The following is a 125010-nucleotide window of genomic DNA, read 5'->3' on the forward strand; positions in this document are numbered from 1 at the left end:
TTTTCCTAAATAATTTTGTTATCCAAATTTTTCTGTTGAAATATTATTCTGATGACTTCTTTGTTTCTTTCTTTGTGTATGTCCACCTCTCCCCCCCTCTCTGTGTGTGTGTGTGTATGTGTGTGTGTGTGTGTGAGAGAGAGAGAGACAGAGACAGAGACAGAGAGGGCTTTCTCTTCTTGTATTAGGGATTGAATCTAGATCATCTCACTTGGTAGGCAAGTGCTCTATTATTGAGTCATGTCCCCAGCCCTCTATCTTTTATTTTGTGACAAGGTCTCATTAAGTTGCCTAGGGTGGCTTTGAACTGGCTTTATAGTTCATTCAAGCCCTGAACTGGTGGTTCTCCTACTTCAGTTTCCTGAACAGCTGAGGTTATTTCCTGAATGTTAACTGGGTTTGATTTTCTGTCTCAGAGCTCTCTCTATCATTGTCTTACTTAACATAAGCCCATGCATCTGTAACATGATTCAGAATGCTGGAACTCTTCACAGAGTTCTGATGAGAAGTGCTAACCCCTGACCTTTCAAACTTTTCTCCCTACCCCATTCCCACCAAGGTCCCTTAGTAACCAGTCTCAAAGACCCTGGTTTATACTGCTGGTGTTTAATTTTGTACAGATAAACAGAGAGATACCTCCCTTTTTATTTCCCTCTCAAGGACAAAAGATGCAAAAGTTCACATCCTAGAGACTTTTCTTCACACTACCAAATAACATTTTAAAGTCCACTTATGTTTTGGGCTCTCTTCCCCCTTCCCTCCCATTTTCCATACCTCCATGGTCTCCTGGGAAGCAGAGAGCTCTCAAAATCCTGAATTCACAGAGGTGAAACTGAATAAAAAAGTGTGGCAGCTGTTGACTTTAAAAAGAGGCCTTTGTCCCCTGTCAGGGCAGGCATTCTGCACTGAGAGTCCCAGGAGCAGCTCAAGGCCAGCCCAGATGGCAACTCCCTCCCCCAAGTCCAGGTTGTGGTTTAAGGAAATTAGCCTCAAATGGGGGTCCTTTTCTGTTGACGGGGCTGGGCACCCAGAGACCAAACAGCTGGGGCCCAACCAGCCAATACCTTGGGTTCCCCTTCCCCCAGGTTTTCAGCTTTAACTCAAGCCAAACAGACAGTTCCCCCGGGAGAAGGGAGCCCTTCTTGTTTCCTGGCAGGTAACAGGATGCACCTGCATAGAGCTCCAGGCTGCAGCTACACAGCACAGCTGTTTCATCTTGGCTTGAATGAGCTGGATTCATGCAGCAGGAAGGGTGGGGGAGAGTGGAAAGCGACGGTCCCACACCTGTCTGCATGGGTTGGGAAAGACCTGAATAGAATGTATTTCAGTTCCCTTAGGATTGAGCAGGTGGCTCCTTGGTTCTGGCATAGACAAACCTTTTTTCAGCTAAGAGGGACAAAAGAGGCAATTCACACAGGCCATGGCTTTCTCTTATCCTTCCATCCGGGCCATTGTCTAGACTCAGAAGACCTGGCTAGTAGTTTTGGCAAACTATGTTTGATTTATCTGTGCAAGCTCAGATTCCATTAAGAATTATCTTCCCAGAGGCCTGGCTGTTGACAGAGAGCTATAAGGAATCTGTTATTGTGGTGTGTGTGTGTGTGTGTGTGTGTGTGTGTGTGTGTGTGTGTGTGTGTGTGTACTCATACATGCAAGTTATTAAGGACTGAGTCTAGGGGCTCATGTGTGTGTGACTTTAAAAAATGACCCCTTACCACTGAGTTATAGCTCCATCCTTCTTTTTATTTTTCACTTTGAGACAGGGTCTCACTAGGGTCTAGCCTAGCCTTAAATGGACTCTGTAGCCCAGGCATGTCAAGAGTTTATGATCCTCCTGCCTCCACCTCTGAATATCTTATTGCTGTGTACAGGCTTGTACCCTAAGGCCTCGATGTTCTGACCATCTTAAATGAGCAGAGTCTTGGGAATAAGGACCACTTTGCATGCCTGCCGCTCTGTAGTACTCTGCGTTGAGTCATTAGGCAGGACAGAGAGCTTCTCACTGTGATGTCCAGGTCCACTGGGAAAAGCAGTCATTAGAGGATGCCATCAGGAACTGTGACTCTGCTAGGAATCCCAGGGACTTTCTTCAGCCCCACCATGAGTCAGAACTCTACCCCAAGTAAGAGAATGGTCTCCGGGAGCTTCAGACTGGCCACAGCAGTGAAGTCTATGTCCTGTGTCCACAATGATAGTGAGAGAAGCCTTCACCTTGTTTGGCTGTGGGATATGGCACAGAGGACATGGAATTCAGTCAGAGACATGGCAGCAAATCTGGCCTCTGGCTTGCTCCCAGTTTCTCTCTTGGACTTACAGGATCATCTGTGTCCAAGATCCTAGCATGCTCTGAGAAGAATGATTGATTATTGAATATTATAGGAACTCCAGACTACACTTAGAAACACTCCCTGTCCCCACCATTCACACGGGAAATGGGGAGACATGGACCATACCCCACCTTGTACTATAGCTCTACCTCCGGGATTCATCATCACTTACTTTGTATCTAGCTAAAAAAACAAGCAGGACTTGGTTACTGCCCATAAGAATTCCCTGATAGTTAGAAAGACAGAATGCAACACACAGGGAAAGCAAGGTCAGGGTAGCCTGGAGACTGGCAGGAAGATCATTATGGAGAATTTTACATGAAAACAACCTTGAAGGGAAACTGAGACCTGGTGAAGCTGAGAGAGAAGGGCATCGATGTCACAGGTGTTTGCTCTCATCTTTCAGGTGAATTTTGGGTAAAATCATTTTGCATTTCAGTGTTAGTCAGTTCTCAGAGTCAGCCTTAGATTCCCCAGCAGGCTGTTGTTTGAAGGTGCACAAGGTGGTGGGAGAGACCGGAGGGGCCGCCCTCTACCCTGCCCTGAGTTAACCTGGATCTGGGCACAGGATCTGTGGTCAAGACAGTCCACTGACTCTACAGCTCTCTCTTGAACCACTGGGAAATATCTGTCCTAGAGGTTAGAGAAAAGACTGAGTGAGCTTGGGAGGGATTTGTGGTTAACCAGGACTGCTCCCGGCTTTTTTTTTTTTTTTTTTTTAAATGGTGCCTTGTGACACTGAGGTGATTCCTGACCTGTGGTTGATGAAGAAGGTGCAGGATTCGACAGTCTGTATCACAGCAGCAGGGTTTGAGCACTTTGGCTATGAATAAAGACTCCCCAAGGGATAACCGCACCTCCTAGGGATCTGACTGGGGGGTGTGTATCCCACAGACGTATCCATGGAAGCCATTCTGAAGCTCTTTGGCGAATACTTCTTCAAGTTCTGTAAGATGTCTGGCTACGACAGGATGCTGCGGACCCTGGGAGGGAGTCTCACGGAGTTTATTGAAAACCTAGATGCCCTCCACAGTTACCTGGCACTGTCCTACCAGGTAAGTCCGTCTGGGCTTTGTCTTGGTGGTCCTGAGGGGAGCTGTACAATCCATGGCCTCTGGCATCAGTGGGCCCAGGAGCTCTCTTAGAGGAAAAAAGGAGGGTAAATACCCACTGGCTTCCTTTATAAATGGTTGACAAAAGTCAGAGTTCTAGCCTTGTGGTGGTTCGGGGCGGGGGGGGGGGGGGGGGGGGGGGGGCGCGGGTGTGTACTTCTGGAGGTTGAATGCAGACTCAGAATGAATCTGAGATGGGAACAAGGGCTGAAAAACAGGTTGGGGTGGATTTTCAAATACCTCTTCAGGTCTCTTGGCCGGGGTTGAGCTGATAATAGCATATGCAACCAGATTAGGCAAAGCTTGGCAGGGCCAAGAGCCAGAACTGGGAGCCATCCAACACTGATTAACCCATTGGGGTGTTAGGAAACTTCAATTCCCAACTGGGATATGTCTTTCTGGAGTTCATGCCTTGCTGGTGTTCTTGTTAGAGCTGATTGAAAATTCAAATGCCTAGATTTTCTTTTTAAACATCAAAATATGTAGCAGGAATCTTAAAAGTTCTTATTAATAAAATCAAACCCAAGGCCAGTTATTGGGGTCAATGCTGGTAGATCAGAGAGACAGAATAAGTCACAGCTGTCTCACCTTGCCAATTCCTCAGTTGGTCTTGTTTCTTGAGACTGGAGGCCTCTGAATCGTCATCTAGAATGGGTCTCAGCTGAACTGCTGCTCCAAAGCCTGAAAGCTTAACTAGCCTAATGCTTAACCAGCCACATGCTTAACCAGCCAAATGCTTAACCAGCCAAATGCTTCTAGTTTCTGGTCCTCACGCCTTATATATCTTTCTGCTTTCTACCACCACTCCCTGGGATTAAAGGCTGACTTTCTGGGATTAAAGGCATGTGTCACCATGCTTGGCTTTTTCCAATGTGGCCTTGAACTCACAGAGATCCAGAGGGATTTCTATCTCTGGAATGCTAGGATTAAAGGTGTGTGCTATCACTGCCTAACTAGTGACTTTTCTGTTCTCTGACCCCAGATAAGTTTATTAAGGTACACAATATTTTGGGGAACACAATATCACCACAAAAATGCTTTATTGTAAAGGTGTGGTATTCATCCATAGCATAAATAATAGCTTATTAACTCACATAAAGCAGTTTATTTTTATTTTATTTGTTTATTCTTCTCTCATACATTACATCCTGACCACAGTTTCCCCTCCCTCCACTCCTCCCAGTTCTCCCCCTCATCCCCCCCCTCACCCAGATTCATTCCTCCTCCATTTCCCCTCAAAAAAGAGGAGGCCTCCCAATGACATCCACTGAACATGGCATAACAAGTTACAATGAGGCTGGGCACAAATCCCCATATCAAGGCTCAACCAGGCAACCCAGTAGGAGGAAGAGGGTCCCAGGAGCAGGCAAAAGAGTGTGAGACAGCCCCTGCTCCCACTCTTAGGAGTCCCACAAGAACATCGAACTATACAACCATAACGTATTTGCAGAGGACTTAGCTCAGACCCATATAGGGTCTGTGATATTCACTTCAGTCTCTGTGAGGCCCTACAAGCCCTGCTTAGTTGATTCAAACAGTTTATTTTTATGTCCCTTTATGTATGTATGTGACCAAGAACTTTCTTCATTATTTATATGTCTTGTGTTCATAAGCACTTCAGGAGGGTGGTCATGAAGATAAGATGGGACTGTGCTGCTAAAGTGCCCCTTAACTAGTATGGCAAAGGGAACATGCTTTTTCCATCTTCCAGATCAAGACAATATGAAAGCATTGTGTGTGGGGGGTAAGTGTATGTGTGTTTGTATGTGTCAGATGTGTATGTGTTTGTGTGGTTTGTATATGGTGTGTGTATGTGTGTTTGTGTGGTTTGTATGTGTATCTGATGTATGTGGTATGTGTATGTGTGTTTGTTTATGTGTGTGTGGTGTGTTTATGTATGTATGTGGTATGTATGTGTGTTTGTGTGTATGTGGTATGTGTGCGTTTATGTGTGTGTGGTGTGTATGTGTGTGTTTGTGTATGTGTGGTATGTGTATATGTTTGTGTGTGTGGTGTGTTTGTGTATGTATGTGGTGTGTGTGTGTTTATGTGTGTGTGGTGTGTGTATGTGTGTGTTTGTGTATGTATGTGGTATGCGTGTGTGTGTGTGTATGTGGTATGTGTGTATGTGTGTGTGTGTGTGTGTGTGTGTGTGTGTGGTGTGTGTATGTGTGTGTTTGTGTATGTATGTGGTATGCGTGTGTGTGTGTGTATGTGGTATGTGTGTATGTGTGTGTGTGTGTGTGTGTGTGTGTGTGTGTGTGTGTGTGTGTAGGAAGGAGTGTGGGCATGTGGAAATCAGAGGATGACCTCAAGTGTCAGCTCCCACTTCCCATCTTGTTTGTGGTTTGCTGCTGGGTAGACCAGGCTAGCTGGACCTGGATTATCCTGTCTTGTCCTCTCATTTTGCTGTAAGAGTCCTGGGATTACTATACACACGACAACACCTGGCTTTAAGTGGATTTTAGGGATTTGAACTCAGGTCTTCACACTTTCACAGTAAGAGTTTTTTCCATGGAGTTATCCTGGCAGCTCCTGAATAGTTATTGAGTACCCACCATGTATGAAGCACGTTTTACAAAGGCATTTGACACAGACAAAAATAGGAAGCAAATAACCCTCCTTACTGTGATGTGTGGATTGAAAGAGGCATAATAAAGGGCCGTAACACTGGAGTGGACCCAGAAAAGGTTTTATAAACAATCACTTCTCCTTGAACTTCCTTCTCTGTCAACACAGACAGCTCCAACATCATAAGAGCTTACATGGCAGCTGCGGTCAAATTTCTTCACCGAAGTAGACCCAGTAGGGTGCGAAGAGTTAGATCCTACCCCTCTACCACCCAACATGTATGTGCACATACATACATACGCCACACATAATACACACACAGAGATGGAAACATAGATTCACACCAACATAGCATACACTGTTGTTGTGTGACAAGACCTTTTCCTGGGGAGAAGCAACACGTCTACTTAGCCCAGATTGGGAGCCCATGACAGACCAAAGCACGGATACCACCCAAGTCCAACTGGTGAACTAATGAGTTTAATTGGGGTGGCTTACAGGAATATAGGTGAGGGGTCACTTACAGGAGCTGAAATGACTCACAGACAGCTGCATCACCAAAGTTCTCCCCAGCATGGGTGACAGCTCACAAAAGCTGAGAATCTGGAACACACTACACAGACTGCAGAAATCTCAAAAGTTAGATCATGTCCCCGCCAAGTGGCTTAGTCTAAAGTATGTTCTTGAAGGTTCTAGTTTTCAAGTGGAACCAGCCTTCAGAACAAAAATGAGTTGATTATTTCTAGTTGTGAGGTCTCTGAGCCGCTAATCTTCCCGAGTGAAAGTGCTCACGTGGCTTGGTCACAGGCCAAGTATGGTGACAGATAACCCTTGGGGTATATAGAAGCAGCATGGTGTAGTGCTAAGGGTCATGGAGGCTTAGCAACGGTTCTCTCATTAATCTCATTTTAACTTCTCTGGGTGAGGCCCAGTTACCAAATGGAATAGTTATATATATATTGTATATACTATTGTAGTTCTATGTGTGGTAATAGAGAAATACTATTGTAGTTCTATGTGTATAGTAAAGGATACATTCTATTGTAGTTCTGTGGGGGCTAATGGGTACATACTATTGCTTCACACCACTTTGAAAATCGTAGTTTATGACACAGCTATACCATTCTTGGGCATATACCCAAGGGCTCTAAGTCATCTAGAGAAATATTTACATATCCATGTTTATTGCTGCACTGTGCAAACAGCCAAGCCATGGGACCAGTCTAAAACCTAATTAATAGACAAAGAAAATATGGTACATACACACAATTGAGTATTTTTGCAGCTATATAGAAAAATAAAGTCATATCATTTTCAGGAAAATGAATACAACTGGAAATGATTGTGTTAAGTGAAATAAGCCAGACTCAGAAAGACAAATTCTGTGTGTTTTCTCCCATATGCAGACCTGGATTTAAAAGTATTCATATTCAGACCATGTGTAGCAGTATGCTCCTTTAATCTAGCATTCAAGAGGCAACAAGTGGACAGATTTCTGTGAGTTTGAGGTCAGCCTGGACTACATAGTGAATTCTAGACCAACCTTGGTTACACATTGAGACCCTATCTCAAACATAAAATTTACAAGGAGGGGCTGGAATGATGTCACAGTGATTAAGGAAGATTACTGCTCGTTCAGAGAACCTGGGCTCACGTCCCCGCACTTACATGGCAGCTCACAACCATCTGTAACTCCAGTTCCAGAGAATCCAATACCCTCTCTGGCTTTCACAGGCACCAGGCACACATGTGGTACACACACACACACACACACACACACAGGCAAAACATTCATACACGTAAAATAAAAATAAGTAACAAATGTTTTTAATTATGTATGCATGTACATGTACGTATATATGTTAATGTGTATGCGTGTTAGCATCACAGAATGGAAAGGGGATCGTGAGAGGAACAAGAGATCTTAAGGGAGATGGGAGGTAGAGGTGATGGAATACATGTGATAATTAAACCAAAGGGTATAAATGAGGAAAAAAGGGAGCCAGCTGGAGGGGGTGCAGGGCCAGTCTAGAAGGGGACTGAATAAGATTAAAACAATATATATATATATATATATATATATATATATATATATATATATATATATATATATATGTATATATATATATATACACTGTGGTTAAACTCATTGTTTTTTATGTTAACCCAGAAAAATAAAAATATGTTATGAGCCTATAAAAACCATAATATAAACAACATGTTTTCCTTCCCTATTGGAGAAATGTGCTGTTTCTGTTCATCAGGAAATGAACGCACCGTCCTTTCGAGTTGAGGGAGGAGCTGACGGGGCAATGCTTCTCCATTACTACTCAGACAGAAGTGGCCTCTGCCACATTGTACCAGGTAGGACATGGATCAGCCCATCCCAGAGCTCTCTAAGGTGGCCATACACCTGCTGTGAGGAGAGCACTTCACCTCCTATGGTGACCGGCTTCTCTGTCGTGATCGTAAGGATCTGGAGATTTTTAGAGTAATTTCCAGAACATCAGAAGAAGACATGATCTTTAACACGCTACACAGTTGTTTGCAGAGCGATGATGATTCTGTGGAGATGTTTGTATCTATTGACTTTAAAAGAATTCAGCATTGTAGAACAGTCTTGGTACTTAGTCTTTTTGTTGATTGTGTTTTGCTTTGAACCCAACGCCTTCTGCATTCTTAGTATACATTCTCCTCCACGGAGGTCCATCTCCTGCCCTAAAGCCCTGTATGAGCAGGGGGCTATTTCATGCCACACTCCCCTTAACTGCCCCATGGCTGCATTTGTGGTTGTTGTGAGCCTTTGCTAATGTAGATAATGCAGTGGGAAACTTCACGTTTGCTTTCTTCATATTTTATATTTTACCCCTAGATGGATTCCCAGAACAATAGTTTTGAACCCATGAGCTTTAATGCATTTCCAGTGGAATTTTGCTTCCATTTACAGTTTGTCTAATGAGTTATATGTCTTCGTGGAAGAAAAGCATGAACAAACATTGAGGTAGAAATCATAAGGACAGGGACATATTTAGTATTCAGACTCTCAGAACTTAAATCCCTGAATAATCTTCCCCTTGAGTCATCATAGGATGTCTGCCTTGAGGCGCAACATGGGCGTAGTGAACTGAAGAAAACTCACAAAGTTGTGTGCGTGGATATGTCAGTGATGCTTGGCGGTGTGCTGCCTCTTGCCATCCCTCACCCACAGGTGTCGTTCTGCTGCAGGCATCATTGAAGCTGTGGCCAAGGACTTCTTTGACACTGATGTGACCATGAGCATCCTTGACATGAACGAAGAGGTGGAGAGGACAGGGAAGAAGGAGCATGTCGTGTTTCTGGTTGTGCAGAAGGCTCGCAGACACATGAGAAGGGCAGAGGCCAACAGGCCGCACAACAGTGAGGACATCCACACAGACCAAGAGGTACTGCGCTTGCCGTGTCTTCAGAGAGCATAGCTTCCCCAGGACGGCTGCTTGTCCTGGAACGGTCTATGTGAACAACACAAATAAGCGGGCCTTGAACAGTGGAATTCTAGGCGAGCTCTCCCAGGCCTGGCTTTCTTGACACTGTGGACCAGATTATTCTGGGCTGTGATGGGCTGCACTTTGTAGGATCCTTCGCCACATCACAGACCTCTGTCCATCCAATGTGACTAAAATGCTACCGCTTAGTTGTGGCAATCTAATTGTTTCCAAGCATTGCCCAGGTCCCCTGACTAGAGGTGGGAGTAAAAATCACTTCTAGCTGAGAATCACAAAGCCAAGGTTAACTTAATGCAGACTTTCTAGTACGTACCTCAGCCTGTAAAATGTTCACATATAGAAATGCCAAAGCTGGGTATAGGTATAGTTCATACCTATAAGGCACTTGGGATGCTGGAGTAGGAGAATTGCTATGAGTTTGAGGCCAGTCTGGGATGAAGAACAAGAAGTCTCTCTTAAAACCTCAACAACAACCCAAGATAAAGGACTTGAAGTTGGAATTTGCGATCTTCTTTCGCAGTCCTCTTGCGATGAGTGGACCTGTCAGGTCCTCAGTGCCTACTTAGCAGGTGGGACCAGTGACAGGTCCAGCATGTAGTCAAGAGCCTATCTTTGACCACCTCGTCCACAGCACATAAGGTGATCACTGCCAGCTTAGAGGCCACGTGTGTTAGGTTAAAATCTTTCTGAATCCATGTAGCCTGTTCAAACACACAGATAGGAGTATGACTCCTGGAGCCTGAGGTCACGTTTTACAGCCCAGGGTTACATTGGATAGCATGCAAAGCTGTCAGGGTCCACTCACCGGAGAGGATTCAACCTCAGCAAGAGTGCTGTGGGTTCATTGAAAGTGATGGAGACTTTCTTGATTCTTGGTGAGTTTGCCTCAGGTTCTAGGGTCTCAGATAAATGACAGTCACCAATGAGCCAGTAGCTTCTGAGTTTGTTATCTCACATCCAAAAAGGAAACTGGGATAAGGGGTGGGCAGAATGAATACAGGTTTATCAGGGAAACATGAGAAAGAGCTCCTACAATTCAGGGAGGCTCCATGAGAGGAGTGCCGACATGCCGCTGGCCTAGTAGATCTTACGGTGAGAACTGGATGGCCGCTGAGATTATCTTTATTGGGCCTGGTCGTTTTTAAACGTGTCAGCAGCCTGAACCAGTAAGGAGTTCACAAACCCTCTGCATACCCCCTTGGCCCAAGTTGCGAGGGACTCATCGATCTAGGGAGGGCTGTGTGTGCTGTGTGATCAGCTCATGCGCCCCCAAGAGCCATGCACTTATTGCCCTAGGAAGAGTCATCTCCCGTCTCAAGAGGCTGCCGATTCTGTGTGTGAACGTCTTCTCTGGGAAATGTGTCTTGGCATGGTTAACTATCCCACTGCTGTGTATCTTCAGTTGCTACTATAAAGGGAGACTCTGGTGAGCACCTTTGTAACCTGCTTTTGCCACATTTTGTATTTAACCCTGGGACATAGTCTCAGAGCTACCCTAAGGAACTCATGAGCCTCTAAGCATTCCCTGGAGATCTTGTAAAAATATCTTGCTTCCTTTGATAGAGAAAGGGCTGGAGGATTAACTAGCAAGTACACCTTGGAGCTCCAGGCTCCTGATAGAACTGATCCTCCAAGCCCTCACACTATCCCTCTGCCCACCAACACTCTTCGCTACACAAAGATGGGCCCAGCAGCAGCAAGTAGGGCTTTTTCATCCCCAGTCCTGTGACCAGGTGCCTGTGCTTCCTTCCCTCCCCGCCCTCTGCAGGCTCTCAAGACAACGGTCTGTACGATGAAGGAGAAATATTTGAGCATCTCTGTTGGCCCTGAAGAGAAATCTCACAGGGATGCGAAGGCATCAGTCGTGTTTGGAAAAGGTGAGTGTGCTGTTCTCCTGGATCCAGCTCTTAGATAAGAACAACTGTCTGGTTTGCAGGGCAAGAACCCCGTACACAAATGGGGCAAAGCCCCCTATAATTTTGAGGCCTTGATTCCTTTGGAGCTTGGATTTAGCAACTATGGTTTTTAACTTTTTTTTGGTTTGTTTGTTTTGTTTTGTTTTTTGAGACAGGGTTTCTCTGTGTAGCTTTGCGCCTTTCCTGGAGCTCACTTGGTAGCCCAGGCTGGCCTCGAACTCACAGAGATCCGCCTGGCTCTGCCTCCCGAGTGCTGGGATTAAAGGCGTGCGCCACCACTGCCTGGCGATACCGGGCGGTTTTTAACTTTTAAAGTCAGCTTCTAACTTGCCATACAGCAGCTCCTTTGTTTGTGCTGGGCAGCATGGAGACACCATCATTTTTGTGATCAGGAAAGCCACGACTTGTGCTCATCCCAGGAGGTGCCTATGAAGAGGCGGCTGGGCACAGATGTCCTGGGCATAGTAAATTCTGCATCTCTTTTGGACCCAGGCCTTATTAACTGGGGTGTGTTTCTGGACTGGGAATCTGTGGCTAACCACAGCCAGCCAGCAGAACAAAGAACAGAGGGCAAGAATCAAGAAAGCACATTTCTGTCTCTCTCTGAGGAGCTGCGACATGGGACAATGCTGTCCAGCTTTCCATTCACAAAGTAAAGATGATAAGCTCAACACACTGGGTCTTGGGGCACTGAGCTAGACTGACACCCGGCACCTGACATTCAAGTCAGAATCAGAGCTCTGACCCAGTGGAAGAAGGGAGCTAGATGCTCCTTGTCATGGCCTGGTAGGTCAAATGACAGACATCTGGGAGAGGGTCTAGAGGGCTCAAAGAGCTGCATTCTGAGTCCTTCAAGCTGTGGCAAACACAGTTGACATCCTTTGTCTAGGAGATTTTCATATCAAAAAGGCTCCATTGAGAATCTGCACCCCCTGCCAAATAGGACTGTTGGTTAAATTTTCACGTGCCACCCTAAACTGTCAGTCTACAAAGCTCTATGGCAAACGTCCCTGCTGCCGGCCCCGGGCACACACTCACTCCTCTCCTGGCTCATTGTCTGCTTGTCACCATTTCAATGCCAGCTCTGTTTTCATGGTGAGACATACTCAATTGGCCCCGAAACTAACTCTTCAGCAGCGGGCAGAAACTTGGCAGGGGGCAGGAGGGCTTCTCAACCTGGTCGCAAATTTTCTGTTTGTTTTAATTTGGAAGATAATTGCTGTGGCCATCTGGAGAGGCTGAGGGAGCCTGTGCTGAGGAGTGGGAATCACACTTTGCTCCTGACACACTTAAGATTCTAACCCTGTCCAAGTGCCTCCACCGGGGCCTCTCACTAGAGCTTTCTCTCTCTGTGTCCAGGGCCCTTCAGGGATGCCTTCCAGCCTGTCTATCCTGAGAGACTGTGGATTGAAGAGGAGGTGTTCTGCAATGCTTTTCCTTTCCACCTTGTTTTTGATGAAGCAGTAAGAGTCCCTTCCTCTCAGAAGCTTGGGCTTGGGGGCTAAGTCAGGGGTGGGAGCTCAATCCACTGTCATGTCCTATAAGGACTTTAGATCCCCGAGTTCACAGGGTTTAAGAGACTAGACTTTGCCCTGGAGGGTCTACTGATTTCATTTCATGTTGTAGACTCTTCCGAAATGCATGTTCTTATTCAGGTAAATATAGCAAGGAAGTTGAACCAGTGAATAAATGGGGAGGTTTATGGTCAGAAAGAAAGGCTGGAGGAAGACTTTAAAATTCACTCCAGAAAGAGGCATCAAAATGCACCCTGTAGCCATGGTTCTAAAAGTGACCTGCCACCTGCTGGTGACTCTCAATCTCCCATCATGCTTCACTTCCCGCTCTGTTCTGTTGGGGCTGTGAGCACGGCCATTTAAATGGACCGCTATCAATTTCCAAGGATCAAGTATCTTTCAACTGAAGCTTGGGTATGATGGCACACATCTATAACCTCAGCACCCAGGAGGCTGAGGCAAGGGTTAAGTTCAAGGTCAGCCTAGGCTGCAAAGCAAGAGGTAACACCTCAAAACAAAACCAGATGTAGATATAGATGATACAGACATGTGAACTGAGTTGATTTTTTTTTTATTCATTGAAAGGGTATGTAGGCAAGATGAATTTAGTCAAACATATGTGTTAAACTAGTCAGCCATTAGGATTTCCTCTAGTGTTTATTGGAATTCATATGCATGTCACCTGGCAGCTGAGTGCTCAGCATGAATTCTGTGACATGTACACACATGAGGATAGTATCTTCCCATAGAAAAGTGATGGTACCATGACAGTTAAAAACAAAAAATAAAATAAAACATCATAGGTGGGAAACAGAATTATAAGCCAGTGAATGCCAACATTCTTCCAATACCACAACATTATTATTACTCATGCCATTGTTTTCAGTCCAATCTGCTCTAAATACTCCCTTCCCTGTCAGCTTCTGTTATAGACTAATAGAAACTGAATGATACATAACGTTGATTTCCGTAGCTTACCTGCGATCTTATGACTAGTAAAGGCTTCCAGACACTGTGCTGGTATTGGATGTGTGATGTCAAGGTCCCTTTTCATGCGCCTTTTGTGCATTCTCTGGAGACAGCAGAGAAATATTGTCCCATCCTGGTCCCAGGATGCGCTGGTGACAAGTCCAGAATTTTGCTAGTTTATGAAGGAGCCAGGAGCTGTGCAGGGGATGAGGAGATCCAGCATGGAATGAAGAACTATTGGCTTTGTTGAGAGCCTTAATGCCTCTGGGCAGTCAGAATATGATTCTGAGCAGCCCCATGCTGTTTCATTCCTCTTCCAACATCAGCTGCAGATTTGACTATTTAAGAAAATGATAGCTTCATTATGCTTATTCCATTACTGACCCTCTTCCCCAGTGAGTCATAAAGCAAAGCCCAAATGTCACAACTAAGGGAAAGCCAACGGTGCGAGTTGCTTTCTGATTCCTAGACTGACATGTGTCCTCTGTGGATAGCTAAGGGTCAAGCAAGCTGGAGTGAATATTCAGAAGTACATCCCTGGACTCCTAACCCAGAAGTTTGGAATAGATGAATATTTCTCCCTCATCCACCCTCAAGTTACCTTCAGCATCTCCAGCATCTGCAAGTTCATTAACAGCCAATTTGTCTTGAAGGCACGAAGAGAAATGATGCCCAGAGCATGGAAGAGCCAGCCAACACTCAAACTCCGGGGTAAGAGGCCATGCCATTCTCTTCTGCCTGTTAGAGCAGCAAGAATGGGAAGAGAGCTTTTCAACCTCCCCCAAGCCAGGGAAGGGACTACATTGAGAACAAGGATTTTTTGTTTTGTTTGTTTGTTTTTTATTTTCTGATATTTCTACTTGGTCTGATCAGTAAATAACATTTTATATTTTCAGTTATTTCTGGTTTAAACATAAAGGACTATATGATAAGTATATACATGTACATAAACATACTGTATGGAAATGCACATATTATATATTCCAACACTATATGATATGGTTATACTGTACACTAAAATATGCAGTTGTAATTATAAATTCTATAGTTACAAAATTCTGCTCTGTTACATGAGAGATAATATATTAACTTAATGTCTATCCTTTCTAAAGCAACAAACTCATCCAACCTACTGGTAGAGAATACATTTTGATTTTGCTTCAATTATAATAGAAGTTTTTCCATATTTTAATCTGCACTACAGGAGATTCGTATTAAGAATGCTCACAGTTGGTACACACATCACCCTATCCATGTTCAGAACACTTTAAACATCTGCAGAACTCAAATCCTCTGCCTATTAAATAGCTCCCTGTTCCTCTTTTTTCCCCTCTGGCTTCTACCAGCTTTCTAACTTCGTCTCTGTGGCTGTGGCTGTTCTAGGTGCTGAGTAAGGGAAGAGGAGTCTTACAGGACTTGTTCCTCTGGGGCTGGCTCATTTCCTTCTCTCTTTGGTTGGATAATATTCCATTGCTTGATTGTGTCTAGCCACTCATCCATTGAAAGACTTGGCTTGCCGGGCGGTGGTGGCACACGCCTTTAATCCCAGCACTTGGGAGGCAGAGGCAGGCGGATCTCTGTGAGTTCGAGGCCAGCCTGGTCTACCAAGTGAGTTCCAGGAAAGGCGCAAAGCTACACAGAGAAACCCTGTCTCAAAAAAACCAAAAATAAAAATAAAAATAAAAATAAAAAAATAAAAAAAGAAAGAAAGAAAGAAAGACTTGGCTTAATTCCTTTGGCTGTTGTGACTCTCCGTGACCATAGGACCCAAATATCCATCTCCTTGCATCCTGGATTTTAGTTCTTTTGAGCATATGTATATACAGAAATGGACTTGATAGGTCATATAGTAAATTTATTTTTTTATTGAAAAATTTTTCTATACAATGTATTTTGACCATCTTTTTCTTTTCCCCCAATTGCTCTCAGATCCCCCTCCTCCTACCCAGACAACTTCATGTTCTCTTTCTTTAAAATATAGAAACAAAAAAGGAAAAAAAAAACAGAGAACACACACACACCAGAAATAAAAATAAGTAAGCAAAAACCAATAAGACAAAAAAAAAATGCCCAAACAAAGCAAAATGAGACAAAAAAAATCTACAAAGATACCACTGAGTTTGCTTTGTGTTGTCCAGTTATTCCTAGATGGATCCTATCCTAAACTGTAGTCAATAAAACCAGTAAGACTTCATTGAAAAAAACTAATTTTTCCTTTACCAGCATGTATGGTGGTATTGTGTTCCCCAAAATATTGTGCACCCTAATAAATTCATCTGGGATTAGAGAACAGAACAGTCACTAGATATAGAGGCCAGAAAATGGTGGCACACACATCTTTAATCCTATCACTGGGGAGGTGGAGATCCATTTGGATCTCTGTGAGTTTAAAAGCCACACTGGAAACAGCCAGGCATGGTGACACATGCCTTTAATCCCAGGAGGTGAGCCTTTATTCCAAGGAAGTGATGGCAGAAAGCAGAAAGGTATTTATATAAGGGGTGAAAACCAGGAACTGGTAGCTGGTTAAGCTTTTAGGCTTTTAGCAGCAGTCAGCTGAAATCCATTCAGATGAGGACTCAGAGGCTTCCAGTCTGAAGAAACAGGATTAGCTGAGGAATTGGCAAGGTGAGGTGGCTTGTTCTGCTTCTCTGACCTTCCAGCATTCACCCCAATACCTGGCTTCAGGTTTGATTTTTATGAATAAGACCATTTAAGATTTGTGCTACAAGCATGTATCAATTGTAGATAACTTCTTGGTTAGGGGTAGGAGATCATGTCCGATTCCCCCTCTCAGCACGGGGTCCCCATCTGGCTTGAACCTGTGCAGGTCCTAAGCATGCTTCCAGTCTCTGAGTTCATATATGCATCAGTCCTGTGGTGTCTGGAAGACACTGTTCCTTTGTGTTGTCTATCCCCTATGATCTTAAAATATTCCTGCCTCGTCTTCTTTATTTCCCCTGAGCACTGAGGGGAGGGATTTAATGAAGACATCCAATTTAGAACTGGGTGATCTAAAGTCTCTTATTCTCTGCACATTGTCTGTTTCTGCACTAGTTTCCCACCTGCTACATGAAGAAGCTTCTCTTGATGTGGGTTGAGTGAGGTACTGATCTATGGGTATAGCGGTATATCATTAGAAGTCATTTTTTTTTTGGTCTTTTTTCTTTAGCAGAATAATAGTATTAGGTTTCCCCCTATGCCCATGACCTAGCTATTCTCAGGTTCTTGGCCAATTTATCAGTGTCAGATGTGGTTCCTTCTCATGGAGTGGAACCAATCACACAGTAGTTGGTTACTCCCATAACATTTGTGCCACTATTACACAAAAATATATATCTTGGAGGCAGTTCACTGTTGGGGGTTGCAAAGTTTGTAGCTGGAAGATATTGATTATTTGCCTTAGTCCTTCTGTATCATGAGGAGTACCCTCCAGTACCATGAATGCTAGTCACTAGGGGTGAAGCTTCTAGTTAGACATCAGCTTGATATCTCCATGTTCGATGACACATGTGTTTTCTTTAGCCATAGGGCCTTACCCTCAGGTTGTGGAAAGTAGCCAATAGCCTTGGCAATACATCTCAACAAGATCCAATCCTGGTATTGGAGGTTTTACTGGGTGTCATTCAAAGTCTTGTTGGGATATTGTCTTGGCTAATATTTGGTGATTCTATTTAGATTCCTTTTATATATGTATATATTCAGAAAGTTCTACAGTTGGAAGTTTTCATATGGTTTTTCAAATGTCCTTTAGTGTTACCTGTCCCTCTCCATATTTCTTCCTTTACTATTCTCTCCTATTCCCACCCCTATTTAATCCTCCTATTGTAGTTTCCCATTTTCTAGCTCCATCCATTTATCTGACAATTTCATGATTCCATTTTTTCTTAACAACTGAATAATAGTGTGCTGTATAAATGTACTACATTTTTTACTGTTTATTCAGCAGTTGACAGACATCTAGTCTGTTTCCAATTTCTGGGTATTAAGAATGAACAGCAATGAACATGAATAAACAAGTATCTCTGTAGTAGGCTGTAGAATCCTTTAGTTATATGCCCAAGAGTGTCATAGCTGGATCTTGAGGTAGATAAATTCTCAGTTTCCTGAGGAACTGACATACTGGTTTCCATAGTCACTGTACTAGTTTTCAATCCCACTAGCATGAGTAAGTGTTCTGCTTTCACCACATCTTTACCAGCATGTACTGTCTTTTTTTTTTTTTTTTTTTATCTTGACCATTCTGACTGGGGTAAGGTGAAAACCCAAAGTAGTGTTATTTTGCATCTTCCTGATGGCTAAGAAGGTTGAACATTTCTGTAAGTGTTTCTCAGTCATTTGTGTTTTATCCTTTGAGAATTCTCTGTTTAGTTCTGTACCCTATTTTTAAATTGGGTGATTTGTTTTTTGATGTTCAGTTTTATACTTTAGATATGAACTCTCTATCAGATGTATAACTAGTAACGATCCTTCCCCATTGCATAGGTCACTGCTTTGCCCAAATTATACTGTGCTTTGACATACAAAAGCTTTTCAGCTTCATGGGGTCCCATTTATTAATTGTTGGTCTTAGTGTCTGTTACACTGTTACTGTTAGACATCAGCTTGATATCTCCATGTTCGATGACACATGTGTTTTCTTTAGCCATAGGGCCTTACCCTCAGGTTGTGGAAAGTAGCCAATAGCCTTGGCAATACATCTCAACAAGATCCAATCCTGGTATTGGAGGTTTTACTGGGTGTCATTCAAAGTCTAGTTGGGATATTGTCTTGGCTAATATGTGCTGTTCAGAAAGTCTTTGTTGTTCCAATGACTTCAAACCTATCCCCCACGTTCTCATCTATCAGATTCAGGGTATCTGGTTTTACGTTAAGGTCCTTGATCTATTTGGAGTTCATTTTTGTTTGAGGTGATATACATGGATATACTTCCATTCTTCTGCAAACATCATCCAGTTTGACCAGCACCATTTGTTGAAGATACTGTACTTTCTTCCAGTGTTTACTTATTTACTTATTTTGCTTTTTTAAAAAAAATATCAGGTGCCCCTAGATATATGGTGCCCTTCAATTTGATTCAATTGATTAACATATCTACTTTTATGCCAATACCAAGCTGTTTTTTATTACTACAGATCTGTAGTACAACTTGAACTCTGGGATGGTGATACCTCCAGCAGTTATTCTATTATTCAGTATTGTTTTAGTTATCCTGGATTTTTTTTGTGGGGGGGGACATGTTTCTATATGAAGTTGAGAACTATTTTACAATTTCTGTGAAGAATTGTGTTGGAATTTTGATGTGGATTGCACTGAATCTGTAGATTAGTTTTGGTATGATGGCCATTTTAACAATATTAGTCCTACCAGTCCATTAGCATGGGAGATCTTTCTAGCTTCTGGTATCTTCTTTAAGTTCTTTCTCCAGTGTCTTAAAGTTTTTATTATACAAGTCTTTCACTTGTTTAGTTAGAATTATCCCAATATATTTTTGAGGCTATTATGAAAAGAAAAAAGAAAAAAAGAAAGATACTACTTCCTTGATTTTTTTCTCAGTGTGTCCATCATTTATACATAGGAAGGCTACTGAATTTTGTGTGTGTTAATTTTGAATCCTTCTAATTTGCTAAAAGTGTTTATCAACTGTAGAAGTTTCCTTGTGGAATATTTAGGGGTTTTTTATATGTAAAATTATATAATCTGCAAATAAAGATACTTTGACTACTTCCTTTCCTGTTTGTATACCTTTGATCTCCTTAAGTATTATTGCTCTGGCTAAGACTTCAAGTACTATATTGAATATGTATGGTAAGAGTGGACAACCTTAATTTGTTCCTGATTTTAGTGGAAATGCTTTGAGTTTCTCTCAATTCAGGTTGATGTTGGTTGTGGACTTGCTGTAAACTGCCTTTATTATGTTGAGGTATGTCCTTTGTATCCTTAGTCTCTCCAGGACTTTTATCATGAAGGGATGTTGGATTTTGTCAAAGGCCTTTTCTGTGTTGACTCAGATTATAATGTGATTTTTGCCTTTCAGTCTGTTATATGGTGGGTTATATTTATAGATTTGTGCATGTTGATCCATTCCTGCATTTCTGGGATGAAACCAACTTGATCATGATGGATAACCTTTTTGATATGTTTATGGATTTGGTTTACAAGTGTTTTATTAAGATTTTTTGTATCTTTATTCTTAAGGGAAATTGGACCATAATTTATGTTGGCTCTTTGTGAGGCTTTGCCTTCAGGTACTAGTGACCTTGTAAAAAGAATTAAGAAATGTTCCTTTAGTTTCTATTTTGTGGAATAATTGGAGGGGTATTGGTATTAACTCTTTTTTGACGGTCTGATAGAATTCTACACTGAACCTATCCAGCCCTGTTCTTTGGTTGTTATTGGGAGACTTGTAATTGCTACTTTTCTTTCACTGGGGCTTATGAATCTGTTTAAATTGCTTATTTGATCTTGTTTTGACTTTGATAGGTCACAGGAATAAAAAAAAATCACACATATCCAGGTGGAGTACAGATTTTTAAAGTATGTCATTATGCTTCTCTGAATTTCCCTAGTGTTTATTATTATCTCCTCCTTTTGTATCTAGTTTTATTAATTTGGATGGTCTTTCTCTGTCTTCTAGTTAGTTTGGCTAAGGTTTTGTCAATCTTATTGATGTTCTCAAAGAGCCAACTCTTTATTTCGTTCTTTGTGTTTTTTATTTGTCTCTTTTCCATTGGCTTCACCCCTGAATATGGGTTTTCACACACACATACTTTCATCTACTATTTGTGTGCTGTTCTTCTTGTTTTAGAGCTTTCTTGCATGTCACTAAGTTATTAATGTGAGATCTTTCCTTTTTTGATGTAGGCACTAGTACTATGAGTTTATAGATAGAAATTATATAAATTTGGCTTTATTGTAGAATGTTTTTCGTTATCTGTCTACTGATACCAATAGATTTTCTAGGTATAGAAGTCTGGGCTGGCCGGGCGTTGGTGGCGCACGCCTTTAATCCCAGCACTCGGGAGGCAGAGCCAGGCGGATCTCTGTGAGTTCGAGGCCAGCCTGGGCTACCAAGTGAGCTCCAGGAAAGGCGCAAAGCTACACAGAGAAACCCTGTCTCGAAAAACCAAAAAAAAAAAAAAAGAAGTCTGGGCTGCCATCTGTGGTCTCTCAGAGTTTGTAGAACAGTCCCTTATGGGTTTCAGAGTCTCCACTGAGAAGTTTTATTTTAATGAACCTGCCTTTATATGTTACTTAGTCTTTTTCCCTTACAGTTTTTAATATTCTTTATCTCTTTTATACATTTTAATGCTTTAATTATAATGTGTTATGGGGATTTTTTTCTTGTTCTGTCTATTTGGTGTTCACTTCTTACACATCGATAGGCACCTCTTCCTTTAGATTGGGGAAATTTTCTTCTATGACTTTGTTTAAGGTATTTCCTGTGCCTTTGACCTGGACTTATTTTCTTTCCTCTCCCCATGCTAGTCTGTTATTCATAGATTTGGTCTTTTCATAACGTGCCAGCTTTCCTGGATGATTTGTGCCTGGATGTTCTTACATTTAACATTCTCTTTGGCTGAGCTGTCCATTATTCTACCTTGTCCTTAATACCCAAGGTATCCTCTTTCACATCTTGCACTCTGTTGGTGAGGCTTACCTCTGAGGCTTTTGTTTGACATCTTAAGTTTTTCATTCCAGTTTTATTTCAATTGAGTTTTCTTTAGTGATTCTATTTCTTTGTCAAATTCTACTTTCATGTCTCGAATTGTTTTCATTACCCTCTTCGTTTGTGTTTTCACAGACTTCAATGAGGGATTTATTTATTTCCTATTTAAGGCCCTTGAACATGTTCATAATCTCTGGTTTGAAGTTCCTGGCTTGTGCTTCAGCTCTGTTGCATCTCTCAGAGCCTATTGCAGTAGGGTTACTGGCTTCTGACAGAGGCATAGTGTCTTGGTAGTTTGTGGTTTTGTGCAGGGATCTAGGTATCTAGAGTTGTTATATTTTGAGGTGTTTCTTGGTGTCGATATTTGGTCGTGTCTTTGTTGTGGGGGCATTCCAGTCTTTGGTTGCTTTTGCCCTTTCTGAATCCCAGGCAGGTGTGGTGGCTATGGGGTCCCTGGTAGATAGTGTTTCTGCAGGTTGGTGGCTAAGAGGAAAGGCTGAAACAGGCTGTGGAAAGAACTAAGGGGACAGGATTGATACCAAGAGATGGAGGCCTCAGGAATAGAGGTGATGTGGGAAGAGGGGCTCTTACAGGCAGGCTGCAGTAGAGCAAAGAATTGATGTGGGTTTTTTAATAGAAACTTTAACATTTTTTAAAGTTGCTACAATATTTTACCTTCCTACTAATAAGGCACAAGGATTTCAATTTTTCCACATACTCACAAATACTTATTACATTCTATATGTTTAAAAATAACAGCCATTCTAATAACTGCAAAGTCTCTTGTGGTTTTGATTTATTTGTATTTCTCTAATAATTGGTGACTTTCCCTAACTTCCTTTCTTCTTTCCTTTCTTTCTCTCTTTCTTTTTAAGATAAGATCTCTAAAACCATGATGATCCTCCTGCCTCTTCTTTTCAAGTTCTGGGTTACAGGAGTATGCCAATACCATCACTTCTAGTCCATTTCTTTGTGTATTTGGTAAAATGTTTATTCAAGTCCTTTGTCTATATTTTCCTGTGTGTGAGAGAGAGCTAGTTCTTTACGTATTCTAGTTATTAACTCCTTATTCGACAGATGATTTACAAACACGTTCTCTCGTCCTACGGGTTGCCCCCAATTTATTGTTTGTGTTCTTTGGTGCACAGACATTTAAAATTTTAGTGTAGTCTAATTCGTCTAGATTTCTCTTTCTGGCTGTGTTTAGGTGTCACAGTCACAAAATCACTGACACAACCAAATCCATTTCCCTCTGTTTTCTTCTAAGAGTTTTATACTTTTACTCTTGTGCTTAGGTCTTCAATCCAGTGTGAGCACATTTTTGTACCTGTGAGGGACACCTTGAGTTGCCTGTTAGACTAATTATATCTATTGTTGAACATATATACAAATTGATTTGAGGAAAAGCCACAGGAAAGGATGCTCCAAAAGCTTGAGTTAATCATAAAGTGTAGTGGTAAGAGACATAGTTGTCCAGATGAAGACCTGAACTCTGCCATGAAGTTGGAAACACTTTAAAAGGTCTCTTGTGGATACTATTTGAGATCTGAATCCCAGACTATAAGCGTCAAAGAATGGATCCTGGTTTAGAGAAATGGAGTCTGGTGGGCAGGTCATGGCCATTGCTGGGGTGCAGGTGGAAGAGGTTAGGTGTCAGAGTAGCTTAGGCAGGAGTGCGGGGGTGACAATCAGGACAAACTCACATAAGGCAGGACATGGTTACTAGGTGTTACAGGAGAACATTTAGAATAATTATTACCATTCTTGCTGGGGAACTGGTAAGGAAGGTGTAAGGAACTGAGAAATGGTATAACTAAAATCCTTGAGGGCAAGAATTTTGTCAGTTCAAGTCACCACGTATTCTGATGCTTAAAGCAGTGTGCCAGGTCAATACTTGGTACTTAATAGTTACGTGCCAAAAGAATCCATGATGGAGGTCACTTGTAGAGATGGTAGACATCTGTAAACAAACATCTAACGGGGAGCAGGGGAAACAACCACCATAGTGGCCGCATCATCACAGAGGGCGATTGGGAAATGAGTATCAAGAGCTTTAAGAAACAGCATATTTTTGTCTAAGAAATACCGTCCACAGGAGTGTATCCTTTAACAAAACAGCCACAGGTATGCATAAAGAGGTGTCAAGCTTGTTCACGGCAGTATTGTTTATAGAAAGATTCACTAGACATGATATAATCAATGCTGGCTTAAAATTTAAATAAGACACCACAACCAGTGTAGTCAGCAAAATTTGAGCTGTATATACTGCAGGAAATACTGCAGGAAAGTATATTTTGTGTGAAAAATTCAGATTGCAAATAGATACCAGATAGTTCCTCTTTGGGTAGTACAGAATATTAAGAGTCATTATGTATCTGAAGTATTATTATTTTAGATGATTTTCACTATTCTCTTGTGCTTAGAATTGGGGTAATAGAGAATATTAAAAGTCAATGTGTATCTGCAATATGATTGTTATAGATGATGTTCACTATTCTCTTATGCTTTTTCCTTTACTGTAATGAATGGGCACTGTTTTTATGATGCATTAAGAATCATATCTATTCTTTTTTTTTTTTTTTTTTTTTTTGGTTTTTCGAGACAGGGTTTCTCTGTGTAGCTTTGCGCCTTTCCTGGAGCTCACTTGGTAGCCCAGGCTGGCCTCGAACTCACAGAGATCCGCCCGGCTCTGCCTCCCGAGTGCTGGGATTAAAGGCGTGCGCCACCAACGCCCGGCTAAGAATCATATCTATTCTTAAAGAAATACACAATTTGAGTCTGGGAAGCAAGATTTCTTATGAGACACAGTGTTTTTTGTCACTTTGGCATAGGACACAACTGGATAATGTTAAAACAGAAAACCCAGACAGGTGTGGTGGCTCATACGTATAATACCAGCACTTGGGAGGTTGAGACAGGGGGATGGCTATGAGTGCAAGACCAGCCTAGGCTACAGAGTGATACATATTCTGATATCAAAAATGAATGAATGAATAAAGAAAGAAAGAGAGAAAGAAAGAAAGGAAGAAAGAAAGAGAGAAAGAAAGAAAGGGGCTGAAGGGATGACCCAGTGGTTAAGAGCACTTGATCTTGTAGAGGACCCAAGTTCAGATCCCAGTACCCACATCAGATGGTCTATAACTGTCTGTAGCTCTAGTTCTAGGGCATCTGACACAGCCACACTCAAATTGGGAACATAAACACACATACCTACATACAAATAAAAATTTTTAAAGAAACACACACACACACACACACACACACACACACACACACACAGGGAGAGAGAGAGAGAGAGAGAGAGAGAGAGAGAGAGAGAGAGAGAGAGAGAGAGAGAGAGAGCCTGAACTTAAGTCTTACACAATGCAACATTTACGAAAGTGAGAAAAGGGGAGAGGGTAGACACAGAGCAAAGAAAACCTTCAGTTAAGTAGGGCAAGTCCAGAGAGAATTCAGTGGTAGAAAGCCTCGGGAAGCAAGATTTCCAGAGGGAAGGTTAGCTTGACACCTAAGACAGTAGAAGAGCAAGGCAGAGAGAAGACAGAGCAGCTGGTGTTGGCACCTCAAGCTCAGAACCACAGTCACAGGAAGAGCCGCTATGCACAGAGTGGCTTATGAGTGAACAGAGACAGAGGTACAGATGAGTTTCACGACACATGGCTGAGAAGGAGGGAGCAGGCTGTGCAGAGGCTAAAGGACATGTGGTAGGTATGGGTGCTGCTTGCCTCTTGTTCCATGTGATTCCATGTGGTTTCATTGTCACACTCCTCTCTGTGATGGGCAGGCCAGATGATCTGGATGGACTCTCTGGAGTGCATGATCTTCATGTGTTCTCCAAAGCTCTGCAGCCTGCAAGAGCTCGAAGAGAGCAAGATGCATCTTTCTGACATCGCCCCCCATGATACCACCAGGGATCTCATCCTCCTCAACCAGCAAAGACTGGCAGAGATGGAGCTGTCCCGCCAGCTGGAGGAGAAGAAGGAGGAGTTGCGTATCCTCTCCAAGCACTTGGCCATCGAGAAGAAGAAGACGGAGACCTTGCTATATGCCATGCTGCCTGAACACGTGGCCAACCAGCTCAAGGAGGGCAAAAAGGTGGCAGCAGGTAAGGTGCCCTTCCTTTGACAGTGACCTTGGAGTATGGGGAGGATGGTGCTCATGCTAAAGGATGTGGACTTTGAACCTAGGCAGATCCGGGCTTGATTTATGGCTTTATCATTTAGAAATGGCATCACCTTGGGCTAAGTGGTTAACCCACATCCCCTTCATTTCTTTCCACGTACTGAAGATAATAAAAAAACAATACAAGAGTGGGGTGTGGATTGTTTTCAGAGCAGGACATGGACAAGGAGGTTCTGGGGGTGTAGTGATGTTTCTGGGTTCTTTAGAAAATGAAATTGTTGTTTTTTAGACAGTGAGAATTCACTGGTTTTATGTGCTTGTGTGTGTGTGTGTGTGTGTGCTTGTGTGTTGTATAGATATGTGTGTGTGTTGGTGCATGTGCCTGTACACACACGGAGGTCAGAGACAGCTGTCCCTTTCTACTCCTTTCTGTCTTATTCCTTTGAGACATGGCTTCTCACTGATACTAGAGCTGTACTAGAGGGCAGCAAGCCTCAGAAATGTTCCAGTATCTTCCCTTCACCACATTCAGGCTTTCGGACCACTGTACTTGGCTTTTTATGTGGGTGTTGGGGATTTGAACCCGGGCCCTCGTGCTCACACAGTAAGCAATCTTGCCCTCTTAGCCATCTCCCTACTCTCAAGTTCATTTTCCTTGCAGTAGAAGTGGCATGACTAGTTTAACTAGGCAGGCTATGTGATGGAGTGCTGATCACACAGCAGGTGATGAGCCAGGCCTGGGCTGAGGCTGGGTGAGGGGCAACCAGCAAGACTTTATCCTGAGGGTAAATGGTGAGGGCTCTGAAGTTGCCAGCATAAAAACATGTTGTGATTTATTTCCAGATGGAATAGAGAGTTGGGAATATGGTTCAATGGGTAAGAGCACTTGCTCTGCAAACATAAAGACCTGAGTTCAAATCCCCATTACCGCCATATAAAAGCAGTACATGACCATGCGGAAGCCTGAAACAATGAGAGAAACTTATTAAAAAGCTGGGTATGGCTGCATGGACTAGAACTCCAGTATTGGGGTTGGAGGAGGCAGAGACTGGTAGATGCAGGAGCTTGCTGGCCAGCCAGCCTAGCTGAAATGGGGAGCTTCTAATTCAGTAAGAGATCTTGTTTCCAGGCAGTAAGTCAGGGAGCAATAGAGGAAGATACCCAATTCCTTCTTCTGGCCTGTGGGCTCATGTATACGAACTCTCATGTATATGCAACACACACACACACACACACACACACACACACACACACACACACACACACACACCAGAAAGAAGATCAGGCCTGAGGCAATGGCAGTCAGGTCAGTTTAGAAAGGTTGAGTGTGAGATATCTACAGGACCTCCCATAATAAGAGCAGCAAGTAGTTAGGAATTTATTGCAAAATATTATTTTGAAGTGTACTACTTTTGTTTATGTTGCATTTGTTTAACTCTGTGAAGCTGTGTTACTGTGCCTGTCTAAAACACCTGATGGTCTAATAAAGAACTGAACGGCCATTAGCAAGGCAGGAGAAAGGATAGGTGGGGCTGGCAGACAGAGAGAATATGTAGAAGGAGAAATCTGGGAGGTGAAGAAAAAGAAAAGAAGTAGCCAGAGAAAGAGGAGGACTCCAGGGGCCAGCCACCCAGCTACACAGCAAGCCATGGAGTAAGAGTAAGATTTACAGAAGTAAGAGAGTGGGAAAAGCCCAGGGGCAAAAGGTAGATGGGATAATTTAAGTTAAAAAAAGCTGGCTAGAAACTGAGCCAAACTAAGACCGGTCAATCATAACCAAGAATAAGCCTCTGTGAGTGATTTGGGAGCTGGGTGGTGGGCCCCCCAAAAGAGCCCAAAACAGCAACAACAGGAATTGTAGGCAGAAATGAAGGGAAAGTTCTGGCATAGAACTATATAGGTCTAGAATCTATTGAACTGTGGGTGATAACTAATCATAGGTTCTGTGAATGATGTGAGATCATCTGGATAGCTTTTGTCAAGGCGACACAAACTAAAGTCACCTGAGATGAGGAAACTTCAGCTGAGGAATTGTCTCCATCAGGTCGGCCTGTGGCATGTGTGTGTGGTGTTTTCTTGATGATTGATGGAGGGTGAGTTGCCTCCATCAGGTTGGCCTATGGCATGTCTGTGGGGTTTTCTTGATTGATGGAGGGTGACCTAGCTCACTGTGGGTGGTGCCACCTCTGAACATGTGATCCTAGGTTGTATCTGAACGGTAGCTCTAAGTGAGCCTGGAAGCGAGCAGGTAAGCAGTGTTCCTCCACGATCCTGCTTCAGTTCCTGCCCCGACTTTCCTCGGTGGTTGATTGTTACCTGGGAATTGTAAGGGGAGACAACCCCTTTCATCCCACCCTGGCTTTAATCAGTGTTTCATGACAGCAACAGAGAAGCAGCCAGGGCAGCAGATGAGGTGAGAGGAGAAGACGGTGGGGAACAGGCAACATTTAAAAATGAGGAGACCAGACAAAGACATAAAGCAAAATGAGCTAAGTGCTGTTTTTAGATATTCTGTCCCATGTTGCTTTGTTTGGTCTTTTTGTTTTTAACCCCACTGGTCTTTTACTTATATAATATGGTTTCCAGTTTTGTGTCTTTATGGATGTGTGAATGTGTCTGTGTGTGTGTGTGTATAGGTTCCTTGTGCTTTTTCTTTGTGTTTTTTTAAATCTGTTCCTTTTGTTTTGTTCTTTCTGGTTCATTTGCTTTTTATTTGTCTGTTTGTGTTCTAAAGAGAGAGAAAGAAGGTGTGGAGTTGGATGGGTAGGGAGGTGGGAAGGACCTGGGAGGAGATGAGGGATGGGAAACCACGGTCAGAATGTATTTTATTTAAAAAAAAATATTTTCCATTTAAAAAATGACCATAATGAACAAGAAAAAAATAAAAAATAAAACAAGGTGAGAAGGATGAAAAGGGCAGAGTAGGAGTGATAGAGTCGTGTGAAGACAGATTAGTGCCAGACAGACAGACAGACAATGCAGAAGGCACCTACTATGTTCCAGGTCTCAGCAATCCACTTAGTCAATCCATAGTTACTGAGAATCTGCCCACAACAAGCCTGCTCTACATGCTAGCATGCAGCATTTGTCAGTACAAATAGTCTCCCAAAATAGTTTCTCCCTGAGATGAGTGGTGTGCATCGGGCATAGAGACAGCCATTGTGCAGGCCCCAAGGCAGGGGATGCTCCTCGTGATAACTCCAAGAAAGACAACATGGCTGGATCAGAGTAAGCCAGAAGGAGTCGTGGAGATGTAAGGTCAGAGGTGGCATGGACAGAGCAGGGTTCCATTTGTAGTGTATGCTAAGGATAAAAAAGTGAGCACTAACTTAACAAGATCGTCGTTTGCCATGTGGAAATTAGTATAATGGGGGACCATGGTAGAAGAGGAGAATAAGGAGGAGAAAGTGGCAGCTATGGCACTGTACCAAGACGGACTCCTCGGGACCCGATGCTTGGCATTTCTGTAGTTCAGGTTCTGCTTGATCAAAGGGGCCGTTTCTCTCAACCCACACTACTCTCACTTCTCAGTGGGAGGAGCATTTGCTTGCTCATATCCCTGCCTCCATCACTAGCTGGAGCACTCCTTAAGGCCCGGAGCTCCTTCTGTCTATTGCATGCAATATGACTCTTGTGGAACAATGACTATCTCACCACAGGGACTCAATGTATGGGCTCCTATCTGTTGACTAGATGGGGAGCCGTGAATGACATCAGTTCCTTTCCCCCAGGGCGCAGGCAGGCTTGGTCTTCAAAAGACACTGAATTAAACATTCATAGAGTTATTATTCTGTATCCTTGGCTACCACTGACATCGTTTCTGTTGCAGGAGAATTCGAAACGTGTACAATCCTTTTCAGTGATGTGGTGACATTTACCAACATCTGTGCAGTCTGTGAACCTATCCAAATAGTGAATATGCTGAACTCAATGTACTCCAAGTTTGACAGGCTCACCAGTGTTCACGAGGTCTACAAAGTAAGTGTGTGTGTGGTGCAGCCTGCTTCTGGAAGCAGGCCAGGAAGGAAGCACTTGAGTCTGTCTTCCTTTACTGCCTCTGCACCAGTCTGAAAAGGAGAGGAACACAAGGAAGAAGAAGTGCTTCAGGAATCCTTTTAGAATACCCATTCTCAGATGGTGCTTGGGTATCCAGGAGCAGCAATCACCACTTTCCCAGGCACCAGTCTCCTGCTCAGCAGAGTTTCACCCACATATTTCATTAACTAATATAAAACATCATATGACTACCCAGGAACTTCATCTTCTCTGGGACTCATTTTCACTAAAAGCAGAAAGGAGGTTGGGGTGTGGCTCAGAGATAAGGTGTTTGCCTAGCTATGTGAGACCCTGGGTTCCATCCCTGACACACACACACACACACACACACACACACACACACACACACACACACAAAAAAAAAAAAAAAAAAAAAAAAAAAAAAAAACGAAGTCAGAAATATCTCTTGGCCATCTTGTGTTCCTTCTCCTTTGTTCCTTCCTGCTCCTCATTTCCCCAGGGGGGAAAAATCAGTAGCTTAAAAAGCTCTTGTCAATGTCTAGAAAATGGCAGGCACATGTGGGTGTTTGGTTGGGACATGAAGGAAACTCATTGAACACTTTTTTGTTTGTTTGTTTGTTTGTTTGTTTGCCCTGGCAGGTGGAAACAATAGGTGATGCCTACATGGTGGTGGGTGGCGTACCAGTGCCTGTTGAGAGCCATGCTCAGAGAGTTGCTAATTTTGCTTTGGGCATGAGAATTTCTGCAGAGGAAGTGATGAATCCTGTCACTGGAGAACCCATCCAGGTAGGGAGCAAAGGAGTATTTCACTCGAGACAAAATGTAACACACGAAAGTAAAGCTCTCGTCTGCCCAGGGTAGGTTTGGCGTATGCTAATAGCATATACATTGCATCGTCTATCAAAAGTCTTTTCTTCCCTTGCTCATGCTTCTGAGCAGGAAAGCTGTAAAGAAGGTTCAGCTTTCCCAGGCTCCAGAGCAGGCTGTTCGCTCTTGAGATTTTCCTGTGACTCATGGATACTCTTCTTTGTGATAGGCCGGTGCTAAGCACACCTCATTTGTGATTTCTGCTTTTCTGTTCAAGCATACCTGCAGGTGGCTTGGCTTTCCTAAGTCACCAAGATTCCTGCTTGGGGAAAAACATGCCCCTCATAGCTTAGAGCTCAGCTGAGGTTTTTACCATTACTGATATGAATGGGGGAACTGGACAATCAACCTTGGACAATTTGGGGTGGTTTTGGTTTGGTAAAAATTAGATGTGTATTTATTTTATGACACAAGGTGGTACCTACATTTTTAGGTATTTTACCTGAAAGGAATGAAAATGTGTTCACAAATGTATCTCTACAGACTGTTTAGAGCTGCCATACTTATCATAGCTCCAAACTGGAAATAACCTAAATATCCACAAAGAGGAGAATGGATGGATGAATCGTGGTACATTCTTCCTCCTGGGCAATAAAAATTATGACTATGTGATGTCCTAGAAGGGTAAATAAATCTTTGATATAAGTAAATCAATAAACTCTTCTGGAGGGAGGGTGAGGTTGTGGGACTTTTCCTGGGAGACATGAACAAATATTCATCTCACGTAGGGCACCAGCAACAGGCCAAATGAACAACTGAACCTAAGACTAGCTTAGTGAACCTGTGAGATTATTAGGGATACTTACAGGAGCCTCAAATGTAGCTGTGACACTAAGAAGCCCACCCTAGTGTTAGCAACATCTCATGGAGGCTGCCTCCTTGGACCCCCGACCCCAACACACAGTTTTTCAGGCAGCTCCTACAAAGGCAGTTTCCCTTCCCTTGGGCCTTTACAACCTTTGGGAACTTCCTGAGGTTTGCCATCCTTATATGCTGCATTAGTGTTCTAAGACTTACGGTCTTCCCTTCTCCCCCAGAAAGGAATGCTTTAATTCCCCATGCAGAAGACTGGGGGTGCTAACATGAAAAAGGCATGAGATAACTTTGCAGAGTAGTCATTTTTGATGGTGGTCTCAGAGACATGTGCACTTCTCAAACCTCATGGAGCTAACCACTTTAATAGGTGTTTTTTCATTTTAGCTAAACCATGCTTTCAAAGTAAAGGCAAAAAGATTCAGTGTTCTCTTTTCAGTGAAGTTCTCTCTGTACAGATCAGAGTGGGAATCCATACTGGACCAGTCTTGGCAGGTGTCGTGGGAGACAAGATGCCCCGGTACTGCTTGTTCGGTGATACTGTAAATACAGCCTCGAGGATGGAAAGTCACGGGCTTCCCAACAAAGTGCATCTGAGCCCCACAGCCTACAGGTTGGCCATTGGTTTACTCCTGCCTTCACTGTCCTTCCGGCTTCCCCAGACCATCTCACTGCCCAGCAGCATGGGGAAGGACAGGAAAGGAAGCTGATGTTAATTCTCCTGTGCTTTGCTGACTTACCGACAGGAAATAGTGCAGGATTTCTACCATAACTTGTATTGTTGTTTTCCATATAACCCTCAGGCCAAATCCAATTTGCTGCTTGTTTTTGTAAGTAGTTTTAGTGGGATAAGACAGTGGTACTTGGAGAAAATAGCCCCAGGACTGAGCTAAATGGAGTGACTGTTTTGTTTGTGGTACCCAAAAGAGAAGCTAGAATTCAGCAGCAAGGTCTCATGATATAAGACATATGCTTTTATTTGCACATTATCACTAGCTGATGTCTCTGTGAGTGGCAGTCAGGCAATCGTGACAGAGACTGTGGTTCACAATGCCTGAAACAGGTGCTCCCTGGTCTCTCTCAGGAAAATTTTGTCGGCTTGGTCTAGTAAAGGAAGAAAGAGAATTCATAGTTGTTTTTTAAGTAGAACAAATATAAAGGTGTACACCAAAATAGCACTATTTCTCTAGCCGTTAGGATAGGCCGCACTTAGATTAAATTCCTTCATACCGCTTAGCTCCTTCACTGTTAAACTGCCCCATGAAGAAAAGCCACTGCCACTCTTATTAACATGAAGCACAATTAAAAAAAAGATCCGATGAGTTTTTTGTTGTTGTTGTTGTTTTTTAATTTTCCTGTTTTCTAAAGAGAGAGAGAAAGAAGGCTTGGAGTTGGGTGAGTGGGAAGATTTTGTAGGAGATGAGGGAGGGGAAACCTTGATCAGAATATATTGTAGAAAAAAATACTCCCAATAAAAGAAGAGCAAAGGAAAACATTTGATATTGAGTCTTACAAACGAAACAAAAGAAATAGCAGTTAACAGCTTACCTCAGCTCCAAGAAGGCCAGGAAGAACTGGGTAAGGTTCAGACTCCCACGCTAACCAGTCTACTCTCCCGCCTTTAGAATTAGAGCACGGGATATGGGAGGTGGGGAGGGATCCATTGCCAGAAAAGAAGGCTTTGTGGAGATGGCCCAAGCTGAATCTTGAGTAAGGATTTAGACAGAACTAGGGTGCTTGGGAGGAAAGACCAAGCAGGAGAGTAGAAACAAGGTGTGGGGTCCCCTGGGGCCACTCCTAGCCTTTGGCACCCTGCTCAGAACACTGGCCCTTCATGCCTCCCTCCTTCCCCACTGAGTCCCTCACCCTGATGTCCTAACAGGCTCGATGTCACCTCAGATCCTCCCTCCTCTGCTGTGGGTCCAGGACTGGTCTGTGATCTTTGGAATTTGGCACATTTCTCTTCTCTCTGTCTAGAGCCCTGGAAAACAAAGGGTTTGACATTGTCAAGAGAGGTGAGATTGAAGTAAAAGGGAAAGGAAAAATGACCACGTACTTTCTGATCCAGAACCTGAATGCCACCGAGGATGAAATCATGGGGCGAACTACAGCTCTCACCCATCCGAAGGGTAAGCAAATCTACGAGGCTTGTCCTCAATGCCGGGGGTTCCTCACTGAGCTCTTCAGGTGTGTCTAACATGGTCCTTGGGTCAGACAGGTAGGATCCCATCCTCCACAACGCTGCTACCATCCATGCAGTGGAAACCTGAGATGATCAGCTTGGCAATCTTTCCCTGGACACTCACACCCTGGGGCAAAGTCTCACCCACATCAGTTTCCACGGAGCTCGTCTATCCAAGAGATGAGCTTTCCCACAGATGCCCTGGCACTAAGGAATTATTCTGAGTGCTTCTCCTGCTCCTCCACCCAAGTGGAGGCTCCTGAACAGGCTTTCCACATATACGAGAAGCTTCCAAAGGGAAAAAGGAATAAAAATCCTACCTCCTGAGCCTCCCCAAAGAGCACCTCCACTTGGGGACAAAGTGTTCAAACATCTTAGCCTGTGGGGGACATTCTCGTTCAAACCACATAAACCCCTATGGGATTAAGCTTTGGGGGAAAGGCTGCAGAATACAGCTACCACAGGCTATCACAGCAAGTGGATTTTTTTTAAAGGCCATGGTTGCTGAGAAAATTTCTCAAGACAAGTGAGACAATCTATGTGAAGTTAGGACAGCTTAACATGTTAATAACATATTAATAGCTCAGCTGCTGTCATTTTTATCAGATGAGGTTTCTTCAGTGTCACGTGAGCCCCAATCATTGGGCACTAAAGATGGACCTCAAGATTCCCCTTTGTTTTGATCCCAGAAGTCAAGGCCGGGGGATGATCAGCTGAACTTTCTGCTTAACTCTGGAGACAGGGCATGGAAAAAACAAAAGCAAAAACAAACAAACAAAAAAAACCTTTGGGATTCCCTTATTCAGAATCAAGGATGAGGGGAATTTGGGGTTCTGTGTTATGAGAGGCTGAGAAGCTATCTATGGTGGCCAGGAACATCTCTCTCGTCTGTGTTCCTGGCCATCCTAGACCTGTATGTTTCAGATATTGTCAATCCTGTGAAAGACAGAATTGTACAGTCATGGATGCACCAAACAAATGTTTCTTGAGAAACTCTCTTCTCTCCAGGAACAGAGTGACCAGGCCAGGTACTGTCCTGGGATTTGCTGGCATTTTCTAAACAAAGTGTGTGAGGTCATCCCCTTTACATGGACTATGTGTATATCAAGGGAACCAGATATAACACATGGAACAAAAAGGAAAATCATTTCAGATAGAGGTGAATGCCCATGATAAAAATGAGTAGTGGAGAAGACCAAGGATGCCTTCCTGGAGGTACAGCTCTGAAGATGAAACTGTGATGTAGGCTACCACATGGCTGCCTGGATCAAGCTTTCCAGGCAGCACTGTGTGTTAAGACAGTCACCATTTTAGTGAGTCCAATGGAGACCAGAAACTCATTTGTCTGGAGAGCATTGGAAGAGGATGAGGCTGGTAAGAAAGCAATGGGAAAGAGAGAGATCGGGATTTTCAGAAGCCTTGGCCTTGAGCCTCCTTATCCACAAACAGAAGGTATGAACCTGAAGTATGGAGAAAGGCAAGGCTTGCTGAGAGTCTGTGGGCCTTTCAAAGGGAAGAGATCTCTGATGTTGGGGCTCTTCAGGGGACCACACATTGTCCATAAGAGCATGTCTGTGAAATTTTCAGGCCCCAGGAAGGTCAACAATTGATTTTTCAAGACTTCTGTTGTGCATAGCTCTTCCATGGCAGACCACCAATGGGACTGGACAGGGCTGGGCAGGGTTGGGAAGGACTGTGCAGGATTGGGCAGGGCTGGGCATCTTGCTTAGAGGTAGGAGTCAGTTGTTCTCAGCTGTGCCCAGGTATCTGTGCCCAGGTTCTGTGGTGTATCTAATTGTTGCTTTTCTGCATACTGGCTAGGAAGAGGAGAAATGGAAGCCACCTCTGTTTGGGGGAAACTGGAAGGGAGAGAGCTAGCATTTTTGGATGACTATGTGGTAGGGGTTTTGCTCACTTGTCTGATTTGACACATCAGTCATAGGACACAGCAGAATCATAACCACACCTGCAACAGAGGCACAACTCTGGGACTCAGAAAGGTTTGTGGTTTATATAAGGCCCACAGCTAGGACATGAGAGGACAGTTTGAGCTTTAGGATTGGCTGTCTCAGGCAGACCACACCCATGTGAGTCTATTTTGAGTTACAAGTCAAGACAATTGTACAGTTTTCCCAGGGAGCTGTGCTGTTCTACTTGGATTCTTGGCTTTCCTGTGGCTCAGTCATGTTCCCTCAAATTTCTCTGGGTCCTGCTTGAGATGGTTTCTGATGACTAGGTGTGATTAGTGGGTATGTCAATGGCAGATCATTTACACATGGTGGGTGACTAATAAACCATCAGATGTGCGCCAGAGAGCCCATGAAGTGAGCTCACAAGCCATATGGGCCATGGACCCAAAGACACCCAAATCCCCAGCTTTTTGCAACTCTCCCTGGTAGTGTGAACTTGAGTTTCCCATGGCGCACGCTTTCCCTTTCTCTCCTGTACTTGGCAGTAGAAGCAGCTCTTCACGTTGGACAGTATTTTCTCCTGTGGATGAGACGTGCTTTCATCCTGGTTCAATGGCTAGTCTTGCAGGTTTGCCGGCCTGCTTGGCTCTTGGGCAGCTATGCAGTATTCTCTAAGGAGACATGAGCCCAGATAGAGCACTGATGATAGACCAAAGACATGTTTCTATCCAATGACAGAGGACTGGGTGAGCCACGGGAAGCTGCACCATCAAAAGGCCTATCACAGCCCGAGTGCTGGTTCCTAAAGCTCCTTGTCCAACTTGCAGGCAACTCCATTGAAGAGTCTTCTCTCCCTGTAGCCTTGGGGAGGCCGTGTAGATCATGGCTTTCAGAGCCTCTTCCGCCCTATAAATCTTATTATTTTTCTGAATCTTGTCACCCCTCCTCTCTCCTTCAGGAAGAAATATTTCAATTCTGACAAAAGAGCTCCACAAGAATAGTGACAAAAGAATGTGTGGGAGCCCCACCCCTACCACACCCTGCTCCTTACATGGGCATCGTTATGAAAATGTTCCCACCAGCAGCCAGAGCCCACTGAGACTCAGAGCTCAGTGAGTCTTGTCACCTCAGCATCTACTTGTTTCCCAAGCTCTAGGGAGCTGGATGAACACCCCAGGACTTCCCTCATTGGTCACAGCTGTACCCACCTCAGCATGTGACCACCTGGCTGCCTGCCACACATGGTGGCTGTTTGGCATACTTTTCTATCTGACTGGGCTCGTGGCTGTCAGATGTAGACAATCCCTTGCCACCTTCTTGCCCTGATAAGTACCATTTCTCCTGAAAAAAAAAAAAATGTCTCAGAGCCCTGGCAGCACTGAAGAGCACTGTACAGATGCTTCTTTGAGGGCCAGGCTAACCCTTCTCTCAACCTTCTTAAGCCTTCTACTATGGTGATAGGAAGCTCAAGACAGGAACCAGACCCTGTAGGCTCCACCCAAAACCTCAGTAACACTTTGATAACATGCTTTTCGTTCCCTATACAGTGAATTTGGGTGTTTGGCTATGAGAAGACTTTCCCAGTGTAATTAAAAGGGAGTATTGAGCCAGAGAGAAACTGGGGTATGTTTACTTAGATATTTAAGCAAGTGCCTTTCAGCATTGACTAAAAAGTTTCCCTTCTAGCTGTCTTTGCATGTAGGCTCCTTGTTAATGCTTCTTGTGAACTTCAGCTCTCTTCAACTTGTCTCCCAATTCTCCCAGTGACTATAGAGTAAGGCTTTCCAAGCTGACCTGTATACAATGCTTAGACAAGTAGCCCGGGCCCCTCTCTGCATTGACTCCTCCTTAGAAACCATAGTGAGATGTGTCTTCTTGCTAGGTTCCCCTCAGGTAAAGTTAGTCTGAGGGACTTATTCAACCAACTGTTAACTGTTCCTCTGGAGAACTTTAGAGGTTAGGGCCTCTCTCCTGGTCAAGTTTAGGGTTTTGTGGTTACCTGCTGTGGCCTTACTGATTCACTTCTCACTTGTCTCCTGCAAACAGGGGGAAATTTCCCACCCTTGCGATCCCCCTGTTGCAGTGCTTCTTGGATGGGTTTGTGGTCACTTAATTGCCAGGATCCTGACTCCTTACTTTACAGAGTCTAAGCGATGCAAGCATCTTTCTAGACATATCCAATTTATTGGGGTCCAACTGTTTGCAGCCAACTGCTGGGGAGGCTGGGTCACTGTCCTCAGCTCACAAGCCTTCCTGAGTCTTTCCAAAGTGTGACTGTCAAATTTCCCACACCTCTCTTGCTCAGGACTCATGAGTGGCTCCGCTGTTCTGACCCTTGGACTTGGGGAAGTTGGGCTGTTAACCCAGCAAGGCTCTTTAGAAGAGGCACCTTGGGAGGTGTAAATGGACTCTGCATAAGTAACCTCTGAAAAGAGGAATGGGGGTTGTCAGCGTTAGGGGTGGCCCCTAAAGTCGCTCTTGTCACTCTGGGGGCTATGGCAGGTATGCCACACCGGAAGTGGGTCCCATTGGTGCAGTGGGTGTAAAGGGAACAGAAGCATCTTCGAGACAACTGTGGACAGACAGATAGCTGAGCTTCACCCTGAAGATAATCCAGGAGGTCGAGCATGGGGTCTTGTGACTCTGGATTGATAACCAGCTTTATAGGCAGTTCTAATAAGCTGCTGGGTTCAGCAGCCATCAGAAAGACAGAGAGATCATTGGAATCCAGATTTACTAGGGCCGGGTTGGAGCCTAGGGAGAGCATTTGTTTTCCTCACTCTGAAGGCAAGAGTGATGAAGGACCTGCTTCACAGAGTTGTTCTGAGGAATACATTAGGCAGAAGGCACTCCCACAGACTCCAGATGTTTATATATGGCAGTCACTTTGAGACCCTACTGCTGAGGGCTCATCTGGAAAGAAATATCTAGTCACTAACAAGACTGTTAGAGACCCCACAGTGGCTTACAGAAAAGAGACTGTGTAGGGTATGTCTTAGTTACTGCTCTGCTACTGTAACAAAACACAAGGACCAAGGCCACTTACAGAAGAAAGAGTCTATGGTTCTTGAGGGAGAAGAGTCCCCCATGGCAGAGTGGAGGCAGAAAACACTCAGAATGTATTCATGGTGGCTGGAGTAGGAAGTTGAGTGCTCACATGTTGAACCTCAAGCACAAAGCAGAGAGATTGAACTAGAAATGGTGTGAGTCTTTAAATTCTCAAAGAGCACATACAAGTGACATACTTTCTCCATCAAGGCCTCACCTCTTAAACCTACCCAAACAGCACCAGCAACTGGGGGCCAAGTGTTCAACTACCATAGCCTATGGGGGTCATGTTCATTCAAACCACACAGGGAGCATTGGATGAGCAGGAAAATGTGATCCTTCTGCAGGCACGAGGACCTCCGACCTCTCATAGAGCATCAGGCACTGTGGTAGGCATCAGGCACTGTGGTAGGCATCAGGCACTGTGGATGGTGTTGAGCACACACAATGAATTCAGGAAACAGGTAGAGGAAGAGCTCCTACGATGGCAGAAATGGGCAGAGGATCTGCTCAGATCACTGCAGGGCATGAAGGGTTCTGGAAATTGGAGACATATTTCCTCCATGGCATGGGCTCCCTTGCCATGGAAAGAAACCATGGAAAAATACCCTCACTCCATGTCCTGGGGATGCCACTGTACCCTTTGTGCCACCTGCATAGATTTCTCTTCTCATTGGTAGAATTGAACCCATGCCTTTCCCCAACACTCCCCTCATTTCTGGAACCATGACCCCTTTTCTCTGGCCACACTCTGATATGGTTAGCCTACCACCTGTCTTTCTGCCACAGCCAGTTAATGCCACACAGCTGAAGGCTGGATCTGGGCAAATTGGATAGAGGTCCAGAGATTGAGCTAGCTATATGACTCATACTGAATGCTAGAATGGGCAAAGCTTCTGTCAGGGTCACACTGGAGTGGGCAAAGCCTACAGATGAAGGAGAAGACTGAAGAGTCTGTGCCCAGACTTGCCCCAAACCTTCTGCCCCAATTCACACAGGGTCAGGACCAAAGCCAAATGTGACCTTCCAGATTTTATTATCTAGGTGGTAGGACAGATATAGCAATGCAAGAAAAAAATAAAAGATTTTATTCACAAGTGTTAGAATCTCTGCTTGTAAATTCATACCCTGTAGACCCACAGAGTTCTGCCCCTATACCTAGCAGTAGTCTAAATCCAACCTCTATTCCCCAAGGCAACAGCATTTCCCCAAACTCCATCCTACTCTCCTGGCCAACTCCACAGCACCCAGCCCCACCCCCTCATAATTGGCAGTATAGCACACACAACCACACAATGGATGTCGGCCCAGTGTGTGTGGGATGTCATCTGCAGTCATTGTTTCCATTTATGTGCGTCCAGTCTATTTCTAAATGTTTTTATACTGCTTCTAGTACTGGGATGTGTGGATCATCTAACCAAAGATTATGTCTTTATTAATTTATATTTGAGAAGAAATGCTTATTAAAAAAAAACCAGAAAGTTCGATAAGCCAAAAGAAGAAAATGAACTCTATTGTGACTCATCACCCAGAGAGATTAATGTTTTAAAAATTGAGGTACACATCTTCTCAGAGTTGTGTGCATATGTGTGTATGCTTTCTCTTACAAAAATGGGAGTATTACATATTCACATGTGTTTATCTTACACTGCTTTGTTCTTTGCTTCAGAGTTACATATAACTTTTATTTTTTATTCTGTTTTCATTTTATTTGATATTTCTCCTGCATGTATGTTGGTGCAGCCCATGTGCACAGTGCCTATGGAGGCCACAGGAGGATGGCAGGTCCCTGGGACTGGAGTTACAGACTGTTGTGAGCTGCCATGTGGGTTCTGGGGATTGAACCCTGGTCCTCTGGAAAAAGAGCCATTGCTCATAACTGCTAAACCACCTCTCCAGCCCCTGAAACATATTTTGAAGCAGAGTATGGAAATTAAACAAAAGGTGTGCTCACATGGCACCTTAGTTCCCACATGACTTGTGCTGTTATATACTCACACACGCATTTATATACTATCACATGGAAATCCCAGTGATCGTATGTCTCTGCACATTACAGTGTAACTTCAGTGACCTTGACATTCTGAAAATCATGAGGTTTCCGCTAAAATCTTTAGGAAAGATTAAGTTCATCCAGTTTAGGTTTCTATGCAGTTTATCTCAGGTGTATGGATATTAGTAATCCATAGACGATAAACCTCATAATGAATCAGGAAAGGTAATTAATCAGAATGTTATACTGTATATGCACACACATATGCGTGTGTGTGTGTGTGTGTGTGTGTGTTCTCATGTGTGCACACACTTGTGTGTATATATGAGTGTGTGTGTGTGTGTGTGTGTGTATGTGTGTGCATATGCTAATGGAAGCCAAAGGCTGAAGTTCCTCCTGCCACTTAATTTTTGAGACAGGGTCTCTCCCTGAACCTGGAGTTCACTGGCTGGCCAGGCTGGCTGGTAGTGAATCTTCTTGTCTCTCCCCCTCAGTGCTGGGCTTATAGGTGTGTGCCACCGTGCCTGTCTTCTATGTGGACGCTGGGGACTGACCAGCTCCTTACTGACTGAACCATCTTCTTGGCCCTCCTGCAGCATTATGTATCTATGAGTTTAGAGGAAAGCAGAATGCCCATGGGGATGCTTTTACCTCTGGGAAATTGAGGCACAGAGCACTGTTGGGGTGACAGAATTCAGTCACTCTGTAGTGCTGGTGGTGGCAGTGAACCTGGAGACGGGTGGCTGGGTAGTTTTTTGTTTTAAATGTATGTGTGTGGTATGCTTGCCAGTGTATGTGTGTTCACATGTTTGTGTGTGTGTTTGTGTGTGCGCACGCACGCAGAGGCCTGAGACTGGCATCAGATGTCTTTACCTTTATATATTGAGGCAGGCTCTCTCACTAAATGTGAAGCTAGGTGTTTCAGAGTCTAGATAGTCATCTTGCTGAGAGATTCTCTGTCTCCACCTTTGTGCTGGGATTACAGGTAAGCGGCCAAGCACACCAACCACTGTGGCTTCTGTGTGGCTTCTGGGGATTTGAATTCTAATCCTTACACTTAAGCAACTTTCCCCCATGGAGCCTTCTTCTAAACCCCAAGCGTTTTCAGTAGAAAACAAACAGAAACACACACACACACACACACACACACACACACACACACACACACACACGAGTTTGTGTTCTGCATTTCTGCACTGTGACACTAGCATTAAAGTGAACCCAAACCCTTTCAAACACACTCTCTCATCATTCAACTTTTAAAATTATAATAATTACCAGATTTCCAAAAAAACCTAGTAGTACAAAAAACTCCATAATTAAAAATGAAAGAAATAAAGGGTATTTAGAATAATAAAATTCACAATACAAAACAAAAGGAAAAAACTCTAACCCTTGATTAGGTAACAGTTGCTGGCTGAACATGATTCAGCATTTGCCTTCATGTGTGCTGAGCTAGCGATGGGGGAGAGGAGGAATGACGGATAATCAGATGAACCTTCCACTAGTGGGGTCTAGACTGAGCCACTCCACGTGGGCCACGTTCTATAAGAACATCATATCTGAAAAGAAAATGTGTGATTTCAGAGTTCTATGGCCCTTGATTCCATGTTACTCTTAGACCCGTTTTAAATTCTGCCCATAACTTGTCGACTTGAGTTGCCATGAGGCAGGCTCTGCCTGTCCAGATCTCCTTCTTCGCTTCTGGGTCTGTGGACAGGAGACTGGAGGCAGGTCCAGGAGCCCCAGGTTTCTGACTCACCTCCTGGCCACTAAATACTTTATCAAACAGGGCTTGTTACAGTCTGGCCATGCTGGAAACTGCCTGATGCTCTTGAGAGCTTAAGGCGAAACTGATCATGAGGCCGATTCGTGGGCTACCAGCCCCCCACCCTGTGCCCCAGAAGCAGACTCATGAATTTAGGGAGGGAGAGCAGATTTGATTGACTGCTTTCTAAGGATGCTAGATGGATGTGAGCCTCAACCCACCACAGGAGCCATTCTGAACTTTAGTGTGTCTGGGACAATGATTACTATAGAGAAGAAAACAGACACGACAGGTGACCAAATCTCAGATGCTGCAGGGCGGGCAGGCAGGCAGCAGGGACAGAGCCAGCCTCTGACAGGCAGCCTCCTATAGCCAGGGCTCTCTGACTCCACCCCCCCCCTCTCCTGGCTCACATCCCAGAGGCAGCTGTGTCCCTGAGCCCGCTCTCTGGCCTCCCACAGGTAGACACACTGGCTGTTGGAGTTTTTTCTCCATGTGGGACATTGGTTTAATCACTTGATAGAAATCATCACTTGCATTATTAGTTTCTCCCATGTTACAGATGAGGAAACATGAGACCCAAAGAGTAAGTGACATGGCAGTCACAGGCCAGCAGTGCCATGCACTCCGGTGCGTGGCACCAGGTCTGAACCCCATGCCCGGTGGCCCTTACTGTCCAGAGCACATAGACAGTTTCATGCCAGCCAGGGCATGTGAGTTGTGCAGAGGTAAAGATTTGTAGTGATGCAGCCTACCAGAACAAAATTACTGAGAGGAGTGAGGGGTGTGGATGTGTCTTTGTAGCTGGGAAGACCTTATACAGAGTGGCCACATTGTGTTTCCAGGAGCCTGGCTCCAACAGGGCCTGCTTGCAGGAAAATCAGCTGGAAGTTTTATTCATTGACACTTCTGTCTTGTTTCAGCTTCTGATGAAGCCACACCTGCTGGGAGCCCTGTGGCAGGGCAAGACTCCACGGATGCAGCCGATGGCCAGCCATCACCAGATCAGACCAAGACAAGTTTCCTGGCTAGTGGTTCGGTGCCATCTGCCCTCTGTGTTGTATTGTAATCAAGAGAAAAAGCGAACCTGCGGGATTCATTCCTTTTAATCAATGGCAGCAAAGAAAATTAAAATGTTTTCAGTTGTGTATCTTTCTTAGCACCCCTTTGAGAATAAAGGAAGAGAAATGAAACCCAAGCCTGGAAGGTTTGGAAAATGCTTTGTAGTAATGGTTCATGGCCAGCCTTCAACTGACTTGGGCTGTACGTGTTCTAGATGTTGACTTTGCCTGTGGGTCTGCTTATGTCTGGTCTCAGCTCCCTAGCGTCCCAAATCCTTGCCTCTGGACAGGTGCCCTAGGGTCTGCTTTCACAGGACATCCTGGCCTTGGGCTCAGTATGCTTTTTAACAGGTAGTGGGAGGAGAAAGGGAGAGGACTGGAGTAAAGAGATCCAGACCGTACAGTTTATAAGTTGCCCACTAAACAGCTGGGCTGTGGAAGGCACTGGGCCAGTAGGATGAAAGGAAGCCATTTTCCTTTCCGTATGCTCCGCCCATTGTCCTGGAGCTGCCATTTATTCTATTAAACACTGCTAGAGACAATCTTCCCAGTGCCCAGGTGTGTTTTAGTTTCTTATCGCTTAAAACACCATGACCAAGGTAACTTATAGAAGAGAGGGTTTATTTGGGGCTTATGGTACCAAAGAGGTAAGAGTCCATCACCATCACATCACATCTTATTCAAACCACGATACTTGGGAAGCTTGGCCAGGCTGATAAAAATGCTCACATGGCCCCTCATACCTCAAATGCACCTTCATTCAGTCTGGATATCTTCTGTGAGTTGAGGCCCCAGAGCCCAGGAGAGGTGTGTGAACCCTTACTGAATCGGTTAGCTCATGGAATGTCTATGCTCTGGCATACACCTGTGCATGCTGTGTTTCCATAGAAACATCTGGTGGTCTGCCTCATGGACACCAAGCATATGTAGGCTGTCACTCCAATAAGAGACTTGCTCATAAACAGTGAATGCTTGGCTTGGTGGACAGCATACTCTAGTTAGAGCCCTTCCCAGAGCCGAAAATTACAGAGAACCGCCCCCTACTTCTACAGCGTGGCAGGCTCATTTTAACCCCCAACCCAGCCTCGCTCCAGCCCCTCTTAGCTTCTTCCACTTCAGGGCACCTGTCCCAGGATTGGCCTATCCAGATAGTGGCAGATGGCTGGTCCTCAGACTGATGACTGACAGATTCCTTGGCCTCTAGCCACAGAGGGAGGTGACATAGTTTCCTAAATAAGAAGTTGAAAACACTCTCCACTGTCCTGCCTCAGGGGCACAGAGCTCAAGCTCGGGCTCCTAAGAGCCACACCACCCCTGCTCCCACTGTTCTGCATACCAGGGCAATCCTGGATGGTAGAGGCAAAGTTCTCAGGCACTGAGAAGGAGATGCCAGTCTGCTGAGGCCCCCGACTGCCACTTTTTCCTCCAATGGCCCCCTTTGTGCCCAGCTGATGCCAATTCCTGATGCGTCATTTGGGCTTGGTGTCTTATCCCTCTCCTGGGCTAGGGCTTGTTCATTCTTCACAGACATCTGGCTTCCCCTGTCCCTTCTTAGTTTGTCTTTCACTTCCAGCTTTCCTTCAGCTCAAGTTGTGTGAGAAAGGAAGAGAGTGACTTGCTGGTTGCCTGGCTGAGGGGTGAGATCATCCCGCAGAGAGTGGGTGCTGTGCCATAGCCTGGAGACCCAGGAGAGCAAGCCGAGGAGCTTGTTCTCCGAAGAGGACCATCTGGCCGCGACAGACTCGTGCTAATCGGTAGCTTTCTTTTTCTTTATTCTTCTTGGTGTGTTCCCCGGGAGCACTTCATCTGCAGCTGTAAATTCAGACCTGGCCCCTGTGAAGGCAAGCGTTCATTTGGGGAGCATGCTTATTCGCCCCACTCCTGTCCCTCTTGGGGGTGTCAGGAAGCCATTGTTATCCATGGTGGGCCTCTGAGGCTTTAATGTCAGGGCTGCACTTTCAAATGGAAATCAGGCAATTATGTGCCACATAGAGAAACCTGACAGATGCAGAGGTTTTTTTTACACAACTGGCCCTGTCTGAGGGACAAAGGCACCTGGTGCTCCCTGAGGGACCATTAAATAAATAGAGTACATTCGGAGAGCACAGAAAAATTCAAGAATAATTAACTGTGTGATGAGCATTCACAGACTCAGTGGCTGTTTAACTCCTAAATGTGATAATGATACATCAACCAAATGCCTGAGTCATTCTTTAAAGGTGGCATGAGAAAATCCGTCTCCGTGCGTATTGAAACAGAGGAGAGACTGCTCTGAGCATCTGAGCATCTGCATGGTGCAGTCCAAAAAGATTCGAAGGGTTTTTGAATCATTTTATTTCCCCTCAAGGCTCCACTTGGTGTGACTCAATTTCATCTCTCTCTGTCTCTCTGTCTCTCTCTCTGTCTCTGTGTCTCTCTCTTCTTCCCCCCTCCCAGCCCCCCCCCCACTCACAAAACAAAAGAACTGAAAAAACAAAAACATAAAAGCCAGGAAGAAAAAAAAAGCAATCCCCCAAACACACACACACACACACACACACACACACACACGCACGCACGCACGCACGCACGCACGCACACACGCACGCACGCACATACACCGTATGGAGTCCATTTTGTGTGGGCATGGGACCTGCTCTGGAGTGTGGTTGGTACCCAGGGAAACTCCACTGGAGAAAACTGATTTTTTTTTTCTTTGACAGTGGATATCAGCACCACACTCCTAATCTTTGTAACTGAAACAGTACATTTCACTTAGCTTGCAAAGATATTTCTGGTATTTCTTTTTAAAACTTCTTGTTGAATATTCATGCTAATTCATTTTCTCATATGAACTTTTGTATCAAATTCTTGCATTTCAAATATCCTGGTAGTGTCTTTTCATTGGTCTTGGAGAAATATACCTAAACTTCCCATTTAAAATCCCGGTTCATAAAGGAAATGCTGGCTATGCTGAGATCTGACCACAGGTAATCTGTTTAAGGTAAACTCAATCTGCCTTAATGGTGAGAATCACCGAGAGCCAACCCAAGCTAGTTCAAAGATATAGGACACAAAATAAGAAAATATTCAGGAAAGGGAGATGGTAGATAAAACACCAAAGAGCAGGTGAAAAGAGTGAAGAATATTTAACTATGTACAATACTGAAGGGTTTTTTTAAAAAATGGTGTCTTTTCTGTTGACATGGAGACATGACTTTTATCACTGCAGATCTGATAAGTGTGTGTGCTTTTCTCTAAAGTGTATGTGTGTGTGTGTGCAAGCACTTTTCATTAAGGAGCATGTGTGTGTGTGTGCATGTGCTTTTCTTTTCTCTTTCTTTTCTTTCTTTCTTTCTTTCTTTTTTTTTTTTTTTTTGACAGGGTTTCTCCGTGTTGCTTTGTGCCTTTCCTGAAACTCACTCTGTAGCCCAGGCTGGCCTCGAACTCATAGAGATCCACCTGGCTCTGCCTCCTTGGGTGCTGGGATTAAAGGTGTGCGGCACCACAGGCCGGTGCATGTGCTTTTCTTTAGACTGTGCATGTGTATGTACTTTTCTTTAAAGAGTGTATGTGCATGTGACTGCACTCGTGTGTGTGTGTGTGTGTGTGTGTGTGTGTGTGTGTGCGTGTGTGTGTGTGTGTGTGTGTGTGTGTGTGTGTGTGTGTGTGTTTGTAACATAACAGGGGTCTGGAGAACAGAAGACATCTTGCAGGAGTTTGTTCTCTCCTCCTATTAAGTGATTTTGAGGGATCCAACTCAAGTAGTCAGGCTACCTCACTAGCCTGTTTCAAAAAAAAAAAAAAAAAAAAAAAAGAAAAAAAGAAAAATCTTATGTTAAATAAGAGATTTCCCAGAGGTTAATTTCTCAGAAGGTGTGGCATTGTAATGAGATTACACAGGTCACAGTAAGTTTTGTGTATCAAGGAGGTTGTAGGAAGAGGAAGGTTTCAGTGAGAATAAGTGAGATGCTCACATAGGCTGCTGGATACACATCTGTGACCTTAGAGACTGGAGGCTGGAGGTAACTCCAGATTCTTGGTGGAGGTACCACTTCTGGATACGTGCTCTGTCAGAGCATCTCATCTGAATTGCTTCCATCTCAAAGAACGTTAAAGATAAACTTTGTTACTGAAACCCATGCTGCCAAAAGGCAGGCAAGTAGATCATGAAGGAACTTCTTGTGGCTTTTAAAGTCCTTGAGATGAGCGCTGTCTCAGACAGGCAGGCATGAGCTCCTCCCCCTTCATGAATTCCTGGCTCCAGCTTTGTCTGGGTCTGAGAAGAAAGGTTTTGTCTTGTCATCAGCAGGTTTTACAACCTTGTACCTCTGCATTCCACAAGGAAGCTGGTGTGGGCGAGTTCTTGCTGCCTTGATCCTTACACTGTTCCCACCGCTGTCAACACGGATGCAGACCCTGCTCCTTACCTCCCCCATTTCTGCAGGTTGTTCCTAATGACGTGGTCTGACTTCTGCAGCCAAATGTCCTTCCTTCTTCTTTCACCGGATGCTGTCCTGCTTTGGGTAGCCATTGCTTCTAATTGTTTTTTGTTTGTTTTCTTTTTTGAGACAGGGTTTCTCTGTGGAGCTCTGGCTGTCCTGGAACTCACTCTGTAGACCAGGTTGGCTTGGAACTCATAGAGATCCACCTGCTTCTGCCTCCTGAGTGCTGGGATCAAAGGCGTGCGCCGCCGCCGCCGCCGCCGCCGCCGCCGCCACCACCACCACCCCTGTTGTTTGTGTTTTTATTTTCCAGTTGCTGAAATAAAATTTTGAAGAAATATTTTTTAAAGATTGCTTTTATTTTGAGTCATTTCAAGAAGAAACAAGTAAAGACTTTTCAAGGCAGGAGAACTTATTTTCTAACAGTAAGATGGTCACACAATCTATTGGATACTTTCTAGCTCTGTGTGTAAATAAAAATCTTGGCTGTAAAGACTTTAAATGTTTCATATGAGTTGTTAGAGGGCAAAGGAAGATGATTTTTTTAATATTAAGTTTTTTTTTCCTTTTACCTACCAACCCCTGAGTCCTCTGTCCCCCCCCCCCCCACATGCGCTTGTGCCCCAGATGAGTTTTAAAGCGTGTGGTCATGAAGATACTGTGAAGTGTGATCGGGGGTTTGGAGTATTGAAGGTGTTGTCTGGCTTATCACTTGTGCAGCTCTTAACTTTTTCTGGACTGTAGCAGGACAGGCCCATAGGGTTGAGGAAATTGGCTCAGACCAGTAGCCAAGGCGTGCACATAATGTGCTCCTTAAGAGCCAACCTGGAGTCTGCCTGAGGGCCTAGCAACAGGAGCTGTCAGAGTTCCTGATCATGCCCAGCCAATGAGGGACGACGACCACACAGACTGGGTGCTGGGAGGAGGGCATATAAGGCCTACCCTGTTATTGAATAAATGAGTTTGCTATTTGCTTTCAACGGATTCCTAGTGTCTGAGTCGTTGATGCCGGGTCTTCTTATTCCCTCCCCCAAGGAGCCATTAGAATCCAAGCAACACTGGACATCATTTTTCCATGGAGGAGTTTGGCCACAGGATCTTTTTTTTTTTTTTTTTTTTTTTGAGACAGGGTTTCTCTGTGGAGCTCTGGCTCTCCTGGAACAGGCTGGCCTCGAACTTACAGAAATCTGCCCGCCTCTGCCTCCTGAGCTGCTGTTGCCACCGCCGCCGCCGCCGCCGCCGCCGCCGCCGCCGCCGCCGCCGCCGAGGCTGAGCTCATAGAGATGAATCACTAACAGTGGGGTTTAAACTTGAGGGTACTTGGCTTGGGGAAAAGCTGGGGGCCTTGAGATAGGTAGAGGAGAACTAACTTGCCTTAAATGATAGCATGTCTGGCTATGTGCTAAGAACTGTATTTATGCCAGTATCCTTGGGAGATAAATACATTATCAGTTCCTCACAGAAAAGTGAGACTATAATAGGTAAACACTTATTCAAGATGGCAGAGCCAGAATTACAATCCTGGCCTCTCTGGGTGTGGAGTACTGGATTCTTTCATTGACAAGCATACAGAAGTGTGCAGGCCTATCCCATCTGAAATCCATAGTAACATTTCCAGCCACCACTGGCCTCTGTCTCCCTGACTGCTACACCATCCTCAGGGTAATTATTTTAAACCAATACTTTTTAATACCCACAGTACTGACTTAGTCCCAATCATGACTCCAACTCATATAAATGGATCTACCCTGCTATTCATCCATAATGACTGAATCCAGGCTATGAGACCTGTACTCAGCCAGCTCAGAGCAGTGCCCTGAAAACCACACTCCAAGTGGGAGGTGTTCATTTACTGAAACATGAAGACAAAAGTTCCAGGGGAACTAGTCTTTGAAGGCCCAAGGAATCCATACCCAGGCATCTCCTCAAAACAAAGATCCATCTCAGGCATGGTGGCAGACATCTGCGACTTCAGCACTTTGAAGACTGAGACTAGGACTGCCCGAGTACAAGGCTAGCCTGGGCTACTTGGCTACTTGGCAAGACTTTGACTGAACAAAAGCAAAGACAACAACAATAACAACCACAAAACAAAACAAAAAAAGCAAGCAAGGAAACAAAAACTCATTGGTTCTTGTTCATGCTTTGAAAAGATGTTGGGGTTTGGCCATTCACTGATGACTCCCTGGTGCCGAAACCTTATGTTTAGAAATGGTAAAAATGCTCTTACCAAGAATCATTGCTGGGAAGTCTTTTGTCTTCGGATTTTCTGTTTTATAACTCCGTTAGCGGAGAGCAGTGGGCACCATAGGCACCTTCCTGAGCCTTGGCAATAGCAGCACTCGTGTTGAGAAAACTAACCGGGAGCTGGGCAGCAAAGGGACTGGGCTCCATGAGGTCATTAGTCACCTCTGTCCCTTGTTAACAGTGGAAAGCAATGTGTGGCTTTAAAGGTGACACATCTTTCTTCACACTTGGGTAAAGGAAATCTCCTGCCTGGGAGCGTGCCTTGCCTAGACCTGTCCAACTTCAAGGCCCCCAGACAATTGCCAGCCTACTAGGCTGTGTCCCTGTTGGCAAGTTAGCCAACCATTGTTCTAACTACAAGTGGAACTGGAATTTTCATTGGGTGCCTAGGTTCTAGCACCAGGCAGAGCAAACGCTAAAAGAACCCAGAGAGTATGTGATCTCAAAGCTCGGGCTGTCTCCTGAATTCCTGTCCCTTCCGAAGCTGAGGGGACAGTAAGTAGACTGTACCACAGGCTAATGTGGGCCCTGACACAGGTGTCACCCAGTGAGTCCCATTCATTCCAGACAGGCCCATCTTCATAGAGAATCCTGTCTGCACCTGACAACTTTGTGTTGCCTGTTTTGGTCTTTTTGTGTGTGTATCAGGGGGCTAAATTTCCATCCATGTTTCCTTGCCTGGCTCCAAGGAGGCCCACATAGCCTTACTTCATTCAGCTGTCATTGACTGCTGCCAAGCACACAGTCCATTCCCTGAGCCACCATGTTGGGTACTACATAGCGGAGAGATTGTAGTTGGGGTGTAGATTTATTCCATGGTGTGTTGAATGCAAGTTCCAACCAGGGGAGACAGGGAGATAGGTAGAGTTTGGGGCAATCCACCTACAGGCTTCCTTAATGTCTTAGTCAGTGTTCTAGTGCTGTGAAGAGACACCATGACCGCAGTAACTCTTGTGAAAGAAAACATTTAATTGGGGCTGGCTTACAGTTTCAGAGGTTTAGTCCATTTTCATCATGGTGGGAAGCATGGTAACACACAAGCACAGAGAGAGAGGGAGACAGAGAGACAGAGAGAGGCAGAGACAGAATCTGGGCCTGGCATGGACATTTGAAACCTCAAAGCCCAACCCTAACCCAAAGACACACTTCCTCCAACAAGGTCCCACCTCCTAACCCTATCAAAGAGTTCTACTCCCTGGTGACTAAGCATTCAAATATATGAGCCTTTGCAGGCCATTGTCATTTAAACCACCACTCTTACGTTCCCATGTACATAATCCAACCAGGCTGCAACAATGAAAGTGACCACCACTGTAAAGCCTGTAAATGTTGTGTGAATCTGTAACTCTGGGCTAGTCTCTCTCCAGAGTACTAGCTCAGCTGAGTCACCCAGTTCATCTTAGTTGGGATTTCAATTGCTGTGAAGAGACACCATGACCACAGCAGCTCTTACAAAGAAAGACATTTAATGGGGTGGCTCACAGTTTCAGAGGTTTAGCCCATTATTGTCACAGCAGGCCGTGGTGGCGTGCAGGCAGACGTGGTGCTGGAGCTAAGAATCCTACATCTTGATCAACAGGCAAGAGGAAGTGGACTGAGACACTGGGTGTGGCTTCAGCATATGAGACCTCAAAGCCCACCTCCACAGTGACACATTTCCTCCAACAAGGCCACACCTCTGAATAGTGCCACTCCCTTTGGACCATTTTCTTTCAAACCACCACCTAGTCTAATGAACAAATTCTTTACCTCTCCCACTGCAGCTTGGTCTCTTGAGAGCCTGATTTCCCATAACATCTGCAATACTGAAGCTTCGTTCATTTTCTGTAGCATGACACCTACAAACTATGAGAGCAAGTGCAATATAAATTAAGATTATACAGTTTTATTTGCTTCCAGAAGTGGCCCAGATCACTTCAAAACCACTAGCATGTAGCAACTATGCCTCCCAACTCACCCCTGTGGAACTCCTTGGAGAAAGGCAGCAGCTGCACTGGGACCTGAGTTCCTAAAGCAATTTCATTACTATCTGCTGGGAATTTCCTGACAGCAAAGGTGAATGTTATTTCCTGGGCTCTTGAAGGCTGCTTATGTTTCTCTGCTCTGTAAACAGGAGCAGAGGCCCTCAGCCTAACTGTGACAGGCCCTGGGACAGCTAAGATTCCTTCTAAAGCTCCAAGAAAACCTCAGAACATAATTAATCCCAGCCTCCTCCTACATGTTGACACAATTTAAGCCAATGCTACGTTCTTGACTAAGGAAGAGGGTCAAGGGGTCACACCCAGGGCCTCTGAGACTGTTGCAGGGCTAGAAGACCCACTCTTTGGTTTCTGACAGCATTCGCTAGGTGCATACTTGGTGGGAAGCACAAAACAACGACGTATGTATCACATGGTTCTCCAACTAACTTACTAACTGAGACATGAGTGAAAGTAAAAATTCTGAGGGAGACTTTTCAAGGAACCAAAGCCATGAGCAAACCAACAGAAAATTTCAGCTGTTTTGATATGAGTTATATGTGTTTATGTAGAACATTTCCAAAAGAGGGGAAGTAAGAGAGGAAATAATACTTGGGCTTTCACTATAAAAAATTAAAATAGGGGCTGGAGAGATGGCTCAGTGGTTAAGAGCATTGGCAGCTCTTCCAGAGGTCCTGAGTTCAATTCCCAGCAACCACATAGTGGCTCATAGCCATCTGTAATGAGATCTGGTGCCCTCTTCTGGCCTGCAGGTGTATTTGCAGATAGAGCATCATATACATAAAAATTAAAATAATCTCTAATAATTTTTCTTCCAGTTTAGACACCCCCTCTTCAATTACTTCTACTAACAGTCTTACATGGACTGAGGAGTTGGCTCAGTGAGTAAATTGCTTGACACTTAAGCCCCATGACCTGAGTTTGGATGCCCAGAATCCCTGTAAAAGCTGGACAGAGCAGGCAAATATATGGGAAACAGGAGACTGAGACAGAACAATCTCTGGAAGGCTGGAGCCAGCCATTTTGGTCTACACAGCAATGAACATGTCTCAGACACAGTAGAAAGGTGAGGAGACGCCCTGAAGGCTGTCTTCTGGCCTGTACACATGCAGCAGCATTCACACCACCTGCAAAAGAGTTCACACACAGACACGCACACATAGACTTACCACCCCGTGGACACACACTCACACCTATACACAGACACACACCACCACCACACAGCAACAAAGCCCCAGAGTGAAGCTGCACCTTTGCTCATATGCATGGTTTCCCCTAAATCTACGCTGCTAATAGTGGGTGTCTCTGCAGAAGCAAAGGGAACGCAGTGTCCACACTTCTGGAGCTGTTTCTACATGGACCTCTAGAAGCTGGACCTCTTCATAGTCTCAGCCACAGGGCCCTCTGCCTCCCTCACCGTCGCTCTGAGAATGACTGCTTTCTGAAAGTCCTCCACAATTTGGCAGAGTGGGGAGTCTTCCTTTATCTGTCCCTTCTCATTCACCCTCTGATGTTCAACAGGTGTGCAGCCAGCACCATGGGATTTCTCCATCACAAGTCCTAGTTCTCCACCCTTGGATGAGCAGACCATGCACCAAGGATCAGCCTCTCTCCTGGTGGCAGTGGGTATGGAAGGGAAGAGCTGGCTTAAGGCATCAAGCTCCAGATCTGTCAATCTCCTTTAGTTTATCCGCGAGGTTTTTCTGAAGGATAACAAAATAAGATTGGGTTCTTAGATAAAGTGCTGATGTGAATTGTCTGAAATGAACTGCAAACAGTTAAGAGCAAACAGCAACTCTAGAGCTTCTGGGTAAAAGAAGAGAGCAGCTAGATGCTGATGACTAAGACAAGGACCTGTACAGGAAGAAGACTAGAGTCATCTAGGTTCGTGGGTACCACTAGTAGGGGGTGTGGTGGTCCAGAGACCAGTGGAATGTGAATTTGGGGCACAACCAAAAATGAATTTCCAGAGATGTCTTTCACATCACCAGTAACCAGTGATATGTGGAAGAATAAGAAAGTGAGAGGGGAGGAAGCTATAGAAGCAGAGGTGGATCTCTGTGAGTTTGAGTCCAGCCTGGGCTACAGAGTGAGTTCCATGACAGGCTCCAAAGCTACACAGAGAAACCTTGTCTCGAAAAACCAAAAACAAAGAAACAAAAAAGAAGCAGAGGGTAAGATATGGCTGGTAGGTAGAGCTCGAGGTAGAAACAATCACACCAACAGGCTAGTCACCAGCCGGGCCAGCATCACACTTCTGGGACCATGGAGACTATCAGGAAGGCTCCCATGCTAAGTCTTGGGAGGAAAGAGAGAACAGTTGGGCCTGCCTGGGCTGAGGTCTTGACGGGAATGACTTGCTCAGGACACAGAGCTGACTACTGCAGCTTGCTACTGGTGGCAGGTACCTTAAGCCAAAATATGCACTATGTTGGGAAGAAGGCTATGGCAAATGAGACTACCGGAGAATGAGATTCAACTCGGCTGAGGGAGTCAGAACTCAGAATTATTCCCTGGAGAGGTTGGGGGTGATGTGTGAAGAAGGTCAGTTGAGCAGCAGCCAGCCTGCCCTGCTGGATGCCCAGTGAAAGAGTCACTTGAACTTCAGACATTTCTGCCCCAAACCTCCCACTGCCTCCTTAAAAGAGCCTTGCTGGGCATTCCCCAGAATTCTCCACCGAACTGCTTTTTGGCATCCATCCCTGCCCCCTCTCTCCTATACATACTCTGTCTTGGCTCTAATAAATAACAGCAATACACACACTCGACAATTTTTTTTAAAAAGAAGCCATGTTTATAACTCTAAGAAGTTGTAAAATTTCCATATTAGGCCATCATTATTGCATTAGAGGCTGCCAAGTTGGTAAGAAGTAAAGAAGTATTTAAAAGGTTGAAACTTTGTTCGCCAGAGTCTGTAGTGTGAACTCCTTCCTGTGTTTACATCAACCACACAGGCGTTCCCAAAAGCAGGAAGCCAGCCAAGTCAGGTGGAGGGATGATCTTGCTTTCACAGGAAGCCTCTTCTGGACATTTTAAAGTCTGAGGCAGTGGCACTCCTTGGATCCACACTCTGGGGTAGCTTGTACAGCATAGAACACCCTACCAAGAGCTCCCAGGAGAAATGGGCATGGCTGATCACTGGTCCTTGGACAGACACCGCTGGTGCCTTGTGGTTTTCCTGAAGTCACAGAGTGCTCTTGGAGGTACAGAAGATGTCTTAACCCTTTGCAGTATCTGAAGTTGCACAGGAAGCAGCTAAGCCTTGCGTGGGGTTGCATCACCCGTCACTTGCCCCTTTTTCGTCTTTGTGGTGGCATCTAGAAGGGGAGAGGAAAAGGGTCACTGACAGCTCAAGCACCATTTACAGAACAGAAAAGCTTGTCTGGGAGCATGGATCCTGAGAAGTAACAGTGATGTGTTCCCTTGGAGATGCCCCCAGCTTGGCCATTTCATCCTGGGATAAAACCAGTTGACTGCGAAGATACTATCTCTCCAATGTCCACTACAAAAGAATGTTTAAAACACAGTACAGCCGGGTGGTGGTAGCACACGCCTTTAATCCCAGCACTTGCGAGGCAGAGCCAGGTGAATCTGTGAGTTCAAGTCCAGCCTGGGCTACCAAGTGAGTTCCAGGAAAGGCGCAAAGCTACATAGAGAAACCCTGTCTTGAAAAAACAAAAAACAAACAAACAAACAAAAACCCAAAATAAAAAACAAACAAAAAAACAAAAAACAAAAAACCCCAAAACACAGTACAATGTTCCTATCACTAGTGGAATGGATGCCACCACTGTGGGAAAAGAAGAGAAACAGAAGTAATGCATGCACACTTGATTCTAAGATGAGTGATTACTAGGTGATTTCAGTTTTGCTCTTCTCCTCCCCTTTCCCTTTAAAACAAAACCCATAAATCTCAGGAGGTTCCTAAAACTTAGAAGATTCATAAGGCAATGGCTAAGATCAAAAACACTGAAGACAGCTTATGTTGAAGAGGATGTGAAGCAAGGGGAACACTCCTACACTGTTGGTGGGAATGCAAACTTGTACAGCTACTTAGGAAATCAGTATGGTGGTTTCTTAGAAAATTGGGAATCAGTCTCCCTCAAGACCCAGCTATACCACTCTTGGGCATATACCCAAGGAATGCTCAATCATACTACAAGGACACATGCTCAACTATGTTCATAGCAGCATTATTTGTAATAGCCAGAACCTGAAAACAACCTAGATGCCCTTCAACTGAAGAATGGATAAAAAATGGTACATATACACAATGGAGTACTACTCAGCAGAGAAAAACAATGACATCATGAGGTTTGCAGGCAAATGGATGGAACTAGAAAATATCATCCTAAGTGAGGTAACCCAGACTCAAAAAGACAAACATGGTATGGACTCACTCATAAGTGGATACTAGATGTAAAGCAAAGGATAACCAGACTGCAACTCACAGCTCCAGTGAGGCTAGCTAGTAAAGAGGACCCTAGGAAAGACACAGGGATCGCCCAGCGATGGAGAAATGGATGAGATCTACATGAGCAAACTGGGGGTGGGGGTGGGGGTAATGGAGGGCAAGAGTTGGGGGAAAGAGAGCTTAGGGAAGCAGGAGGTCCCAGCTGGATCAGGAACAGAGTGGGAGAACAAGGAAAGAGATACCATGATAAATGAAGACACCATGGGAATAAGAAGAAGCAGAGTGCTAGAGAGGTCCCCAGGAATCCACAAAGATGACTCCACTATAGACTACTGGCAATGATCGAGAGGGTGCCTGAGCTGACCCACTCTGGTGCCTGGATGGCCAAACACCCTAACTGTCATGATGGAACCCTCATCCAGTGACTGATGGAAGCAGATGCAGAGATCCACAGCCATACCCCAGGCGGAGCTCCAGGAGTCCAATTGACGAGAGAGAGGGGAGATTATATGAGCAAGAGATATTGAGACTATGATTGGAAAAAGTACAGAGACAACTAGTGGAAACACATGAACTGTGAACCAATAGCTGAGGAGCTCCCATGATACTGGTCTAGGCCCTCTGGATAAGTGAGACAACTGTTTAGCTTGAACTGTTTAGGGGGCCCCCAGGTAGTGAGACCCAAACCTGTCCTTAGTGCATAAGCTGGCTTTTTGGAACCTAGTGTCTATGCTGAGACACTTTGCTCAGCCTTGGTGCAGGGAGGAGGGGCTTGGACCTGCCTCAACTGAATGTACTAGGCTCTGCTGACTCCCTAGGGGAGACCTTGCCTTGGAAGAGGTGGGAATGGGGGGAAGGCTGGGGAGTGGGAGGAGGGAGGACAGAGGAATTTGTGGTTAATATGTAAAATGAATAGAAAAATCTCTTAATAAAAAAAGAAAAATATATATCTCTATTATCTGATTTAAATAAATTAAGTTACAGGAAAAAAAAAGATTGTTAAGGCAACTGGAAAGTTATAGAAGCTGTAAGAACTGCTGGGGTGAGGGGCCTGCACTTCTTCAGGGAGGCTCCAGAATGCAGCTGTTTTGAGTGGTCACCCATGTTGGGTGGGCTCTTTCATGCTGCAGCTGCCTTTGAGTCACCCACGGTCCTGTAAGGACGCCCCTACTCCCAGTTCTGTAAGTACTGCCCCCTCCAAGCCCCTCACTGCTTTACAGGGCTTTCCATGAGTGGAATCATCTTTGGCTTGGTGGTGTCCTGTCTAGATCTTTGTTCATGTCTCCCCGGGAAAAAAACCACACAACAATGACTGTGCTTGTTTGTTTTATTTCTTTATATTTTTCTGTCAACTTGACACAAGCTAGGGATATCTGGGAAGAAGAGGCCTCCATTGGGAAAATGCCTCCATCAGATTGGCCGGTAGGCAAGCCTGTGGGAAATCTTCTTGATTCATAATTGATCTGGGAAAACCCAGCCCACTGAGGCTGGTGCTGTCCCTGGGCAAGTGGTCCTGGGGTGTATAAGGAAGCAGGCTGAGCAAGTCATAGAGTGCAAGCCGGTAAGTACTTGTGGTCTTTGCTTCAGTTCCTGCCTTGAGTTCCCGCCCTGATTCATTTTATGATGGACTGTAATGTAAGATGAAATAAACTTTTCTCAAGTTGCTTTTGGTCATGGTGTTCATCATGGCAATAGAAAACAAACCAGTATAATGGCTGTAAGCTATACAGAGAATGGTGTAAAAAAAAAAAAAAAAAAAAAAAAAAAAAAAAAAAAAAAAAAAAAAAAAAAAAAAAAAAAACCCAGGAAGCCAAAAGAAAGAGGCCCAAGCTTGCATTTCCAGAAAGAAGAATGCTTTCTTGGCTCTGCTACAGTCTATATCACCTCACTTTGGGCACCTGTAAAATGGGGGCAGGATCTCTCTTTGATTTTCTTTGGATGGTTGTAAAGATTAATTAAAAAATGATATGTAATTGCTATGGAAACTATAGAGTCCTACTAAACATAGCTAGGAAACCTTTAGTCCAGTCTGATAGCCCCAAAGAGTACATCAACCTGAGAAGTGTATAGGTATCAGTACATAAGAAGGTATGAAAATGGAATCCTTCCAATTATTCAAACAAATCAGGTCTTCCAAGCACTGAGGGAATGTCCTTCTGCTGTCTGCCCAGGCCTGCACTCAGGTTTCAGAAAAGGCTTTGTAACAGGATATGCTTACATGGTTTTTAGGTTAGTATTAGGGGAAAGGATATTTGGGAGAAAATATATAAAATGTCTAATCAAGCTGGGCCATCTTCACAAATAGAGGAAGACAGTCAGTCTCCAAGCTGTAAGAAGGGGCTAATTTTTATACTGGGTGAGCAGGTGGTTTCTGAGATATAGCAACAGGCTGGGGAAGGGATGTTGGGTATGATGGAGAATCTGGAGTCAGAGGCCCTAAGTTCACATTCTGCTGTTATTTATTAGCTGTGTGACCTTGGCGAATAAGGTGACCCTGCTCCTTTTCAACTGTAAAATGGGAGAAATAATGGTGATCTCAGCCTTCACTGCAGCAAACTGCACAGCAGACATGGATGGTAAGGAACTTTTCCTGGACAGTAGCTTTGCACCTCCAGAGGAGAACTTCCTCGTGAGTTTAGGGCCAGCGTATAAACTTCAAGAGAAGAACGAATGCTGTGGCACACACCTGTAATTGCAGCACCCAGGAAGTGGAGGCAGGAGAAATGAGGAGTTCAAGGCTAGCCTCAGCTACATGGTCAGTTTGAGGACAGCCTGGGCTATGTAAGACCCTGTCTCGAACAACAAAGACAAAGCAGAAGATGAAAGATCTGTGGACAACTTGAGTTGGGATCAGACTGGACCTCAAAGGAAAGAACTTTGGTTAGCCTCCAAGTCCCATCCACTCCTTTAACAGTCCCTCTTTCATGTGCTTAACGTCTTGCTACTGCATGCACCCTGCCTTGGACTGTGCAAGACAAAGAACTGAGCAGCACGCAGCTCCTGATGTTGAGATCTGGCCTCCATAGGGCCAGAGAAGTGAGCGGCACTGAGGCAAGACAGAAAGACAGGAAACTTACAGCAACACAAGAAAGGAAAAGACTCATCACTCTCATCATCATCCTGTTGGAGCCTCTCCTTGGCTGCAAGTCAAGAATTTTACCACAGCTAGCCAAAACCCAACAAAAACCAAGCGAAGACTACCTACCTAGAGGCAATATCCTTTTTCTGAGGTATTTCTCAAACAAGAATGTTAAGGCAGCCAACAAACCATGGTTAATGCCTTGGCACTCTGATGGTATTTGTGAAGTGTTAAGTTCTATACAAGTGTTAAGTTTTGAAAAATATTCATGACTAAAATTACGAACCATATTTATAGGCAAAAGAGGTACCTGGACTTCTTTGTGACTCATACCTAGTAAGAATTCCTTTGACTTTTTTTTTGGATGTTTGTATTTTCACAGCACTAACTTCTTCTCTGTAAACCTGTACTATGCACCCCATAAACTTACAGTTTGAGTTTGTTTCTCAGCACCTACGCGGAAACCTGGGTTTGGTGGCCATTGAATTTTAGTCTTCTTCCCCAAAGGAAAAACATTTCTAAATTAAAAATGAACATAACAAGCCATTTTTACTTAATCTTTTGAAACATATAGATCACATCATTTGAACAATGCAACTCAAGACATCATATATCCACATGCATGCATACACACACACACACACACACACACACACTTGTAGCCTGAAGTTTTCCTGTGTCCCTCCAGGTCGGCAGCCGCTTAGATCCAAGTAAACATACAGAGTCTTATATTACTTACAAACTGTATGGCCTAATGCTCAGGCTTCTCGCTAGCTAGCTTTTACAACGTAACTCAGCCCATTTCTATTAATCGATGCGTGGCTTACCAGTACTTTCACATCTTGCTTCTCCTGGTGGAGGCTCACACCATCAGCCCCACTCTTCTCCTCTCTAGTTAGAATGTACCTTCTAACCTTATCCTGCCTCACCATTGGCCAAACAGCTTTATTTATCAACCAATCAGAGCAACACATATTCACAGTGTACAGAAAGACATCCCACAGTGCAAGGGAGCACGCGTGAGCTATTCCTCCTCCTGCTGCAGCTAACATCATCTACCTAGCTTCTTTGGCATCTTGTTCTGCAACTCTAGTTGTTACAGGGAATAAATGAGTTATTAATGCCCAGCATTTAGACCAGTGCCCATTGCAAAAGCTATCCTGTGTCTGCTGTGACTGATGTTACTAGTTCTGGGGTTGACCACATGAGAGATGGAATAGCAGCACAGTTTCAGGGCATCTTAAAAAGTGAGGAGTATTCTGCAAAATAAACAACCGCTATTCTCAAATGGTTCAATGCCTAGGGCCTTGAAAGATAAAAGAAACATTAAGGCAATCCTGCAAATTAGGAAATTCCAAGACTGGGAACCTCACAAAATTCAAAATCATAAAATAGATTCTGGAACAGAGAATATTAGAAAGGTAAAACTCCCACAAGGTCACAGATTAACAGACCAACATCGTTATACATATCCTGGTTTTGGTCACTGCCGCATGGCTATGCAAAGGATTATTATTGAGGACACAGGGCTAAGGGTACACAGAAACTTTCCTTACTATTTTTGCATTTTCCCTATAAACCCAAATACCATTTCAAAAGGAAAAAAAAAAAAAGGCTGGGATGTAGCTCAGTGATAGAGCACTTGCCTAGCACACTCAAGGACTCCGGTTTAATCCTACCACTGTCAAAATTAAGTAAGTCAGGACAAACACAGCATAGAGAAAACCAGAAATCAGCCCAGAAATGACAAGGGCAGTGGAGCTGGCAGACAAGGTCGTTTGAAGTATTGTGACCGTGACATGGGAACACAGTGGGCTTGGGAAGACACAAGAACCAAAGGACACCTAGCGATGGCAGTATTTGAAAAATAGCACCAATAGAGATTGATGGAGGGCAGACTACCACAAACCAGAACACAACTGAAACCACAGAGGAGCTGTCAAAACAGGGAAGGACTGAAAACAGAAACTCAGTGTCAAGATGACAATTGACTGGCCTGGCACACCTGGAGTCCCCAAGTCTGAGGGTGTGGCAAGCGACGAAGGAAAACAGCAGGGAAATATTTGAAAAAAACAATTGCCTAGAGATCTTTAAACTTAAGGACAATTATGCACTCAAAATTCGAGGTGCTTAAGCATGTATGTCAACACCAAGAAGCCATGTGAACAGTCAGCTTGCTGCCACTACTCAGAAACAAACTCTAACAGGAAGGAAAGCCACCGCAGGTGTCCCCCCCAGACTGCCAAGTCATGTGGCCATGGTTCTGAAGAGATAAACGGAGCTGATCAACTACCTGGGCTAATCAAGAAAGGAAAGACGATGTCCATGACCAATATCAGACATGCAAAAGGGTACATCACAACAGATGCACAGGAGGAAGGAGGCATGAAAGGAGAAAGGCTCCCTGGGTACAGAAGGGACAACCACAGGAATGGAGGGAAGCAAGAGAGGACAATGGGTAGATATAATTAAAACATTATCTACATATATGGAAACCTAGCAGAGTTTGTAATTAACACATTCCAATAAAAAAAACGAAAAAAAAAAAGACAAACTACTAAAACTGGCATAAGAAAAAGGGGAAAACTGGAATGGTACTATGAAAATTAAAATTGAAATTAAAGACTTTTCCAGAAATTCTAATATATAAGGAAGAAACCAACATCTCCCCAAATTCCTTTCAAAGACAAGTTATTAAAAGAGGTTCCTTGGACTCTTCCAGAGGACTGGGGTTTGATTCCCAGTACCCATATGGTAACTCACAACCATCTGTAACCCATTTCAGGGAATCAAGACGCCCTCTTCTGACCACTGCAGGTACTGTATGCAATTGGTACACAGGCATACATGCAGGCAAAGCAGTCATACACACAAACAAATAAAAGAATATTTTAAAAAATTGTGAAGGTGTTTTCCAATTCCTTTTAAGGCTATGTGTTGTTTAGCCGTTGGTTGTTTATTTTATTTTTTTATTTCTTGTTGTTTCAACTTGACACAACCTCAGTCATCTGAGAAGAGGGAACCTCAATTGAGAAAATGTCTCCATCAGATTGGCCTGTGGGCAAATCTATGGCCACTGTCTTGATTACTGGTTGATGTGGAAGGGCTCATCCCGCTGTGGGTGGTGCCACCCCTGGGCAGTGGTCCTGGGTTCTATAGGAAAGCAAACTGAGCAAGCCATGAGGAACAAGGCAGTGAGCAGCATTGCTCCAGCCTCTGATTTGGTTCCTGCATCCGGGTTCCTGCCCTGCCATCCCTGGATGCCTGGAAATGTAAGCCAGATAAACCCTTTCCTCCCCAAGTTGCAAAGTTCCTCCCCAAGAAGGCAAACTAAGATTGGCAAGTTTTATCCTGTTACCCAAATCAGATAAAAGCGTCATAGGGAAGGAAAACCACAGGCCGGTATCCCTCATGAACAGGGCTATAAAAATCTGTAACAATACGTTAGAAAGATCCAGTACTGTATTTGAAAAGAGTAAGCACAATCAAAATCAAGCTTATCCTAGGAATGCAGAGATGTTAGTCCTTTCAACCATCATAACTCTGATATTGAAATATTTTTGTTAAAAGTTTTCTGGTAAATTATTTGGTAAAATTTAACATGTGTTAGCATTTTATCATAGGAATAGAAGAAAGCTGCTTCAGCCTAATAAAGGAATCTAAAGACCAATACAGATGATTGGTACTGCCTTAGAAAGATTGATACAAGTATGTTTGGAGGCGTGTATACATGCACTGTACACAGACTGAATCATTTCCTAGATTTGGACACTGAATGGCAACATACGGCAACAGTGAATTCACTTACTACCTAGACTGTGTATCTAATTCCTTGGGGAAAGCCTGATTCAGATGATGCAGGCAAAGTACAAGAACCTGCCTGTCCTGACTGTACAAAGAAAAACAATGGTAGCAGCATTGTTAAAAGATATAAATGTAGGGCTGGAGGCAGCCAGTAATGTACCTACAGTGTAAGCAGGGGACCCAAGTTCATATGCCCAGAGTCCATGTAAAAAGCCAGATGTGGACACACACATCTGTAATCCGAGCACTGGAAGTGGGAAGGGGGCATCAGATGGGCCCTGGAGTGCTTGCTGGTCAGCCAGCCCAACTGTACCAATGAGCTCCAAGTTTAGTGGGAGTCCTTGTTTGAGAGCGTAGGACAGAGGTGGACAGAGGAGGGCATTTGATAACAACTTCAGGCCTCCACACACCCACAGACATGTGCAGCATGTATACACACCCACAAACACAGATAATACACACACACACACACACACACACACACACACACACACACACACACACAATACTAGAGCAAGCTGGAAGGGTCCCCCACTGGCCCTTCTGGAACAAATGAGCATCAACTCATATGTAAATCATTGGATAGATAGGAAAATAATATAAATTTATAGATGAACAAATGGGAAAGGTAAAGTTCTTTAAAGAAAGTAAATACAGAAGACATGAGTTTAAAAAAAAAATAGAGCCTAAAACTAGTATTTGAGAAATTATATGTGAAATAGATAGATACTTATAAAGTCCAGGAATATTTACCCAAAACTTATTAATCACAATGATAGTTGATAATAATTTACAGTAGCAAACTAAAACTTTTGGCTATCACCTCAAGTGACTGAAGAAAAAGAATAATCCTCTATATGATAAAAGGTTAATGTGACAATGTTCAACATCATTATTAATCAAGAAAATGTTAGTTAAACCATTCCGAGGGCCGGGGAGCTGGCTCAGTAGGTAAAGCAGTTGAGCTGAAATCCCCGGAACTGACATGATGCCAGGAACAGTAGCCTAGCAAACTCCATAACCCAGCACTCTGCTGACAAGGCTGGACGCAGAGAAAGGAGACCCCGGAAGCTTGCAAGCCAGCTAGCCTGATGCACAGAGCGAGCAAACAACAAAGACCCTGTCTTAAGGTAAAGAGCACCAATACACACCTGAGGTTTCCTCTGACCTTCACACTGTGCTGTGGCACATTTGTGTTTGAACTCACATATATACACATCATATACACACATCCACATCCACACACAAAATTTAAAAACCATAGTAAGATGCATTTTATTTAACCTAAGCAACCAAATACACTGCTTGTTAACTTTTTTGTGAAATGCATTTCTACAAATATATATATATATATATATATAATATCTTTTGAAGTTAAATTATAATTGCACAATTTCCCCTCTCCAACCCCTCCCATGTATCCCTTCTTGCTCTGATCCACAACCACTTATTTTCTTTAACATATACACACATACACATTCCTCAGTATATCAATACAACCTGCTCAATCTATAAAATGTTACTTGTATGTCTGTTTTTAGGGCTGGCCACTCAATATTTAACACCATCGGTGTGCTCTTCCTTGGGGAGGACTGTTTCTAGCTCTCAGCATCTCTTAGTTGCCTGTAGTTCATTGTCTAGGGCTGATTGCCGCTCTACCACCTCCACGACAGCAAGTCTGTTGGTGTTGCCCCATGTGGATCTTGTTTAGGCAGCCATGTTGACGAGACTTCATGGGTAAAGCTTCCCTGTCATTTCTAGAGACATTCTCGCAGCAGAAGCCCATTCTTCTGGCTCTTACAATCTTTCTGCCCCCTTTTCCTGATGACCCCAAGCCTTAGGTGCAGGAGTTGTATAGGAAAATGGTTATTAAATGATTAAATATCCAAATAATTGAAAATTATACTGTGATTTAAAATAGGCATTCATGTATTTATTTTTGGCAGTACTGGAGACTGAGCCCAGTGCCTCAAGCATGAAAGGCAAGTGCCCTGCATCCCCCACCACCACTGAGCTCCACCTCAGGCCTTAACAAGCCTGTTTATGAATACCCAGAAGGCTGGGGAAATGCCTACAAAATGACAGTGTGTAAAAAGCAACAAAATTACTATTAGAGTTCTTGAAATATATTTATTTTTTATTCTAAGAAAATTATCTAGCTGTGTCTGCATAATAGAAAGGCTAGTGACTGCAATTTTATTTCTTTACTTTTTTTTTTTTTACAAAGAACATGAATTCATACAAACAAAATATGGCTCATTATAAGATTTACCAAAATGCACCATTTCATTGTCCAGCTCATTTCAGTTGAAGCCACACAGGAGGGAGCAGAGAATGGCTGGCCACCACTGAAGCCTTCCAGAGGAAGCTGTGACTGTGACTCTGGTCACTTGATGACTTCTCACCACGGCAAACATTTCAGAGGCCCCCGTCGGTAGCTCATGCAATACTTTGTTAGACATACAGTCCAACCCCAGCAAGTGCTGGCAAGATCTGAAAACTACTTTTCCGTTCCTCAGCGGAGTAACTAAGGTCAGGACGGCAGTGGCAAGAGGAGAGACAGAGCAAGCAAGAGGCAACCTTCTTTTTCTGCACCATTAGATTTTATTTTCAACGCTTCAAATCTTTCCAGCTTTTTTATTTTTTGCACCAAAAAAAGCATCAATACTTTTCATTCCACTCTTGTCAACTTTAGCCAAAGCCTTCTGAGCTGCAGTCATTTTGCTATTTTTCTGTTAATAAAAACAAAGAGAGATTTGCAATATTTGTAAATCATCACACACGCAAGTTACATAAGCCTGAGTCTGGGTTCAGTGGGGACATGTGTCCTGGAGTGGAAATAAGTCTGCTATCTACTCAGGACCCAGACTTCTAAAGAAAACCTGCCCCACTCTGAGGAGTTGGAATGCTCCAAGGATGGTTCCCTCTGGGGATCATTTTGAGGGTGCGTTAAATGTAATGATACAGACAATGGAGGCTGCTGTGGGATGTTCTGTATGGCAAATGTGTTGCTCTGATTGGTCAATAAATAAAACACTGATTGGCCAGTGGCTAGGCAGGAAGTATAGTTGGGACTAACAGAGAGGAGAATTGAGAGAACAGGAAGGTAGAGGGAGACACTACCAGCTGCCGCCATGACAAGCAGCATGTGAAGATGCTGGTAAGCCATGAGCCATGTGGCAAAGTATAGATTTATAAAAATGGATTAATTTAAGATATAAGAACAGTTAGCAAGAAGCCTGCCACGGCCATACAGTTTGTAAGCAATATAAGTCTCTGTGTTTACTTGGTTGGGTCAAAGCGGCTGTGGGACTGGCGGGTGACAAAGATTTGTCCTGACTGTGGGAAAGGCAGGAAAACTCTGGCTACAGGAGGCGATGGTGGCGACTGTTGGGGGAATTACAGCCTGTGTTCTTCACCCAATGATGAACAATTCCCAATCTGATTTTGTTTGTGCTCTACAGAAAACCAAGGGCAGAGCTGTCATATTCAAAAGATGGCCTGCAAGACAGTGTACTCCAGGCTGCCGCCTAGCTGTCCCAGTGAGGTGACAAAAGGGAAGTGCTTTCCAGAGAGCTGACTCCACATCACTCTGCCCTGGACATTTCTATCTGGTCCCTGTCACTGACTCTCTTCAGTGCCATGGTGGGTGTAACCATGGGGAAGTGAATGGCCTTTCCCAACCACATGACTGTGTGCCAGGACCAGTGTGGCAAGGGAGGTTTAATGCCACGCACTCTCATAATGCTAAACGAGAGGGCAGAGCAGAGACCTAGGTAATGAATGCAGCCTGTTACTCAGGATGTAGGCATAAAATAAAACCCAGCAAGAAAGGTTACTCAGCAGACACCTGCAGGGTGAATGCTGAATGGTGGAACTGGTACATTTGTTATTTACTATAATTTCTGGGAACCTTCTTGGCAATAGGATTGAAAAACAATTCATGGAGAAACTACTGCCCTTTCATCCATCACTATGAACACACAGCAAAATTCAAACCCTTTCTGTATACCCAACGCTTTTCTTGGATTTGCAAAATGTATTAATTTAACACATTCACTATCTGAACGACTGTGAATGAATTATGATGCTAGAAATGCAAGTTAACCATTTTTCCTGGTGAAAACTATAAGTGTAGCCTATAGTGCAACCAAGCTTGGAAATGTGAGGCCACTGGGCCTGTACAGCGTGCCAGTACACCTGGGCACACATACCTTGCCAGTCTTCAAGTCTTTAGTGTTAAACTTAGTGTAATCTTCTTTTGCTTCTACAGGCTCATCTGATGACTTTAGTTTCTGCAATGTTAGAGCAGCGAAGCAGCGTCAGACACCATCCTCTCACCATCCGTTAAAAACAAACAAATACACCCTGGGGACCCAGAGGACTCCAACAGGTTCACACTTTACAAACTTTTACATTTGGACAAGAACCTCAGGGACGAAGCCATTTGTCTCCTCCAGGAAGCAGCCAAGGTGGTGATGGGCCACAAATGAATAGGTACACGGCTCGGCCCTCTCAGCCCTTCAGTGACATAAACCCACGTTTTATGCAGCAGGCATTGTGGACTTCCAGGGGTTACAGGCTGCAGGGACAGGGGAGGGGCCCAATGAAAGGCCTAGAAGTTGGAGTCAAAAATCCCCTTCCTGCTGCCAGGTGGTCCATGCCGCCCAGCCCCGGGCCTGCTCTACTGTCCACTACTGAACACAGGCAGCATTATTCTGTGACCACCGACTTGGCACAGTGGGAGCCTTGCCTTTTCTCTTCCACTCAGCTTCCCCATTCATCCACACAAAAACCCGCACAGCAAGCAGCCCGAGAACAGAGAACCCAACCAAACACTCCAGGTGGAAGCAGAGAATGTGGAGTCAGATCTCAAAATAAAGTAAAACATTAATGATAATAATAAAACTAAAGTACATTTATTTACGTGTGTGTGTGTGTGTGTGTGTGTGTGTGTGTGTGTGTGTGTGTATGTGCACGCCACAGTGTACATGTGGAAGAGAAAGGACAACTTGAAAAGCTTGGCTCTCTGCTTTTACTGGATAGATCCCAGAGACCAAACTCAGAAACTCAGGACTGACAGCAAACATCTTTATCCCCTGAGCCATGCTGTCCCTGCCTCATCTCTCTTTTTTTAAAATGATCTTTCTTAAAAAAAAAAAAAAAAAATGACGTGTGTGTGTGTGTGTGTGTGTGTGTGTGTGTGTGTGTATGTGTGTTAATCTCAAGTCTTCACACACATTCTGTGTCCATTAGGCTCAGTGCAGCTAAGTCAAACCTTCACATATTTTCACTATTCACAAGATCCCTTTGCACCTATGTGTTGTAGAATATTATTTTAAAGTGTGTTACTTTTGTTTATGTTGCATTTGTTTAACTCTGTGAAGTTGTGTTACTGTGCCTGTCTAAAATGCCTGATGGTCTAATAAAGAACTGTACGGCCAATAGCGAGGCAGGAGATAGGTGGTGGAGCTGGCAGGCAGAGAGAATATATAGAGGAGAAATCTGGAAGGAAGAAACAGCCAGAGAAAGAGGAGGACTCCGGGGGCCAGCCACCCGCTACACAGTAAGCTACGGAGTAAGATTTACAGAAGTAAGAGAACGAACGGGTAAAGCCCAGAGGCAAAAGGTAGATGGGATAAGTTAAGTTAAGGAAAGCTGGCAAGAAACAAGCCAAGCTAAGGCTGGACATCTATAAGTAAGAATAAGCCTCCGTGAGTGATTTATTTGAGAGCTGGACCCCCCAAAAGACCAAAGACCAACCAACACCACCTATGCATGTGAGAATTCTGTGCACTTAATATCAGGTGATCATAATATGGAAGGGAAGTCCCACCAGTCTTCTCAGATAAATCAGAGCTGAGTGGATGGCCTTGTGCCATGCAGAGGGCAGATTGCAGGGTGATCACAATGTGGATTTGCACAGACCTTTTTAAACTCTTCATGGGAATACCAGGCGCATACATGTCAGCACCAGTGCCCTTGGGAAATGCAGACTCATCCCTGCTTCCTCTTTCATACTCTGCATTTGCTGGACAAAGAACTGGCAGAGCTGTGGCTCCCAGCCCCCAGCACACAAGATAAAGACACGGGATTTCTGAAATTCCTTGCCAGGAGAAACAGAGAGAGGAAGATGTTCTTGGCCACGGAGCAATCTCTAGCAAAGGAATCGTCAACAGCAAAGGCTGGCTTTCTATACAACAACGACCTACCAGCACAAAGTAAATGGATGCATGCCAGGTGTGGGGGCACACATCCGCAATCCTGGCACCTAGGAGGCTGAGGCAAGTGGACTGCCATGAGTTCAAGGTCAACCTGGGCTACAGAGTGAGTTACAGTCCAGCTAGAAACATTGAATGAGACTGTCAAAAGATAAAACAAACAAAAGAATACACCTTCCCATCAAGATATGGTGTGGAGGGGCACATGATCTAGACAGGCCTTCAGCCAGGACAGCAGAGCTGACAGCTGGCAAAATGAAGGCTGAACATGAAATCATGAGGATGTTTGTGTCCCTCTCTAAGGCAAGTATTTCTCCATGGACTCAGGGAGTGTGCCCAGGTGCTCGGAGATCTGGCAGAAGTTGCAGAAGCGAAGAACAGGTCAGAGGTGACTCACAATTAGTGCTGTCCTTAGCCTTGATCAAAGAAACTTCTCTTTGAAGCAGTCTGAGTCCAGGTGATGAGAACATATGGCTTAGTGAGTGCTGTTTAAATAATTTTTGTTGTTGTTGTTGTTGTTATTGTTGTTGTTTTTCAAGACAGAATTTCTCTGTGTAGCTCTGGCTATCCTGGAACTCACTCTGTAGACAGGGCTGACCTCAAACTCAAAGATCTGCCTGCCTCTGCTTCTGAGTACTGTGATTAAAGGTGCTAATTAAAGGTGGGATTAACACCTAGCTTCAGCTGTTTAAACAATACTATATCATCCAGTACAGCATGCTCTCTGAACACCAGAATCCCTAGGACAGACACATGGAGTAGGAGTAGGAGGCAACAACTACATTACGGACTACGTTTCCCATGCTGCCTTTCAGGTAGGAAGCACTCCTTTTCTGTTTACATGATTTGTTTTCCTATTGAAAATCAAATGAGCTTTTTTCTTTTTTTTTTTTTTTTTTTGGCCACAGGAGGTTTTTGTTCTCCCTAACCTTTCTTTAGGACATCTGCATTAGTGTTTGACAGGTGTACCTCTCTTCACCCGACACTCTCCCTGGGGTGGGTTGCATCCGTTTGCCACCCCCCCACTAGGGCGGCACTTGTCTCCCGCCTTATACCCTTATACTGGGTCAGTGAAAGAAAATGAAAGTACTTTCCAGCCTTTTCAGAGAGATTCCCTCCTGGATAGATCTCTGTCTTGTACTGACTTATCTCCTTTTCTCCTTTCCCCAGATGCAGAGTCCCTGATGCTGAAGGAGACTCAGCTTCACTGCTTCCTCCAGGCCAGCAGCCCATCCTCAGGTCCCGCACCACTGCGGGGAGGAAGCGGCCCCCGCTGGGCTCTCTGGCTCTCCACCTGTACTGTGGCTAGGCTCTAGCCACAGGGGATTCTGGCTGCTGTTTTTCTAATACTGGCTTGAAGAAAAGACAAAACTAGCAGAGAGTTTTGCCATATTTCAAGAAGTTTTTTGTTTTTTTTCTAGAGCTATTACAAGTGATTTTCCCATACTGAAGTTATTTCTAGGTGAATCTAATTTATGCCTTTACAGAAAGAGAAAAAAATTTGAGAAGTAAAGACCTGAAAAGCTTTGTTTTTTTAGAGAGAGATTTCTAAGTTTTTCCCAAAGTTTCTGTTCTCTAAACTTTGATTTTATGGTCAAATGGAAACTAATTTTGATTGTGCAGTATTGTAATGGTATTTGCTGGTGGAGCAGAGAATTTTGTTTTGTCCATGTCTACATCAGGGAAAATTCTTTCCTATGCCATTCAGGACTTAAAGCTAAGCTGTTCATAGGCCAAAAGCTTCCACGGGAATCTTTTTCTGCCTGTTTTTCTCATCTTTAATAAATCTTTTCTCTGATTTTCCCCCAGGATTTTTGCATTCATAGCCCCATAATTGGAGATTCAAGGACAAAGTTCCTCTGTCTTGTTGCTTATTTTATCCTAATTTTTTTTCTTAAACTACATTCCTACATTCTACTCTTATTCTAAACACTATTTTCTTCTTACACTATTTTCCTATAGATAGAAATTAAGGGAGAGAGAAAAAGAAAGAAACCTTGATGGAAAGAAATATACGCTGTAGCTTCACTTTTCAACTTCAGGATTCCGCCACCTAACTTCCACTCCCAAGAATAAAATACCATAGCCTTTATTATTCAATTCCTTATTGGCCTGCCTTACACCCGTGATGCCCCCTCTCTCCTTTCACCAAGTCCCTGGTCCTTGTTCGGGTGCCATTTGTGGAGGACCAGCCCCCACCTTTACCTGGGTACTTTTGAGGAGTGAAGGATAAGAGATTTAGATAGAAATATAGAGGGGAGAAAGACAGAAACACAGGATAGTCTTGGGAGGGCCTGGATCCTTATCCACTGGCCCCTTCTGTCTCCTATAAAGGGCTTTTTATAGAAACGCCAAGGGGTGGAGCAAAAGACTTGCCCCAAGCACAGCCAAGTGCAGCTTCTTCCAAATACCTGGTAACCACACACATGGTCAATCCATCCCCTTATGCAGCCCAGCTGGGTAAAGCAAGCTCAGATCTCACTAGCAAACCTCTGTGGGCTCCCACATACTATCTGCTTCAGTCTATAGTCACTGTGTGCTACAGTCCACAGTCACTGTGTGCTACAGTCTACAGTCACTGTGTGCTACAGTCCACAGTCACTGTGTGCTTCAGTCTACAGTCACTGCTTCAGTCTTGTCACAGTCTAAAGCAGTGGTTCTCAACATGTGGGTTGACACCTTTGGTAGTCAAAGGATCTTTTCAGAGGGTTGCCTAAAACCACTAAAAACACATTTACATTACAATTTATGACAGTAGGAAAACTACAGTTATGAAGTAGCAACGAAAATAATTTTTATGATTGAGGGTCACTACAATATGAGGAATTGTATTAAATGGTCACGGCATTAGGAAGGTTGAAAATCACTGGTCTAAAGTCACTGTTTCAGTTTTATCATTGTTGACTCTAAGGTCACTGTCTGGCCTTTACAGAAAAATTATTGACCTTGGTTCTAAATAAAAAATGACAAAACCACAAATTACTTAAATTTTGGAAATTAAAATAAAAAAAAACAGAAAACTGGAATGAAGAAGGATAAACTAAAGAAATATATTACTTGGTATGGTCAAAACACACTATGTAGATATATGAAATTCCTGAAGACTAAAAAATTATGTATACATATATAAAAATAAAAGGATAGTGATTCAACAGAGTTAGTAGGCAGTAGGGTAAGGGACCTGACAGACAGGTATGATAGGACATTGCTGTAATCTCAGTACTTTGCAGGTGGAGGCCGGAGGGCTATGCGTTCCTGGTCAGCCTTAGCTGTACATAGGGATGTTGCTTCAAAAACAAATAAGTGGAAAAACAAAATGAAAACATTTTAAAAATAAAGGAAGAAATATCAGGTGTGGTGGTGCATACCTTTAATACCAGTACTTGGGAGGCAGAGGCAGGTAGGCCTCTGTGAGTTCCAGGCCAGCCAAGGCTACAATGAAATCCTGTCTCAAAACAACAACAACAAAAAGAAAAAAAAAATTAAAAAAAGAGGAAAGAAAAAGAAGAAATACTTTATTCCAGAAAGTATCAATGGTGAAAACTGGGCTGGAAAGATGAATCAGCAGTTAAGAGCACCGGCTGCTCTCGGAGAGAAATTCCATTCAGTACCCAGCACCCAAATGGCAGCTCACAACCATCTGTAACTCTGGACTCTGCAGGCACTGCACATGTGTTACACGAACACACATGGAGGCTAAATACCCACATATAAAATAAAAATAAATAAATCTTGTTTTAAAAATACAAAAACTTTCAAGAATGAGTTTAGACTAATCCATAGATGATCTCTGAGTTACCAAGGAAGACAGACTTGAGGAAAAGAAATACACTTAATTTTTTTTGAAAAAGAGAAATCCACAAACATTCTCAGAGCTCCTACCATCTTTGTTAAAGCAGAGCAAGTATTTTCTCTCTGTCCTTTGTAGTTACTGCTAAAGGTTAACCTGAACGGAAAGTATCTGGGTAGAGCAGACTTTTGTAGATCTCTGCCTATCCTTTATGGGAGTAAAAAAGTCTCTGGGTGACACCCTAGACCAGTAGTTCTCAACTTGTGGGTTGTGACCCCTTGGGGGGGTCGAAAATCAGATATCCTGCATATCAGACATTTACATTATGATTCATAATAGTCAAAATTGCAGTTATGAAGTAGCAACAAAATAATTTTCTGGTTGGGGGTCATCACAACACGAGGAATTGTATTAAAGGGTCGTAACATTAGGAAGGTGGAGAACCATTGCTTTGGAACAATCAAGGTGCATGCTTATTCTCATCTTGGAGTAACACATAGGGATCTAATATTTGGCCAGAACTGTGAGGCAGGCTACAGCTGTGACTAGGTATAGCTAACACCTGGCTTCTCCATCTGAATCTGGCAAATTAACACAAGCTGTAGAGGAGTCAGGGTGGTAATCCTGAGACTATTCTGAAGAGGGAAGGCATTCCAAAAAGGCTGGGGAGATGAAAGCTTGTCATGCTAATAAGAGAACTGGAGTTTGACATCCAGAACCCACATAACAAAGTAGATGTAGTGGCGCATGCTTATAATCCTAAACTGGGGAGACAGAGACAGGCAGATCCCTTGGGATTTATGGCCCGTCTGGCCCTCCTTGGTGGGCTCTAGACCAGTGAGAGACAATAGGAAAACAAGGTAGATGATGTTTCCTGAAGAATGGTATCTGAGGCTGTCTCCTATCCTTCACAGGTATATGTGCTCAAGTGAACCCACATATGTGGACATGTGTGTGCACACATATACCCTTATATACACATGAACACAAACACACAAAGGATCCCTATTAACAGATGACAGTCATATATAAATATGCTTTTCAAATTCAGGAAAGCCCAAGTCATCCTTTCTTCAAAGTACTTTGTGTTAGAAAAGTCAAGCTCTGTATCCCTTTGTGCCAGTGACAATTTAATTTGGTAAAATGACTTCCAGTTATAGGTAGTCAATGCAAGAAGATTTCAGCCAGCATGGCTGCAGACATCTGTAATCCCAGACTTGGGAGACAGGCAGAAGGACTAAGTTCAAGGCCAGCCTGAGCCACATAGTGAGACCCTATCTCAAGGGGGAAAATTTTAATTATATTTCTATAAAGATTTATTTTTATTTATGTGTATGTGCGTATGAAAAGGTGTGTGCAGGTGCCCACTGAGGACAAAGAAGGCATCAAGTCCCCTGGTGCCCTGGAGTTGGAGTTATATAGGTGGTTGTATACCACCTATCATGGGTGCTGGAACCAACTCTGGTTCTCTGCAGAAGGAGCAAGCTCTCAAAGCTGCTGAGTCAGCTCTCTAGCCCTGACCATGTATGCTAACAGAAGAGTCTTTGCTAAAATAAACTTGCTTTACACCATCCAGGAAAAATCTACAAATGAAAACAGTCATACAATCAGAGTTCAAGTTGTACCAAGTCATGCAAGATAGATTTTTTTTTTTTTACTCTTTAAAATAGAATAGAAAGGCTGAAGTGATGGTTAATAGGTACAGTAGTTTTCTAAGTCCCCAAGGACACCTTGATCACAGTTTCTTACCTTCGATGGAGGGTTTGGAGATGAAGCTGGAGGTTCTGGAAGCCTAAGGAAGTTAAAAATAAGAATCATTGTTAGGGTATGTCTCACGTCTCATAGACAACAGAGAAGCTGTAGTGAGTCTTGTCTGGAGAGACCTGACCTTCACATACTGTCCAGCTCACCTCAGTGAAGAAGGCAGTTTCACTGAATGAATGACATCTTGCCTCTTATGTCCTTACACTAGTGATGTCTAAGCAAAAAGACACAGCTAGAACCCATTTTGTGGAAGTGACTTGCTTCACGTTCACCTCCGTCATTGCCTTTTGGTAGAGGAGTATTTTTGTTTGTTTGTTTCTTCATAAATGACAATGCTAGCATTCATTTAAAAGTGAAAAGTACTTCAACTGTTGGGGAAAGTCACATGAATGTTATCGTTCCTCTATCAAAGAGTAGTTTGGTTTGCAATATCTCCCACCCAAAATATTTAACCCAAATTTTAATGTAAAGAAAAAGTCAGCACAAGTAACAGATAGGAAACAAAGGCCTTTATCAATACAAGCAGCATGGGAATCCAAAGAAACATCAAGCAGAGAGACTCTTGGTAAAAGCAAGCTTTCCACACCCTTAACTAGTAAAGGAACCAGCTTCTACTTCAATTTTTTGAAGTAGGTGTGCTAGGTAGATTTTATTGTCAACTTGACACAACCTAGAATCACCAGAAAGAGGGAACCTCAACTGAAGAATGGCCTGTGGGTCTGTCTCTGAGGTACTGTCTTGACTGATGAGGGAGGAGGTCCCTGCCCGCTGTGTGCAGCACCATCCCCAGAGGGTGGGCCCAGGCTGTATAAGAAAGCAAGCTAATGAGCCACGTCTCTTATTACCACGCCTCAGGTTCCTGCCCAGATTTCCCTTGAAGATGGACTGCAACTTGTAGGTCAAAATAATCCCTTCCTTCCCCAGGCTGTTTTTGGTTAGTGTTCTATCTCAGTAACAGAAGGCAGACTAGGACAGTAGGACCTATGGAATTTGCTGTAAGGAACAACTATATTATCACTTATTTCACAATAAAGAAGAAAAAGGGTTTAATCAGGATCAGGAAAAGCTATTAAATCATCACACACATGAAACTTGAATACCAACTCCTAATATCTTGAAAATTAACAAGAAAAAGAAAATCTTTAAAATACATTAAAGGTCTTTACACAGGAAGGCCGTCTTGAAGACCAAGTATCTTGCTGCCCTTCAGGACAGTCTGCAGTGATCCGAGCACTCAGCACTGGGCTGCAGGTACTGGGTGGAGATTTTAACAGTGAAGGAGGCATCCTATAGAACTGTCACACGTACTTCTTTTTTTTTTTTTTTTCCGAGACAGGGTTTCTCTGTGTAGCTTTGCGCCTTTCCTGGAACTCACTTGGTAGCCCAGGCTGGCCTCGAACTCACAGACATCCGCCTGGCTCTGCTGGGATTAAAGGAGTGCGCCACCACCGCCCGGCTACACGTACTTCTTAAAACTATTACCATCTGCTTTCACTTCCCATCTCTCTCCTAAAATGACCACAAAGGACCAGATTAACTGCCGTAGGGATAAAAATTTAACACACGTTATCCTCTAAAACTTCACAAAGCTATAATTTTAACCCCAAACTTAAGTACCTACAAGCAGTTTCTACAAAATCAAATCATTCTACTTAATGTCTATTAAAAGTCCTTTCCTGGTCACAGTGTGTGATGCAGCCCAAAGATAACAACATCTCCTAACAACCTGACATGCCATGCCATCGAGGACCCCGTCAGAAGGGAGCACGAAGGAGCTTGTGAATCAGCCTGGAGATGAACAACACTTACTTCAAGGACTTTGATAGGTCATCACTTAATTCTTTAGGGATGTAATCAGAGATCAGACCATGGGCATAGCGAACATAATCTTCTAAAAGAAACAGAACAGGGAATGAACAAAAAATTATTACTAATAACTGTAGTGGTTTGAATCAAACTGACCCAATTCAAATTATTGCTCTAGGTGGCTTTGGAAATTCACTTAAACTCTAGTTTCAGTTTCTGCATTGGTAAAACAAGGACACTAAGACCCACCCATCAGACAAGAGAAATACAGTGGATGAGATGTAATAGGGGATGCTGCCACAGGTGTGACTGCATATGAAATGGCCCTAAATACCCTTTACAAATAAAGACTCAGGCCAGCTTTCTTAGTTGAAGCCTCAAATACAAATAAAACCACAACCTAGCTGTAACAGCAAGAACTATTTGCATCTCTTTTATATGGCTACTTTTTTGCAAGCCTGCTTCAGAAAAGAAGAAAGCTAATTACTGAACAGGGATGAGTATGCTCACTTCAAAGAAATAAAAAAAAAATAAGTAAAATCATTTCCATGATTTGTCTCTCCTAGGTATTTGCTTTGTAAGAATGCAAACATCACACACACACACACACACACACACACACACACACACACACACACACACGGTAATGGTGTTCAGCGCCAACCACACTACGTCGTGCTGAGGAGTAGCGGCAGAGTCTGCCTGGTGTGCTCGAGACTGGAGGTTCAGTTCTCAGAATGGATGGAAGGTAGGAAGGGAAGGGAGAAAAGATGGAAATGCAAACCAAAACAATTTCTTTTGCAAAGTGAACTGATTTCCACCGACAGAACACCAAGAGTTCTCTCAGGAGATGTGAGATACTGGGACTGTAAAGAGCAACCTCCCCCAGGGGCTCTGGGGCAGGACGATGGTCAGGCCCAAGACTGAAGGGCATGTAGTCTAGCTGAGGGCCTCCGTCAGCATTCCCCTGGCTTCACTATTTGCTAGCCAGGAATTTGGCACAGCCTTGCCTCTTATGACATCTCTGGTACACCTGTCATATTACAAACGCTCCCTAAAGGGTAGCAAGAGTCTTCAGAGTCACTGTCACCATGAGTGTAAAATACTATTCACCAGACAAATGATTCAAGCCACAATTAATGACCGGCACCCTTAAGGCTGGACACCATCAGTGTCTGAGCTCAGGGGAACACCTGCCCACACAGGAGAACAGGAAGCTTCTACAGTTTGAAGCCCTCAGACAGCAGACAAGAGGTTAATTCTGTGGCAACCCTTTGCTTACCTTCCTTGTCCCTGGAAAACTGATCACCAGAGAAATATGCAGATGACTGTACCCGGGCTCCCACAGTGACATTATTGGCTTTCAACGCTGCCACAGTTTGGTTGACCTAGGAGGTAAATGCAAGGATATACTTTGAACTTAACTTTGTAATGCTATGACTCTCCAGATGCCTTTTGGCCCACCTGATAGCCAGGAAATATTTAAGCACCTAGAACTATCTTTGCTAGCTGTGGTGGCTTGAATAAGAATGACCTCCACAGGATCATATATTTGAACACTTAGTCACCCAGGAGTGGGACTCTTTGAAAGGATTTGGAGGCCTGGCCTTGTTGGGGTAGGTGTGGCCTTGATAGAGGAAGTGAGGTTTCAGAAGCCCAGGCCAGGCCCAGGCCCTGCTTCTCTACCTACAGATCAGGGTGTATCTCTCAGCTACTGCTCCAGTGCCATGCTCCCCGCCAGGATGATAATGAACTAAACCTCTGAAACTGTAAGCGAGACCCCAGTTGAATACATTCTTTTAGAAGAGTTGCCTTGGCCACGTCTCTTTACAGCAACAGAACAATGACTGAGACCCCAGTTGTCAGAAAACGAGCCAGTTAAAGAGAGGTGGAGCCACAGTACTGACGGATCTCAACCGGGGGGCTTCCGGAGACCCCCACGACATGGTGGGAGGTGCTGTGGGAATGGAGAGAAAAGACTCTCGAGTTAATCGGCCCCTCCCGGTTATGTGAACAACATCCAACCACGAGAGCTCCTGGCATTCAGGCACAGGACCATGCAATCAAAAGAAAACTAGGTTCTGTTTAACCTGGGGTCTCTACAGGCACTTTCCTGGATGTTCGGGATGGCCGTGCATCTGGTCTTACTGTCTAGTCTCAAGGCCTTTTTCACACACCTTTTTCACCAGCCACTTCAGCGTCTTCTCTGTGCTGTACTTGTAGTACTTCTTGCTGTTGACTTCTGCATTGAATTAAGAGAAAAGTAAGAAGCTCAGTATAATGAATTAAACTAACAAAAGCCACGAACTTATAACACAAACTACATACACAAAGAGTGACTTCAAGCCACTTCACAGTAGTTTGTATTATTCAAAAGTCTCATGATAGAAACCTGAGAATATGCTTGAGACAGTAAAAAATAAATAAATAAATAAATAAAAGAATGAATGAATGAATGAATGAATGAATGAATAAATATCCCAAGCAGAGTTTGGGTGCCTCAGACGTCAACCACCACTAAATGAGCAGACATTTAGGAATTCTTTTACTCATACAAAAACTCAGAAGAAAACATTTTTTTAAAACTCTATCAACTAACATGCTAAGCAATCTTGTTTTTTCTGAACAACTCACTCACTCCAATGTTTTCAATAAAACAGGTCCTTCTTCAATAAAAAGGGAAATCCCCAGGTTTGGAGTGGGCGTCACAGTGAAGCAGGCAGCTGGGAATTCTCTGTATACACTCAGGGGAAAACATCTTAGCATCTACTCAACACTTGCCCTGCCGGGACTGGTGAAGCCTGGAGGACCAGATCGATCTGTCCCTTGATGTATTACCAGTGTCACCCTTGCTCGTTCAGGAGGACTTCGCTTCCTGGTGACCTCAGTGTGCTCCCTGACAGGGATAGAGTGCGCCTCTTGTAAAGGCTAGCTAGCTAATCTCTTCATGATGCACCTGGCTTTCCACACTGTAATGACACCAGGACCTCCTGTGTAACGCCTTCACTACCGGGCTCTCTTCTCCCTCCCGCCTGGCCTTCTCTGCAGCCCTGCAGGAGTCATGGTCATGAGCACTGGAAAGCCTCTGGCCAGGTAGACTCCACGGGAGCCACACAGAAGGAGTTCCCCTCCCTCTGGGCCTTGGGAAATGGAAAGTGCTTTTCTAGAGTAGTTTATGGAAGTCTATTAAATGACTCCCGAGTCTCAGTCTCCAGGTATCTCCTCCCCTGGGTAGCATGTGGCTGATGACATGCAGGGCCAGATGCAGCAGGACAGGGGGGAGTGGTCGCCCTACAGAAGGACATTCTGTCACGTGTCTAAGAACTCCTGCTCTTCTAGGGCCAGGACGGCCTGGGCACACGGTCCACTGCAGTACAAGGTGTTAGACTGGACTGCACTCCCCCAGAGGCCACTTCTCACCCTGCACACAAGTCAGACACTATGAGCACTCAGCCACTCAATGAAGGCACAATTTAGCAACTTGTTAGAAACTCACTCACTACCTGAGACTTAAAAAAAAAAAAAAAAACCCTCAGTGCTCAAGTCATTCCTGAAAGATTCACCTCTTCTGCTCACTTCTTTTGCCCCAATCTCCAAATTTCCTACAAGAACCCCACTTCCTGAGCCCCTTGAGCTAGGCTCTCCTGCCCATCTTGGATGGAGTCAGACTGAGCTGCCTGTCGGAGTTACATACACCCAGCTCACCTTGGGATGTGACCTCACTCTCGGAACCTGCTCCCTCCAACATAAAAGAGGGGATAACCTAAGGGACGGCTGTGAGCATAAGAGGAGGTAATACACCCAAATTATAATACACTGTCTGACACACACACACAATCACACAGACACAATCACATATACACAGTCACACACACACACACACAAAAAACCCACCAAAAAACAAACAAACAAAAATGACAAAGGCATTTATGAACACTAACAGCAGGAGCTTTAATAAGCTCTTCAATGCCCAGCGATTTTAGCAATCCTAAATGGATCCCCCCATCAGAGTGACATTAAGTAAACTGCCCAAAGTACTAGTAAACAGAACAGAAGCATTCCATCCCCAGCTGTGGATCCCAGAGTAAGGTCTCCCTGCGCCAGCATTTCTTTATTTTATTTTATTTTTTTAAAATTTATTTAATGCCGAATGCTATTTATTGAAGGAGGGAAGAGGTCTTAAATATAGGCTTACAGCACAATGGGAGAACCCCAGGGTTGCCATTCTCAATTGATACAGCTACATTATAACCCCTATACCGAAGGGACCATCCTGGAAGAGGGGTGGGAGGACTGTAACAGTCAGAGGACCAGGACATCCGTGCAAAATGTCTTCTATCTGTGATAGGGAACTGCACCCAGGAAATCTTAGTATGGCTGCCTAAACATGACCTGAACAGTGACACCACTAGTTGACATTCCAGCACAGATGGGGGAAATCACTTAAGGTCCCATAAAGATAAAGAGCTGCAGGCAATGAACAGCTGTTCGGAGAGAATCAATCCACGCTACGTACAAGTCCCCTGATGGGCTATCCAATCTCAAGTCATTAGTCCTCAACACATATACATATGAGCACCACCAAATGCCTCAACAGGTTATAGTCGTTTATGTAAACACATGTGTACATATACATATGTATGTACACACACACACATATATATGTGTGTGTATATATATATCCATAATAATTAAAAGAAGAAGAGGTCATTGTGGTAGCCCACAGAAGTTTCCTAGTGAGATCTGAGCTTGCTTTACCCAGCAGGACTGCAGAAGAGGATGATTGGACCACAGGCCTGGGTACCAGGTGTTTGGAAAGGTCTACATTTGGCTATACCTAACAGGAAGAGGTCTTTTGACTCACCCCTTGGCATTGGTATAAAAAGCCCCTTTGAATAAAGTTCTGGGCCATTGGGTATTGACCAAGGTCCTCCCAAAACTATCTTGTGTTTCTGTCTTTCCTCTCATTGGCAGGCCTATTATTTTATCTACAAGTTCCTTATCCCTTTCCTCTGTCCTCTTCATAGGAACACTGAAAAAGGTGGGGGCTGGTCCCTCACAGATCATGAACTTGAGGAGCGGGGGACACAGAAGGAGTTGGAAGTGGAGAGGTTGGGGTGGAGATGATGTAAACATAGTACATGCATATGAAAATCTCAAAAAAAAAACCCTAAAAAACAACAACAACAACAAAACACCTCATGCATGTACATCCTAAAGTTAATACTTGTGAATCAGTGAGCTAGACAATATGTGCATATGGTATAAGGGTTTGTTCCCTTCATGCATTTGGTGCATCTGAAACTGGCCTCAAGCATCTGGAAAGATTGAGTTTACAAAATAAAGATTAAAAAAAGTAGTTTTATGATTAAATAACATGTTAGGTAATTGGGTAATTAGTGTGCAAACCTGAATTTCCCCCCAAAGACTTGCTGAACAAATTGCCTAGGGCACATTTTCATTTCTACTTTCTCAAGGTTCCCATGATCAAGAAGCCTGCAGAACCTTTCCCCTCCTCCTCACTTAGAATCTTGGCAACTGCACTAGTCAGTTTCCCATACCTGCCTGTTAGTTATATGCCCAGTACAGAGCAGCTCTGGCTTGTACTATGAAAAGTGTCTCAGTCAAGGCCAAGTTCATGACCTGCTATTAGTCCGTTCCTGTGTCTTCTCCACTAACTGTGATCCTCTTTGCCCAAGAACATGCTGAGACCCCGAGTCAGTAACTAGATCAGAGCATTTCCCCCTTGGCAATGCAGTTAGGGCACAGGCTACTTGAAAAGGGACTGCGGCTGTGATTTTCCATCAGGGAGAAAGCAGCAGAGAAGGTTCTTATGTACCCACTGGACTCAACCTGATCTTTAGCACCGCAGACACTGAAACCTGCATCTAGGGCTGATACTCATGAGATGGGGGGACCTGACTAGATAAAGACCAGAAAACAGAACCAAACACTAATTTAGAATAGAGGAATTCAAACTTGAATAAGCAGCCACTATTTAACACAATCACTGAAGATGACCTGGAAGCTATACAATGCCTAAAAACCCTCGGGAGCTCTCTGTAGGTCAGAAGTGTCTGCTCCTGAAGCCATCCTCACTCTCTCTGGCTACCTCCTCTAACTCTTTTTTTTCTACATAAAAGGTGATTATTGAGAGGTAATACAACATCTAAAGATTCTAGTAGAGTATCATGGAGTATTACATGGCTGTAGGAAGGAAGGCAAGAACCATTATCAGATGTATTCAAATCCTGTCTCTACACTCTTTGTAATGCTGGTCACATTAGTTAAGCTCTTTGAGCCTCAGGTTATAACAGTGACAAGAATTACTGTAAAGATTTATAAAGTATATACACAGTATATAAAGTGATGTCATGTGTTTACATTTGTCAGGCTCTCATAGCCAGGTGTAAATGCAGAACTGGACATTTCCTACAGATCTTTATGGGAACCATGCCCCATGGACAGTGCACTGTGTCTGTGCACACCCTTGTAGGAGTGAGACCAGCGGTGTGGACCCACTCTGGTGTATTCTGTTGGAGGGTTTTGTTTTGGAAGAAAGAGTCATGCAAGGTCTTCAGGCATCTTTTCCCTCTCCAGTTTCAAAGGTTTTGGTTTTCAACTTTCTGTCAAATTTACAGACTACTGTTCATTACAGGAAGGTTGGTTAGGAGGAAACTGCAAACCCTTATGTGGTGGTATTCTAATTGTACTGAAATGTGATTCTGATTGTATGTTAATAAATAAAGTTGCCCAGGGGTCAGAGCTATTAGAGCCATAGACAGAGTGTGACGGTGGTGGCGCATGCCTTTAACCCCATAGATCTCTGTGTGTTCAGGGATACAGCCAGCATTGGAGACATATGCCTTTAAGACCTGGGAGGCTGTACATACAGACAGTGACGAGGCAGTCACGTGTTTGGGTTTACAACCAATGAGAAGGCAGAATGACTATGAAACGACTTACACACAGGGAAATAGCTCTCTTTCGGGAAGCTGGAACCACCGTAGGAGGAAGAGTGAGATTTTAGCTCTGAGTTCTGATCTCTTGGCTTTCTCTTTTACATTGGTTCTGTGTTTCTTATTTAATAAGACAGTTGGTTACATCTACATCTGGCGCCCAATGTGACAAGAATCCATTAAAAATCGCTTGGCTGGCGACAGGTCCGCTTTCCCACAAAGGCGGCAGGCTGGGCAGCGGCCCCCTAGTCCGAGCAGCAGCTTCCTAGCCCGGGTCTAGGTCTGCTTGATCTCAGGCTGGACTAACTGTGAGCTGCTTGCTTAAAGCCTGCTTGCTTAAAGCCGGTGCTACAAACAACTCAGGCCTGCTGAACAGGGCCCTGCCTGTAAAGCCAAGGCACATGGTCGGAGCTTAAGGAAGCGAGAGCCAAGCCTTGACTCGGCTCAAGAGGGAACACATGGCTGGATTTAAGCTTTAGCCAGCTACTCTCTCTCTGTGTCTCTCTCTCTGTGTCTCTCTCTCTGTGTCTCTCTCTCTGTCTCTCTCTGGATTTACACCTCGGACACTAGGTGGCTGTTTTGAAATTTCCTCTGATTTCTACTGTTTTATGCAGATTTGGTAAGTCATAACATATCAGATATTTTAAAGGAAACTATTTAAAAGAGAAATTTTTTCCACATTAAAAAAAATGAGTTTTATGTGTACATTGGAAGAAAATTGGGTTTTGTTCGAAATTTTAGGCAGTCTGACAATGGAACAACTATATGAGAAGATTAGTATTGTTGGAATTATGCAGTTTATCACTATGCTTATCCTCCTTTTGCAGTTTAAAAACATAGTCAATTTAAGTGCCAGGATGACAGCTTTAGAAAAACTTGTTAAACCTGTAAAAATTCAGACAGAAGAAATTAACAGCGAAGTTGTTTCAAGTTTGGATCATAAGGTTACAGAAAGAAAGCCTATTTTCACACAGTCACCCTTAATTTATCCTGTAACCGTACAGCAGATGCCTGATCAAATGGCTACACAAAATATTTGGGCTCCAATTGAAATGTTGGATTTAAAAAGGTTTAAGGAGGCAATAGTATCTTATGGCATGCATTTCCCATATGTGAAGCAAATGTTAAACTCTTGGTCAACATATAATAGGATAGTACCACAGGACTGGCAGGACCTTGCACAAGCTGTTCTGGAACCCAGCCAGAGACTTCAATTTCTAACGTGGTTCAAGGATAAGGCTAAAAACATAGAAAAACAATGGAGGTATAAAGGAATACAAGTTTCCCAGGATCAGCTTATTGGAGAAGGCCAATATGCTTCAGTACAAACACAATGTTTATATGATGTCCAAACCCTAATTTTATGTCGAACGGCAGCCTTGAATGCATGGGACAGAGTTGAGGAACCAGGAAAAAAATCTGAGTCATTTACAAAGGTTATGCAAGGCCCAAAAGAATCTTTTACAGATTTTTTTACAAAGACTGGCTTCAGAAGTAAAGAGAATGGTTTTGGATTCAGAAGCTAGTAAGGCAATAATTGAATCTTTGGCCTTTGAGAATGCGAATGCAGCATGCAAAAGAATAATCAGGCCGTCTGTCAGATACACTAAGCCTATAGGTTGAAGATGATGCCCCAAACACTGCGGAAACCTCAGGTGACTGTCCAGGCAGCTGGCTGTTTCTGTCAACTCACAAATTTTTGGAAGTTGCTTGCATACACTTCCTGTTTTTATTTTTGTTAGCTAATATTATTTCCTTCTTGGGTCTCTGAGGGAGTTGAAAATTAGTTAGTTATGGTTGAAAATTAGTTATAGTTGAAAATTAATTAGGATAGAAAGTGCATTAGATACATCTTGGATTTACCAAAATAGGATAGATAATGGAATTATTTTCTCTGATTTGTCAAATACCTGTTTAGGTATTTATTACTTGTATATATTGTATATAGTTATTGTACTTTTGTATATAGTTTTTCTTTTGTTAGTTTTAACCTTTTGCTTTTTTTTCTTATAATTAAAATAGAAAAGGGGAAATGTGGTGGTATTCTAATTGTACTGAAATGTGATTTTGATTGTATGTTAATAAATAAAGTTGCCCAGGGGTCAGAGCTATTAGAGCCATAGACAGAGTGTGACGGTGATGGCGCATGCCTTTAACCCCATAGATCTCTGTGTGTTCAGGGATACAGCCAGCATTGGAGACATATGCCTTTAAGACCTGGGGGGCTGTACATACAGACAGTGATGAGGCAGTCACGCGTTTGGGTTTACAACCAATGAGAAGGCAGAATGACTATGAAACGACTTACACACAGGGAAATAGCTCTCTTTCGGGAAGCTGGAACCACCGTAGGAGGAAGGGTGAGATTTGAGCTCTGAGCTCTGATTTCTTGGCTTTCTCTTTTACATTGGTTCTGTGTTTCTTATTTAATAAGACGGTTGGTTACATCTACACCCTTAGGGCACCAGATAGTCTCTTTCTGGATGATGTGGAAACTGAATCACTTTGCTCTGCTTTGCTATAATTTAAACACAAAAAACATTTGAGACTGAGGGTTCTTGGAACTTGAGTTTATGTGTAATAGTCTATGTGCTAGGTAATGTTGAAAAGTAAGGGGAACAGCAACAGAGGCACCTGAAGACACAACAGCTGGACCAAATGGGGCAGTGTGGGTGGGGGTGTGCTGCTCTCAGACAGACTTTAAGTGAGCAAAAGATTACTAATCCTGCTTCTGAGTTTTGGTTCCAGATGATTATTTTAATACAGCACTAATGGCAGAATTCTGGATAAAAGTTAATTGCATTTTCAACTCATAAATTGGAAAAACTTAAATTGACTTGTCATTATTCTTTATCACTTTAGCATTCAAAAATGGTTATGGGTAACTTCATCTACGTCACCATGTAAAGATGACTGTCCATCCCATACATAGCATCAGGGGGACCTTTAATGAGAAGACTTACAATCTTGGTGTCATATACCTCTCAGACCCAAAATGGGTTCCCAAATGTGGCCAGATAGGAACTAGTAGGAACTAGTAGACCTCTCGATCGTAACAGTTAGTGCTCCCCCCACCCACCCACACTGTAAACTTATGCTTCTTGGGAGTCACCATGTCCTTGGTTTCAGAACTGTCACAGGTGTCAGACCATCAGTGACCCTAAACCACCATAATTTACCAGCATGTTCTGGTGCTCACACTTTCTTTTTCCTTAACTCTGAAATTACTTGGATGATTTTTTAGATACTGATATGAAGTTTACATAGTGTTTCTAACTTGTCAAAACATATTCACAAATGAAAATGAAAACGTGATGTAGCAGAAACTGTGCGATCCAATAAAAGCAGTTAGAGGGAAGTTTATAACTAAAAATGCCTACATTATAAAACAAACAAACAAAGAAACACCATTCAGATCTTAAATAAATAACTTAATGATGTACCTCATGTTTTTTTAAAAGAACAAACCAAACATCAAATCATTATACAGAAAGAAAGAATAAAAACCAGGGCAGACATTAGTTAAGTACAACAAAAAGAACAATATAAAGGACCAAGGAAATAAAAATTGACCTGAAAGGAAGATAGACAAAGCCCAAACTAGCTAAAAGAAAGAGAAAGACCCAAAGTAATAAAATGAGAGGTTAAAAAGAGACATGACAACATGTACCAATGAAATTCAAAAGATCATCACTTTGAAAATCTATATTGGAAAAATTGGAAAAATCCTAAAGAAATGAATAAATGTTTAGATATATATGACTTATAAAAATTAAACCAAGAGAATATAAACAACAGATCTACAGATAAGAAACTTATTTATAAGCAAGAAATCGAAACAGTAATAAAATGTCTCCCAACTGAAACGCAGACCCTGAGGATTAGCTGCTGAATTCTCATGCAGTGCTAAAGAAGTAGCCTCAGTGTTCTTCAAATTATTGCATACGATTGAGAGAAGGAACACTACTAAACTTGTTTCATGAAGTCATTACCCTGATACCCAAACTGATAGGGATACAAAAAAAAAAAAAAGAAGAAAATTCCAACTAGTAATGAGCATGGGTCTAACAATTCTCAACAAAACACTAAATTCAACAGCATATTAAAGAGATCATTCATCATGACAAAGTTAGCGTCATTCCATGCAAGCTTTGTTAAACATATGCAAATCAGTAAGTTTAATAACAACATTTAAATAGACTCAAGAATAAAAATCACATGATTCTCTCAATAGATGAAGAAAGGGCCTTTGACAAGTCCAAGATCTTTTGCTGAAGAAGAAATAAAGAAAACTCTAGAGAAGGAATGTATTTCAGCACAGCAAAGGCTACCCATGACAGACACAGCCAACATTATACTAAATGAGGAAACCTCAAAGTATTTCCTCTAAAACTGGGAATGAGATAAGGGTGTCTGCCCTTTCCACTCTTATTCAGTGTATTCTATGAAGTCTCAAAGATCATGATACACTTGAAGGAAAATGTCTTTACTAAGCTCATTACTATATGCACCAACATGCACATCGCTCATTTCCTCCTTTCAAAACACCCGTGACTAGTACCTATAACTACACTCTTCACCTCTCAGCCTGCTCCTCTGGTCCACATTCCATCTGCTGGATGCCATCAGGGATGTCTTCTGGGCTAGGCTGAGGCTCAAGCCCAGAGTCATTCTTGACTCTCCTTCATGTGAGCACCACTGCATCACCAGATTCGGATGGTCTACATCAAAACAGCTGCTTCCCTCTGCCCCCATCTCCCAGCTCAGGCTCTCTTGCTCTCCCATTTCGATGACTGTAGCACCTTAGCTTCTCCAGAATATGTTCCATCCCTCAGATCTCTCTGTTGAGAACCTCACAGATCCACACGACCACAGCCTGATTCCGAAGGCTTGTGCACCATACCTTTCTCCTCTGTCACATGCCGAAGTGACTTCTCAAGCTCGGGAAATTTCAGCAACAAGACGCAATCTGGAAACATGTCATCCACTACAACTTGATCCAAGGGCTGATACTTTCCCTGAAAGGAACATCTGAGTCAGTCAGGTGGCAAACAGTCCAGTCAATAAGATTTTACACAAAAAGAAGAGGGAAAAAAATGGACCATTTTACAGGAAATCTTTACATTAGCATCTGAGCTCCTCATTCCACTGAGGGGCCTTTAAACTGGGATAGGTTCAAGGGCCATCCCTGAGCTCCTCTAGTGAGGAGGGCCTTCCAAACATCAAGCTAGCTCCCTCAAGGATACAGTCACTGTGTGAAACAGAAAATCCCAGGAAAACACAGAGACACGACTGAAAAGATCATGGAGACTGTCTGAAGATGGTCCAGTTATTCCATATGAAAAAGAGCCGGCTGAGGTCACAAGGCAGAAGTCCCCATTGTCACACAGGCCTAGAACAAGCCCAGACAGACCAGACCCAGTCCAGGGCTGAAGAAAAAAACAAAACAAATCAAAAAGGCCCCACTTGAAAAAGAAAAATTCTCAAAGTGAATCCATTCCTCCGGGAGCCATCAGCTGAGCCTTCCAAATTAGACGGGAATAAAGAAAAAGGCAACCATGACGTAAGTACAGAGAGGCAGGCAGGTTAAGACACGTCCAGACAGACAAGTTGACACAGCTGTCAGGGGTGAGCCATGCAGACGTTCTCAGATGGACCTTCTCCTAACTCTCCTAATGGCAGGGAGAAAGCGTAACTGATGAAGACATTCTCCTGATTTGGGAGCTAGGCTTAGGAAGGATGCACTGTCTGTCCAGGTCCCACCTCTGTTTCTCTGTTCCTGTGACCAAATTTCTAAAGACAGACGTGTGACTGATCGATTTTCTCTGGCTTTCAAGGTGAATCCTCTTGTTTCTTTCACAGTACACATGATAATTTGTTACATTTTTCCATTAGTCTAAAAGAAGGCAAAAAAATGTCTGAAATGTTCCGCCGGCCCTCTAACCGAGGCTCCCCAGTGTTACAGTCTTTAGGTTTCTACTTTAAAGGCTTGCCTTCCACGATCAACCAGGAGTTTTACATTTAGTTGCTTTAAGTAGTACTAACATGTATGGTACCATAGTCATGACAGAAGTTGGCTATTGTTCTTATTTCCTTTGTCACATGTACATAAAGAAGTAAAATAAAAAAAAATCTGTTTTAAATATGGTTAATAAGAGTTGGTGTTAAAGGTTGTGATTTAACAGGAACAGGTCAAATTCGAAAATGGGGACAATATTTTAATAACTAAGTTAGATACGACCCCATCTAAAATGTAGGGAAGAAATACTAGACACCCATGTGTTTACACTTCCAGGACTTAAGAAGAAAAAGCGCAGTGGCTCTGTGAGCATCATTCTGCTTCCCTCCGCATCTGTCACCTTGAATTTACCACACAAGGCCTTAGAGGCCCCCGGAGGGCCAGGCTGAGGAGCACTAAACCCGGGTCTTGCTCTTAACAGGAGATGGGGAGGCAGTGGATTTTCAAGCTGATGGGTGGACCCCCGAGTATTCCTAATTCCCCTTTAAAATGTTCCCAAGCTCGAATCTGTGAGTGCCAAGTGCCTTTCTCCCTGTTAATTTACCCTAGGAAACACCACACTTGTGAACCAACTCAAGTTTTCAACTTCATCCCCGAATCCTCCTACAGCTTCCTGGCAATAACCAGAACCATCTCTATCGTTTAGAGGCCTGAGTCTCAACAGCCGTGTACCCCAAAATATGGCTCTCATGGCAGCCTTCAGATAAGAGCAAAGTGAGCCAGCTGAGGGGCAGAGCGCCACTAACACACTGTAAAAGGAGAGAAGAAGGTGTACCAAGAGAAAGTAGGAAGAAAAGCTTTGGGTGAGTTTTATGATTTTCAGTATTTACAACTTAAAATCGATCAACCTACAAAATAAAGTTTTGAGAATTTGATTTAAAGACCACATAAAATGAATCACAAGCTTTACTCTATATGCAAATGTAAGAGTCCAAGAGATATAGATAGGTTTAAGCAGTGCAAGCAACTCATTAAAAAAGTGAGCTCAAGGATTTTCAAGCTGATGGGTGGACCCCCGAGTGTTCCTAATTCCCCTTTAATATGTTCCCAAGCTCGAATCTATATTCACAATAATTCTAAGAGGCTACCTGTATTTGCATCAGGTTGACATGGTACTGGTAACTGAAATGGTATTGGACAAAACTGGGGTCCTTTGCCAGAGTTAAGGCAGAGACACCAAAGCACCCCCGGATACACAGTATTCTTGCAGTTTCTAAATTGCCAATTTCATTTAAGATATCCTTGCTCGCGGGGCGGGCACACCTTTAATCCCAGCACTTGGGAGGCAGAGGCAGGAGGATCTCTGTGAGTTCGAGGCCAGCCTGGTCTATAGAGTGAGTTCCAGGACAGGCTCCAAAGCTACACAGAGAAACCCTGTCTTGAAAAAAACAAAAAACAAACAAACAAATATATCCTTGCTCAGTGGGGCTAGAGAGAAGGCTCAGAGGTCCAGAACATTTGCTGATCTTGCAGAAGGGCCCCCTACGTGGCATCTCACAGTTGCCTGTAACTCCAGTTCCCAGAGCCGTGATGCTCTCTTCTGGCCTCTGTGAGTACCAGGCACACACACTGTACACCTGTGCAGTCACTTATACATATACATAAAAGAAATCTATTTAAAACAAACAACAACAAAAGCAGAAAGCCAATGAAACAAACAAAAAGATGATATCATTGCTCAAGTAGTAAAGCAAAGACTTTTACTTGACCCTCCATCCTGAATGCCATCCTCTCCACTCTGTGTTGGGGAAGTGCGATTCCAGTTACTGCTGTTGTAACTGAGGCCCAGACATCATCACGGAAAGCCCCAGAGATGGAGTGCTGGGAGAAATTAGTGCTCTTGCTCTGGATGCTCGAGTCCCAAGCAGACCTAGCTTCCCCACCAGTGTTTACTAGGCACACTCCAGTTTCTCTACTTCTCAGACACTCACATAAGAAGGTAAATCTCCTAGCCAAATTCTTAACAGTCACATCTAAGCACTTAGTGGTAAGAAGTTTTCATTGCTATGCGTGGCTACCACTGAGGTACAAAGAGTGGCAAGCTAGGCCACTGAGGTCACAGTGCCCTAGTAGCAAACCTGATCACCATTAAGGTGCTGCTTCTCAGGGGAGGGCAGGGTGCTCTGACCCACACTGGTACTCATGGGGCACATATTTAATGACTGAAGCGCACTGTGAAAAGGAGAAGGGGTATCTCCCGCCCCTCCCTGCAGTCGCCCCAAGTGGGAAGCTCACCTCTTTGCCAGCCTTTATGAGGTAGTGAAGGAGCAGAAACAGAGGGTCCACGGGTGTTGCAAAGTGGAGAAGCCCCCCTGCAGATGAAAAGGAACAGAGAGGTGTATGCCTCATGAGGACCGCTTGGTTATTCCATCTCTCAGGGAGAGCTGCATGTGAAACCCCACATTCATTCTTGCACACGCCTATGACATCTGCCCATCGGGCAGCTTGTGCGACAGCTTGTGCTTTCCATCAGGCAAATGCAGGAGTCGACAAATACCTTGGTTTAAATGCTCCCATTTCCTGGAGTTAGATTCCTCATGCCTGACTGCCTTCTTCAGTCTAGACTCTTAAAAGGCACGCACTCCACACAGCTTCAAATCCCCAAAGAAGAGAGCTAAAACGTTGGAAACCACCTGTGACTTTTCATTTCAACTACGGAATCATTTTCTATAGGCCTCATGGAGAGCACAGAGGCACGGGGGAAATGGAGAACCGTGAGCTAGAGAGCTCAGGAAGCCGTGTCAGCCAGCCTGTAAAACTACAAACCCACTACCTCCTGTGGTTGAGGGTGGAGCCCTGGAAAAGCCCAGCATGCTCTGGAGCATGCAAATGATGAGGAAGGCTTCCTGTGTTGTCCACCACCCCAGATGATGCCCTGCTGAGAAGACACAGTGCGGCAGTCCTACTCCAGCTGAGTGAAATCTGCCCCCCAGACAGAGGTCTGCCTCTTTCCTCTCAGTCTCAAAGCCCTCCTTCCCACACCCTGGAACCAGGAAAGGCGCGCTCATTAAGGAAACTAAAAGCGCTTCTCCTGCCTCTGCCCAACCTCTTACTTTCGGTTTCAGGACAGACATGAGCTTATTTTTAATATCTAACAGAGCAACCTATCTGCACATGTAAGAATCCTTAGCCTGCACTGTGTCCGTTTTTGTAGTAAGCGAGTAATTAAGGAGGCAACTTTACGATACCATTTGACTACTCTGAAAAGTGGAAGTTCAGCAAACAACCCCTCAGAAGCTCTGAGCTCATCTTACAGGGTGTATTTATTATCTGCAGGCATGAGAAACAAGTTCCCGGACTGAATAATAATCTCTTGGTAGTCATGGCAGTCACGACTACTCTATCTTTTAACGAGTACATTTCAAACAAAACTGTTCTTTAAAAGAACAATCTCAATCATTGCTTCCCTCCATTTCCCAGTCTCCACCTGACGTCTGCAGCTATCAAGCCAATACCAGCTGAGAGTGTGTCACAGCAGAAGCTGGAGCTCTGGCATGCTGCCTAAGGGTGGGGCACAGCTACAGCAATGGTAGGTAGGGGGCCGTGTGCTTTCCACCTCCCCACACAAACTACACTCTATAAAAAAAAAAAGTATTTTTATTTGTGTGTGTGTGCGCACGCGCATACTTGGATGCAGGTGCCCATAGAGGCCCCAGAGGGCATCAGCTCCCCTGGAGGGGGTGGGACCATGGAGTCTTTTCCTCTTGCTCTCTCTCTCTCTTTGGTTGTTGGCCAGGAAGTGAGTGTTCTGGCCAGATGGTGCCACCATGATGTGCTACCTCAAGACCAACCAGCCCAAGGGACTGTGGACTAACACCCCCCAACTGTGAGGCACAGCACACCTTCTCTTCTAAGAGGTGGACAATCCAGGTATGTATCTTTATTCTATGACAGTGACAGGAAAGCAGGCTAAAAGAGGGCACAGTAAGTTACACGAGAAACCACTTCTGAAAAAAGCTGTTACATTCTAGCATGTTCTGGAAACTGTATCAGCTTTGGAAATAAAATGCTCAAAATTCCTCTAAAGGAAATGTTTCCAATCAACTCAACCTGCACTCCAAGGCACTCAGGCCATCTTAACTCCTGCCAGAGGATGTGTTGGCATTTTGGGAAATAAAGCAGAATTGTCAGTTTAACATGTGACAATATGACTTAGCTTCACTTGATCCAAACCCTTGCTGATACACAGAATAGCTTCTTACTTATACACTCCAAGCCAGGAGGATGAACCCACACACCCACAGGAGCTGTGGAGTATGTTTAGTTACTGGTAGGAAAAAAATTACACACACACACACACACACACATCACTTACCTGATTGAACTGATTGATTTATAAACCAAGAACGGTGCTTTTCCTTGAATACTTTGACTTCAAATAGCTGCTGCAGACACATATCGAATAAGTAAAAGCTTCCTTCCCCTGTAACACAGATGTGCTTAGTATTCATCACTTTCCTCAAGCATATATGTACATCAGAAGTCTGTCCAGAGTTCCAAGGAATGCTCCTAAGAGGAGCCTACACATCTGGAGTCATGCTCTACACTCTCGAACTCCAAGGAAGGCTTATGGGTATTAGGTGTAGACATTCACTTTCCAGCTCCATAATCCTCACTAAACGTAAAACATGAAAGTGAAAGGCACAAGCCATTTACCTTGACTGTTACACCACCTCCTAACTACCAAATCCTAATGGTTCCAACAGATGGGTGAGCTAGTGCCTGGGTCTGTCCCTACACCAGCATGTAGCTCCCTATACACAGGAACCAAGACAAGGACCAACCCTCAGACGCCACCGGCCTCTGTACTGAGAAAAGGAAGGACACTCTTCAAGCCTTAGTCAAATGGATGGAATTTTCTGTTTTATTCTTTTAAAGTGGGCGGGGAGGGGGCAGGACGGATAGAGGCTCAGCTCTGTTACCGGTAAAGCACTTGCCTAGCACGTGCCAGGTCCAGGGTTCAATCCTCAGCAAGTCAGATGTGTGGGGATAGAGGGGTGAAGCCTGTGCATACCCGAGGTGTTACCCCTAACTCAGCTCCAGAGTCAGTTCTCAGCGCCATGAGTCTTGTGGTGGGAGAAACAGGGATAGAAGGGATGCATATCGGATGTTTTACCGCTCAACTCATCAAATCCTTTTCAGAGCAGTCTCTGAAATCACTGGAACCACATGCTGAGTGGGATACTGGAGGAGTTACATAATTCTTACTACGGCTCTACTTGCTAATCTGTGCACAGGGCAACACTGAATCCGCCTCAGAGGGTGTGTATGAGAGCCGAACAAAAGGAAACACCCGCACATTTCCTAGAGCACTACCTAGGACACAGGAAGGGCTTAGAGCATCCCTTCTCTTCCCTTCGCCAACAGTGAAAATAAAGCACACACGCCTTGTCTGTGCACATCTATAGGAAAACCGGAGTTGCAGAGGAAGACGTTTTCTCTTGCTAAGTGCTTCAGACCGGGACTGCCGCCTAAAGCTTCTGAATTCCTCATCTCAGCTCCGGCTGTTCCGGTGTGGCTCGACAGGAATATTCAATTGCACTTTGAGGGAAGACACTGGGGAGGAAGGGTGGGTGTCTGTTTTTGTTCTCTTTCACCCTCTCATTGTGGGAGTTACACATCTCTTCAACAAAACGCGACCCGTGTGCTCTCCCTCACTCACTCTGCGGTGACATCACCAGGAGAGCCCTGACATACAGGCATCAGGTGTTTACAGATCCTTACAAATCAATAGAATCTGCTGTCACCTCATGGCTGAGTGTATTTTAATACTTTTACCCAAAATTCAAAAACAAAACGAAATGTGCTGAATATAAAATTAAAATAAACCTATCTCTCAATAAAACATAAAGCTCTCCAATATACAATGATCTTAATAAAAGAAAAACCATCGTCTAACAGGGTGGGGGGATGGGTGGGGGAGGTAGCCTTTTTGGTCAGTGTGAAAGAAAGGATCAGCTAAAAAAATGAAACCAACCAAAATCACAACATGTCAAAGACGGCCTCCTGCGTTTTCACTCGGGTTGTTTATTTTACTGTACAACACAAAATGAATATAAATGCAGGCTAGTATTGTGTAAGAACGCTAAGGAAAGTTGGCATAAGAAAGCCAAAGAAAAATCAATCCATTTCCAGAGAGAACTCAAACATGCCAACATTTCTAATGATTCAACATTCTGTGGATAAAAAGTAAAAAAAAAAAAAAAAAGATCTTCTTTGCAGCATTTAGTGTGATTTATCTTGGAAAATTAATTGGCTTCATTTTCTACCACAGGATGCTGTGAACTTTTAAGTTGATTCAAAATGACACGTAGGCAAGCCAGTGCTCCACACACTCAGCACAATGCTGGAAACATTGCAGGATGAGAGGACCGGGAGAGCAAGACCCACCTGAGCGCGGGTTGACCAGTTTTACAAACAGGAGGCCAGTCTTCATCTTCTTTGAGGCATCTTTTAAATATTCTGAAAAGAAATAGTGAATCCGAGAAATTTAAAGACAGCCTCTTTACTGTGCCTTCACTTTCTCTCATTTTTCTACTTAGGCAATTTTTCTTCCTAAAATGTTTATCATTGATCAGCTGTGCGATTCTCGGAAAACAGCTGTTTTCCAGGGGAGCTACAGCGGAATCTGAGGCCGGTTTAGTTCAGCTCTAGGGAAGAAGTGATGAGGGCAGGCTCTAGAGTCCGATGTTGTAAGCATCCTCACCTTGGCCAACGGTCTTCCCTCTAATCTCAATCTCCTTTTAGAAAACGTTGATGAGAGTATATTTTTTAAAAAACTTAAACTAAGTAGTCAAAGGCACTTATATAATCAAACAGAAATACAAAATAAAGCATAGCTATGATGAGGAAGGCCATTTTTAAAATAAACATTTACTAGAGCCCTATTTTTCATTTCCGACACCATTAGTTAATCATATCCCTTCCTCATTTTCTCAGTGGGGGCTTCATCTTTAAAAAAAAAAACTATTTTATGAGTGGCCTTTATACAATAAAGACAGTCACTGTATTTTAGCTCTATTTGTTTCTAATTATCTTTTTTGTCATATTAAAGATATAAATCTTTGTGTAATCTTATTTTTCATTATGCTTGTAACTTTTATGTCATACTTTACAAAGCCTTCTTTCTCAAAAGTATGTGCATTCCTGTATTTTCTGTCGATACTTTATATTTAGCTAATTCAGAATATACCCTGGGAATAAAATATTGGAAAGAAATCCAACTTAAATTTTTTTTTTCTTTTTTGATTTTTCGAGACAGGGTTTCTCTGTGTAGCTTTGCGCCTTTCCTGGAGCTCACTTGGGAGGCCAGGCTGGCCTCGAACTCACAGAGATCCGCCTGGCTCTGCCTCCCGAGTGCTGGGATTAAAGGCGTGCGCCACCAACGCCCAGCCATTAAATTTTTTTTAATGGGTTGGACATCTGTATCAAAGCCCACGGAGTGAGCCCACCACGAAAATCTTTACACTAAATATTTAAATACATTTGTGGTCTGTATGTAGACATTCTACTTTGATCCACTAATCTGTGTCTGTCTTAGTGTCAGCACTTCAAGACTTCATTATAATGGGTTTACTTTAATCTGTAGAAAGCAAGTTTCTGCAGTGTTTCTTCTACAGCGTCTGACTGTCCAAGTCTGAATTACGTAGATTGAAACATACAGACAAGACGACACCTTCAATAGACTAAGCAGGACAGTCAAAACTCACAGACACCAAAGGAACCAGGGGCTCTAGGCAGTCAAAGGGCACAGCCTGTCTACACAAGAGCACCCCAGGAAGCTGGTCAAGGGCACAGCTCATCTACACAAGAGCACCCCAGGAAGCTGGTCGAGGGGTACAGCCCGTCTATACAAGAGCACCCCAGGAAGCTGGTCGAGGGGTACAGCCCATCTACACAAGAGCACCCCAGAAAGCTGGTCAAGGGGTACAGCCCTTCTACACAAGAGCACCCTAAAGGTCTTAATGAAGAACTGAGCTTACTCTCTTTGCTCTGCCCACTCCGCCTCAGGTCCATATGCACACAGATACTGCAAACCGGGTGAGAAATCAGCTCTCCATAAAAAGAACACAACTTTTGCTTGTTCTAATGGTAATACAGACTCCATAAGCAAGAAAATCTCATTTTACAATTTCTACTTTCTATTAAGATAGAGTAATGGTAATTCAACAACATCAATCACCATGCAAAGTATGAGGCTGCTGCTGTTCTAAAGACTCCGAACACCAGCCATGCGGAACAGCGGGCTCATTGCCCTGGCTTATTTCCTTGAGAGGGTTTCCAGGGCCTGGAGCAGAGGAGTGAGGCAAAGCCTGGCTGAGTTAGGACTGATGTGATAGAGTAGAGAGCTCCAAAGACTAGAGGGATGGAGACCACAGTGAAGAAGGCTGCTAAGAAACCGATCCCAGGTGTGTGCAGCGGGGCCTCTCCATGTGTTCAGAGAACACAACTCACTCGTTTTTTCCCATTGTTTATGACCCCAGGGCATTAGGTGGAACACTCAACAGGAACTGCCTCTGAAAGAGGCAACAATTACTCCTGACTGACACACTGCTAAGATTTCATCACACTAATTAAAAAGCAACGGTAAAAACCCTGTCTCAAAAAAAAAAACAAAACAAAACAAAAAACAAACAAACAAACAAACAAACAATGGCAAAAGGATCAGACTCTTCTTGCCAAGTAACATATTTTTGAAGTCCAAAAATACTTAAGAATATAGAAATATTTATCACCCCAAAAGGTAAATTGATGAGAGGTGGAGAAAAGGTCAGCTGTTGCAAGAGAGATTGGTACTGTACATGAAACATTCAAACTAAAGGAATAGGCACAGAAGCAAACCTCATGCATAAAACACTAAAAGGACAGAAGACTTTTTTAATGATCTAAACTAAAATGCTAGAGAAGAAAAAAAAAACGACAGAGCTAATGGCAAAATATAAACGAACTTGAAGATTCTTTCGGTAACAGAAAACGCTCTAAAAGCATAGACATTTTAAAAAAAGAAATCTGATCTACGAGACAGTTTCAAACCTCCTAGTGTGTGTGTGTGTGTGTGTGTGTGTGTGACAGAAGCTTTCAGAAGAGGAGCCAGGAGAAGACAAATATATCTTAAAAAGCACATGTGAAATGTTTCCAGTCTGAGGAGAGCTATAAACTCACACATCCAGGAAGCTCAGTGATCCCAAAGTACACAAAGAAGAAAAACAAACAAACAACATAACCAAGAGTTCAAAACTAACCATAAAAAGAACAATCTTAAAGTAACCTGGGGTGGGAGTGGTCTCAGTTTGTACAGAGAAGAAAGGCTGTGGAAGACAGCTCAGGTGTGAAAACAACACAAGTCCAAGGACAACCCAGAAACATCCATAAAGTAAAGCACCACAACCACAGAGAAACTAACTCCCTTTGCAAAGGGAGGGTGGGAAATAAAACATCAGGCATACACAGCTGACAGAAATCATCGGTAACACACGTGCATCACAAGGAATGCTTAGGGAGAGAGCCTTCTGGCGAAGGATCATGAGGCCAGATGCAGAAATCCGAACTGGAGAACGTATGGCTGAAGAAGGGAAGTTGCTGGTATTCTTTTATCCTCTTTAAGGATCATTGGCTGCTTGAGTTAAAATAATTCAGGGTAGTGTTCATATCATATGTACACGGAAAATGTATGACTTAAGTCCAGAACACTTAGTGTAAGGACACTATCTTGTGAGGTTCTTGTGCCATATGTGACGTGATAAATAGCACTTGGAGGTAGATTTGGTCAATTAAATACATGTACAAGAAACCCTATGGCAGTCGCTAAAATTATGAAACCAAAAAAACCTGTCACTCATAAGACAATAAATGAGATGAAACTGAATCATGAAAAATACTCACTTAACCAAAAAGAAGAGGGCAAAATAGACACAAAGAACACCCAGGATAAACAGGAAACATCAGGACAGCAGATTCAACCCCAGCTACATCAATGATCACATCCACATGTCAAGGGTCTGAGCATCCCAATGATAAGCAGCAACTCAGACCGAACTGAAAAGCAAGAGGGAAATACATTGCTGCCCACAAGAACCACACACAGACATAAAGACACAAGCAGAGTGGAAGTAAAGAGAAGCAGATGCTAACAGACTTTACCAAGGAACTTTAAAAGGCCACTTTATAACTTTATAAGAAGGCATGACACCCCTAAAAGCTTCCTCACCAAACAAGCTGCCGAACACACAAAGCACACACAGACAGGTTTCTGGACACCTCACCCCGATAGCGCCTAACCTGTCCCCCAGCTCCACGAGTCTACTTGAAGAACGTTACATAAATAGAACGTGCAGGTTCAACTGTCAGAACCCCATCAAGGCTCTTTCTGGAATGGCACATGGAGACTGAAGTGTAAATTAGTGAAGATTGATCCAGTTGGAACTTTCTAAAATGCCAAAGTAAGCTGTCCCCCATGCCCGTGTTTCTTGCCTAGCAAGTACTAGTCATCTCCCTGTGTTTCAAGACACAGGACAGCTGACAGCCTTTCTCACCCAGCTTCCTCATACCTTACGACAATGGCAGACCTTCAACATGGTCTTGAATTATTTTGACCACTTCCTTTTATCATGAAAAAACTGTATTGTTTGTCTTCTAGCTTTTCCATTCCTCCAGAGCCCCAAATAACTAAGAATTTGAAATGCCAAGTCAAAAAGACGTTTCTAGAAACTCTCCAAAAGAAGCAGTGTTTTTATCTTTTCTACAAAGGGCAGTCAGTGGGGAGGTTCTCGGCATACGCTGTAAGGATGTCTGCAGTTACACAGCATGACCAAGGAAATAATCAGTGTGCCACACTGAAAACGCCAATATTCTCTGAAACAGACAGCGGCAGACAGAATGAAGATGTCCTGTAAGTGTGAGAAATCCTATTTCTTCACAAAACCACTTGCTGCTGCACTGAATCAACAAGAAACCAACTCAAAATGGATTAAAATGTTCCAATATGAAACTGCCAGAAAAACAATACCTGTGTTTTGGTCTCATCAAAGACTTTTCTGGGATCTCATTCCAAAAGTACAGATAACAAGGCCAAGGTAGCAGGTGGGATTCCATCACCACAGAGCTGCATTATCCCAAGGAAATGAGGAACATTACATAAATTCCAGTCCCATACACCACTTAAGTTTTCCTAGAAGCCACCTTAAGCATAGGCACAATCAGTTTTAATGATATCCATTATTTACCCCAATTTCCTCAAAATACTTTCATTCCACCACACAGACAGAAATGCCACATGAAATTTGTTGCCACCGTGTTGCCTGTGGGCTTTTTATCAGATGGAAACAGTTCCCTGTTCTTAAACTGCTGAGGACGCTGCTCAGGCAAGAGTGTTAGACTTTCTTGACACTCCTCCTGCGGCTGATTCTGTTCGGCTTTTACTCATCAGCAGAGCATATGCCACAGTCTGACTCAAGTCTTGTTTCGGAATAAATCCCACTTGCTCATACATAATCCTTTTTTGTTTGTTTGTTTAAGTCTCCTGGATTTATTTGCTAGTTGTTAAGGATTTTTGCATTTATGTGCATAAACTATAAGCTGGCTTCTGCAAAGCCTTTGTCTGCTTTTCAGGGTAGCACTAACCCCACAGTCTGAGTTGTGACGGATGCCTTCTTCTTTTCCCATTCGTTGAAAAGTCTTTGCAGGAGCAATCTCGTTTTTAAATGTCTAATAGAACCCTCTAGTTAAGTAATGGAAGCTGGGCCTTTTCTGTGAAAAGTCTACGAATTGAACCTCTTTACTGTGTCTACGAAGATCTTTTTTGAGCTGATTTGGTAATTTTTCTATCCAGGAATATGTCCCTTTCATCCGTAATGCCCACATCATTCCCTTTCCACTTCTATAAGGTCGGCAGGCAGCCATGTTCCCTCTTTCATGCCTGACTTTAGGAATTTAGTCTCTTTTTCCCCTTGGGTCAGTCTGGCTAAAGATGTACCGACTGTTTTTTCAAAAGGAGTCACCTCTGGCTCTGCGGATCCTCCTGGAGTCTGACTAAGTGTTTCCCTCTTCAGTGCTCCTGTTTACTTCTTGCTCTGCTCTGCTCTGGGGCGGGGGCACAGGTGATGGAGGGGAGGGCACAGCTCCCCAGGCCTTTCTAGTTCCTAACCTCTTCGTGTGCAGCTCCGTAGCTCTGAGTCTTACTGTCCCGGCACTGTCACAGGCGTTTCCAAAGTCTCCATGTTTGATCGTCTTGCCTCTCAGAAGCATGTCCTAGTTTCCCTCATATTTTTTCTCTGTGACTCATTGGTTATTAGGACCGTGGCATTTAATTTCCACGTATTTGTGAATCACCCAAATTCCCTTCTGTAACTGTCTTCCACATTCACTTCATTGTTTTGGTACAATGTATTTTCGATCATTTTATATGTTTGTTTATGACCTACCTATCTGTTAGGTCGGATTGATTTACAGTGCTGGTTAGGCCTTGTTTAAGGGAAGCTGAGAGATCCTCTTGTTTGGTCCCTTATAAAAGTGCTGTCTGAAAATACTGAACAGTCCAATTAAAAAATGGGCTAAAGAGCTAAACAGAGAATTCACAAAACAAGAACTACAAACGGCTGAAAGACATTTAAAGAAATGCTCAACATCCTTAATCATCAGAGAAATGCAAATCAAAACGACTCTGAGATACCACCTTACACCTGTCAGAATGGCTACGATCAAAAACACCAATGACAGCCAATGTTGGAGAGGATGTGGAGCAAAGGGAACACTCCTCCACTGTTGGTGGGAATGTAAACTTGTACAACCACTGTGGAAATCAGTATGGCGGTTTCTCAGAAAATTAGGAATCAAACTACCTCAAGACCCAGCCATCCCACTCTTGGGCATGTACCCAAGGAATGCTGATTCATACCATAAAGATACATGCTCAGCTATGTTCATAGCAGCACTATTTGTAATAGCCAGAACGTGGAAACAACCTAGATGCCCATCAACGGAAGAATGGATGAAAAAAATGTGGTACATATACACAATGGAGTACTACTCAGCAGAGAAAAACAATGAAAGCATGAAATTTGCAGGCAAATGGATGGAACTAGAAAAAAATCATCCTGAGTGAGGTAACCCAAACCCAGAAAGACAGTCATGGTATGTACTCACTCATAGGTGGATTCTAGATATAAAATAAAGAACAATCAGACCACAACCCATAGAACCATGGAGGCTATATATATAGCATGGAGGTCCCTAGGAGACTGTGGCTTATAATAAATTTCGGTTTTACTCAATTATTGAAAAAAAGTAGCCAAATGAATGGAAACACATGAACTATGAACCAAAGGCTGAGGGCCCCCCAGCTGGATCAGGCCCTCTGAATAGGTGAGACAGTTGATTGGCTTGATCAGTTTGGGAGGCAACTAGGCAGTGGGACCAAGTCCTGTGCTCATTGCATGAGTTGGCTGTTTGAAACCTGGAGCTTATGCAGGGACACTTGGCTCAGTCTGGGAGGAAGGGACTGGACCTTCCTGGACTGAGTCTACCAGGTTGATCGCAGTCCTCGGGGGAGGATTGGCCCTGGAGGAGGTGGGAATGGGGGGTAGGCTGGGGATAAGGGAGGGGGTGGGAGGGGGGAAAATAGGGGAACCCATGGCTGATATGTAGAACTGAATGGTATTGTAAAATAAAAAAAAAATAAAAATAAAAAAGTGATGTCTGTGTGTTCTTTAACGTTCTCTTCTACTCGGTGAGGTTTCAGTTATGCCATCCTTCAGACAGTTTGCTTTAGATCTTAGAATAAATTCCTGAGTTCTGACTAAAGCCTTTGTAGAATAAGCTCAACACCTCAGCCTCCTCTCGGGCAGTCTCATCAGTGACTTTCCTCACATTCCGGCCATACTTCCTGTTAGTGCACATCTGGTACATTTAAATAAGTGAACATCAGAAGTTAGATAAAACAGAATAAATGTGGCAATTCTGAAATTGCTTGCCCTCCCTAACTCCTAGGAATTGTCGCTGGTTTTCAGTCACTTGGTGACTTTTCTGGACTAACTCTGTGAGTCTATTCTCTGTAGCCAGCCACCGTAATAGTATAGTAGTTCAGTCACCTTAGTGATTAGCACTCAGGTCCAGTAAGTCTTTGCTAAGGGCCTTTGCGTATGTAGGGGCAAGCCTTCGACACTTAGACATTCAAACCACTGCCCTCACCTTTATTTATTGCTTTCCCAGGGCATTAGTCGGTCAGAGATGAGACACTGAGGCACTCCCAGGCTTTCCCTAAGTCTGCACATAGTCTTCAGTATGTGTGGAGCCTTCTCATTCCCTATGAATAAATCAGAGTTCCCCAAAGTCCCATACGGACACCTGGTTCTCTACATGTTCCCTTTAAGGTTTGGGTCAGGTTACTGTTTGCCAGACTGGTAGAGTCCCTCAGACAAATACCCTCAGGAATAGGACTTTTCCCAGAGGACAAGCTCCGAGCACCAAGTCATGTCAGGTAACAGTGCCCTGAAAGGGGGATTTCCCAGGAAGCTAGGAGACAGGTCAACTGGGGACAAAGCTCTCTGAGCAAGGTTTTTTTTCTTTTTTGGCTTCAAAGCAAGTCTGGTCTGACCCTTTGTGGAGACTGCTGACTGGGGGTGGGGGGTGGGGTGGCAACAATTGCAGCTTTCTAAGAAGACTCAGCTGGAAGAGCCCGAAAAGGCTTCTGCTGTCTCCCCTGGTGTCTGCATGGCTTCCAGGAGGCTGGCTCTCCGCACCTGAAGACCAGGCACGAGAAAGAACAGTACTGCTGTAATGACTTCATGTCCCTCAGTCTCACGTAGTATTCCACAGGTAGTTACTCCTGCCTGCAGACTAAAGGCTCTACCGCACTTCAAGAGTTTCGGTTTAAATTTGGAAAACCCTGGATCTTCAGGGGGCTGGTTCTTTGCCTATCGGACTTGGAAGCTCCTGTTTTCCCTTAAACTTCTCTTTACTTGTGTCCAGAAGAGGTGAAAAACATAAATTAAGAAATAAAAGCTCATGTTCACCCTAAAGGACCCACTTTTTAGTATAGTAGGAAATGATGAGAAAAGGAGCTACGGACAGTCCCAACTACTTTTCCAATGATGTCATCATAGGTCCATGGGCCTCGGACTCATCAAGGTCCACTGCCAATCCCAGGCCCTCTCATTATCAAGCAGTGTGACCTTGGGTGAGACAGTGAACCTGCCTGTGCCTCAGTTGTTCAACTATAAAATGGGCACAACAGTTCATTTAGAGGCAGTTTTCAGGCTGACACACATGGAAGAGCCCAGAGCACAAACTAATTCCTCAGTTTAGAGTTAGTCTACTTCCATCACCTCATGATGAAGTCAGGGAGGCACAGGGAATAAAAAAATCAAAATATGACTAAGAGTCACAACTTCCAGAGAGTTAAAAGGCCTAGCAAGGAGCCTTTCCAGAAAAGGTTAAGTTAGAGCCAGTTGTCTTACTGATCCATGTAAGATGGAAAATAGTGTAGAGTAGTTGGTGGAGTTTCTTGCACACCAAGCATTCTCAGTAAATCCAATGTGCATTCTTCAGCTTTCGAAAAAGCTCAGTGAGAAAAGGCAAAAGCAAGTTTTGATACTTCGGAAGTATAACTTCACTTTTATAGAAAATCTTTTCATATAAAACACCTCCCAACAAGATCAGGCAGAACAGATGTGTGCTGGCCATTTCGGATGCTGGAAGAGACTCCTGATGTCATCGTCTGCCACTCTGCTTCCTTAGGTCTGAGTCCCCAGCACTTTGCTCTGGCCCTTGAACTTTAAAGAACACACACCACTGACAGGAAGACAACTTTCCCCAAGGAATGTAAAATACAAAAATAATAATAATGGTAGTATGTGTTGGTCGTTTATGTGGTCCTCAGCATAAGTTACATAATGTCGCCCCACAGCATTTCTGTGAAGGAGGCATCCTACTCAGTTCTACTTCTGGGATGAGAGTCAAATGTGGGTCATGATGTAATTCAGGAAAGTACTACTGCAGGGCAACATATTAAACCGCGACTTAAGTCCTCTCCATAATCGAAAAATTAGAAACCCACAAACTGTAGCTGATTTCTCCGATGATGTAAGTGTCAAGTTGTCTGTCCCCCTCTTGTCTTGTCATCCCACACTCTTGCAGAAGGGACACCTAATAAGCTTGCCAAGCCAGCCAGTAGAATAATCCAGCAGATGAGGAGGAAGGGGGATCCAAGAAAGTTAGAAGGAAATGAGACAAGACCAAATAATACTAGAAAGATGACAGAAATTTATTATGTGATGTAAGAAACATCTAAAACCATATAAAGTCAAGTTTCATTGGTGGTATGAAAACTGATCTATTAGGAATGATATTCTCATCTGTGGAAACGCTAAGTTATCTGAGATGCCTGACGGGCACATGGCAGGTATCAAATCAGATGTCAAGACAAACCAGCATGGTGTTCAAGTTCCTTGCAGCTTTCAAGATGCTAACTTCAAAAATAACTATATGCCTGCCCTTCCCAAGATGTCAGCACCACCATCAGCAAGATCTAGAGTTCATGTTTCTGGCTTTGAGGCTCTGTTTCTTCACAGGCTAGTCAAAGAAAAAAAAAAAAAGTACACACCAGGCAAATGCTTCCCATGATGAGTTTCTTTGAATATAACTTTCCTGTGAGGCTTTGGAGACAAAAATAAAACTACTCTCCACCAAGATCATGTCAAACAAAGTCTGTCATTCTTCAGGACTGTCCCTACCAACAGCCATGTTTCTAGGAATGGTCTGTCAGGGGAGAGAAAGTTGGTTGGGAAAAAACAACAACAACAACAACAAAACAGGTCCACAGTTGGCTTGGAGCCATAAAGACCAGCAGCATATGAAGTAGGAGCTTGAGCTAACAGGTCAGTTCTGGAGGGGAACATGGAGCAGATCTGACAGGTACCTGATAGCAGATCTGACTAAGGTACCTGATACCAAGTGGAGCTGGCTCCAGTAGAGATGTGCTCTGGTCACCAAACAGAGCAGAGGGAACCCTAGCCACACCTGGGCCTCTGGCTTCTTTTGTGATGCTGCAATGCCACCATGCAGGCAGAAGGGTGGCCTTGGGGCAAAGCACAGGTCCCGGAGAGGAGCTGGAGGGAGGTGACCGTCTGTGCCACCAAACCCTACTATTTGTTGGACAGATGGTCTGATGTTTGGAGTCAAGGCAGCAGTGAAAAGGCCTCATTTTAACTGCTGCCCAAGGTCATGTGAAGATCAAATACAGTAACATATGTAAGGGTGTGCTGTCAGGTACAAGGGCTAGAAGACCCAAAGACAGGAGGTTTTCTAAAAAGGATGTAATCCTTGAGAAGATGAAGGTGAATAAAACCAGCTCTTCACATCCACACACAGATTGAAAAATATTCAGGTAGAAAAACCTGCAACTGTACTGAATGTGTGGGTTTGTGTCCTTGTCACCTGAACAGTACAACATCAAATGAAGCTGCATATCCTTTATACTTCATTGTGTATTACAAATAACCAAGAGATGATATAGAGTCATTGGGTGGGTTATATAGGTTATGCAAACGCACAAAGGGATTAAGTATTTCTGGAGTCTGGCATCTACAGGCTTCTGGAACCAACACTCTCCCACCCACCCTGAGGGACAACTCTAACTCGCTGCCACGATCCCATTCTCCATACAAATAACCTCTGGCATCCTTGCGCAAACCAAGGAGACTCCCCTACCGGACCTTGGGCAGGCCAGGTCCAGTTGAGGTGGCTGCTCCTGGTGCTATCTGTACAGCGGCCTTCCTTCCAGGAGAGCCCCCACACCCTTAACCTCTCCTACTCTAGCTGCTGCTATGGGTGTTGGGAGGCTGGATCACAGGGACCCTTTGGGGGTGGCCAGAGACTGTCTTACAAAGTGATGGCATTCCCTTGAAGCGGGCTGTTTCTGACTGGGGATGGAGTTGGTTTATGAGGAAGTTATTGATGCTCAGAGAGGCAGAAACCCAAAGCTACCTGTTGCTACAACACTCTGGGGCCGTTGTCCTCAAGTGCTCTACTCGGCAGCCCTGTACAACACACAGCTGGCCCCACCTAGGAAAATATGAAGCTGCCAGGAGTCCCCAAAGAGGCTCACATCAAGCTCTGCAACTCAACCCCAGAGGCTCTCAGCCACAGTGGAAAGCAGAAGTTTCCACACAAGGAAGGCTTGGACCATTCAAACTAGAATCCTGTTCATGCCAAGAGCACGGAGGGAAGGGAGCAGGGGGTGGACCTGAAAAATCCAACATGTTTTGATGGCTCTCAAAACATCCCAGGCTGCTCATCAAGCCCATCGCAGTTCTGTGAACTTTCACCTTTCTTGCAGAGATTTGTTTTTTCAACCTATCCAGTTTAAAGATAACCCACCCCAACTATGTACCGTCTTCTGTGTGAAACACCCCTTGTTTGTTATAACTCTAATGCCTCCTTATCACCAAAGTATATGCTCTAAACGTCCTTGACAGCTTTGTTCAGCAAACTGTCCTATCAAAACGAAGAGAAAAGCGCTCCCAGCTCTTTAGTAAAGCAACAGGGCTGTTGTTCCCGGTTGTGTGCACAGTGAGCATCCAGGTCCTCTCCCACGATCCCAGCAGTTCTGAGTTTTAATGTAACTGTGAATAACGAGCAAGTGTAAAATATGAAATAAAAGCAAATGGGATAAAGAAAAAAAACAGTGGAATTCATTTTGTGATACAAACAAGAAAGGATTGGAAAGTTATCTCCAAAGTCATTTCTGAATGAAAGAATTATGGGCAATGGATTTTTGTCTTATTTTGCTTTGTAATGCTAAAATGTCTATACTGGGTATGTACTGTTATTCTTATTTTTAAGTTATTTCTTAAAACAGTGAAAAAAATTATAACTGAAAGGTAATGGATAAAAAGCTGAGATTGAAGAACAAAAAACCCCCAACAAACTCAAGTTTGAAGACAATGAAGTAGCCAGGCATGGTGGAACACTCGGGTAGGTAAGGCAGAAGAATTGCCACGAGCTCCAGGCCAGTCTGGGCTACAATGTGAGACCTTGTCTCAATGACGTCCCCACCAAAAACTAAAATAAAAACAATTAAGTGGACAATCCCACAGATTCTCTGCAAACCTAGGCCTTCATGAGAGTCTGCTCTAGCAGGAGAGACCGCAAGCACCAACCAACCGCGTCAGGGCAGGGAAAGGGCTGGACGCCGTGGAGCTGTGACTTCTTCACGGGTCCTTTCCCTTTCAACTTTAGCACAAGGTAACCAATGGAGTCACAAAGAAGTTCAAGGTGACATGCTTCTGCCTCTCAGAGGCACCCTCTGAAGCGCAGCCAGCATCACTGCTGACAAGCTAATGGCTACTGAGGGAGAACACGCCTGGATCCCCTCAGCTCCTAACTTGTATAGGAGTTTAACACATGCTTATCTATAAAAAATGATAGTTACGTGTGTCACTGGCAAAAGAGGTTCCACTGATAGGAAGGGCCCAGTGCGAAAGGCTTCCGTGCAGAGGTGCAGGCCTTGAAGCTGGGTGGAGACAGGATTGCAGGCAGATAAAAAGCCACCAACGCTCAAAGAAATGTTGGGCTGGAGCAAATAACTTGGCTTTGTGGGAAACAAAGTTGAGCCTTGAAGCCAGAGTAGAATCTGGCACAAGAGCAAAGACAGTGTTGGGGAAGGCACTCCAGGAAGAAATGAAATGAGATTTCTTTAGGGTGATTATTTATCAAAAGCCCACTCTGTTCCCAGTCCTGCTAAAGGTGGGCAGAGCGTGGACATTAACACTAGCCCACCACTAACTAGCCCACAAGCCGGGCTCTGCTCTGCCACTGTTGAAACGAGGAACAGAGAGCAGCCTGCAGGAGGCAGCAATTTGTCCAAGGACACAGAATTGATAAAGCATGTGAACCTAGCTTCCACGTGTCTTTCATTACAGCCTGGCTTCAGTACTGACTGAGCTGTTTCCTAACATCCCAGGTAAAGCTCTATGGTGTGGCAAACCTTTGTCGTTCCTAGGATGCTATTCAAATTTTAAAATTCACTTTCTTCTGTGATTTTTTTATTTTGCCCTGGGGGATAAAGCTGTAGAATCTGTAAGTTGTTACTTGTTCCACATCTTTTGGAACCATCACTAAGACGACAAGATTACACCAACAGATTACCAACTGGCAACTGATCGATTCCATCCATCACTTCAGAACGTGCTCAACAGCCCGGAGCAGATCCAGCAGCCATCTGAGAAAGGTCAGCGGGGCCCCACCAAGAAATGCTCTATAAAGACAACGCCAGATTCGTGTGGAAAATGTTAAACGCACTCCATGCTGGACAACCCAGAAACTGCCTGCAGGGAATGGTGAGCCATCATCCAAGAAGCCTCGCTGAATTATTCAGAGGCTGTCTCAAGGCCACACTTGGATTGGCCAGGCTCTCTACCACCTGCCAAGGGAAGGGCGGCTTTCAACCCACAAGGCTTGTTTCTAAACACAAACATGTATGCACACAAAGGGAGGAAGGCCACTTCCACTTTTCTCCTGAGGTTAACCATGTGCCAACCCTTAGGTAAGAGGAAAAGGTCGCTTGTTTCCTAGGATCATCACTGACAAAGTCTAAAGTAACCCTTCTTTTACCTTATATATCATTTTTCCCCCAACCCCAATAAAGATATGTTTCTTTGTTTTTTACAAGGCCATTAATCAGAAATAATGTTGATATAAAGTCTCTCCATCATTTATCTGATTTTTTTTTTTTTTTTTTTTTGGTTTTTCAAGACAGGGTTTCTCTGTGTAGCTTTGCGCCTTTCCTGGAACTCACTTGGTAGCCCAGGCTGGCCTCGAACTCACAGAGATCCCCCTGGCTCTGCCTCCCGAGTGCTGGGATTAAAGGCATGCGCCACCACCACCCGGCATTTATCTGATTTTTAATAAATCTTTTTTTTTTTTTTTGGTGGTGGGGAGGTTCGAGACAGGGTTTTTCCATGTAGTTTTGGTGCCTGTCCTGGATCTTGGTCTGTAGACCAGGCTGGCCTCGAACTCACAGAGATCCCCCTGGCTCTGCCTCCCAAGTGCTGGGATTAAAGGCATGCGCCACCCGGCTAAAAAATCTTTTAATGAGAACATAGTTGTAAAATGTGAATTCCTACAATAGTTTGCGTTCTTGTTTTGTATTTAGAGACCATGTGTGGTCATCAAGACACCCCAGGTAAAAAGCTACTGTGCATGAATGTCCAGGATGGCAGGCCTGGGATTCCCTAAAAGCCACCTGTCCTCTAGCCTCCAGAAGAACTGGCCATCACCTGAGCTACCTGCAGAAATGAGGTACAAAGACATTTGCTTTGAGAGCTATGGAGCACCTCTTAACATGAACTTCTGTAAAATAAAAAGGCATGGCATCGATGATAACTGTGTCCAGAACTGAAGATTTGTGTTGAAGCCCAGTTTGATCTGGAGACTCCTCACTCAGGGGGCTGATGAAGGACATTTTTACTCTATGTGGACCCACATATACGAGTCCTACATTATTTCCACTCTCCTTTTATTGTCATAGAACACTAGGGTTTCCTAGTGTGTGGAGACACTTCCTGGGAGGTGAGTCCTGTTAACCATCTTCCCTAACAGCCACAGGCAGTCTCCTGCCCTCTCTACAGTCATGATGTGGTCCTGACTTGACTGTCACACCTGACCCAGCTCAGTAGAACTGGCAAGTGTACAAAAGCTCGACTAAAGAAAACAAGTATTAAAAAATATGACTCAAAATTTACCTTCTTGGGGGAGGGGGCAGCAAAGAGGGATGGACATTTCTAACGTATTCCAAAACCAGAGATGTTGATGGCCTCAGAGCAACTGCACAGCCATCCCTGGAGTGTTCCTAGGCTACATGAGAAAAGCATTGCACTCATCCCAGATGCAAGGAGGCATCTACCTTGCTGCAACACCCCATCTGTCTGCGAAAATGGATCCGCCCTCCTCGGTCCAACTCTCATTTATCTAGGACTTTCAACTTCACAAAACAAGACTGTGAGTTAGAGGAAAAATGATCTGCAACCAACTTTTTAAATACAGTCTTCATGACTACTCCAGGCAACTTGAATGTAAATTAAATGTTGGGAGAGTATCATGACAAGATTAGGTGCTGTGCCCTGAATGTACACCACCTTCTGCTCACTTTCAGAACAGTGAGTTCTCAAACAGCACAGCCCACTTCTGCCAAATACCCTTGCCAACTTTGATATGATACTGATTTTCTTTATGAAGGGCCCAACTTCATTGTAGCACTTAGCCAAGGGTACACAGTCTCTTGCTCTTGAATCCATAGCTACCTGGGATGACTCTTCATTTGCTGCAAGACACAACAAAGTGTGAAGATGGTCCTCGTCCTGGATTCTGCCATGCACTTCTTGACTATGGACAATCTAGTCCATCACAGAGTGAAGCCTCAGGCATGGGCACCCACACTCTAGCTCCCCAAGCCCATTCCTCACTGTAGTAGTTCCAGGGGGTGTCCCCGGACCAGCCAGACCAGCAGCAGTGCTTGGGAATTTACTAGACGAGCACATTCTTGGGTCTCAGCCCAGGACCTACACTCACAGATGGAGTCTCATTCCCAGGAGGCAAATGCCCTTCCATTTGAGGGCAGTCACCATGGCAGCTAGCAAACGTATTTGCACCCTTAGAGCCTGCAGGTGGCGCTAAAGGCCATCTGGACCGAGCAGAGGACGAGCAGACGACTAGCAGCGGTTTTGAAGTTTCAAAACCCCAACCCCTAACACTGACCACATTGTACTATCAGCGTAAAGAGTGAAAAGGTAAGAAGACACATCAGCTTCCAACAGAAACCAGGCTGTAATGCTTCTCACCACCACCCGAGAGATCTAGTACACCTATCGTGTTGAGGGATGCATTCAATACTTTTGTGTTTGATGTGACTATGACACACTTTAAGAATGAAACAGCCACCAAAACAAAAGACTCAAATTATGACCAGCTACTGTGTGTATCTACATAGTATCAACATACTTGACTGCAAAAGAAAGAGGCCTCTACTCTGAAAATCGAATTATACTGTGTTACAGAAGTGTGAAAGAGGATTCCCCCTCCCCAATTAAAATAGAGTATCCAGCTAGCCCTCTGATGGACCACCAAAACCATGAATTCTCACCAGCTGCTTTATCATCCAAACACTTGTAAGAAGGGTATAGCTTAAGTGGAACTCTTCATGGGCGGCTGGAGTCAGTATGCATTAGTAACAACCACTTCAGAAAACCATTTTGCAGTACTAAAACTAAACCCACAAACAAGCACCTAAGAACAGCTACCACTCCAGGGTAGAGACACTCTAAATATATGAGTGTCGGTGTCCACCAACAGCCTCAAAAGAATATTCTCAGAGGTGGAACTCCTAATAGTTGCAAACCAGAAACACCTAATATCCATCCTCAGTAGGGCAGTATTGATATGCATACAACGAACTAGAAGAAAGAGTTACAAAACAACAACAAAAACAAAAAACAAAACACATTCAACAAAACCCATGGTACATACAACATGGATGGATCTGGCCGAAATGATACACAGGGAAGGAAGACAAAGGGCACAGGGGTCCCAACAGGCACAACTAATTTGATGACAGGACACCTGGGTTCTTCTAGAAGAGGCTATGAGCCTCTAGCTGGAAAGCCACTTAATTTGATCTGCAGCATACTGTGTTCAGTTGGGTGAGCTGCATACTCAAAATCCATACACTTGACTGTTTAACCCCTTACAAAGGAGAGACGCTATATATGCAAAAGATGTATGTGTCTGGTTGTTATGCCAAGAGGTAAAAGTCTGTATCACTGGGAATCTGTACCTTGGTGAAGTATGTTTGCTGTAAAAAGGCTCTGCGTTTGCTGAGCTAAAACTCAAAATTAAAGTGGCTACGGAGTTTTCCTCTTCTCCCACGATGTCACATCAAATGTAACGCCTATAAAATGGCAGACTGTTTCTAGCTTGCATTCCCTAGTCCCTATTTATCTCATGTGACTTTTAATAGGTCCCTCCTCATGTAGCACCGACTGTCCACTGTCCCAGGGCCCCACATGTCCTGATGGCTGATCACCATCTAGAGGGATACCGAAGGGCCCGCCCGGTTCTGGGATTTTGACTGTCATTGTGAACTGGAATTGCTTTATCCCCACGCAACTTCCCTAAAGCCTGGCCACCGAGGCCTGTCCAGAGCCGCACAGCCGCTAAGCATGGGACAACCGGGTCTCTGGTTTTGGATCCAGCAAGATTCTAGACGTTGAGCTGTAAACATCCAGTAACTCCCGGAGGCAGCGGAGTCCCGGAACCACCGCCGCCCTCCTCAGGCCGGGTGGTTATACTGGCAAAAACACTCCAGGGGCCCCGCTAGGTCTCTCCCTACACTTCCGGGTTTGAAGCTCCCGCGCGGAGTGACACGTGACCAAGGATGCGCTGCAAAGTGTAGGGCACCGAATCCGGGTCCGCGCTCGCCAGGGCCTCGCGGACGGGTGCCGACCCGGGCAAAAGCCTCGCGCCGCCGCCACTCTGAGCGCTCCCGGCCCACGCGCCGCCCGCGTTTACCTGGAAGTAGGAACACGAGCTGCCGAGCAGCCAAGTCCCCGCGGTCTCGGCCCGCGGCCATGTCTCACGCCGCCGGAAGTGGCTCCGAGGGCCCCACCAGCGCCGGGCCACCAGCGTGCCTCTGTTTCCGGGCCCGCCCGCTCGGCTTCCTCTTTGAATTCTGCGCGGGTGCTGGTGTCACAGGAGGTTCGGAGCCGGGCGGCTCTCACACCCTTTGCCTGAAGGGTTGCTTGTAATGTGTATTTCACACATTGAGGTTCCTAATGCTTGCGAGCAGTCTTCCAATTGGATTTGGAACAATTTGATGATTAAGATAATTCTTTAAGATAAAATCCAAAATATGTGTATAGCGTGGAGTTCAACACATGAATTTGTTATTCAGGGCAAACTTTTATGTTAGTTACAAGACTTAGTTTTGGTTTGGTTTGGATTTGACATTGAGTCTCACCATACGGCGGAGACTGGCCTTGAAACTGTGTAACCCTGGCTAGCATTGAACTCTGGGTCAGGGAATCTCCCAAGTGCGGGAATGACAATAGAAAAAGCAATTCAGCCCTGACTCCAGAGATGATGGAGATGAAAAGAGGATTCATCTCTTAAAGGGCCAGCTACCTAGCAGGGACAGTAGCTTGTTCTGAACTCTTCTTTCTGGGCAGAATATGCCCTTTATGTTCTTTCTTATCCAGTCTAATATCATTTTGTATTTTCTTTATTTATTTTAAAAAGAGCTGTCGGATACACAGGCAACACAAACGTGGACACCTGAGTTACAGATATGGCTGAAGCTTTTGAGGAAAGAACATAGAACAGCTGGTGACACCACAAGTTGGTCTGGATCTCAAGACAAATGCTGACATTCTCCCATCAGACATGAACTACTTAAAAATACCCACCTCTAACCAGACTAATCTAAGACCATGAGAAAAATAAGACCAAGCAGGAACATTGCATGATTTGGTCAGATAAAAGCAAAGTCAGCGTGCCATCTGTGCAACGCTAAAACGTGAGCAGTTGGCCACCTGAGAACTGCTGCTGCTTTACCCAATACAGCTCTACCATGTGTACCAGTCTCCCTTAGCTTTGGTAAGAGTCACAGGGCAGGATAAAAAGACAGAAGAGGACACTGGAGGGAAAGGGGGTCCCCGTGGGACCTGCTTTACTTTCCGTGCTGGCTTAGAATAAAGAATTCTGACACCATTGGACCATCAAGGTGGCTGAATAGGCAAAGGTGTTAAAGAATTAATATGCCTTGCTAGGGAGAAATCACTGCACACAGAGAGTTAATAAGGGAAAAGGTATTTAATAATATTGTGTGTCTGTCTCTGGCTAATGCTCAAAGAGGAGCTAGCTTCGGATAGAAGATGTTGCTAACTTATATGCACCTTAGGCTTATGCATTTTATATCTCTCTCGGGTTCTGACCCCAGGTTACACTGAACAGTTTAAGAAGTAACAGGAGACTGCAAGTCTTGTTGCTTGGGCAGATGAGAGATTTACACAGCAAGAACATTGCCAGAATTATTTAAGTATAACAGTGTTGTTCTTGCCCACCTGGCAGAACTATGCTTTTCCTGATAAGAGCACAGAGAACCTCATGGCAGACCAGGACTTAAAGATGGTTGTGATTTTGCTCTTCTCTTGAGCTTCCCCTCAGAGGCAAGGTCTTTGATATGGGATAGGCCTCTTATGGCTGGTGGTAAGCCTAGATTGTCTCCTTTTGTTATGGGAATGGAGCCTAATTGGAAATGAACTTGATGAGCCAACATTAGCAGAAACTTTCTCAGCAATCCTCAACTTCAACTGTGCTGCAGAATTTTCTTTCCCACGGTTTCTAACAATCCCGGTTAGTGCACTACTTATCTCCCAGTCATATCAGAGGCAGCGCTCCTTTAACTAGTTTCTACTTGTGGAGCTTAGTATTTCCTGGGCAAGTTTGTTAGTTGGCACTTGATAGCATCAGTTACTTAGAGTTTCTTCTGAGTTCAACAACAGAAGCCAAATGATGGAACGAGAGTGAACTGACTCCTGAAAGTGGTCCCTGACCTCCAGATGTGCTGTGGCATGGACATGTGCAAATGATGAGCACATTTTCCAGGAATTCGAGTGTGTTAGCCAGTGTTTTGCTCCATAAGTGACAATGGTGGCACTTCTGCAGGACAGTTGTCAGTGTCCTGTTTGAGTGTTCTGTGATTTATACCAGATGACTAAACACCCACATCCCTGAAAGCATAATCTTCTTCCCTGAGTCATCAGATACCTCTAATATAATCAACTAGTTAAGAGGATTTTTTAACACATGATTGTGGTGTGTGTGTGTGTGTGTGTGTGTGTGTGTGTGTGTGTGTGTGTACATGTGTGTGTTTCATGTGTATTCATGATGTGTGTGCAAATGTGCATGCACATATATGTGTTCACGTGTAGAGACCCAATGTTGGCATTAGGTGTATTCCTCAGTTGCTCTGCACTTTATTTTCTTGGTAAGGTCTGACTGAATCCAAGACTCACTGGTGCCAACTAATCTAGCTAGGGAGCTTGCTCTGAGGGCCCCTTTCTTTGCCTTCAAAGTTCTGGCTATACCAGTGGCTGCTGTGAATGCCCAGTTTTCTGGCAATCAGAACTATGCTCCTTGTGTTTATATGATAAACAGTTTATCCACTGTGCCATCTCCCAGATAAGGGTTATTCTTTCTCTTTAAAGTTTTATTTATTTATTTTATGTATATGAGTGTTCTATCTGCATGTATACCTTTATATCAGAAGAGGGCATCAGATCCCACCATAGATGACTGTGAGCCACCATGTGGGTGCTGGGAATTGAATCTGGGTCTTCTGGAAGAGCAGTCAGTGCTCTTACCTGCTGATCCATCTCTCCAGCTCCATGGGGTTATTCTTTGTTATTTCTCTAAGTATAATCATGAAGCATGGTTTTTTAAAATGTCCTTGTCAAATTTCTAGCCAAAGCAAATAAGCCTGGCTTATTTCTTATAACAATCCTATCAGAGGTGAATAATTTTTTTATAAGTGAAACATATGTTGTTTTGAAATTGGGAAGATTTTTAAAGAATATAATATTCAAATTGTGAAAGGATTGCCCCTGTATTTATGATCATAATATTAGTCACTGAACTTGGGCAGTGATTGACTAAGTTATCTAAAAAATAACTAGAAGAGAAGGCTGAAGAGATGGATCCGTTGGTAAAGTGCTTGCCATGCAAGCTTGGGGACCTGAATCCGGTCCCCAGAATAAATGGAAAAGCAGAGTGCACTGCTGGCATCTGTAATCCCAGTGCTGAGGGTGGAGCCAAGACAGGAGGATCTCTGGGACTTGCTCCCAGACAATCAGGCCAAACTGGTGAGCTCCAGGTTCATCAAGAGACCCTGTCTTAAAAGCTTTGGTAGAGAAGGAGTGAGGAAGGTTCCTGACTTTGATTGACCTTTGGACCCCACATGTGAATATGTATACATACACATACCCATGCTCATCCACCACACACACATACACACACACACACACACACACACACACACACACACACACCAAGAGACAGAGAAAGAGAGAGAGAGAGAGAGAGAGAGAGAGAGAGAGAGAGAGAGAGAATATGGAACCTGTGGACAGAAACTCCTGTGTACATGTTTCTGTTTTAAACTATCCAGGAGATTCCAAAACGAATGAGCAAGCTTGAGAGTTGAGCATTATGCTAAACCTTACTGTTAAATATATGTTCAACATGCTTAGCCTGTTAAGTACAGACTTGCAGAAGGGAAGAGTGACATAAGCTTGGGAATAAAAGAAGAAAACATTAATTTCAAAAGTTTGCAAAATTTTACACAGGCTAAGACACAGCTACAAGAGGAAGTAGATGTCTAGCTAGTCCTCACTGAACTCTTGTGAAAGCTCTGTTCACCTGCTGTTTATATGATATCACTCTAGGTGAAGTTGTTTCTTTGAAAAATTGTTTTTGACATCAGACGTGTATTCTATGATCCAACATACAGATGACATTCATATAGTAACTGTAACAGGCTCCAGACCTTAGTAGGCCCTCAGACCTTAGCACAACTGCCTCCATGATGAATTTACTATTCAGGCTGTAAAACTCAGCCCTGAGTACCACCTGCCAAAATGAATACAAAGACCTAATCTGTCCAAGTCACTATAGTCTGGTAAAGTCTCTATATGTACTAACCTTGCCTTTTGGCTTCTGTAGTTCTACTTCTTACTAACTGTTCTTACTAAAGAGGCATGTCAAGCCAGATTATAGTTTTGCTCTTAAAAGCTCACCCTGAGAAAGGCTCAGTGCTGTAGATCCCGAACACCCAGAGTAGTTGTTGGTTGGCTAATAAAGACTTTTGAATGGTTTAAGTATCAGAGTGGTCTTCTCTGGTAGACCCCACAATAGTAACCACACACAATAGAAATACAATTTCTACCACTTTCTCTAGCCAGCAGCTGCTTCATATATGCCCTGTATAGCATATGTGCCCTGTATAGCAATTGATACAAATTTAACATTATTTTTGTTATACTGTATTATATGTTTCTAGTTCTTGTTTAAGGTATTGTACCTATGCAACTCATTTTAAAATGTAGTGTAAGGTTTTAGTCCTCAAAAGCTATTTAGGATAATAAAGAAATACAGGTTAATAGTAATCTATAACAATCAAACTTATAGTTGTTAGGTATGTTTCCAAGGTCATATGGAGTTATATTTTTAGATAGATAGATAATCTTCAAACACTTTAAAGATTCACAGAATATGACACTTAAAATGTTATAATAACATAAGGCTTTTCATGACAATGAGACACACCTGCTCCTGGCAGCACCAATGAACTTTATAAAAGTATGCTGGGCAGGAAGAACCTCCATATGGAGTTTGCTTTTTTTTTTTTTTTTTTTTTAGCAAAAGCTAGTCATTTGGACAAGAAACTGCCCTTACCTTATCTGCTGACAGTATACTGTCCAGTCTGGATAAACAGGACACGCAGAAAGGTGATTGCTGAACTTTACCAAGACAAGGTAGGACAATCCTTCCACATTCCTGCTTCACAGAAAAGTCTGTCAGATGTTCTAGGCCTGTAGGCTGAAGACAGATGCCTCAACACTGCAGAGGAACCTTGGGGGTGACTGTCCAGGCAGTCAGATGTCTTTGTCATTTCTATAGTTTTAGAAGTTGCTTTCTCTGTACTTCCTGTTTACTCGAGTAATATTTTATTCTTCTTGAGTCTCTGATGAAAATCGAAGACTAGATAGCTATAGTTTTACAGTTTTCCTTGTTACCAAATTCAAAAAAGAAACATAAGAGATGTAAAGTTTATAAGACTGAGAAGCATAAAAGCTTAAGTTGTTTATCTAAGAAAATGTTTTAATGTTCAAAAAGATATTTTTAGGATGGTAATACAATTTATGACAAAAATGGTTTATGTATAAAAGTTTGGACTAAGATAGGTTAGATAGTAGAGTATTTTCTCTAAATTTGCCAAATGCCAATGGACTGGATATTGTAAATATAATTCTTATTCTTATTGTATATAGTTTTACTATGTTACAGTTAAAACCTCTCTTTTTTATTTGGACAGAAAAGAAGTGTTGTGGAATATTCCTTTACACTGTGTGAAGACGTGTCCCTGTGATTGGTTTAATAAAAAGCTAAATGGCCAATAGCTAGGCAAGGGGTATAGGTGGGACTTCTGGACAGAGAGAGCTCTGGGTAGAGGAAAGGGAGAGTCACCAGCCAGCCAGAGAGGAAGCGGGATGGGAGTACAGAGTAAAGATAACCAAGCCACATGAAAGAACATAGATTCAAAAATACGAGTTCATTTAAGTTCTAAGAACTAGTTAGGAACAAGCCTAAGCTAAGGCTGAGTTTTCATAATGAATAATACGTCTCCATGTCATTTTTTTTGTGAGCTGGCAGTCCAAAGAAAAGTCCAGCTGACTGCTGTGAGTTAACTGCAGCTCTCACCCAACTTTGTAAAGCCAGATAAAGAACGGGCCCTAGAAAAAGAGTGTGCAGTGCAGACTGGCTGCTGTACTGAGGCCATTTTAAATTTTAAATTATATACACAATTAAAATGTTCAATGTAAATGTGTTTTTCTTAAAGAATGTAACAGTAGGCTGGAGAGAAGTTGCAGCAGTTAAGAGCACTTGCTGCTCTTGGAGAATACTAGAGTTTGGTTCCCAGCATCTACCACTGGGCAGGTTACAACTGCCTCAACTCTAGCCCCGGGGATCCAACACCCACTTCTAGCCTCTGCAGGCACTCCCTCCTACACACACACACACACACACACACACACACACACACAGAGAGAGAGAGAGAGAGAGAGAGAGAGAGAGAGAGAGAGAGAGAGAGAGAGAGCAGTACCTAAATGCCCTGTGTTCAGTTCACTCCATTTTTCAGTTTACTGACATTATCCCAATCTTCAGGTTTCTCTCCTTTATTCTACACTAAGAAAACAGACTGATTTGATACACAAGTTAATAATGAGTTGGGATTTTGGTTTCCAAGCAGTGACATAGACTGCAGGATCATTTTATTTTATACCCTCGATAACGTAAGAAGCATCACTATCAACTTACTGCATACTTAGGCTGAAAACCATTTTATAGCTGATGACTTTAAACAGGAACCCCCCCCCCCATTAAGACGCTAATCAAAGACCAATGTACATACAAGATTCTCCACTTTCATGACAGCTATCATGGTGTAAAAATATTGGGGGGCTGGGGGACCAGTGGGAATGTGAAACACGTGAAATCTAGGTACATTATTTCTGACAGGCAGCAGAGATCTCACTTTAATTTAATGGTTTCGATGTTTCCATAAAAGCTTAGATATGTTCCCAGTTGGTAAGTTTGCTAACAGATTTTTCTTCATTACCCTTATACCAATCTTTATGTGTATTTGTTTTTTTAAGTACACATTTTGGAACTGTATTTCTAATGTTTTGAGAGATTTTACAAGTGATTTGCATAAGTGAATATACATCTGAACACTGGTTTTTTAGACTGTTAAACTGCCCCTTAAAAACTCAACATTTTCCAATAAATTATAGTGCTGTGGGATGTTCTGTATGTCCTGTGGGAGCCCGTTCTTGGGTTCCTCGTGGCTTTACCCAGCAGGTCCACATAGACCTGCATAGGACCACAGGCCTGAGTGCAGGTGTCTGAGATGGTCTGCACTTGGCTGTGCTGGGGGATGGTCTGTATGTCAAATTGTTCTGATTGGTCAATAAATAAAACCTGATTGACCGTGGCTAGGCAGGAAGTATAGGTGGGACTAACAGAGAGGAGAAATAAAATGAACAGAAAAGCAGAAGGAGAGACAGCCAGCCGCCGCCAGAACAAGCTGCATGTGAAGATGCCCGGTAAGCCACGAGCCACGTGGCAAAGCATAGATTTATAAAAATGGGTTAATTTAAGCTATAAGAACAGTTAGCAAGAGGCCTGCCATGGCCATACAGTTTATAAAGCAATGTCAGTCTCTGTGTTTACTTGGTTGGGTCTGAGCAGCTGTGGGACTGGCGGGTGACAAAGATTTGTCCTGACTGTGGGCAAGGCAGGAAAACTCTAGCTACAAAATAGTTTTAAGTATGTTTTAGTTTTTCCACTGAAAAAGGTTTTTAGATTTACCATCAGGTGAATTCACATGTCAGAACCCACCAGAACCTCCCACTTACTTTCCACGTAACAGTGACCCCCATCTTCCAGGCCACCCACTGAACCCACTGTTGTGGCTGAAGTGCTGCATCTCTTGAAGCTAACCACTAGCCGCGTGTGGTGGCTTCTGGTCACTTGAAATGTTCTTGATGTGAATGGGACACCAAATTGTGATTTTAGGTTATTTTTAATTAGCTCCAAGTCAGATATCCAAGTGGGTCTGGAAGCTGCCAGAGACCGGACAGCACAGCTAAAGCCAAGTGGAGCAAGCCGCATCTTTGCTCTGACCACTCCTGTGATTCCCAACAGTCTATCAAGCACAGTGTGAGCCCTCGGCACGGCATCCTCAGCCATCGCCTCCTCCTATGTCCCCCTCTCTCTTGACCAGGGCCCACTCCCTTCCAGTTCTCCTCTTGGTCCCTTTGTTTAGTTCTAGTTATGAGCCAGGTGCCCGTGCAGGTGCTGGGAATGGTGGTGAGGAGATGAACAGGACAGAGCGCACAAGTGCCTTGCCTCTACGGAGCTGATAGGCTCCTTGGGATATTTGGAAGTGAGTAAGTTTTCAAATTATGTTAAGCCTCCTCTCGTGATACGTAAGTATGAAAATATCAGAACAACTCCTAGTATTTTGTAGGCTAAATTAAAACTACCCTGAAGTTTAAAAGTTGTGGATAGCATCTCAAAATGAAGGGCGGAGTTGGACAAGTACATGGTGACTAGTTGGGAGGGGTTTCTCAGAGGACCTGATATGCGCAGTGGGATCTACAAGAAAGGAGGAAATCAGACAGGGAGCTTTTAAACCTAAACCAAGACCGAAGGGCAAACTGCAGAAGAAAGGACAGGTGAATTTGACGCCTTTCACGTCTTTTGAAAATGCTGAAATGGGACATTTAAAAGTTAATCACAGACTAGAAGATGTTTTTGAAGTGTGCATCTTGGAGGAAGGGGAAGAGAGACACTTGGGAACATGCAAGTCAGGGTCTAGTCTGTATTGCAGGGCTTGGCATCTAACCAAATGCTAAATCAAGGTTTGTTTTTGATGAATATATGCCTAAATTTCTGAATATCTAGAAAAATGATTACTGTAAAATACAAACAGAAAAAACCATCACCGACTATAAATTATGTATGTTGGCTTATAAAATCCAACCTTTGATGTACAAATAATGTTAAACTACCAAGAATTTGGTAAAGATTGGCATAGTGGCACAGGCCCATAACCCCTACTCTGTGGGAGAATGAAGCAAGAGGTTCACAACTCCAGGCCCTGCCTGTCCTACGGGGTGAGTTCTCCCACAGGGACGTGCTTGACCTGATATTTAGGCAAAGGATATGATCACTCAAAAATGGTGTATATTGTAATATATGGGACATGCTAGTTAGTTTTTTTGTCAACTGGACACAAGCTGGAGTTATCTAGGAAGAGGGAACCAATGAAAGAATTGTCTCCATCAAACTGGCCTGTGGGCAAGTCTGTAGATCATTTTCTTGATTAATGATTGTGGGAGGGCCCAGCCCATTGTGGGTGGTGCCATCCTTGGGCAGGTAGTCCTGGGTTCATAGAAAGTGGGCTGAGGAAGCCATGAGGAGAAAGCCAGTAAGCAGTATTCATCCATGGCCTCAGCTTCAGTTCCTGCATGCAGGATCCTGCCTTGAGTTCCTGCCCTGACTTTTTCTCAGTAATGGACCATAACTTTGGAGGTGTAATCTAAATAAACCCTTTCTTTCCTCATCTGGTTTTGGTCAGCATTTTGTCACATCAGTAGAAAGAAAACTATAATATGAGATATATATTTGGTAACATAGAGATGTGTGCATAATATATTTCCCTAACTGACCAGCATGACCTAGCTTCCAAATAGTAGTCACTATTCTTCAAGAGCATGACAGACTATATTACAAAGGCAATGTCATCTATATTTATGGTATCTTAATTAAAAAATAAAAATAAAAACAAATATCATGGAATTTCCTAGTAGTTTCTGTCTGTTTGAAGATTTAGAGTGCTGGCTTCCTCATAGTCAACATTATAGATGGCTATGTATTTTAAAACCAAGGCCAGCTTTAAAATACAGCAAGCCATATCCTTAACTTGTAAAAAAAAAAAAAAAAACTGACAGGCTGGTAAATGCATTTTTAACAACAGTTGTATGGTGTGGAAGCAGCTTTCAGCAGAGAACACCCTGGTTCTGGTTTTCATGGAAAAACAAGATAAAGGAACAGACTTGAGCTATAGCCAGAAACATTTAGATTAGACATCAGGAATGGCTTCATGTATCTGCAAGACACCAGACTATTTGGGGATTTTGAGAACAAGAATAAATGGAAGTAGCTTCGGTCCTGTCAGTCTTGGAAGTGGAAAGGATCATCCACATCATATGTCCTTTGAAATCAGAGATTCTGCCTGTGTACTTGCTAACTATGAAGAGCTGCTGTACTCAGAATCCATAGCAAGGCAGAGAGGGCAGGGTAGACGAGACCAAGGAAGCCTAGTGCTCTGTCTTCAAGAGCCTGTCCAACTGTAAAGAGTAGTTTGTACCGTAGCAGGACCAGCAGAAAGGCTTGGGATGTAGGGATCATCTCTATTCCAGTGCTTTATCTCCATCAGTTGATAAGCATCTGCACACAAGCTTTCAAGGCCTGGAGTGTGTAAGGTGTTCTCTGTAGACTGCATATAAAAAAGAAATTAGTGCTTATTCTTCTATGTGAGAAGATTTATACAAACAAAATAACTAGAAAAGTACAACGAGCACAGCCATGAACCCTGTGTTGAAGTCAAGGAACAGCGCTGGGTGTGTCTCAAAAGAGGAGGGATTTATAGGAGATTATAGGGTGGGGGGATTTGAACAGTTACTGGAGGGTTGAGAGGGCCTCACTGATGTTGGCTATCTGTAGTGAAACCCCAAAGGAGGGAGGTTTATGAATAGCAGAGAACGTGACACA

The 125010-nt window shown here is 43.7% G+C and overlaps 2 protein-coding genes across 4 annotated transcripts; one reads left to right on the top strand and one right to left on the bottom strand.

Moving 5' to 3' along the window:
* The first annotated feature begins 3201 nt into the window (after nt 1–3201).
* Nucleotides 3202–43394, top strand: LOC114703377 (guanylate cyclase soluble subunit beta-2-like). Its single transcript, XM_028884188.2, has 12 exons — nt 3202–3382; nt 8275–8374; nt 9236–9432; nt 11261–11369; nt 12768–12871; nt 14386–14602; nt 25345–25665; nt 29512–29660; nt 30339–30485; nt 31838–31992; nt 33357–33508; nt 43204–43394. Exons 1-12 carry the CDS (start codon nt 3230–3232, stop codon nt 43347–43349), a joined length of 1950 nt encoding a protein of 649 aa, XP_028740021.2. The 5' UTR covers nt 3202–3229; the 3' UTR covers nt 43350–43394.
* An 11394-nt stretch (nt 43395–54788) lies between these two features.
* Rnaseh2b (ribonuclease H2 subunit B) lies at nt 54789–114513 on the bottom strand. Of its 3 annotated transcripts, XM_028884179.2 has the most exons (11): nt 114406–114513; nt 96238–96309; nt 94163–94270; nt 92083–92159; nt 88732–88846; nt 79047–79111; nt 78152–78257; nt 76873–76954; nt 75049–75091; nt 67503–67583; nt 65481–66020 (listed from the first exon to the last, which is right to left on the bottom strand). In XM_028884179.2, exons 1-11 carry the CDS (start codon nt 114464–114466, stop codon nt 65907–65909), a joined length of 924 nt encoding a protein of 307 aa, XP_028740012.1. In that variant the 5' UTR covers nt 114467–114513; the 3' UTR covers nt 65481–65906. The 3 variants fall into 3 exon arrangements, with proteins under 3 accessions (XP_028740015.1, XP_028740012.1, XP_028740014.1); XM_028884182.2 differs by lacking the exons at nt 65481–66020; nt 67503–67583 and adding an exon at nt 54789–55308; XM_028884181.2 differs by lacking the exon at nt 67503–67583.
* Nucleotides 114514–125010: the final 10497 nt, after the last annotated feature.

Source organism: Peromyscus leucopus, chromosome 9 (genome assembly GCF_004664715.2).
Source record: "Peromyscus leucopus breed LL Stock chromosome 9, UCI_PerLeu_2.1, whole genome shotgun sequence".
NCBI classification, from domain to species: Eukaryota; Metazoa; Chordata; class Mammalia; order Rodentia; family Cricetidae; genus Peromyscus; species Peromyscus leucopus.

Bases quoted from the DNA above. Each gene is read 5' to 3' on its own strand.
- LOC114703377 (XM_028884188.2), top strand. From the start codon at position 3,230: ATGGAAGCCATTCTGAAGCTCTTTGGCGAATACTTCTTCAAGTTCTGT. The intron at 12,872-14,385 runs GTAAGAGTCCCT...CTCTGTGGATAG, and splicing joins ACCTTGTTTTTGATGAAGCA to CTAAGGGTCAAGCAAGCTGG. The intron at 31,993-33,356 runs GTTGGCCATTGG...CTCTCTGTCTAG, and splicing joins CTGAGCCCCACAGCCTACAG to AGCCCTGGAAAACAAAGGGT.
- Rnaseh2b (XM_028884179.2), bottom strand. From the start codon at position 114,466: ATGGCCGCGGGCCGAGACCGCGGGGACTTGGCTGCTCGGCAGCTCGTG. The intron at 92,160-94,162 runs GTAAGTGATGTG...TTTCATCTGCAG, and splicing joins AAATCAATCAGTTCAATCAG to GGGGGCTTCTCCACTTTGCA. The intron at 67,584-75,048 runs GTAAGAAACTGT...CTAACATTGCAG, and splicing joins CTCCAAACCCTCCATCGAAG to AAACTAAAGTCATCAGATGA.